We start from the raw sequence: 144179 nt of genomic DNA, 5'->3' as shown, positions 1-144179 counted from the left end.
TGAGACGATGAAATCCCCAAAGCTATTTTATTTTTTGAAATACATTAAGGTGATGAAATCTCAAAAGATATTTCACTAATAATAGAAAAATCGGGTGTCGGTGACACTTTTCTCCTTCAACCAAGATCTTGAAGGTGATGGGAGAGGATACTTAGTGCAACTATGGGTTCACCCTACATAGTACAAGCACACAAGACATAGAAAATAAACATTCATTCCATTATGAAGATTAAATGTGTTCTAATCTATAAAAATAGACATGCAATTTGTTTGGAGTTATGAATCTTCATCAAGCGTCCTGCACCAAATTTATTAGTAGTTTATTTCATTCAATCATCATCCCATGAGTGCCAAAGGTGCTACAAAGATAATCAATAACCCAAAAATATCTATGATAATCAAAATCAGAAACTTAACAAAACTGATTGACAAACTTGCAATGTGGTGAAAATTGGGGTTTCTACTACAAGAAGGATGAAAAATTGCTAATTTTACATAGGGTCCATTACACTAGGGAAATATAAGAATTAGATAGATCTAAAACCTAATAGATCTAGATTCTGATCCAATTCTAGGGATCTTGAATGTGCCTCTTCTTGAACCCTTAAGTTTAATTAAATTGTTGATGATATTAAAATTAAGGTAAATAGGCTGAAATTGAAGTAATTGTGTGCAAACAGTAAGCTACAGTCATCAGATCGATCCACGAACCTAGATCTGAGGATTATAAGAGTATTCAGACGTGCTCCTGATTTGGTGTGACTAAAATGGTGGTCGCTCTAGTCCTTTGTACTTTTCACACTCTAATGGGGGATCAATTCATCATTATAAATAAAGCCAATTTTGAAGATCACAACTCAGTACCTGTTCCTGCACACACTAGATAAGGGAAATAGGTTGGGAATAGGGGTTTGTCTAAGTCAAACCCCAGTTTAGAAATTAATCTTGAATGAAATATTGCGAATATTGAAATAAACAATGGAATGATATACTTTAGATCTCCAATGACTAATAACATGATGCTTTGTTTCTTAATGTAATAAAATGTGTTGTATGAAATGGCATGAACATGACAAAATCCTAATCACACACACATGCTTGCATATGAATGATGTAATTATGCTCCACAATAGTTGAATGAAGAGTATATAGCCTTGAAGATCTCTCAAAATGCTTGATAATGAATAATGCTTGAATGCTTGATTGCTTCAACACGAAGACATATTGAAATGAATTGATCAAATATCTTTATATAGGGATCTTAGGTCAATTTACTAATTAGGCCAACCTCCAACGGTCATATAGAGCCACCAATTTCATTTCCCACCAGAGAGTAATCAAGGACCAAAATTTAGGCATAGGGAGGAGGACACCCCTCCAAAGAGTCATTTGGTAGGTGTATACAACATAAAAATTAGAATTAAGGCACTAAATATACTCAGATAGGATATGAGGGGGAGACGTGCAAGGGGCACAAACATGAGGTATAAATTGGCCCAGTGATAATTTGCGATGCTACAAAACCCAAAATAAAAATCAACCTATACCAATCAGCTGCGCAAAACAAAGGTTCAACTACGCGGGACAAAGGCTCAACTGCACATATTAGGGCTTCAACTACATAGAATAAAGCTCCAACTATGTAGAATAAGGCTTCAAATGTGCAAGTTTGGGCCCCAACTACACAACAGAAAAGTAGGTAAGCTCTAAATGCATAATTGATAAAATAAAACCCTAAATCAAGCATCTAAGCACTGCAATTGACAAACAAAATTTCAATTTTGTTGAGGATGTGTGGGATCTAGTCAAGAAGCTTGATTCTGTTGTGTTGGTTGAGGAGCTTGATTTGATTGTGTGATAAGTGCCCTTCAAAGAGCAACTTATTGGTATTATGCTCTTTGTTCCTCTTCTTCTAGGACAAGGTTCGTTCACATGTATTTTGCAAAGCTTGTTTTCATTTTCCAAGTAAGAGCGTTCAATTCTGAAATGATATCCTCTTGTTCGTTGAAAACCCAAATCTGGTTGAAGTATTGGGATTACATTCTCATGCGGGAGAACCATTTTGACTCATAATCTAAAATTTTAACTAGATTTGAAATCCTATTTGCAAAAATGAAATTTTGATTAAGCTAGATGAGATTTGTAGTTCATTCCCCTTATGAGTGATTGATTTTAATCCTTTGAATTGAAATAAAATATTGTGTGGTTGTTGTCAATTGATCCCCTACTTATACTATGTGATCCAACTTGCAAAATAAAATGAAAAATGCAAACTTAGTTAAAACCCTAATTAGACTAGATTATATTCTTTCTAATCACTTAGCAAATTGAAATGGGAAATTGATTCCAAATTGAACCTTAATCAGACTATGTGATGATTCATTCAAATCCCTATTTAGATTATATGATAATTATGATTCATTGAAACCCCCTAATTAGACTAGATGCAATTTGTAGTTTATTTTAACCAATTTAATCAAGAAATTTGATCACTAAACATCATAAAACCTTGTATGCAAAACATTAGATCCTCAAAACCCTACATGTAAGAGATCCTATCACAAAAACCCCTACATGCAAGCAAACATTAAGCAAAAATCAAATAGATGATCATCTGCTTAGAAAATAAGGTCAACTGCGTAGAAATCATGATCAACTGCGCAAAAGTCATGCTCAACTATGCAAAAATTGGCTCCAACTGCGCATAAAGTAGCTCCAATTGCACATAAAGTAGGATAAACTTCACAATTTTTGGCTTCAAGTGTGCAGGTCTGGGTTTTAGAGGCACGAAAGATGAAAATTGGTCCTTTGACACTCGTATGCAATAAAAAACTCACAAAATCATTAGATTTGAACACATTTCACTTTGGGTTCACTAGAATGTCAACCAGGAAATTGGGAATCAATGAGCATGAAGTTATCTAAGCTAACCACAAAAATAAGCAACATGTAAAATGACCCAATATAACCAATGAAGCTATCAAAACAAAGTGTAATTGAAATAAACAACATTAAACTAGTGTAGTCACATAAATCTGTCCACTTAATTAAATGAATACTTAGTATTTATTTGATTATTTAACCATCAATTAATAATTAATTAAATTAATATTTAATTAATTCATCTTAACCCTATTCTCCTATTAATTAAATAAATTATTCAATTTATTTGATTTAATTCACTTAACCAAATTCAGACCATTAATTAAATAAATAAATCATATTTATTTAATTAAATCTTCTCTCACATTTAAATAAATTAATATTTATTTAAAACCCCCAAAATCCCACCTCTCACATTTAAATAAATAAATCATTTATTTAAAATCACCTTTATCCTCCACCCACTTGCATTTTCCTACAAATACAAGTTGCACAATTATTTTAAATAAATAATTTATTTAAATCACCTTTATCCTCCACCCACTTGTATTTTCCTACAAAAACAAGTTGCACAACTATTTTAAATAAATTATTTATTTAAAATCCTATTTATCCTCACCCACTTGAAACCTTTAATGGTTTCCCTTAAAGTAGTCAAACTTGATGGCTTTAAAGTCTTCAAACTTGATGGCTTCCTTCTATAGTCTTCTTAAGACTTTAATGGTTTTCCTTAAAGTCTTCAAGCCTTTAATGGTTTCCCTCAAAGTCTTCAAGCATTTTAAATGCTTTATCTTCTTTTTCTCATTTAAATAAATTAATATTTATTTAAATATTTATCCAAATTCAACTTACACCATTTAATTGAAATAAATGATTTTATTTTAATTGAAAATACCAAAATTTCTCCCACTTGCATTTTCCTACAAAATCCACTTGTATGCCTAAACCCCTTCTAGATTCTTCTAAACCCTTCCTAATTAGCCTAATCCATCCCCTAAATATTGTCACATTCCTAAGCAAATTGGAGTCACTTCTCAAAGACTCCAAAGTCTTTGAAAAGCAATTAATGCTTTGTGTGTTCAACAAATTAACCCTCAAAGTCTTGGATAACCTTTGAAAGCTTCCAACCTTCAACCACTTAATCCCCAAAGTCTCCAATAACCATTAATGGTTAATTCAACCCTCCCACATGGTTAAAACATTTGTTTTGACTCAACCTCTACCCAACCCAAAGGTCTCATCAGGCCATTAATGCTTTGACCATGATTATCTCTTAAACATTTGCACAAAGGTTTATCCTTGGATTAACTCCTAATCCAGTGGGTAATCTTAATTTGGACTTGACCCTTACCTTCTAGATAACCATGAGGTCTTCTCAGGCCTTTAATGCCTCCAACCTCTTCTCTCAACCCAATCCTATGTTGACACTTGTCACCATTTTATTGGTGCCAATTATGCACATGGATCCCCAACTTTCAAACTTGGCCCTTGATTAAACCACTCAATCTTAACCCTTCATTTCCCCATTTCTTCTATAAATAGAACCCTTCTCCTCAAGCAAAGAGAAGCATTTTAGAGTATTGTTGTTATACTGGCATTAGCATAGAGCTTTTTCATAGCATCACTATCTACTCTTGCATAGTATTTGCTTTTCATTTCATATTTGAAGCTTAGTATTTGGTGAACCCGACGTGAATCCAAACACCAAAAAGATCAATTTTTTTTTTTTTTTTAACCAATAACATGTTTGAATGTTGAAAATGTCACACAGGTTGCGATTTTGACACTGTTTTGGTGCGTTTGGCATTATTTTGGCGCTATTCCCCCTGTTTCAGTGCTTTTCCCTTCTCTGTCTTTCCCTTTCTTTTAATACGTTTGTGTTAAATAGTGCCTCTGTTCAAACGCAGACTAGCGCTATTGTAACAAAACATTGTACAAATCACTTTGTAACCAAAAAAAATAAAAAACCAAAAAAAATAAAAAAATTTAGGCTTGTAGAAGCCCACCAAATAGGCGGATTTTACTAACTATTTTTCTCTTTTGTGCAGATTTAAATTAGATTAAAGAGTAGATTTATATTTTTTACTAACTTGTTTTTGAAGTTGGTTTTAAAAATGAATTCACTTTTTATTTTGGTTTAAAATTAACTTCACATTTCAAATTTGGGCTTTTGAAAAAGAATCACACATTTGTTTGGGGCTATTAAAAAGAATTTCATTGTTCAAAGGTAAAAAGAACCACAAACTTATACAAAAACAACTTTATTTTTTTTGCAAGTTAGAAAACAAACTTCGTTTTGGTGCTTAAAATCAACAAGGCAAATTTTATTTCTTGCATCAAGATAAAACTCACAATCCACACTTCCATTTTTGGTGCAAATAAAATTCACAATCAACTTGTCTCATTTTCAAAGCAATTTTACTTCATGCAAACGTGTTTTTCATTAAGTTGACCAGGATTTTCAAATTCTAGTTTACTCAAACAATTGCCTTTGAAAATTAAAAAGAACACCATGATTGTTGGAGCAACATCTCCAAATAGTTAGATCACATTGCAATGATAGATTAAAAAGAACAAGTGTTTTTCGTGCTTGGCACACTTGTGCAAAGAGTTGGTCGAGTGGTCCTACCTCTAACACACACTATCCTCTCCCTTGGCTCTCGTGGTCCTAGGTGCAAGAGAAAAGTGTTAGTAACACTCAAATTTTATCTTTTTAAGAGAGGCCTGCCAAGGGATCGATACTCTTGGGAACGACCTCGAGCGGTAAATCCTTCGAGCCGCTATAGAAATCAGGTGAGAGCGAAAGCTGTAGCCTTGGGTATAGCTGTTCCTACAGTGTAACTGGCCGAAAGGACAAATGGGCCCCACCACCAGTTACAAGGCTCTTAAGTGAGTCACTGCAGAATGAACTTATGTCCAAAAACATCGAACATGACTAAACACCTTTAAGTAGTAGCCCACCTGTTCTATTGATTGAGGATATTTGAGATATAATTTAGTGCAAGAGCATAGATGGTTTTGCTCCCAAGATACTCACCATACATATTTCCTTGAGTAGAAACATAGCTTTTTGAAAAGTCACTTGTGGCTTGATAAAAGTGGTGACTCCCCCATCATAGGGATCATCTATTTGTTATGCTCGTGCAAGACTTAGTATATCACATCCTTACCTGCCACGGCGGGATTGATAAGGTATGTAGTACCAAAGTCGAAGAAATATCAAGATGTGGGCTAAATTTATCACAACTGGCCATTTGACCTTAGGGATAAAGAGTGTTTGAAGTGTGTTCGTTTTACAGACCTAGAGCAAATTGAGCCGACTTCAGGCTTTGGAAATACACCTTAAAATACATCTAAAGGAAGGGTCAAAAACAAGTCCAAGAATTGGGTTGATCTAGACCCATACTCATTTGTGCCTTTGAGGCTACATTCTTGTGTTTGTGTGCTTGCTTTGTTTTCTTGTCAAAGAAAAATCAGAAAATCAATCCCAAAAACAAAGTATTCATCCAACATCTGTCAACACAACCAAAAACATCAAAAACAAGGTACAAACAAACAAAGAATCAAAAATTTATGACCATTCTTCACATCTTGCGAAAGAAGAAGTGTCATCAGAGTATCACCTTGAAAAGGAGACCACTAAGCTCAAAGGCTTTGATCAAAAGGAGGAAATTCTTCTATCTCAATAGACAAATCTTTGTCTCACATAGAGTCTTTCTACATTGCATGCATCTCTATCTTCAAGGTAAAACAAACGAGTTTGATTCAGAATCATTGAACCGCAGAGCTTTTATGCAATATAGAGCTCTGAGTTATCACAAAAATCAAGGAGGAAAGATTAATCCCAACTTCTTCCCAAACATCTGTATCACCTACAACACAGCTCGAGAAGTGCCACCAACGTCTGAAAGGGAAGAAGAAGAGTTTGTCCCATTTGTGACACAAAGTTTTTATTGAAAGTTGAAAACATTTTCATCCATCATCCCACTCATACATCATCACTTCATCATCAATCCATCCCAACTCTCAAAACATTAAGAGGTTCTTGTCCCAAGATTCCTTTTTAGATATTGCTTGAAATCAAACACATCACATCACTTTTAGATTGTTTCTACATCTAGGATAAGCTCATCCTAAGAGACACATCTACGCAGGTTAAAACTAGTTCATGAGTGAATCCTCTCATTACTAGGTAGTCAAAATCTGTAACACATCTCAGATTTCTCTACACCTTATCACATCCAAAATCATCAAAACAAACAAGCAATTCAAAGAAAGAATTCTGGTTACATTTACCTTTAGAGTGCTAGAGATCTACAATCCACCAACCATCAATCTTTCATTTCATCACCAACTCATCATCATCTTCAATCAACTTCAAAACAAACTTGCAAACAAAATGGCTCAAACCCGATCACGATCAAGGCAACGAGAAATAGAAATTGAGGAAGAAGAGGACAACCTCAATGAATTTCAAGAAGCACTTGGAGGAAATGTGAATGATGAAAACCCAAGTACTCCCACTCCTTCAACAATCGAAAGGGTTCAGCATAACCCTCATTTTAACAGATTATTTGATGAAATACTAAGGAGCAATGTGGATGCTCACTTCTTAAGACTTGCTCAAGAAGGAGCCAAACTCCCCTCAGACTTTGATCTTGCCCAATTAAGACAAGCATCAGAAAGACAAAGTCACCATGAGGAGGAAAGGCGTAGAGATCCCATCAGATATAACATTCCTCGAGGTAACCCACCACCTCCTCCTCCAAATGAAATAGAGATGTTGCGGCAACAAGTCGAGAATCTCGCCCAACAACTTCATAGTGGTGTCAAGACCAATCAATTTTCACTTAACGACATCTGTCCCTATCCGTTTGATAGGAATCTTTATATGCCACCCTTTCCACGCGGGTTCGAAACACCCAAATTTGAAAAATATAGAGGAAAGGGAGATCCCCGCGATCATGTCCGAGAATTTCATTCCGCTTGTCTCGAAGTTGCATATGAAGACACATACTTAATGCGCCTTTTTCCCCAAAGCTTGGGAGGAACAACCACATCATGGTTTTCCCGACTACCAGGTGGCATAAGAACATTTGAGGAACTCATCCAGAAGTTCCTATCTCATTACTCTTATAATATTGAACGCGACATCACCATGGTTGATCTATGCAATACCAAACAAAAACCAGGTGAACTATTCTCAGTATTCCTGCAACGATGGCGCCAAATGTCTAGCAGACGTTCTCTTCAGTTACCTGAACGAGAACTAGTGGAAATTTTCATTTCCAACTTAAACGAAGAAATGGAATTTCACCTGGATGTCAAAGACACAGACTCTTTTAACGATATGATCACCAAGGGTATAAAATGTGAAAGGGCACTCATCAAAAAAGGACTCATCAAAATCTTTAATGAACCCAAAGATGGTCCTCGCCCGCGCTTCAATAGTGACAAACCAAACTTCTGGAACAAGAATAAAAATATCGTCAACAATGGGGTTGTGGATGCTCGGACTGTCCAAAATGCACAACCTGTGGTTCGGTTTGCAGGACAAAATCCTCCACCTCAAAATAACACAAATGTTCCTCTTAATCAAGGTCGCATCACATCTCATGATGAACCAAGACCTCGTCCACAAAAACAAAAACGCACATACACTCCCTTAGGGGAACCCATTGAAACAGTGATGCGACAACTCATTTCTCAGAATTTGATCACTTTACCTAAGTTATCAAATTATGAGCCTCAAGTCAAACCGGCATGGTGGAGAGATACTGAACATTGTGAGTTCCATCAAGGAAGAGGACATAAGACAAGTAATTGTCATCGATTGAAAGATCTCATTCAGGATCTTATTGACCGAGGAGAAATTGAAATTGAAGGACATGACCCAAAAACAACCAATAATGATCATCAGATGTTCAAGAATCCACTTCCATCACAAGATCAAAGGGGTCCTTCCACTTCCAGACGAGGTCCTGATACCATTGATTATACGCAGGCTGCGTATAATTACACTGTCAATCACCTGTATGATGCCAGTGAACAAATTGCAACTATCACCTTCAAAAATCCCACCTCAAATTGCAATGTTGTTACGCGTCGCGGCAAAGTTACCATCAAGGCAGCTCCACAAGGCACCACCTCCATCCCAAAGCAGTACAATCTTGTGGAACAATTAGACAAAACGCCTGCGCTTATATCCATTTTAGAGCTATTACGCCTGTCACCATCTCATAAAACTATCTTGGATCAAGCACTCCAAGAGGCGTCAGTCCCTGCAAACTTGAATACAGACCAATTTCAAGCCATGGTTGGAAATCTAAAGTCATCACCTTGTCTCACTTTTTCTGAAAGCGACAACTCTTCTTTCCAACAACCTCATAACGCCTCACTCCACATTGAAGGCTTTGTCAACCAACACAGGATCAAGCGAGTCTTGATTGATAATGGAGCAGGCCTAAACATTTGTACACTACAGTTGGTCACAGCATTGGGATATGCAATAGAATCAGTGGATCCTCGTAAGAAGATCACCATCAAAGCCTATGATGATGCAGAGCGTTCATCCAAAGGAGCTGTGGTACTACCAATCCGAGTGGGCCCTGTGGTAAAGCATATCATTTGTCAGGTTCTGGACCTTCCTCTGCCATATAATCTATTATTAGGGAGACCTTGGATACATGCCATGCAAGCTGTTCCATCTACCTACCATCAATGTATCAAGTTCCCACATAATGGTGCAGAGATCACAATCCTGGGCGATGCAAATCCCTTTGCATTTTGCCATAATATCAGCCATCAACCAGAAATTACTGTTCCTAATAATAGGGAAGCCATTTCCTCCACATCATATGTAAATCCCGCCTCTCTTGCCATTTCAAACACCCCTATGCCCAAGCAAGAAAAGCTAAAGATGAAAGTAGCAGAGGAAGGTCCTGGAGAATATAACTTGAGTCAGCTCTTTTGTGTGGGACAAATGCCCACTTCTCCTAGAACACATGGTAAACCACAGCAGTTGCTCCAGCAACCACTAATCACGCCAGCATGTGCCTTAACGCCTTTCATCCTTGGAAAGAGTCAAGAGGAAGAAACACAAGATGAGGACCTAGCGGACTGGATCTATAAAGATCCCATCACCACTGACAAACCGCAAGTTACACTTCCTACGGAACAATATGGCAAAGGCCTCCTCATTATGCAAAGAATGGGATATGATGGTCAGAGTGCTTTGGGATACTGCAAACAAGGACGGCATGAACCTCTGCTACCAGAATTCAAGCCCAAAGGTAATACAGGCCTAGGCTTTGAAAAAGAAGTCCTTCCTAAACTCAGATTCAAAGGAAAACCCAGCACACCATTTTGCCCACCTACTGCAAAGAGGACACCTTTCATAATCAAAGCACCATCAAACACTATCCCCACTGCCCCATCAAGGCTCACAAACCCACCACAACCATCTACAATACCAATCATCCCACCAAACGAACCAGTAATCCCATCAATAACACCAATAGCAGCAGCAACTGTATCAGAACCCGCAGCAACATCTATGGCACCAGCCATTCCAACAGAAGTCACTAAATCAACACTACCGATACTTCCAGTGACAAATCCTTTAAATCCCATCATGGTTCCTGCAGCACCGATCACCACAAAGATACATAAACCAATCACACCTGTCGTGTTCAACTCCAAAGACATCCCAGTATGGTATAGCAATCGGATGCTGGAAAGTGATTCAGAGACCGACTCACATGAGTGGGAATTCGATTCAGTGCAACTTAACACTTCAGATGAGGAAGACACATCACCACCTCCACCCCGCAAAGACATCCCTGTTTACGGAGAAGCACAGATAAAGACCACTTGGGTACCTGAGCTGGAAACATCTTCCACAGACCCTACGTCTCATCCTACGCCTGATTCTGACAGGGAGAGTACCATCAACGACCTTCACCACACTGTCTTAACCCTCACTGATACATCTCCCGCACTTAACCTAATCGATGACGTAATGCCCATTGTCCACCCTGAACTCATCGAATGGAACGAACCAAATCCCCCATGTCTTGACCTCTTCCAAAATGATGAGGCTATCATTGACTTTTTGGAATTAAGGGATAATCTACCAAGCGGGGATCACAAAGCTGGATTCGCCATTGAACTTAATAGCGCAGCATACTTCGGGGCGGATGCCAAACCCTTCAGCTGCAAAAATATAACATTAAAACATGGATCTTCTAGTGAAAACCACACTGTGGCACTGTTTGATCCAACAAAAGTAAAAAGAAAGAGCGTATCCAACGGTGAAAACCTCTCTGAGGCGCCTGAGGATGAAGGGTTTGACATTCTCCCTGCTAATACACAACAGGAACGATCAACGATCCTCATTGAGGAGACCACAGAATACAATGTGGGGACTCCTGAAAACCCTCATATCATACATCTGGCATCTCTTCTCACTCCAGAGGAACAGCCTCAATTTATAGAGTTCTTCCAACAACGTCAGATCAACTTTGCATGGTCATATGCAGACATGCCTGGGCTTGATCCTGATTTAGTCATGCATCATCTCACAGTAGCAAAAGGAGCCAAACCTGTCAAGCAGAAGCTTCGTAAGATGCATCCTCAGATTGCCGTGCTAGTCAAAACAGAACTCAAGAAACTCCTGGATGTTGGTTTCATTAGACCAATTGATTATGCAGAATGGATCTCCAATATTGTGCCTGTCGGCAAACCAAAAGGGGGCATCCGCATTTGTACTGACTTCAGAGATCTAAATAAGGCATGTCCTAAGGATGACTTTCCCCTACCAAATATCGACATCATAGTGGATCTAACAGCAGGACATGCGATGCTTTCACTCATGGATGGATTTTCAGGATATAATCAAATAAAGATCGCACCAGAAGATCAACATAAGACAGCTTTCACATGTCCATGGGGCACATATTGCTGGAATGTAATGCCTTTTGGTCTAAAGAATGCAGGAGCGACCTATCAAAGAGCAATGACCACCATCTTCCATGACATGATGCATACTATGATGGAAGATTATGTGGATGATTTACTAGCAAAATCACTTACTAGAGAAGGACATCTTCACATCTTAGATAAAATCTTTGATAGACTGGAACAGTACCATGTTCGACTCAACCCAAAGAAATGTGTCTTCGGAGTGACCTCCGGGAAGCTTCTAGGATACATTGTCTCAAGCAAAGGTATTGAGGTCGATCCAGCAAAGGTTAAGGCAATAATGGACATGCCACCTCCAAAGAATATCAGTCAGCTAAGAACACTACAAGGACGGCTTCAATCTATCCGCAGATTCATTGCACAATTGGCTGATAAGTGTCACCCATTCACACACCTGCTACACAAGAACATCCGCTTTCAGTGGGATGACAGATGCCAGCAAGCATTTCAGGCACTTAAAGACTATCTCATGAATCCACCATTGCTGATGCCACCAGATCCAAGTAGACCATTATTGCTCTATATCTTAGCAACAAGTACAGCATTGGGTGTACTACTGGCACAACATAATGCAGAAGGAAAAGAGTGTGCTATTTACTACATCTCTCGCACACTTGTGGGCTATGAACTCAATTACACACCTATTGAGCGAGCTTGCCTAGCAGTAATCTTGGCAGCCACTAAACTGAGGCACTATCTGTTAACACACAAGGTGCAACTCATTGCAAAGATTGATCCACTCAAGTATTTACTTAACAAAGCAGCATTGACAGGTCGCTTAGCTAAATGGGTAATGATTCTAAGTGAATTCGACATCGAGTATGTGGACCGTAAAGCTATCAAAGGTCAAGTTATTGCAGATCAGTTGGCCGATGCACCACTCATAGGCGATCATCCCCTCATTTCCAATTTTCCAGACGAAGAGATATTCATGATCACAGAAGTACAACCATGGAAACTATATTTTGATGGTTCATACACTAGGCACGGCTCGGGGGCAGGCATTCTGTTTATCACACCTCAGGGTGATAGCATCCCGAAGTCTTACAGGCTCACATTTCCATGCACCAACAACATAGCAGAGTATGAGGCCTTGATCACGGGACTCAGATTAGCCATACAATGGAAATTACAAGAATTGCAAGTATATGGCGATTCCCAACTAGTCATTCGACAAGCAACAGATGAATATCAGACCAAAGATGATAAACTCATGCCATACAAGCAAATGGTGGACACTCTAAAGACATCATTTACTACTATCACTTTTGAGCAGATACCAAGAGATCAGAATCGAGCTGCTGACGCCATGGCTACCATCGCATCTCTACTAGATCTTCCACAGAATTCAACACGCTACGAGTTCTTGGTAGAACAACTTTGGATCCCCGCTTATGATATCCCCGAATCTGAAATGATATGTTGCCTTGTTGGTTCTGAATCCCCATGGTACGGTGAGTTCTACACCTATCTCCACGATCACACCCTTCCTCCCAACCAATCAAATAACCAACGTAAAACCTTCATTCGCCAAACTGCTCGATATACCATTATTGCCGAAACCCTATACCGACGCAGTCTTGATGGTACTCTCCTTCGATGTCTAGAACAAGGTGAGATAACAAAGGCTTTGGAAGAGGTACATGAAGGAATTTGCGGGACTCACTCAAGTGGTCCATCACTAGCCAAGAAGATCATGCGAGCTGGATACTATTGGCCATCTATGGAAAAGGATTCCTACTACTTTGTTAGGAAGTGCAAAAAATGTCAAGTTCATGGCGACCTAATACATGCACCAGCTCAAGAACTGCAACCAATCACAACACCATGGCCTTTTTGTCAATGGGGTCTTGATCTTGTGGGTAAAATCCATCCATCTTCATCCAATGGCCATAAATTCATTATTACCGCCACCGAATATTTCACCAAGTGGATCGAAGCTGTTCCACTTACCCAAGTCACCGGCAAGCAGATCGCCTCATTCATCCTCAATTACATCATCTGTCGGTATGGTGTACCCATGTCCATCGTCACAGATAACGGTCTTCCTTTCAAAAATCAGGATGTTCGTGAGCTTTGTGAGAAATTTCATATCCAACACCGCTTTTCCACTCCCTATTACCCACAAGGCAATGGTCAGGCCGAAGCATCCAATAAAAACATATTGAGAATCCTAAAGAAGACAGTCAATGATGCCGGTCGTGATTGGCATGTTCAATTGAATCCAGCATTATGGGCATATCGAACTAGCATTCGGACCCCTACAGGTGCAACTCCTTATTCATTGGTCTATGGTGCAGAAGCTATCTTGCCTATTGAGGTCGAGATACCATCATTACGAGTTTCCTTGCATAATCTCATCGATGATGAAGCATACAGAGTATCTCGTCTTCAGGACTTAGAGTTACTAGATGAGAAGCGACAAGCTGCATACAATCACCTCAAAGCCTATCAGCAACGCATGAGTAGAAGCTACAATCACCGAGTTAGATCTCGTACATTTGAGGTAGGTGATCTTGTTCTTCGAGAAAATCCTCGCAACCAACCAAACAGAGAACATCAAGGCAAGTTTGAATCAAACTGGTTGGGCCCATATGTTGTCACTGCTGTATTCGGGTCCGGGGCATATCAGTTGGCTACATCAGACGGAGAACCGCTCGCAGATCCAATCAATAGCATGCACCTCAAACGGTTTTATACCTAAGGTATACATATCAGAAAATATCAAAAACATTCAGAAAATGTCCTAAAGAAAATACAAAACCATTCAAAACAAAAAAAAAGTAAAGAAAAATCATGCATCCAAACGGTGAACAACCACTCCGGTGGCACCTTGGGTAAGTGCGATGGTGAAAACCTGGCAAACAGGCACCACTCGTAAAGGCAATGGCTCCAGTATCTTTCACGCTCGTTGCGATCACATTCATACATACACACATCCATCCATCTAACCATGGCTTGTTATTTGATCTGTCATCCAAGAAAGTACTTCATGCGTCTAGCATCCCGCTTTTTCATAAATCATGTCCAACTTGGGGGCAATGCCCTTACAATCTAGATGATGGAAGTGGATTCTACATTACTGGTGATTCATTGGCAAAAACATTCAAAAATGTCTCGCAAAATACAAAAACATTCAAAAATGTCTCGCAAAATACAAAAACATTCAAAAATGTCTCGCAAAATACAAAAACATTCAAAAATGTCTCGCAAAAATACCAAAAACATTCAAAACAATTCAAAATCCAAAAACATCGACAAAACCATTGAAAAATCACACAAAAACATGGCAACACCTTGTACATATTTATCCGATCAGATACAAAACAAACATTGCGACAAACTACTCACACAATGACCATTTACCAAACAACCACACAATCCACATCAACAATCCAAAACTGTCTTTAAAACAAGGATGCATCCTTCCTTACCAAAACAAAGACAAGATGATGTTTTCTTTGACAAGAAAATTCTGTTAGGCTGTCAAATACTTGGTTGATTTGTGAGTAATTCATTTGTTTATCTGTATCGGGATCTTTCAGCATTGTTTTGTATCGTTTGCGCATTACTTCCGATGAAGTTCTGGGGCATGTACTAATGGTGTCTACGTGGGAAGTTCACCAAGCTACGTGATCTTATGCAAAATGCAGTCATAGATCACTATGGCTTGCTGACTACAGCGTATACCTCGACCATATGGGCATGAACCATTACCAAGGATCCTTATTCTTTATTCTTTATGTATATACTGTTTGTTTACAGGTACAATGCTCATTCTTTGGTTCCTCCTCATCCAATTTGGATAAAGGTTTTTTATTTCTTAGTACGGTATGCACTTGTCTCAAGATATGATCAGCCTAAGATCAAGGAGGACGATCCAAGTCATGCATGAAAGGAGATAATCCTTATCTGTTCCGCAAGCAATACTCAGGTCAACTTGATCCATTATATCAAGTTGCTTGTATTAACTTGCTCTATCAAATCCATGTAAGAAATACTCTGGTCATCTTGAATCATTATGTCAAGATGCTTGTATTCTCTTCCAACATTTTAAAGCTCAATGATGAAAATAGAGCACTATGGATCGTCATTCCATCTCATCTGTATATACTGCATTCCGTTGCATTCCAACCATCCATACATTCATAATAGCCGCATATCATGCATACATAGTCATAATAATGCATACTCTATTTTCCTCTTCTTCCATAGGAATGAGTCATAGGTCCTCCATTTCTTCTAAACATCGAACCCCCCCAACCCTCCCCATCTCAATAATCAACATCACATATCCTTCATCATGTCCCAATCAACCTACTCAAGCCACGTTCATCACCATCCATCTCTAAATAGGAGGGATTGTGTTTCCTATCCTAAGTCATCCAATAAGTCAAGAAAGTTACTCTATTTTGCACAGATACATCGACTCCCACACACCTAGACTATCAACAGATACTCTGATCAAGTATCTTCGGGTCTCAACAGGTAATCGATCATGGTAATCCTAGACTACATCAGGCATTTATCATAATGACCTAGTCTCAACGGGGCTGCCATGATTCCCCACAACCATCCATCACACGCACACACTATCAATTGATCAACCAATCAAACACAATCCACTGGACAATTACATCAATTGTCTATGTCTCAACGAGTATTTTGCTTCATATACCTTGACTTCATCGGGCAATTACATCAATTGTCTAAGTCACCATCAGGTCACTTTGATTCACTTACTCAGACTTTATCATGTCCAAGCGACCAACTGACATCAACTGTCACGCTTTGACTTGACCGGGGCAATTCAACCGATTGCACCAGATTGTCCAACCAATTTTGATCAATTGTATAGCATCAATCAAAACCCCACACTACATCTGTTATGTATCTCTTGCATGACCTCAGGGTACTCGTTGGCTTGTTGTTTCTTCATATTCACTCCATTTTCTCCCATTCTTTCATCATTAGTTCTAATTTCTTCTATTCTACCTCCCCTCCGCTTTTCATTCTTTTTCGAGAGATCGCCCGATTTTTCAAAAAAAATTCGGCCCATCCCTCGAGGGGGCATACCACCCATTAAATTTACATTTTATGGGGCATTTCTTCACACCTATTTTTCTTTCTTTGAAACGACGCGATAAACCGCACCGTCTCAAAGAGGGGCAAATGTAGTCACATAAATCTGTCCACTTAATTAAATGAATACTTAGTATTTATTTGATTATTTAACCATCAATTAATAATTAATTAAATTAATATTTAATTAATTCATCTTAACCCTATTCTCCTATTAATTAAATAAATTATTCAATTTATTTGATTTAATTCACTTAACCAAATTCAGACCATTAATTAAATAAATAAATCATATTTATTTAATTAAATCTTCTCTCACATTTAAATAAATTAATATTTATTTAAAACCCCCAAAATCCCACCTCTCACATTTAAATAAATAAATCATTTATTTAAAATCACCTTTATCCTCCACCCACTTGCATTTTCCTACAAATACAAGTTGCACAATTATTTTAAATAAATAATTTATTTAAATCACCTTTATCCTCCACCCACTTGTATTTTCCTACAAAAACAAGTTGCACAACTATTTTAAATAAATTATTTATTTAAAATCCTATTTATCCTCACCCACTTGAAACCTTTAATGGTTTCCCTTAAAGTAGTCAAACTTGATGGCTTTAAAGTCTTCAAACTTGATGGCTTCCTTCTATAGTCTTCTTAAGACTTTAATGGTTTTCCTTAAAGTCTTCAAGCCTTTAATGGTTTCCCTCAAAGTCTTCAAGCATTTTAAATGCTTTATCTTCTTTTTCTCATTTAAATAAATTAATATTTATTTAAATATTTATCCAAATTCAACTTACACCATTTAATTGAAATAAATGATTTTATTTTAATTGAAAATACCAAAATTTCTCCCACTTGCATTTTCCTACAAAATCCACTTGTATGCCTAAACCCCTTCTAGATTCTTCTAAACCCTTCCTAATTAGCCTAATCCATCCCCTAAATATTGTCACATTCCTAAGCAAATTGGAGTCACTTCTCAAAGACTCCAAAGTCTTTGAAAAGCAATTAATGCTTTGTGTGTTCAACAAATTAACCCTCAAAGTCTTGGATAACCTTTGAAAGCTTCCAACCTTCAACCACTTAATCCCCAAAGTCTCCAATAACCATTAATGGTTAATTCAACCCTCCCACATGGTTAAAACATTTGTTTTGACTCAACCTCTACCCAACCCAAAGGTCTCATCAGGCCATTAATGCTTTAACCATGATTATCTCTTAAACATTTGCACAAAGGTTTATCCTTGGATTAACTCCTAATCCAGTGGGTAATCTTAATTTGGACTTGACCCTTACCTTCTAGATAACCATGAGGTCTTCTCAGGCCTTTAATGCCTCCAACCTCTTCTCTCAACCCAATCCTATGTTGACACTTGTCACCATTTTATTGGTGCCAATTATGCACATGGATCCCCAACTTTCAAACTTGGCCCTTGATTAAACCACTCAATCTTAACCCTTCATTTCCCCATTTCTTCTATAAATAGAACCCTTCTCCTCAAGCAAAGAGAAGCATTTTAGAGTATTGTTGTTATACTGGCATTAGCATAGAGCTTTTTCATAGCATCACTATCTACTCTTGCATAGTATTTGCTTATCATATTCAACCATCTTGAATCTCCATATGGCATCCATGGCTAGTGCTAAAAGCTGAGAGCTACACTCATTTGGGACTTGGAGAGGAGAGGAACAAGGGAGGAGCAACTATGAGCATCTTGATTAGCTATTTCATTCTATGTTTATATGCTTTCTATTTCATGCTTAATATCTCTCTTGATATGCCTGTTTAGGATAATCTTTTGTTGCTAACACTAATGTTTGTTTCTTGTGCTCTTGTGTGTGTTGCCATCAAACAGATTTTCTAATCCTTTTTGCAGAGCATCAACTAGTAATGAAAACTTGTTACACTCCTTTGATGTCTCTTCGTTGCTTCTTTCTTCTCTAAAGTGGATATGTCACTCTCAAGTTCCAAAGTGCACAAACACAAATGAAAACAAGGATAATGATAGTGATAATACTAGAAATCATGATTCTAAGACTATTTAGACGGAATAAAAGTGCTAATATTTGAAAACTAATTCGACAAAATAACAATGAGAATATTAGGAAAAGTTGTTTCGCATGAAGAATGAGGCCTCATTTTATAGAAATTTTGATTTCATTGAATGACCAAGATCGAATAGATTTTTAGGAAGTTGAATGGGCATGATCAAATGAAACTCAAAGTTGTCATTTAGAAAACGAGTTGAAATGGAAGAAATCTAGAGATCAAGTCTATCAAGAAAATAACATATTATGGACATTTAATAAATAAAATTCATTAATTGCCTCCACAGGAGATAAAATTAGCAGGCAGAAGAAGATATTTATAACAAATTAATCAATATTATTTATTAATTTTCTAATCATATTTATCGTTTAAACAATTAATAAAATAGATTTATTTAATTATGGAAGTGATAAATAAATAAATTTATTTATCCTAGAAGAAGATATTTATTAATAAGTATAATTTATTAATTTATTCCTCAACTAGATAAAATGTATTTATTTAATTGATAGACAATAGGGATAAATAAATAAATATTATTTATTTATCTAAGAAGAAGTGTTAGTAAAAAATAACAAGATAATAGTCTTTGTAGTTGCGATGTCTTTCCGCAACATCTTTAGGGTTCCTAGGCGAGGGCATTCTTATGTCGGTCTTCCTTTTGGCCGAAAGTATGCCAATTGGGCATCCGTGGTCAAGGGGGGCAGTGGATGTGCTAGAATCTTTGTTGCGTCGAATCACTCTCAGAAGGATGGTGTTGAGGCAGATAAAAGACGAAGGGGTTTTCACGATATTGTTGATGGCGCTGCTTAGGGCGGTTTGGGGGGTCGATACTACTCTCAGCCTCAGGCAAAGTGCAAAGGGCCAACAGGGGTGAGAAATGGGGGCTTTCTAGACCAGAGTGAACAACACTTAATGCATGGTGATGTTTTGAGGCCACTTGGTGGGGATTGTTTGGAACCCCTTTCATCAACTTTGGTGACAATGACCAAGCTAGTAATGGTCTCTTTGATAGGTGATATTAAGAAGGAGGTTGTGTACAATGAGAGGGTTTTTGCTAGTCTATAGCTTATTGGTCGATTTAGAGGACACTGGCCAAGTCTTGGCGATCTCCATAAATGGATCTTAGAACATTGGGAACCCATTATGGATGATTATGTGTAGATTTACCCCATGCTCGGGCTTTCTTTATGGTTGTTTTTCAAAATAAAATGAATAGGAACAAAGTTCTAGGATTTTGTTAATGGTGTTAGGAGGACAGGCATATGTTGATGCTAAAACCTTGACATATGACATTCAATCCTGATTCAGAGACTTTTGACTGCACCCCCATTTGGATCAGGCTCCCAAATCTCCCATTGCAGTATTGGTTTGACTCCTGTTTTGAAGCCATTGGGAACTCTTTAGGTAAGTTTTTTATGACTGATGAAGGTTCTCTTAATTTGATGCATACTACTTTTGCACGCTTATTTATTGAAGTGGACTCCTCCAAGGATCTCCCTTCTAAGATTTATGTCTTGACTTTGAAAGGTAGTTGGTTACAGCTTGTGGACTATGAAGGGATTCCTTTTATATGCATAAGGTGTTTTAGGATTGGTCACACTGTTGATTCATGTGATAGGCGTAGGGTGAAGAGACCTACTTCATGGTGGAAAGAGGTCACCCCCATTTTCTACACGATAGAAAAAGAGGAGGTGAACCTGATCTCCTCTCGGGTTCCTAAGGCTCCGAGCAATGGAAAGTCGGGAGGTATGGATATGGCACTAGAGTATAAGGGTGACTTAGGATCATCAATGCAAGCTAAATTTGGGGGTTTTGGAGGTGTCGGGATCGATAGTGTTAATATAGTGAGACATGTGGACCAAGCAAGTAACGAGAAAAGGCAAGAGTTGAAGGATAAATCTCGTTCAAAGACAATTACTGATGCGCACCACATCAGTTCGCAAAGCTTGGAGTAAAGGGGGAAAGAGGTTGTGGGAGTCTCCAATTTCAAGTTATTAGAAAATGCAAGAGATGAAGGGTGGATTGAGGTTAAAAGGAAGCGAGATAGGAGAGCCAAGGATGACAATATTAGGTCGATCCTTCACTCTCAAGAACTGGAGGAAGTTAATCAGTGTTTCACATAATGACCTATTAATGGGTCTTTTGTGGTTGTGGGGAGGTGGCTCCTTGGTTGTAGCCCCACCTAGTTCGGGCCAAGTCAAAACCCGGTTTCTTAATAAAGTAAACAATTATTACCAAGAAAGAAAAGAAGAAATGTTAATATTCAAGAGACTTAATTTCAATAATTAATTAAACCTAGAAGGGAATCAAGACGAATTTATATGAAAAAGGTTTGGTCAAATTGAGTCAAATTGAATCAAATTGGGTGAAATCGGGAATAAATGGGAAGAATTAGTCAAAATGAGCTACAAGATAGGAAATGGGATCAAAATGATGTCATGGGATATGACATGGGATCAAAATGATGTCATAGGATCAAAATTGGATCAAATTGATGTCATTAGAATAGGTTTTGGGAGAAAATGATATCATAGGATCGAAATGAGGACAAAATGACATCAACAGGACTTGTTTTGGGATGAATTGATATCATAGGATCGAAATAGGGACAAAATGATACCAACAAGATAGGTTTTGGGATAAATCGATATCACAGAATCAAAATACGGACAAAATGATACCAACAAGATAGGTTTTGGGATAAATCGATATCACAGAATCGAAATACGGACAAAATGATATCAACGATACATGTTTTGATTAAATTGAAGGAGAGAAGAATGGGACAAGATTGACAAATGATGAAAAGACAAGTTAAAAATAGGAGACACATGCGTTGAACATTTTTTAGTGTCTACAATATATTAAATAAAAACATATTGCAAAGCAATTCTACAAGACTCTTGGTACACCAATTCCAATAAATCTTGAAAAATTTAAATGGATGGAAGAAAGACAACCACTACAACAAGAGGAACCCTCGAAAATCCATGGTCAAGGTATAAGTCCTAATGACCTTGAGGATTGTTCACATTGTGTGTATATAAGTAATTTTTGCCTCTTTATGCTTAAAAAAAATGAAATAATAATGAAGATAGCATGAAAGACACCCCAAGAACCAACACTCCAACAATAACCACCCTCGGAGGAATCAAGAATCCAAAAAGGCATTATAATCAACATCCACTTGAAATCCTTCAAAGAGCTATTCCAATCCCATGTAGGGCAATCCTAATCACTTCCAGTATTAAACTTGATATTGTTGCAGTTGCAAGTAGATGTAACCACAAAATCCAAAACTTGATTTTCTTCCCTTATAAAATGGCTCTATTAACAACATTTAAACCACAATAAATATATTAATGTCTCTATTACAATCATTCATCTTCCACACCTAGAAGTAAGAGGAAGACTTGCTTTTAAAATGATCAATCAAAATTTTAGAGTTTAAAAAAAAATGCAAAAAAATTGATTTATCTTAATAGGTAAAAGAACTTGGTGAATGGCTATGACCTCAACAAAGTTATTAGAAGCAACACCAAGACTAGTAACAAATCAAAATTTGACCTTTCCATTATGCTCATGAAAAACATCTCCCATGCCAATATTTCTAGAATTACCTTTTAAATGTCCATCAATATTAAATGTAACAATGACTAAAGGAGGAGCTCATTTAGTAATTTCAGAATCATGAGAATTGTGTAAATATATGTATGAAGAAGTTACTAAAACAACTTGATATAATATTTTAATGTAGATTAAAATTCTTAATTATAAATAATTTTCTCCTAGTTTGTTGATAGGCTTTATTTTATAGCAATTGTTTACCCAAGAAGTTCTGCTGCAGTCACCGATAAGGAGGAACCTCAAAGAGATCAGTCCAAACTGGTCAGCAAGAGTAAACACAATGGAAACACAAGGACATCAACATCATATCTGAATACAATCAACTAGTAATCAACCAAGTTACAAAAACCGACACACAGGCCTGCTAGAACATGCTAAATAGGTCATAATCGAGACCTCAAATCCTTAGATCTATCTTCTATGCTTAGTCTAGCTACTTGATTATTTGTTGATTACATTCTAATGTGCAATTACAATGATATATATGATCCAAGAGGATTCGATTGGCCCAAAAGGGATCAAAACCTGAAGAACAAGACCTAACGTGTAAAACGAACAAGGTTGGCATTCGCCAAGAGATTCCTTTGGAAAATCCAAAGGATGAAGTGTAGATAGTGGGAAAAGGTCGACCACATGCCAAGAAATAATGGAATCAACGCCCAAGGCTCCACAAGCTTTGGAAGGGTTTCAGGTAGATTGCCAAAATAGGTACAGGTAACCGGTAACAAAAAACTATCAACTGGTGGCAAGAAATTGACATAAAACGGTACTGATATCTTGTCGTAAATTGATCCAAATGCGGTGCGATTTGGAAATAAGAAAGATGATAAAGTATTCAAGTAGAATCCAACTCCATAGGGTCCGGTGAGCCAAAACTGGTGCACACAAAAAGAAATGCTAAAACTGTAAATATAAAGCAAAACAAAAGGAAAATGTTTTTTGTTGATGCAAGATTGCCATGAACCGGGGCTGCTCCTGCATCAGACATCTGGGGTAAATAAAAAGTGAGTCTCTCACTTTGCTAGGGTCAGAGGAAAACCAAGGCGGTCTACCTCTTCCTGAGAAATCCAAGATGAATCATCAATTGGTCTGCCTTTCCACTTCACTAGGTACTCCTTATACTGATTGTTCTGGGTACTACGCTCAATCCTACTGTCCAAAATATCCTCAATCTAATCTAGTTCCTTTTGGGGCAACTATTTTTCCAAGTCTACAATATTGTCTCCGCTGAATTTTGTTTCATGATATTGATGTAGGTCTGCAATATTGAATATAGGTGATATGTTCAAGTCATCTGGTAACTCCACTTCATATGCATTTCGGGTACTAAATTTCCTTGAGATCTTATAGGGTCCAAACTTCTTCATCTTCAACTTGTTATGGGTTCCAATCGGAAATCTTTTTTTTCTCAGATACACCATCACTTCATCTCCAACTTCAAATTCCTCATGTCTCCTTTTCTCATATGCCTTCTCCTTATATTTGTTACTTATGTCCTCCAAATGTTGCTTAACCTGAATATGCAAGGTTGCCATGTGATCTGCAAAATCTTCCGCTTCTGAACTTCTTCAGTCTTCACTGCTAATATCCCTTAATTCTGATATACCTCTAGAATGCACTCCGATAACTATCTCAAAAGGTGTTTTTCTAGTACTCCTATTCACTGATTGTTGTAGGAAAACTCTGCTTGTGCTAAAATCAAATCCCAACCTCCAATTTTATCTCCAACTAAACATCTCAACCAATTTCTCAAACTCCGGTTTACTACCTTTGTCTGTCCATCAGTCTATGGGTGAAAATTAGAACTGAATCCCAAATCTATCTTCATCTTCTTCCAAAGTGTTCTCCAAAAGTAGCCAACAAACTTAGTGTATCTGTCTGAAACTATGCTCTTAGGTAGCCTATGCAATCACACTATTTCCTTGAAAAATAGGTTTGCTACATGCACTGCATCTGATGTCTTCCTACAAGGTATGAAATAAGCCTTTTTAGAGAATATATCCACCACCACAAATATAAGCATTCCCTCTCTGAGTTTTAGGTAATCCCAGTATGAAATCCATGCTTATATCCTCCCAAGGTCTTACTGGTACTGTCAAAGGTTTATACAATCCCACATTCTAACTACTCCCTTTTGCAACTTGACGAACTCTACAACTTTGCACATATTTCCTAACATCCTTATGAATTTAGGGCCAAAAGTACTGCTCACTCACCAAGGTTACTATTTTGTCAACACCAAAGTGTCTAGCTAATCCTCCAATGTGTTTCTCCTTTATCAGATTCTCCCTTATAGAACTCTTAGGTATGCACAACTGAACTCCTCTGAACAACATCCCATCCTAAATGAAATAAGCCAACCACTTGCTTCTACCTGTCATAATTGGTTCTTTACATGCTTTCCAAGGTTTTCCAAAATCTGGGTCACCATCATACAAGGTCTTCAACTCTTCAAATCCTAATACTGTCACTCTCATCTTTGTTAGTAAATTCCTTCTCCTACTTAATACATCAACAAATTTATTAGATTTCCCAATTCTATGCTTCAACACAAAGGTGTAACTCTATAAAAATTCTACCCATCTCATATGTCTCTGATTCAACTTACTCTAACTATTCAAATACTACAAGGTTTGATGATCTGTATACAACACAAACTCCTTAGGCAACAAGTAATGTCTCCACTTCTTCAAGGCTTGAATTGTGGCATAGAATTCTTGATCATATATTGAATATCTCCTCCTAGCATCAATCAACTTTTCACTGAAATAAGATACTGCTCTTCCTTCTTGACTCAAGACTGCTCCTATTGTTGTTCCACTTGCATCACAATCAACTTGAAATAATTTATTGAAATATGGTAAAGCCAACACAGGCTGCTCAGTCACTTTCTGCTTCAATAACTCAAAACTTTTGTTTGCTCTAGTGGTCCACCTGAATTCCTTTTTATCTCCTCTCATGGTCTCAGTCATAGGGTTACAATCTGAACTAAAGTTTCTGATAAACTTCCGGTAGAAACTAGCCAATCCATGAAATGATCTTACCTCTCCAATGTTTTCCAATGTAGGACAATCAATAATTGCTTTCACTTTCTCAGGGTCCATCTTCAAACCATCAACAAATATCACAAATCCCAAATAAACTAACTCTTCCTTCATGAAAGTACACTTCTTAAGATTTATCAACAACTTTTCTTCTCTTAACCTCTGTAAAATTTGTCTTAAATGCAACAAATGCCCATCTTTTGTCTTACTGAAAATCAAAATGTCATCCAAATACAAAATAACAAACTTACCCAAGAATTTCTTCAATACCTCATTCATCAACCTCGTGAAAGTACTAGGTGCATTAGTTAACCCAAAAGGCATCACCAACCATTCATACAGTCCTTTATTTGTCTTGAATTTTGTCTTCCACTCATCTCCTTCTTTGATCTTGATCTGATGATATCCACTCTTCAAATCTATCTTTGTAAAGTATCTAGCTCCACTCAAACAATTCATTATGCCATCCATCCTCGACAAAGGAAACAGATATTTCACTGTGATCTTGTTTATTGCTCTTGAATCGGTACACATCCTTCATTCTCCATTTTTCTTAGGTGCTAACACTACTGGTACTACACAAGGGCTCAAACTTTCTCTGATCAAATCTTTCTTCAATAGCTCCTGCACTTGTCTATTTAGTTCTTCATTCTCTATCAGTGTCAACTGGTGTGCAACTTTGTTAGGCAAACTAGCTCCGGGAATCAAATCCATGCAACGATTGATACTTCTTACCAGTGATAATCCATCAAACATGTTATCTAAAATGATGTCTTCGTATTCTGTCAGTAACTCCTTTACCTCCTCTGATTGCTCTTCTTCTGGTTCTGGTCTCTTAGTCTTCCTAGGAATCAATGCAAAACATAAATTCTCATGTCTCATTCCATCCAAGAACTTTCTTACATCCACCAAATAGATCCTAGCATTCGTATAGGCTTCACTCTTAAAAGGCTCCTCCAAAGGTAACAAGATTTGCTTTATTCCATTTGCTACAATGGTGTATATGTTCTTCCTTCCATCATGTATTGCATGTCTATCAAACTGCCAAGGTCTACCCAACAAAAGGTGACAAATATCCATAGGCATAATATCACACAAGACTTCATCATAATAATTCCCAATTTTCAATTTCACCAAACATTGCTCACTTACCAACAACTTATGTTCATCCTGAATCCATGCTATCTGATAAGGCTTGGGGTGTTTCAATCTTTCCAAGTTTAACTTATTCACCATCTCTTCTGAAACAAGATTATCTAAATTACCACTATCAATAACAACTTTACAACACTTACCAAATACCTTACATCTGGTCTTGAACAAATTCCTCCTCTGCAAGGGCTCTTCATCTTCTCCGATATGACACAAAATCCTCCTCATCATCAACAATTCTCCATCTTTCAGTTTGTTAGTTGATCCGATGGGGTTCTCTTCCACCATTGCTTCTTTTCCAGTACCTTTTGCCTTCTTACACTCAAATGCATGATGTCCTTCTCCTCTACACTTATAGCAAGTTCCTCTAAATGTTCTCTTATCTTGTCTTCCAAAATTCCCATTCTGGTAGTCATTCAGTTCTCTCCTCTGGTATAATTTTTTTATCATCCTTCCAATATGAATTACTATCTTTGCTCACTTCCTTGTCCTTGTTCTGATCCGTACTGGTACCTCTTCCTTCGATATATCCTCTTCCTCCTTAAAATCTACCTCTGGTAAACCTTCCACCTCCACCTCTCTGCCTCTGCTCATGCCTCTTGTTTAACTTCTCTTCAGCCTCTGCAACATATTGGTAAGCTTCTTCAACACTCTCTAATTTGATCAAGCTGAGTCCATCTTGTATAAACATCTGCAATCCATTCAAATATCTTGCAACTTGTTCAACTTCATCATCAACATGTCTAGATCTGATATGATATTCAACTTGTAAAATGCTTCGGTGTATTCCTTCACACTAGATTCCTTCTTATGTCTCAAATCCTGCAACTTTCAGAATAGATTCACTTGATAATCAACCGGTATAAATTTTGACTTCAACTTAGCAACCATTCGATCCCAAGTCTTGATTTTCTCTTTACATCTTCCCTGTCTATCAACTTGCTAATGTTCCCACCAAAGAGATGCATGACCTTTTAACCAGGTATAGGCATATTTCACCTTCCTTTCTTCTGCGGTATTCTTAAAATCAAAATACTTTTCCATCTCTGAGATCCAATCCATCAATTCATTAGAGTCCAACTTTCCATCATATTCCGGTGGGGTAAAATGTGGTTTGGTATTAGCCCTACTCAAAACCCTCAAAAACCTCTCTTCATCCGGATCAACCGCTGGTGGGTTTACTTGTTCCGCCGGGGCTTCTTCACCTTCATCTTCACTTACATCTTCAATATGTCAGCCTCTCCTCTATGCTATTTCCATGGCTTCCAAATGAGATGCTATCCCTCGCAACATCTCCATCACAACAGGGTCTACATTCCCACGCGCTCCACCATTCCTAGTTCCTATTCGCACCATCTTCACCAGTCCTCTACAGTTGCAGGATGGATCCACAGTCTGCCACCCTACAACAAAATTATTAGGACAACTAGAATGAAAACTTGCTCTGATACCTCTTGGTGCAGTCACTAGTAAGGAGGAACCTTGAAGAGATCAGTCCAAACCGGCCAACAAGAGTAAACACAATAGAAAGACAAGGACATGATGGAGGCAATGCAGAATAACTTGAATTATAACATGATATTTAAATACAATCAACCGGTAATCAACTAGGTTACAAAAACTAGCACATAGGCCTACTAGAACATGCAAAATAGGTCACAATCGGGACCTCAAATCCTTAGATCTATCTTCTACGCTTAGTCTAGCTACTTGATTCTTTGTTGATTACATTCTAATGCGCAATTACAATGATATGTCGATCCAAGAGGATTCAGTTGGCCCAAAAGGGATCAAAACCCGAAGAACAAGGCCTAACTTGTAAAACCAACAAGGTTGGCCTTCGCTAAGAGATTCCTCTGGAAAATCCAAAGGATGAAGTGTAGATCATGGGAAAAGGTCGACCACATGCCAAGAAACAGCAAAATCAACGCCCAAGGATCCGCAAGCTTCAGAAGGGTTCCACTTCCAGGTAGATCGCCAAAATAGGTCCAGGTAACCGACAACAAAGAACTGTCAATCGGTGGCAAGAAATTGACATAAACCGGTAGCGATATCTTGCTGAAAAATTATCCAAATGCGGTGCGGTTTGGAAATAAGAAATTTGATCATGTCTTCAAGTAGAATCCAACTCCACAGGGTCCGGTGAGCCAAAATCGATACACATAAAAAGAAATGCTAAAACTACAAACATAAAGCAAAATAAAAGGAAAATATTTTTGGTTGATGCAAGATAGCCATGAACTAGGGATGCTCCTGCATCAAGTTCTCAAGTCAAGAAAAACCAATTTCAAGTAGATGAAAATTCCTTGGCCCATGCTTGAAGATAAATGTTAACTCACAATCAATATTTCTATTTAAAAGGTTGCAATAATAATGTTTCAACCTTTGAAACTTTGATATTTTTTAGATCATTTTTTTATATTATGAATGGATTGAAGCAGCAACTATGGGGAGAGTGGTTTTGGTTTTGTAATATGGTGAAAATAAGGTTCACAAGTTTATGCATGTAGACAAGGAGCTAAATCTTTTGCCAATAAATACATTAGGAAGGAGAATGGATTCAATTGGCACAATCTGAAATCCGATTGAAAAGGATTGAGCATAAGGTGAATTTAGTACCCCTTGAGTTGAGTTGAAAATGAACTATGAAAATGAGGCAAATTTAATGCAAATTTAATGCAATATTTAGGGCTAAAGATGTGAAATTAACAATAATCGACATGCACGTACAATTTTAAATCAGATACATAGACATAAGTACAAATATGGAAATAGGAAGTAGAGAGGAACCTATGCCTAAAATTTAGAGTTAGAAATGTGGGACAATAGTACTTGGGCATTCTTGTCCTCGATGTTGGATGCAAACAACAAATTTGTTTTCCAAATCAAGATGTTATTTTGAGTGTTTCCCTAAAGTTTCATAAAAAAAGTGTCAAACAATGGTGCTTGGGGTGACCTTGTCCTCACTTTTGTACATCTACAAAAGCTTGTTATGTATGTTACTTTGTCTACTCTTCTCAAATCCATATTTGCCATCTCCTAAATTTGTCACTTGCACACAAAAATGAAAATTTGTTGTTATGATGATAGGGGTTTGCCTAGGTCAAACCCCAAGATTGGAATTAACCTTATAATTGAATTCAAATTGAAATGAAAGTGTGCCTTGAAAGGCTAGAGGCTAGATTTGATATTGAAATTCCAAAGTGGAATGTTATACCTTTATGAATCTTACTTTGAAGTCTTCATGAAAAGGTTGATGTTGTCAAGTAGGAATATATGCCTTCATAATAACTAGATCATGGATATGATATTGAATGCTTGAAATCTAAAATACTTGATCTCTCCTTCATTTCCTTGAATGATGCTTGATTACTTGCTCACTTGAATTTGAATAATTGAATGAAAAAAATTATGGAGAGATGTAAGATGGATGTCTCTAATGATGGGGTGAGGCTTTGTTTTATAACTCACCTCATGAAACATGTTTGAAATTAAAAACAACTCGACATGGAAAAGGAATTCTTGCCCACATTTTTCTTCTATTGAAGGGTCCAACATTGGGCCCTTTTAGCTTGGACAAAGGGCACTTGGGGCACCACTGTCTAGAGGACAAGGGTGTTTAGGACAAGGGCATTTTGGGCACCCTTGTCCAATTAATCAGAGTTGAACAAAGGACTAGTCAACAAGGTGGGAAATGAAGATCACTAGTTTGAAACTTGTTTGAGTAGAATCATACACAATATAAGCACAAAATGCCGAAATGCTAAATTGAAGCCTAAGTGAGTATGAAATTGTGTAAGGGTACAATTTATGATGCTACAGGTTTGTATTGTTTAAAAAAAATACTTTTACATCAATTTGAAATGATTCAACATCCTTTTAGACATGATTAAGTCTAACATGTCTATCCTTAAAATATCATTTTTTTAATTGCAAATAAAAAACTTCACAAAAATAATTTGATTCAATTCTTTTATATGCAAATTAATTGTACACTTTAGCATTTGTCTCTTTTGGTTTACAATCATCCATATTTCTTCTCCTAGTAATTTTTTCATTGTAAGGCAACAAAGAGTCCCTTATAATCTATTTGTTATGCACCCCTAAAAAGCTTTAGTTGCTTTTAACTATAGAAATGTACACATTATTTCTTGTTGATGTCATTCAACATAGGAAATGTCTATGAGCCTTAGCTTCTTTAGTCTCATCTTATGTGCTGAGCTCTAAGGAGAAGTAATTGTATACATTGAAAATTCGCCTAGAGAGAATCAATTAAATATGAGTTATTTAATTAAGGGATCCTTAATTCTTCTACTTATAAATAAAATGAATAATTTATTTATATAATTCATTTTGCCAAAATTCTTCCCATCATAAATCATTTTCTCCACTTTCCTAATTAAATGAGCAAATTTAAGTAATTTATCTTATTTAATTATTTTTTCCCACTTAATTTGAATTTTTAAATTCAAATTTGGTTACATGTCTCCTAACCTAAACTACCCTCCTAACCCTCCAACCTACCATCTAACCTTGGGTTGAACCAACCTTATCCCTTCAAACTACTCCTATCCCAACCTCCTATGGAGTTGTCTCTCCCCTCACAAGGACACATAACCTCCTCGCCACATGTTCTCCCCCTCCATGCCGCTTGCCCCATTGTAGGACATGTGCGACATTTGTGGGAGATTCCCTTGCCACTTGTCCTTCCAAGAATGATAAGTGTCATATCTCCCCAAGCCTTTCCTAACGTATTCATCTCTCACCGTCCATCTCTCCAAGTTGAATCTAGATTATTGAATCCTGCCACCTAGGCTCATACCTTGGAAAAGCTATAAATACCCCCACTTTTCATTCATGAAAGGATCCTTAATCTTGCATTCTGAAACTTTGCATACATATTGAGCATAACAACATCCATAGTTTTTGCCTTTAACATAGTGTTTATTTGATTATAGAATAGCGGCCATGTTAATCTATAATCATGGTCATTCATCTCATTTTCATTTAGATCACAGGATCATAGTATAGTATACTCATTCTTCAAGTTGTTGTCTTGGAGGTCCATGTTGTTGAGAGCCAAACAATAGACCAACAAGGTCCTCGAAGATAGAGGACAATGAGACGCCATTGGGGAGTGCTATTTTACTTTGTTCGTTGATTAATTCCTTAATATAATGTCTCGTTGGTGTGTTAGGTGTTCTATGTGATTAATTCACATTCCTAGCATACAGTAATAACAAAATATTTTATGAGCTTAAAACATTTTTTACTTTCTAGCCTTCTATACTTTGACATCTATAATTATGAAGTATTGGGCTCCTACTCATTAGTCAATTGATAAAAATATGAAACTTGTGTTCATACTTGTAATATAGAACATTAGTTGCATTATAGAAAAAACTTTCCTATCAGTCCATCTTTAGTCTTTTTAAATAGGCTCCAAAAACGCATTTCACATTTTAGAAAACACTAATGAGGAGTATTCTACAAGCACTATGTAAATTAGCTTATCCACTCCTATATATATTTGGACATGGAATGCCTTCTAATTTCAAATTATTTTTCTCTCTATCTCAAAAGCTTGAAAAAGAACCATACTCTTAATAAGTGCTTCCGGGTAGAAAAATTTAATGTCTAAAGAGAACCATTAAATCATTGCATTTGGGGAATTCCTAAAGGCAATATAATACATTGAACATATTTTTTATTTTCAATGTTTGTGAAATACCATTGGTAACTATAATAGACTGCCAAATCACTTGGCCTTATGGTGGGAAAGAGGTTTTTTTATTGACAAACCTTTCACAGCCATTACAAAGTGTAAACTAGAAGGTGTTGGTTAAGAGATGGCTCCTAGATTTAAATTTTAACAATTACGATAAACCACAAAAAATGATCAAGTAGGTTATGTTTTTACAATATAACGAGTTTATTAATTCTGCTTGCATATATAATAGAATCCCATGACTCTCGAGTCCAAACTATGTCAAACATTATAGATTTGCTAGATCTCGCCTCTCTCTTGACAAATCTTAAATTACTCTGCAAAGCCCATGGTCATCAATCATATAGCAATAACAACTTCCCCAATGCAAGGCTCAAAACCTACTATGATTACTCTCCATAAAACCCTTTTGTGATCTTACTTTATTCTAAGTAATACACGATTTAAATTTAAGATTACATAGAAAACTCTCAAAGCACTTGGGCTTGCACTCAATGCCACAACAATAATATTGAACATTCAAAACATTTTTTTAATAAATAAATAATATTGGGAGTTACTCATAAATGATTTGATGATTTGAATTTAGCATGGTGCCTTCATTGCCACAAAATGAAATGTATACTCTGTATGACAAATTGCCCACTTAATAAGAGTGAAAAATGAAGCCACCTTATTTACAACAATCAATATTTTTTACTAAATAAAATAATTTAAAATTGCATGTATAATTTGGTAAAGAAGGGGTCCATGGTTGCTCCTCACTACTCTTTGCATTTTGTTTACTTCATGCGCAAATAACTTGTTTGCTTAAAAAGTTTTCATACAAACTACTAATAATTTAATGAGCTTACTTTGTAAAAAGAAATTAAATAATATATAATTAGTGTAGATATATTAGATACATTTATATGCAACTCATTGCATTTCAAAACTGTAAAGAATATTATTTTAAATATAATAAAATTTGTAAAACAGTGATTACTTGGGAAGAGTAATCTCAACTCCAAGTAATGGCAGGTTACTTAGAGTTTAAAACAATTTCATATAAGTTAATTTGTTTATTTTTCTAGAATTAAGTTACTTTATTCTATATTTTTTCAGGTCTCTTGTTTGATATATTTGTAACTTAATTTAGAGGTTCATCTTATCCTTGAAAGTAATTATGAACATCCATAAGAATAATAATGCTTTCTTTTATAAGGTTTATTTTTGAAAAGGAAAATGAAGAATCATGAAAGATTATTCTTAAAATTTTAAAAAATGATTGAAATTGTTAATATTTATTTAAAGCTGCTGTAAGCCTAAATGTTAAGAATTATTTTAAAGCTCTTATTGCTTCCACCACTTACTAAAATTAAGATAATTTCAATAACTGAAATGTCTTAATGTTAATAAAATATATATTTTGATATAATTGGATAAATAACATGTACAAATTTGACCTTAAATTTTCTTAGGTTGAAGAGGCAGTTTAATGTTTATATAGATTAGGTGCCGTACTCCCATTGAATTTATCACAAGATTCTATAAATAAATTCCTTAATAATCGGCAAAACTACTCTCAATATGGAAAACAAAGGAAAACTCTTCACAGTACCAGCTTCGCACAACTAAATCGAAAGCAGGGGATCACAGGTTGACGTAAAAATAGCTGGATGTACACATTTTACTAAGGCTAAGGTATGCGTCTTCAGCTATCTAAATAGTTATCTGTAGTTTGTACGAATCTGTTCGATCCTTTTGTTGTTTTGAGTGTATTCTTAAATGGGGTTTTAGGGGTTCCAGTGCCACGGAAAAGATTTTAGACTTTCATAATTCCGTTTTTGTCGATCAAGTCTTTGAGGGGTTGCGATGTCATTATACGGAAAAGATTACAGGGAATGGCCGAAAATATGGTTGAGGAGGAAGAGGGCTTTAGAGGGGTCACAAGTGCCAAATATGGTGGGGAGTGATAATGGTGTTGGCAGGGTTTAGTGAAATGCAGGGGTGGCATGAGAAGGCTGAACAGTAAGCGTAGGTACTTTCAGGATGATGAGGACGATGACGTGGGTGTTATTGGCGAGGAGTTTTATATGCAGGATGGGAGGTCTCAAACGGACGAGGCCAAGGGAGCTATATGAGCTCCGTTGGAGAGGTTAACGATGGCCGAAAAATTGATGTGGGCTGTGTGGAGAAGGTAGAAAACGACAAGGCCTCAATTGGGATTGAGTTAGTGGCCGGTGAGTGGGGATTGGGATTCAAGGGAGAAAAATTGGGCTGATATGGGTAATTGGGGTGTATAATTTTGGGATTTTAAGCAAGACCGGTATTGAGGATGAGAGCTTAAAATTTAAAGTTTCAAGCAAACATGATAAAGACTGATTAAATTCTGGGTTTTAAATGATTTGAACGACGATGGGAGCTGATTTTGAAATTTCAAGTAAGGCGGCAAATGTAGGTGATGTGGATGACAAGGAGGATAATGGGAATGCCGAGCCCATGACTTTAGGGAAGGGTATTGTTGATGTTCAAATTTGCACCCACATGTTAACTCGGGTCAACATGGGAAATCGCGCAAACAGCGGACGGAACTTGCGAGATATCTTGGGGATTTTATAAGTCAGTAGTTTGTAGGATCTTTCAAGGATTTGATTTCAAGCTTTTTGGAAAAAGAAGAAGAAAAACTGAAAATAAAACTATCTAAACGTGAAATGCCAATTGAAGAACCCTTATTTTGTACACAACTGATTTGCATAGTATCAGTAATTGTAAAATAGAAAAAACTCAAATGCAATAATGAAAGGTAAAGATCACACTTTCATTAATTTGCAGGAGGTTAATTGATTTCAAATTCATGAATTAAGGCTGCATGTGCAAGATAAAAGAGTGGAAATAATTTATTGACAAAACATAACGAAACACAATTGAAGAAAACATTTTATTTCATCCATAAATAAACTAACAAACAAATATGAGAGGTCAACTGCACGATCAAACAGTTGTTATTAATGAGCTCAAATATTTTGTCTTCCAGGCTTGAATGCCAAAACGACAAAGCTTTGACATTGAAACTCTCTTTTCTTTTTAGTTTGAATGTACAATTACACATATATAGAAGAAAATAAAAATATCTATTAAGAGAGAAAAATGTAGTAGAAAAGAAATCCTCATCCACTCAAAAATCGTCTCTTTTGCTACATGGTGAGCACCTCTATAGTTAATTTTAGTCTTCACTTTTTTCCTGTCTTTTGTGAGTTTTCTGTTTTACCTTCTTATAGCTTTTCTTGATATATTCTTGGCATTTAAAAATATTTTATCAATTTATCTTCTTATAGCTTTCACTTTATCTTCATCCGTAAGATATTTTATCAATTTATCCATTTAATCCTCAATAGCTTTATTGAAGATATTTTATCAATTTATCCATTTATCCCTTAGTAGCTTTATTTTTTTAAGGGATCATTAGCTTTAGCTTTCTTGATTTTATTGGGGGCTACCTTATCTTACACCTTCTCTTACTCCTAGATTGTTTTTAATGAAAACAATTTAAAATGCTTTTAAATAATATCAGTTAAATCTAATGTGAGTTCAAAGGAAAATTTAGATATTACTTCCTGGACCCACATGCCAACTTGGATTGAAGTAGAGTAACCAATTGCGTATTGTTTAAAGACAAGGAATTAGACTATAGGAAGAAGATTTGGATATAGAAAAACAACAAGTGGATGAGCAAATGGGATGTTAATTTGTCTGAACATTAAAGAAGAGGTTAAAAAATTTGTGCTAAAAAAATTCAAGATGGCCATATGGACAGAATAGATTGGCCAAAAAAAAGTGTTCTATATCAAAAAGTTCAAACCCATGTGAAAACATGATGAAAAAGCTTATTTGAGGGCTACAATTAAGGGGAAGACTAAAATTTTAGTTGCTTAGTCGATGATTGGTTCTGATCATCTTAGATGTGAATCTAGTAGATGGAGAGTCTCCAAGGAAGACTGGGAAGAAAGAACTTCATTTTTTGTAGCAAAGGGGAAGTTGAGGTTGAATGGCACTTCATCATAAAGTGTGCAAGAGTGTGCAGCCTGATGTAATGGCTGTATTAATTGTAGATTCCCACTACTGGTCCAGTTTTCTGTTTTATAGGTATTCATTGATTGTGGGATGTAATTGCTAATTCTCGCAGTCCCTATTTTTGGGTTTTTTTGGTTTGTGACTCCTTATATTAGGAGTTTTTGGGTGTTGGCTTCTTTATTTCTTGGAGAGGATTTTGTTTCTATCTGTAATCGGTTTTCTTTAGTATGATGAAGGATATGTTAATAGTGCTGTTTGTGTTTGTGGACTCGATATATAAATTCTGATTTAGTGGATCTGAGTGTCATATTTGTAGGCTTATATATTTATGCATTTACTGTTGTTTTGTTTTCGTAGAAGTATTATTTTTTTTCATCTTTTTTCATCTTCCAAAAGTAGAGTATATCATGGAGGTTACTGAGAAAATACTGAACAATGTTATCGAGACTTGCTTGTAGAGAACATAGGTTTAATTTGCATCAGTTTTTGGTATCAGAGCAATCTGTGATGGCCCAAAAGGGAGTCTGCGTCAATTGAGGAAAGAAGGGGTAGGAGGAATGTAGGCCCTCAAAGGAACACTAGTGAGGTGCTTAGAGGATTAGAGACCCTTGAGGCAAGATTGAAATTGGATGAGTTTGAAGAGGAACTAGAACTTAGTGAATGTTGCTAGGGCTTAGACCCTCCAGAGAGGTTTATTGAAGCATTTACTAAACAAAGCTCCAAAGTAAAGGTGGATATTTCAGATTTTAAAGGTAAGCTCAATCTTGATATATTCTTAGATTGGATCTAAGAGTTGGAGAAGTACTTTGAGATGGAAAACATAGATGAAGATGATCCAAAAGAGTAAAAATTGCTGCCTCTCTATTGAAATCACATGCAGCCCTATGGTGGGAAAATGTTCAGAGTTCAAGAAGAAGAGAGGGAGAAGATAAAATTTGCTTTGGCCTAAGGTGTTGAAACATCTGAAAGCCCGATTTTTGCCCTCAAATCACCAACAAAAAATGTTAAAAGGATTTTAGAATTTAAAACAAATGGATCAGTCAGGGCGGACTTATACTAAACAATTTATGAGGCTTCAAATTTGAATGGATATACAAGAGAGTGAAGGACAAGCGGCAGCCCAGTTTGTGGATGAGCTCAAGTTTCAACTATAAGATGAGCTTGCATTAGTGAAAGTTCCTACTATAGATGAGGCATATAAATATGTCTTGTCGAATGAGGAGAAACTAAATCGGAAATGCAAAATAGTGAGTAAAAGGGGTGAAATCTATCAAAATAAAGGGAAAAAGGATTCTTTAGAACCTACCATGAGCAAAGAGCTAGAAGAAGGCAAGAATGTGAAGTTTAACTTTAGAGAAATGGGAGGCTTCAGAGGTAGAGGATGTGGTCGACCACCTTTTGGAGCGTTGAGGCTCTTGAAGTGTTTTATTTGTGATGAAGCCAATACGACCATAGATTGCCCTTGCAACCATAGAAGGGTGATGGCAGCCCAAGGACAAGAAAAAGCCCTAGTCAGAAGAAGCTGAGGTTTGAGTTAGGAGAGAACATGATGTTGAGAAGGACCTTGATATCTAGGGAAAAAGAAACACCCAAGGTTGATTGGAAGAGGAAGAGTGTCTTCTAAACAAATTGCAAATGTAAGGACACAAGTTGTGTAAGGTGATCATAGATGGCGGATCTATTGACAATCTAGTAAGCATAGAAATATTTGATAAATTACAGCTTGCTTGCATTCCAAAAGCTAACCCTGAAAAGATTTCTTGGTTAAAAAAGAGTCATATCATGCTTGTGGATAAGTTTTGTCTAATTGCTTTTAAAATTGGTCCATATGAGGATGAAGTGTTTTGTGATGTGGTGCTGATGGATGCATGTCATTTTTTGTTGGGTAGGCCAGGACAATATGACCAGAATGTAATCCATCGAGGTAGAGAGAATACTTATGAGGTTCAACATGAAGGAAGGAAAACAATATTAAAACCGTGGAAAGAGGAAGGAGCATTTGAAGTGGTACCTTTGTCTCTTCTAACAAAAGCTATATCTGAGCATGAAGAGAAAAGTGAAATTTTGGATCAGCCAAGAAGGGAATTGAAGGAAAATTTTGGAGCAAAAGAGACAAATGATTTAGAGAGTCAAGTTCAACGAAATCTTGAGGCAGAGCTGCAACAAGATTCAACTAACACAATTTTTCGGTGAACCTATAAAGGTAGATGTTGAAATTTCAGTTGATTGTAATGTTGTTGAAGGGAATAGTGAATTGTGGGGATATGAGCATGATCAAAAAAATAATCCACAGATGTGATAAAAAATTTGGTAAAAATTGACTATTTAACTAAGTATGGCAGGAGTGATGTTAAGTGTGATTGGAATGAAGGAAAAGATTTCAAATCTATTAGTGATTATTCTGTGCACTCTACTTTAGGGACTTTGCATAGTTTTATCGGTCCAACTTAATGATGGAATCAAACTGGACTCCTCTCCACAAGAAGACTGGGGTTGGAAATTTTGGTAATGACCCAAAATTGTGTCAAGGAATCCCAAGAGAAAACCTTGATGACATGCCTGCTGAGAGTTTTGCACTCTCATATGGATGGCAACATAGTCCGGTTCTTCTGCATCAAGAGGGTCAGACTTTTCTAAGATGGGAAGTTGATGTAACGGCTGTATTAATTGTAGATTCCCACTACTAGTCCTCTTTTCTCCTTTTGTAGCTATTCGTGGACTGTGGGATGTAATTGCTGATTGTTGCAGTCCCTATTTTTGGGGTTTTTTTGTTTGTGAGTCCTCATTATAGGAGTTTTTTTTGGTGTTGGTCTCTCTGTTTTTTGGAGAGTATTTTGTTTCTATCTGGAATTAGTTTTCTTTAGTATGGTGAAGGGTATGCTAATACTGCTGTTTGTGTTTTTTGGATTGGATATATGCATTCTAATTTAGTGGATCTGTGTGTCACATTTGCAGGCTATTTATGCATTTACTGTTGTTCTGTTTTCAGAAAAATATAATTTTTTAATCTTCTTTTGTCTTCCAAAAGTAGAGTATATCGTGGAGTTTAATGAGAAAAAACTGAGCGGCATCGAGACTTGCTTGCAGAGAACAGAGGTTTAATCTGCATCACAACCTATGTGGATATTCATGTTAAGTTTGAAAACAATTTGAGGGTGTTCAGTCTGAATGAGCTATTTGAGGAGGCAAGGCTTCACAAAACAACAGGTTTCTTGATCAAGATTCATAGTAGAAGAGTTGACATTGAAATGATCTTGAAAATGTGTCAGTGTTGTGTCTCTTGGCCCCTTAAACCACTTGGTCTCGTGATTATCATTAAAATTTCTTCATTCATTCATTTGTTGATTTGATGCTGACATGTCATGGATAGCCAATGGCACTTCATCTATATTTTGTTCTTCTAACAATATTAATATCTCTTGCTAGCTGTTGATTTGAGCTCTTTGATCTAGTGATCACTTTTTGAAGACATTAAGCATGAAAGATATAAACCTCTGTGTTGGATTTGAATGCTGACTACCTCCTTTTGAATATCTATTTTGGGTTTATTACAGTTTATATCATTTTGAGTGATTGTGCATTATTTCTTTGGTTGCTTGTTCTTTGGCTGTGCGCAGCTAGTCATGTTTCTATTGCTCTTCATTCTTCTTTTCCTTTTTTTTCCGCGCCATGTTCTAAAGGCTAGTGCCATCCATTGCAATGGCTGTATTGATTTGGGTATTGGCTGCCATTTGGATTTTCATGGCTGTGTGGCATGTGCCATGTTTCCACAGCTGCACACCTTTTAATGGTGTTGGATGCTATCGTGTCATCCATTCTTTGATGTAGTTTCCCCACAGCCTGTGGTATGTTGGTTTAAAATGTTTGGTGGCCAAGCACTGGGAGTGCCTTTGCTCTGAACATTGCAATGGAATCCCCATTTTTCGTTTAGTTGTTGCTTGATATCAAATGCTTATGTAGTGATTCTGAGCTATGCAATGTTTAATGCATCTACACATAGACTTCAATGGTTTGTGCCATGATCCAAAATTGTTGGGTGATGCTTGGAAAATTTTTGCTAGCTTTGAAATGATGCTATATACATACTCCTTGTGTGTTCCAGAATCCTGTCAACCAATGGTTCAGGATTCTCAACATTGGCCATTATTTCTTTAAGTTCGAGTGACAGTTTTGGCCACTTGTGGAGAAGTGTGCTTTTACATGTTGAATCTAGAAGAAAAAGACAATCTAGTCAACTATACGTGACATGATGAACCTGAAAGTGGAGATAATAATGAAACCAACCAATCATCGCATTGCTACTGAACCTGCAATCAATTGCTCATGTACTGAAATCAAATTGATGCAAACTGCCATGCATTTTTAGAACTGAAACTTGGCAATAACCATCAAAACGCTGCAAACTTCTTTTAACTGACCTAACACAGGCCATTGTACCAAACACTCTGACAATAACTACAACTGCGCTTGTTTTCAACTACAAGAGTGCCTATTGAAAATAACTCAAAACTCGAAACTAATGTTTACACTGCAACTTATTCCTTAACCATTGAAATTAAACTATCATATGCTAAGGAAAAATATGGGAATGTATCCATTCACTAGAGTTGCAAAATAGCTTCCCCACTTGATGATCATGCTCCATACAATCACTTTTAAAATGATGAGCACCAGGAAATTTTTATAAAGAAATATAGGAAGGACTTATGCCTCTTAACCTCTCTATGTTTTGGCATTTCCTTTCTCAACTTATAATGCCATTTACTTTGATATGCTCTTGCTTGCATCTGGAGATCTCTAACAATGTGAAACCATTGGTTTTGTCATTTGCATGTTGTGATCTAAAAGTACTAAAATTTTGCGTTAAGGCAACATAGCTACTCATGACAGTCTTGAATTTGAATGGGATCCCTTCTTGAACAAAGAATGCTGTAGGATAACTGCTCACATGCAGCTCTTCGTTGCTGCAAATGACCTCTGAAATGTTATGACAAGGGGGTTTTAAATGCATTTGATGATCTTGAAGAACGAAAGAATACTCAGCTCTTAGGATGGTGAATAGATCAATTTTTTGTTCAAAATCCACACATAACTCATTGATGTTTGTTTCATGAAAATTTGAAAAAAGGTTTTCAAAAAAACCATGGACATGCTCTATGATGCAATCTCTTTCATCAAGAAGATGATGCTCTTGTTGAATAACCAAGAATAAATCTTAGGTGTGCTCTTCATTAGGCACAATCTTTTTTATGCCATCTTATACAAAATGCAGAAGCTCATCAAACAAATCAGTGCAATCACTTTTTGTATCCTCTTCAATATTTTTCTAAAAACCTTTTTCCTCTGAATGGGATATGAAATTCCATCATCATTTGAGCACTTTTTAGCTTCTAGAACACGTGTGAAGTCATCAGAATGAGAATATTCCTCATCCTCTTCATTTGATTTCATTCCCAAATGATACTATACATGCTCTCTTGGCAATTGAAGATCTTTCCATGCAACCTTGCATTCTACTTTCATTCGTCTCATTAAATGTAATGTCCCCTTTTTGTAATAACCCTAGTTCTTCCCCTAAATCACCATTTCTATGTGAAACTACAAATGGAACGAGATGCATACCTGATTAAGATCCTGTAATAGGTTAGGAAACCATTGAAATGTATATAAACCATAATATAAATATTCTAAAAAGGATAATTAAACATAAATTTTCTATACCTAGGGTCAAGAACATTAACTTAACCATAGTTATGCGTAATTCCTTATTGGAACTCAACCATAAGAGAGTGGGAGTAAGGACGAATGATAAGGTGTCCAAGAGATCCTCTACCCTAGGCCCAAGAGTGGAGTGAAAGCCAGAGCTCCTTTGGCCACATGGGACCATCAGTCAACTACCATGAGGTGGTCTACCTAGTGCGGTATCCTATCACCGTTCTCCTTCATCACTCCCATCCTTATCCTTCTTCATGTGATTAGAATTCCCCTTTAAGTCCATTTCCCCCAAATCCTATCACCGTTCTCCTTCATCACTCCCATCCTTATCCTTCTTCATGTGATTAGAATTCCCCTTTAAGTCCATTTCCCCCAAATTAACCAAAGCATACCATGAATATATTATGTACATTTATGTCTAGTTAACACAGTTATAAGTTTCTAAGATAACTGATTCATTAACGAACATTGTTAATTCTAGTTGTTGTTATTTATAACTCCTGCAGATCTAATGATTAATTTCAGAATATTCATGCTTAAAGCATAGCATAGATCTTACAAGTAATTCGGACTTCTTTCATTTCTCTTGATCAGAACTGTTGCTGTTCTAACCACTGCTGTTGCTGATTGAATTTAATCTCTTGATCTGATTTGATGGTGGTGTCTCTGGATGCTTTTGATTCCTTTCCTTTATATCTCTCAATGTGAGGGAGAGGTCAGACCTCTTCATTATGTATGCTCTTTGGCAAGAGACACACCCTTTCCACCATTAGCAACCTTTGAAAGAGTGCAACTCTTCATCATATCTGCCCTTTGAAAGGGACACAACCTTTCAAGATCAGATCTGTACTTCTTATTTAAATCAGATCTGCCCTTCTGATTCCCAAATTATCCGTCTCAAATGAGATTCTCTTCTCCCTTTTATATGTCACATTTGATGGAGTCAGAACTTTTCATTCCATTTCTTTTGACCATTAATTAACTTAATTGATTTTTAATTAAATTTAATTTTATTCCTCTATATTTTATTTTTATTCTTTTAAATCTTAATTTTATTATTATTATTTACCATCAAATTCTATTTTGAAGTGGGGCCATTACATAAAAACGCATGAGAAAACTCTTCATGACCCAAAATCAAGAGGGTTAATTGTTGTGGATTTTCCCTTTTGATATCCAACTGACAAAAAACCTGATCTGTTGCTTCCATCTGCTGAAAATTTGCCTTTGAAACCTTATGAGGTTGAGAAGCACATTTTTCAAAACAATTGAGCATTTTCTATGAATGAGGAAGGGGCTTTCCTATAGGCTGATTGCATGCGTATTGCTGTTCTTGAGAGCTTTGAGGCATTCAATTTGGATCAGTTTGGTACATGTATTGGCTTCGTAGCTCATTGAGCTCATGAGAAAAAAATTCTACAAGAATTTTCATTTCAACCACCTTTTTTATGTTTTATAAAATCAGCGAAGGGGGTGAGTGGAGAGTTGCACATTTGCATTATATCAAATGGGATAGCTTTGCAAGGGATTTTCTTGCAAGAAATAAATGATTTTACTGGCTGCTGTAAGGCTTATTTAAGCTCTAAAGCTCTATTCTCACAAAAAACAATGATTTTATTGACAAAGGAGGCAGTTTACTAGCTCCTATAATGCTTATTTCAGATCTAACAACTAGACCACTCCTAGTATGTGTATCATGATAGCAATTTTAGAATCTAAAGCTTTGTCCAAGGGGTTGAGCTTAATTTGTTAAATCATTGAGTTTTCATTGTGGAAACCCAAATTCAAATCCCAAAGGGATCATTTAATTTGAAATTCTAAGATGTGACTCTTGGTCTTCCATAGTTGGCTTTTGGTGTGCAGGTGGTTTCTAAATAAGTGGATTTCTAAGTTGTGACTTGTTGTGACCTTTTCACACATCGCCCCATTGCAAACGGGGACACCCTCTTTCTTGCTTTCCGCGTTGGTTAGTTTAGGGTTTTGGCAGCATAGTGGGCAATTTTGAGTTTCCCGTGCCCGAGTCTCAGATTTTTGATCATGCTTAATTGTCGTTTAGGATTTTGAAGTTATAGGATCAAGCACGTAAAGTTGAGATTTTAAATGATCCTAATTTTGCCTAAGCGTAGACCTTTTGAGTGTTAACATGTTTTGAACATCCAGGTGTTTCAAGACCTTTGAAGTTGTTTTCTCGCTCCTAGGAAATTATTCAAGATGATTTTGCACTTTATCCCGATAGGTTCCCTTGTGTTTCGTTCAAATTTCTGGTGAATTTGCCTAAGTCTAGATGAGTTTTATTGAGTTTTGAAGTTTCTTAGTGATTTTGAGTGGAAAAATCATCATTTTCCGAATGAAAATCCATATTCTAAGGGTTAGAAGGTCAAAATTCCACACTAGAGGTGCTTTTCCCCTCATATTCCTGACTACCCATGGTTTTCCCCCACTCAAAATCCAGACTGGACATGAATTTCCCGTGGAATCCAGACATGCCTTGTTTTTCCACCATTGAAAATCCATACTAGGGGCGATTTTCCACTAGATGACTGAAAATTTGTTTAAGTGTTGGAGATTTTTCCCGACAGCTCTCGTTTTTCCACTGGGAGTGTGGATGAAGTTGCGGATGAATTTTATGATGATTCCTGACATGGATCGATTTTCCACCAGGACTTTTGTGACGAGATTTTGTGGATTTTTATGCGGATACTCATTCCAGACCCTAGCCAAATTTCCACTGGAGATGATTTTGACAATTTTGAGTCCGGATAACTGTCCAGACAGGTCCAGATAGGGGTCGATTTTCCCCTAGGATGATTTTTTGTGCAAAGTTGATGAAGATTTTGATGGGATTCTTATCCCTACATAGTGCGATTTTCCCCAAAGGGGCGTATTTAATAATTTTAATGATTTTTATTGGGATTTTTTATCCCAACTAAAATTAATTTTCCCCAAAGTGGCCATTTTGATTCAAATTTTGAAATATTTTAAATAAATGGGCCCCAAATTTAATTTTTTTAACAAAGTGCAACGATTATTTAAAAAATAAAAACAATTAATAAATGATTTGCAATGAGCATTTAATAATTTTCACCTTCTAGAAGCAAATCGACTTTTGCCAGGCAAGTATAAGTACAAGTGTTTTATCCCACATTGCCTGTGTGGTGAAAGTGAAAGGCAAAAGCAAGTTTAAAAGGGAGGGGGCCAACATTATTATATTATTATATTTGCCAGGTGTATTTCAAACTAAGGCGATTTTTCCTCCAGCTGGCGAATTTTGTGAAGTGTCAAGTTGACACTATTGGAGCTTGAAGTTGATTCCTTGTTCATTTTTCTCCATTTCCTAGTTGGGTGATTTGTTTTGGCTACCATTGGAGGGTGTTAGAGCTTCATTTTCAGACTTGTATGATTTTCCTAGAGGTGATGCCATTTTTTGGAGAGGGGCGATTTTGTTTTGGGAGGTTTTCACCTCCATTTTTTGGTGAATTTCTTCATCATTTGTGACGCCTTGGTTGGGAGATTGCTGTCAGACATTTTCAGACCTGATATTTGCCTCCATTGCTGAGATTTATTACCTTCATTGCTGGCTAGAACTTCATTTTCAGACATATATCTTCATTTCCAGCTCAATTCCAGCCTAGGTGATTTGTCCAAAGGTTGATTGGAAGCATTTTCAGTCAATTTTCAGAGCTTTTAAGAGTTGTTGCAGGTCTGAAACTTCATTGTAGAGGGGCTGTCCTCAGAAAACTTTCATTTGCAGCCACCTACCTATCTTGGCAATATCATTTGGGAAGCATTTTTGCTTCATTCCGGGGCCATTTTCTGAGTTTATTATCATTCTTAAGGGTGGTGGTAAGTTTGAAAACTCCATTTTCAGACTTGTCTTCAGACTAAGTTTTCATTTCCAGCGCTACATACATACTAAGAATTTCTCTTGTTTGCCTTGGAAAATCGATTTTCATCAAGTTTGTGCACATTTGGGTGATTGCAACATGTTTTTTAGAGATTAATTTGTGAAGTTGTAGGTTGTCTTTAGATTTGCTGGCAGCCATTGTTGACCCCGGAAGGTGTCTTCAGATAGTTTTGTGTGAAAACATAACCTTTCACACCTTTCCGTAGTGATTGTTTGATTCGGTATACTCCTTTGCACTCTATTTTGGTAAAATTTCTAAGTATAAGGAGGTGTCTTCAGACTTTGGTCCGAAGATTATTGATTTTAATGAATTTCATGAGGGTTTTATACTCCAACCTTGTCACATTTTGCATTCTATTAGTGAAAACTATTGATAATGTGGATTATTTTTCTGATTTCCATACCCAAACTTGTCTAAATCATTAGGAAATTAGAAATTTTGTCAGGAATATTTTCCAAGGTTCTAACTTCTAGCTTCGTACAGGTGCGATGTCGAAGTCCGGACTCAAGGAAAGGAGAGAACAATAGAAGATAGTTGAGACTGGATTCTATCCAAAATCCAAGATGTCATCTAGATGGAAGGAGATTACAGACACGAACATGCATTTCCTGAACATGAGCCAGATGCAACAGCGGATGTTCGGAATTGGAAGCTAGATTCCTTCCCCAGCTTATGTAAACATTATGAAGAGTGGCATTTATTAGGCCGTTGGATTCCTGCAGTCCATACAATGCAGTGAGCTTATCCTGGAGTGTGCACGATGTTATGATCCTCGCTCCCGACTGATCGAGACTTCTAAGGGTGCCATCATTGCCTACCTTGCCGAGGATGCGATTGCTGAGGTGTTTGGAATTCCACGTGGAGCAGACATGAAAGATATAACTAAGGATGAATACGAAGATAGATATAAGAAGAAGATGGATGCATGCAAGATTGTAGTAAACAAGGAGTGGATGATCGAGCCTAGGACTCATCATTCCAAGGCTCCCAAGACACTCATGTGCACAGACTTCAAAGATGAATACAGTGATTTAGTATTCCTGCTTAACTGAGTGATGGGGATGCCACAGGGTGCAATATACGATGGATGGATGTTCTATTTCATCTAGGATTGTCCGAAAGGAATGTTGATAAATTGGTCTAGAATCATAAGTGACAATTTGGATTTTGAGCTGAGGAATGTGGAGCGGTCCAGATCATTCGCCATGACTTCCTATTTGGTGTACTTGCTTGCACAATTTGTTACTTACAAGGGATTGGTATGCAGAGGTGAAGTCAGGAATGGACAAGGACAATTCAAGAGTTATGAGTGCTATCCACAGTTGAACATGTATCGAATTGAAGATTATAAGAGAGTTAATGATGTATTCACAATGTACATAACACGAATGTTGCAAGGTGGAGTCCACAGGAGGTTGTCCAAAGAGGCAACAGAGCTGATAGAGAAATATGGATCGTGGTATATACAGTTCCCAACTTTCACATACCTAAGGATTCATGGATTTCAATCCAAACCCTACAAGCTTCCTAGGTATCCTCTTGACAAAATGATCTTGTTGGAAGTGGTGAGACAACTTCTTGAGTTTGATTCTATTCAGAAGGAAAAACATAGAACGAGCATGTCATTTCCTATTTCGGTGGGGAAGACATCGGAGGTTTGCCAGTCCGCCTTAGCAGCTAGTACAACAAGTGACGAACTTGCATTCTATTGATTTGCAACATACAAGGGAAGAAAAAGATTTGATCCAGATAAGAAAGTTGGAAGGATTAGGGGAGATAAGTTCATCCACAAGGTAGACATAGAGGATTATTGGGCCGACCTAATGGACGAGCAGGTAGTAAAGAGAAGAATGTGGTCCAGAATGTCAGTGGATTTCATGAGGAAGTGTGGACTTTTCCTCATTCTTGATCAAGTGTTAGATGACAAGGATCATACGCATCCACAATATGAAAATGAAATGAAGAAGGCGATTTTATTGCCTAATTGGTTGAAACCAGAAGAAATAGATTTGAATATATTGATGAGAGAGGTCTTGAGTTTCTCTTGAGCATGGGTGGATATTTAGATGAATAGATTAGTTGATATGAGTGTTGCCTTCACTTATAAAAAGATGAAACAGGAAGAATCCACTTCCAAGGATGATCAGAGGACTATTAGTGATATCAGGATTCATGTGGATGAGGAGGGTCAAGCTCCCAAATGAAGGAAGAACACACCAAGAGAAGTCAAGGCTAGAGGGAAGAAGATTGAGGAGGTTAAGAAGAAGAAGCAAAAGACTATCACTCCTTCACCACCCCTCAGTGTCTCATCAATCAAGGAAGTTGAAGTGCCAGAACAAAACAAGGAGATTGAGCAATGTTCCAACATAGTGATATTGCCAGAGAATATTCAGGATTTACATGTCACAGCGATATTTGCTCCACCTAATAAGGATGATGATCAGGCGAGATGCCCTACTGTCCTTTTGGAGGTTAGTTTGGGAAAGAATGTATATGATTTGACTAGGGATAATCCTGATGATGATGGTCATGTTATCTCGGTATTGAGAGGGCTTGATCGAGAGATGTATCTCGATGATGGTATGGAGATGGCCGCTATTCCTGATTGGTTGATGAAGAGTATGGAGAAAAGTAAGAAAATGATAGTTGCACAACCTATTGATGACATTGATGACTACTTAGCTAGAAGCAATAAGGAGAAGGAACCTAAGAGAGTTGAGATTTTGTCACACATAGCTAGAGATGAGACAGGAATGCGGATTGCACAGGTGGCTATTCCTATTGGAGGTGTGACGGCGGACATTGCTACTCCCATGGATTTCCAGATTACTTCAGTTGCCCTTGGTCGTACTACAAAAGAGCAGGAATTCCAGGAGGTTGGTGATACCCTCAAGGCAATCGGTGCGAGATTGGATGGAGAAATAGAGAAAAGAGAGTACGAAGTAGAGAATATCAGACTTAGAGAGTATATTGCGGGGATAAGGTGTGAGAATCCTACCCTTATTTCCCCTATTGCAATTGATCGTGGACTACATTCACATTATGAGGCAACGAGAGATACACTCTCGGAGTTGGAAAAGTGGATTGAAAATACAAAGAGACAAGCGGATGATTTCCTTACTTAGTTTGGCTAGACATTTGATAGGACAACATGGCTCATATTCAGAATATAGTATTTGGAGGGAGTTTGGGAAGAATTCCAACCCATTCAGGAGAAGACTATTCCATGCCTTAGAGCTTTGAAAGAGATTCCTAAGTCCACGTTGATCAAGGAGAATGTTGTGCACAATGGAGATAGATACGATTTCCATGGTTGGTATTGTTCATTAGCCATAAAGAAATCAACTTATGATAGCGCACAAATGAGTTGTGCAGAGATGGAAGGATCTATTCATGATATTCAGTTGAAGATCCTTGCCTCAATTGAGGAGTTATTGGGGGTTGATGTCAATGAAGCTAGTGGGCTACACTTAGCAGAATTAAGAGACAAAATGTAATTCATGTATTTCAATCAGTTGGACTCTTTGAAGAAGAGTCAGAATCTAGATCGATGATTTGGTCTCTTTGTTGATTCATGTTCATAATTCGAAGCTCATGTCAGATTGGGAGAACACTTTGGATGCTTGCTCGGATGCTTTGGACGTGATTGATTTATAGCAAGACACCTTACCCAACATTTCCATGGAGGAGTTAGATTCTGTATTGGCTAGATCCTTGGAGTATGCTAAGAGAGAGAGAGATGCAGGGAGGAATCTTCTAGGAGATTCCCTATTTGATGACTAGGTATCTTTCTATTGGGCCATATGTTGGTGGCTCCATTTTTTATGTAAACCCTAATTAGGGCAACTCTAGGGTTTTGTTGGCATGATCTTGGCCTTTGATTTAGTTTTAATCTTGGCCATCCATTTTGTATGAGACTCTATATATACCTCATTGCCTCTCATTTGTAAGGGAGAGATTTTGTAGAATTGTTGGTATATGTTGCAGCTTTTGAATATAAATCATTGTTCGAACTTGATGGTGATTTTGTTTTTCAAGTGTTGTTTTGTACTCAAGGTTCTCAATTCCTCCAAGTTAGATTAGAATTTTAGATTGGAATTTGCTTTCAATGTTTGTTAGATTGAATGAAAGATTTGTTGAGTATATTTATGTGGAATCTATTAATCCATACCACTAGCCTCTTGCTGATTGTAAGTGCTTTGAGCGTGGTCAACTGGAATTTATGCAAGTTTAATTTCGATCATTATACGTCCATTGTTATGCATCAACTTGGATGGTCTCAATGTTTGATGGTAATAGTTTGAAAATCTATGAAGTATACCTTAGATGATTGCACTAAGCTCATGTCAAAATCTGTACGACTTGATGGTGAGACCTTGCCTAGTTTGATTCCACTAAATTTGTTCATCATTTCCTACATTCCTAGGCTTAGAATAGATTTCCTGAACCCTATTCCCTTTTGTCATTTTTTAGAAAGTCTTGCTAGAATCGAATCCAAAACTACATTGCTAAATTCTAAGTTATCAACACACCCATTCCATATTCATGATATGCAAAGTTAATTCGAAAAATTGTATAAGTCCTCAAGTGAAAACAACAATTCACATTGACCATTGAGTTACCCACTCGTCAAGACCCGATTGTAGAAACCTTGGAATCATTTTAGTTGATCTTACCCTTAGCATTTGAGGTGATTTTGTTCAAGAGAGGGTAAAGTACTTTGGTATTTTATTCTAAATGTATGTGCATAAAACACACATCAACATGACTCTTGGTCTCCCATAGGGGTTTCTAATGTGGTTGCTCAAAAGAAGCTGGTATTAGTCTCATTGTCGTGCTTGTATTGGTCTCATGTAGATGCTTGTATGAGCAGAATATTTTTAAACTATTAGCAATATAAAAAAATATAAAGCTTTCAACAACAATATAGAAATAGAAAATATCTGACATTAGTTGGAAACCACTTTCCATGCCTTGTCAATTGTGCATTGAAATCATGCATGCATTTTGCAGGATGCCTTTTCATTGTGAGAAGATTTTGAAAAAGAGAGTTTGTGTTTGCTTTTTCTTGGGGTTGATAAAAAAGGAGCTCATCAAGTTAATCTCAACTTACAATTAAGCCAGGTTGAAGGTTCTATACCATTCACGTGCTTTGCCTTTGAGAGAAAAAGCAAGCAATCCAAGAGCCACATTTTGAGAAGTGATATGATGAATGTTGCTCATCATGACTATGGACTGATGGAGAGATGGAGCCATCTCTGTATAAATGAGGCAATACTCTCAAAGCAACTTCAGGAATCTGACATCCTTGTTGCAATGTACCAATTGAATACTGTATACAATGCTGAAATGGTAGATTATTTACCTAAATATTTAGATGCACATGAATATTGTGAGTTGCCATAACCTGCAAGAATGGAAATTCTGGATCTTTTGACTAATGAAGTCACCAACAGAGTCACCAATTGAAAGATGCATGTTCCTGTGAGCTGATATTTTTGTGATTTGCCACCAAAATGACAAATTGTAGATTGATGATCAAACGAGATGTAGACTGTAGTCTCTGACTTGTGTCCCATCAAATTTGCACCCACATGTAAACTTGATCAACATGGGAAATCTTGCAAATGTGGGATGTGGCTTGCGAGATAAGCTCCAGGATTTTAGAAGCAATCTCTTTGCAGGATCTTCGATTTGTTTACTTCAGACTTTTCTGGAAAAAGAAGAAAAACTAAAAATAAAACTATGTACAGGCGAAATGCCAATTGAAAACCCCCTATCTGTAGAATTGATCTCAGATTCACAAATTAAGGTTGCATATGCAAGATAAAAGAGCAGAGATAAATTCACCATAACAAAACATTTTATTTCATCCCTGAGATAAATTACCAAACAGTTGTGAGAGGCCAATTGCACAATCGCATGGTTGTTATTAATGAGCTCAGATGATTATAAAATATTTTGTCTGAAAGGCCCAAATGCCAAAATTGTAGAGCTTTGGTAGTGAAAATCTCTCTTTTGTCTGTTTGAATGAACAATTACATAAATATAGAAGAAAATAAAGTGTTTTTAAGCGAAAGATAAATCTTCATGGAAAAGAAATCCTTTTCCAGGCAAAAATGTTCTTTTTTGCTGCATGGTGAACACCTTTGTATTTACTATAGTCTTTACCTTTTAGCCACCTTTCGTGAGTTTTCTGTTTTACCTTCTTGTAGCTTTTCTTGATATATTCTAGTCACGTAAAAATATAAATTTTTTGCTTTATCTTTATCTATATGATATTTTATGAATTTATTTATCCTTTTTGCAGCCTTGTTTTTTTAAAGGATCATAAACATTAGCTTGTTTGATTTTATTGGGGGCCCACCTTATCTCACATCTTCTCTTACTCCTATAATGTTTTTAATGAAAATAATTTAAAATAGTTTTAAATAAAATTAATCAAATCTAACGTGAGCTCAAAGAAAAACTCAGACATTCCTTCTTGGGCCCACATGCCAACTTGGATTAGAGCAACCAATAGTGTACTGTTTAAAGACAAGTACTTCTAATAAAATGTAAATGATGCTCCATTTGTTGATTTGATGCTGAGGTGTTATGGATAGCCAGTGGCACTTCATCCATATTTTGTTCTTCTGATAATATTAATATTTCTCACTATTCATTAATTTGAGCTCTCTGGTCTAATGGTTGCTGTTTGAAGACATTGAGCATGAAGATATAAACTTCTGTGTTGGATTTGAATGCTGACAGTGTCCCTTTGAATATCTATGCTGGATTTTTTAGTCTATATCATTTTGAATGATTGTGCATGTTTTCTTTGGCTGCACATTGATTTTGGTATTTGCTGGCCATATTTCTACTGCTCTTTGTTCGGCTTTCTCCTTTTTAACTGTGCCATGTTATGAAGGCTAGTGGCATCCCTTGCAATGGCTGTGTTGATTTGGGTATTGGCTGCCATTTTTTTTTCTTGGCTGCACGCCATGTTGCCATGGCTATGCACCTTTGGGAACTGGGTTGGATGCTGTTGTGTTGGCCATTCTTTGATATAGTTTCCCTATAATCCGTGCTATGTTGGTTTTCAATGTTTGGTGGACAAGTGTTGGGAGCACCTCAGCTCTACATATTGCAGTGGAATGCATATGCTCCTTTGAGTTGCGTGTTGATTTGAAATGCCTATTTAATGATTTTGGGCTATGCAATGTTTAATGTAGCTATACATAGATTTTCATGGTTTTATGATCCAGATTTGCTGTGCGATGCTTGGAATGCTTCTGTTAGCTTTAAAATGATGCTATACATAGTTTTCCCTTGTGTTTCAGAATCCTGTCAAGCAATGGTTCATGGTTCCCAACATTGGTCATTATTTCATTTATCTGCTTAAGCAAATATTCTGTAGAATTGGAGTGCATGGAAATGGCACTACAGGTAATAAATGCAATGTTAATGCATTGTTGATAGCAGAGAAAAAATGAGGTTGATCCTAATGAGACACTTTTGTTCAAGAAAAATGAGGATATGGGTGAGAGTATTTTGTTTCAAAAAAATGAGAATGTGGATGATAGGTTTTCAAGGAGAAAAAAATGAGCTTCCATTATGAAGGAAGATTACGAGAGTGGAGAACTTAGGTTTTCATGGGAGAAATGTGAAGCTTCTTGTATAGAAGAGATGCAATAAGATTTCAGGCATGAAAAATACCCATTCAATTGTTTTTGTGAGCTTAGTGATTTCATTTGATTTTTTGGTTTATTATTAATTAACCAATGTTCAAATTAAGAAGAATGTGTTTGGGTTCATTATATGTTATGTTTACACTGTATATTTCCTCTCTTCCAACCATTAAGCTATATCAAATTTTGTCATATGTACGTTTCTTTATGTTTAACAGACCATTTGAAAATTTTGTTTAATCATCATGGAAATTGTGCCAGATTTTACACAATTTCCATGGTTCAAATAGTTTGGGTAGAGTAAAATGTGAAAACATAATTTATACCAAAGCCTTAGCTATTGTTCAGGAATGTGAATGGGTTTTTGGATATTAAACATATAAGTTATTCAAATTAGGGAAGTGCTTGAAAACAAGGAAACTTGGGGACGCGTCCCTGACCTGAAAACCCTTGTCCTAGTCTCGGGGACTTGGGGACAGCTAGGGGATGTTTCTCCCTCCCATCCCCAAACTGCTGGAATTTGGAGGGGATGTCTCCGAAATGGGGGGACGTTTGCCCCAGCTGTGGGGGACATTCGTACGTCTTGGGGACGGCTGGGATGTCCCCAATCCGTATCGGGGATGACTGGATGTCCCCCATAGATAGGGGTAGAAAAACATATTAAAATAATAAAAAATGTCATATTTTCCTAATGTGGGCCCAAATTATTTGCTCGTTCCAATTATTTGTTAGGAATTGCATGTAGAAAATATCAATTAAATGCAAATAAAATAATAAAAGTCGTTTGAGCTTTCGGGGGACCCTCGTGGGGGCACTGCCCCTTGACCCCGCCCTGTACTGCGACAGGGAGTGCGCCAGGGGCATTGTCTTTTGACCTCGTCTTGGGGGCACTGCCCCCAAACCCCCGTTGAATAATTTGGGGGGAAACTACGCCGATAGAAGTGGGGAAAATTTAACCGCCGAGTCTGATTAGGCTCCATATAACAACATTATTAAAAATTTAAAAGGCAACGATGATAATTCATAATATCGTTGCCATATTTCATGTTTGACTATATGATATATTTAAAACTTTAAAAGGGAACAATACAAATATTTCATCTCTTACCATATGATATTCATATATTTAAAAGGGAAGGATATGCAATACGGGCAATAAAAACAATTATTTCCAGCGATAATTGCTTAAGCAGAGCAGTCAAATTTTCAACAAATCAAACAAGTGCTGGCATATTGACAATGAATTTTCAATTATGAATGCATATTGAGTATTGATAATGAATTCTGAATTATGAATGTATATTGACTATTGAGTATTGACAATGAATTCGGAACACAAATGTGGTATTTTAAGGTTCTATAATGTACATATAGCTGCTTTATCCATGTTTTCATATGAATATAATGTATATATGCATGCTTTATCCATGTTTTCATATGAACATTTAGAATTTCCTTATATATTTTAAATTTTCCCTATATTTTATATAGTCGTCCCCTTTGCCATCCCCCCGCCGTCCCCAAAATTGGCAAAAAAATTTGCCGTCCCGGAAACTTGTCCTGCCGTCCTCTTGTCCTGGAAACTCGGGGTAACATAGTGTTGAAAATGAAGAAATTGGTGGTACTGACAACCCACTCCCAAGTTAAGCACTGTAGCAGAAATCATACTTTACAGAATACATTGTAAGCTCTATGTGAAGCTACAATGCTTAAAGTGAGTGTGGACTTTGGATTCCACTAATTTCCTCAAATTCAGGCATTGCTTATTTTGAGAGACAGTTTTTGTTCCCACTCATCCTTTCATTTAAAGCATTTACCTTATTTTTATAATATATTAGTTTACATTATACAAATCCATAGGAAAGTGAGGTTATTTATCAGGTCGCATGCTAAGTGCATTTTAAGTTTATGAGACTTTGTGGGACCAAGGAAGTTTTTATAGAAGTTCGAACTTTGTACCTGTTGTGACCATTTCACACATCGCCCCATTAAAATGGGGACCCCCTCTTTTTTGCTTCTGTTTTGCCTGTTCTTCTCTCTGCTTTTAGGGTTTTGAGTAAGTGAGTGAGTTGTCTAGACTAGGGTTAAGCAAAGGGGGTTTCTTTTGGATATTTTCAAGCTGAGTCCAGTCAAATTTTGAAGATTATTAAGCATCCTCCCGAGGATTGCAATTTTTGAAGTAGGATGAGCCTGTCAGAAAGTCAAGTATGTCTCAGGTTAGGTCTAATCAGGATTTTGGGGAAAATTCAAGCTATGTCTAAGTGTTAGCATTTTAATGATGGAATTGTACATTTTTTTGTCTGGATAAATTTTGACCAAATTTTTGAAGGCTTGCTAACTCGTCCTTGGCCTTGAAGATGACCTAACCCTGCTTGGTGAAGTGATTGAAGAGCTAAATTGTGGGTATTTTGGCTTATAAAGGTGAAGTCGCTCCTGTCCCTCTCCCAGGGACCAAGGCGAAAATGTTATTTAGTGCATATTTGTCTCTAACTTCCTTCAATTGTTTTGTGCAGGGTCTCCAGGGGAGGTGATTGGACATGACTTGATGATTTCAAGGATTTTGAAGATTTGAAAATGATGAAATTTGAAGGATTAAGACAAATCGCTCCTATCCTCCACTGAAGGACTAGGGTGAAATGGTTTGTCAGGGTTATTCTTGGCCTTGATTGGTCAAATTGAAGCATCAAGGGTACAAGGAAGAATGAAGTGAGCATAATGGAGTATCCAGACTTAGTTAAAAGCATTGAAAAGTTGAACTTTTTGTCTAGCAAGATGAATTCGCTCCTGTCCCTCACCAAGGGACCAGAGCGATTTTCTTTGTACACACCTTCTTGGACCTTTTTTGGATTTGGGCTCTCGTTCATGGATTGTAAAAAGATGATATCTTCCCCAGCAAAGGAAATTTGAGATGAAAAATGAAAAGATTTGGCCTTGAGGACAAAAGGCGCTCCTGTCCCTCACTGAAGGACCGGAGCTTGAATTCCGAATTTGCATTATGCTTGCAAGATTTAAGTGATTTCGCGATTTGAAGAGGTCAAGGGAAGTGTGTTTTATTCGTTGAATATAACTTTAGTGGCCTACAAAGGAGAGAATCAGCCCAAGTTGCAATAGGCGCTCCTGTCCCTCTCCAAGGGACCAGAGCGATTTTCTCACAAGACAAATTTTTGGCAAAGGTAAAGCGAGTTTCAAGTTTGAGATGAATGAAGGAAGGCGTAATCAATCCATTGAAGATAATCTTGAAAGTTAGCAAAACATAAGTGTGCTCATAATTGCCAAGGCGCTCCTGTCCCTCACCAAGGGACCAGGGCGAAAAACACATTATCAAGTCTTCCTCCCCAAATTGGGATGAATCCAGGCCAAGGCACGAGATGGCAATGATATTTAAAGTGCTTCAAGATGGAATGAAGTTGCAAGGACCGCAAAATTCGATGAAAATGGGCTAGGGCGCTCCTGTCCCTCACCAAGGGACCAAGGCGAAAATGCTTTAAGGCAAGCTCCTTCCAAAGATCAAATAAATTACACTCAAAGTTCCAAATGAAAATCCCATTTTGGACGTCCATGAAGAGATTTTGAACGTGAAAGCAAGGAATACAAGGCCAAAAATGAAAAGGCGCTCCTGTCCCTCTCCCAGAGACCAGAGCGAGGTTATTAACAAATTGATATTTTTACCATGCCTAGGCGCCAATGTCCTCTAAAACACATTAAATGCCAATTTCGCTAAAACTCCAAAATATTAAAAAAGAATAAAAAAAAAAAAATAAAAAAAAAAAATTGACATTTAATAAAGGCGCATGGCATTGAATAATTAATTTTGGAGCCTTGGGAAATCGTTTTTTTTTAATTTATTCATTGAGGCATTTCGAAATTAATTATTATTAATTTAAAGTAAAAAGATAGAGCGCTTGGGGTATCATTTTAATATTTTTATAAAGTCGGCCTCTTCTTTTATTAATTTTTGTTTATTTTTGGCCTATTTTCACCAAGTCGGCCTATGGGAAATGAGGTAGTAAGCGCCTATATAATATTGGTGTTTTGAAACATTTTAATCAATCATTCAATCATTCACTCAAGTGCGATTTGGAGAAGCAAAGAAGGAGTGCGAAATCTGATTTAAGAGGAGCGAATTTTATTGAAGGACAAAGGTGGTAGAATTAATGATTGTGAAGTCTAGAGGAAGAACATTTTGCTAAAGGGAGAGCCTCGACCCACATTTTGCCTAGCGAGCTTGCTTAATTTTGCATCATTTCTTAGAATTAGTTCTCAAGTGGAGGTATGGCAAGATCTTCCTAGTCTCAATGTTGAAATTTTGAATTTTGAATTTCAAATTGCGTAGTTAAATTTAGGAAATGATAATTCAAAGATTTATCATGAAGTTTCCTAAATGTTTAAATTGCAAAATATATTACTCATTATGAAATGTTGTGTAGGTGTCAAGATGGCGACCCCAAAGGCAGGAGCATCCACTAGTCGTCCAACTCTCATGAAGGAAGATCAAAGGAATGAAGAATTGGAGACCAAGATCGTGTCAAAATGGAGCAACATTGGAGATACCAACTTGGGAAACTTCAGTGTGAAGAAGTTTCAAGAGGTCCCTTACATTGGAAAGCCATCACATGTCGCAAGGAGAATAATTGAAAGTGGCATTATCAAGGCGGCCGGTTTCCCTCTAGCAGTCTTGTGCCATGAGCTGATGATCGAGTGCGCCCGCCATTATAACCCACAATCAAGATCAATCGTGTCCAAGGAAGGAAACACTTTGGCTTACCTTTCAGAAGAGGCTATCAGTGAAGCTCTCTATTTACCAGAACATAAAGATATGATTTACAAAAGCTTGGAAGGAGCTAGATCTATGTACGAAGATGATCCAGACACTTACTTGAGCATTATCAATAAGAATTGGTTACTCAAAAGTCGTCCTCGCTTGAGCAAGATTCCCAACACACCACATAGGATCGACTTCCAAGAGGAGTACAGAGATTTGATAACTTTGCTCAATCGAGTTACAGGTACTCCTCAAGCCTTCTATTTTGAGAAGTGGATGTTCTACTTCATCCAAGTGATAGTTCAAGGAAAAGGAACAATTCATTGGGCTAGAATTATTAGCCATTGCTTGGATGTGCAGTTAAGAAGACTGAAGGCTACGAAATCCTTCCACATGAGCTCGTACATCATATATGCCTTGATCAGGAGTTTTGAGTATGCAGGACTACCTCACAGAGGAGTGATTGGAAGAGGGCCCGGAGAAGTCAGAGTGTGTGATTCTTATGTCCATTTGCATCATCCACCTGGAAGTGACTACAAGCTAGTCAATGATACCTTCACGATGAACATCACCAGGACATTGCAAGGCGGGATTCACAACTGGTTATCTCAAGATGCACAGGAGCTTGTGAAGAGGTATGGTGCTTGGTTCATCCAATTCCAAAAATTTACATATATTAGAGTTCATGGGTGTCCTTCACCTCCATATATGTTGCCAAGATATCCGACAGACAGGATAGTGTTACTTGAGGTAACTTGACAGTTGGCGGCTTATGCAAAGGCATTCAGACACAGGCATGGAAATGGAATTCCTGTGCCTATCATACTAGGGAATTCAGTTGAGGTATGTCCTAATGCTCTAGCCATGGATGATGCAGAGAAAGAGTTGGCCTTATATTCATTTTCATTCTTTGCCTTGAGAGAGAATTTTGATTCTTATGGATATATAGAAGAAACAGTTGGTAGAAAGTACAAGCACGAATTTCAGATAGAGGACTTTTTGATGAATCTCTCAGATGATTTAGAAGTGAAAAGAAAGATGCATTCTAGGTTACCTTTGGATTTCATCAGGAAATGCAAAGTTTACAGAGTGGTTGATCAAGCTCAGGACAGTGGCAGACATCTCCAATCATCTTATGACCGAGAAGATAAAGCAGTGAAGATAGATTGGAATGAACCTGAGGTTTTTGACTTAAAAGCTTTAATGGCTCCAGTTTTGTCTTGTACTAGCAGATGGGTTGATGTGCAACATCAAAAGTTGAGAGAACAGAACATACCTATGACTTTTACTTTGGAAGAAAGACCAGGGGAAGGAGGAGCAAGTGTAAGTGACGACAATCCTCATCCTAGAAGCACAAGTGAAGGTAATCTTCGAAGTGCAAGTGAAGGCAATCCCCATCCTAGAGGTGCGAAGAGGAAAGAGAGACCTGAGAAAAGAGAACCCTCCAAGAAGAAACAAGAGGCCAATCGAGATCGCTCATCTGGTACATCTTCTCGACATGAAAAAAGGACAAGTCAGAATGTAGGACAAGAGAAGAGGGTACCTGAAGTTGAGGAATCGATGGAATCAATGGTACAAAATGATACACACGAAGAAGGGCAGGCGTCTCAACGTTCATCAAGTCAATCTCCTCAAGTTAATGAGCTACATGAAGACAAGAATAATGATGAAGTGACATCTCCTCTCCGAGAAGAAGAACCGTTGCCTAAAGAGATACAAGTTAGAGAGACAAGATCCGCCATTCCAGATTGGTTGAAAGAGAGGCTAACAAGGGTGATTGTGATCGAAGATGAAGATAATGTAATTGACTTAGAGAGCCTTGTAGGAAATTCTCAGGGAGTAACAGAAAGGAAGAAGGCCACCAAGATGTCCAAGATGATCAGAGATGAGACAGGGTCCAGGAAGTTACAGATAGCTACACCGGCAGTGGACAAGTATGAAGGTGAAATCCTTGCAGAAGAGTATGATGTACAAACATTTGAACTTGGTCCACTCACCGCCGAGCAGACACTGGATGAGGCAACTGATTCATTTGAGGCACTTAAAGACAAGCTTAAAGAAGAAATGGAAAAGAATAGAAAGCTTGAGAGAGAGGTTGGTGCTTGGAGAGGCTACTTTAGCCATCTCAATAAGCCTTTGGGACATCAGGATCCAGCAGTGTCTCCTGTGCAAGCACTTCCCCTTGAATCAGTTGGTGAGGCAGAAAGAGTTAAGAGCTTGGTTCAGCTTATGAGCTCTTGGATTGACAAATCTCATACTGTTGCCATTGAGTTCGCAACAAGAATGATGCAGACCACCCATCGAGCTATCCAGGTCCTTGAGATCATTCACAACCTAATGATAACAGTAGTCGCCTTTGCCCACACTAGAGATGTTATCATTCCTGTTCTGCAAGTAATCAGGCAAACACCAAGGAAGATCCTAGCACAAGAAAAGATAATGGATGGAGGAGCTCATAATTTACTCCAGTGGTCAACTTTACTCCAGATGAAGGAAGTTCTTTTCGAAGACATTAGCACCAAATGCAATCAAGTTGAGGAGGTCATCCATCCAATTCAGGACAAGGTGTTTGAGGTGTTATGTTCTATTCTTGGCAGAAGGATTGAAGATGAGACAGATGTGAATCTTCAAGAGTTGGAGGAGAAGGTCAAGGTCATCTTTTGCAAAGATGAGAATGTTATCACAGATGAGCAAAGGGATCAAATGTTCGCTACTATGCTCCTGATTGAGAAAATCAAAGAACTCGAACCTGGATGGGATGTAGCTCTTCTCAAGGCCTTCGATCAGGTCATCCACTTGGAAGAACGAATGAGGAATCTTCCAGAGATTCCTATTGCTGAGATTGAAGGAATTGTGTCCAGATTCATTGCATATGTTAAGAAGGAGCAGTGGAAAGGGAACAAGGTTCTAGAAGAGAAGTTGTTATAGATGATGTGGCACCTTAATTATCATTGGTCTATGTTTACTAGATTTTTGTGCCAATTAAATATTTGGCTATGCATTTAATATTGTTCAATAAAAGGGGAACTTTTTGTAATAAACCCTAATTAGGGTTTAGGTGTCAGAATCTCAGCCGTTGATCTTCTTTTGATCCGGGCCGTTCATTGTAATTGAGAATGCTATATATACCCTCATTCATTTTCATTTTGTCATTAGAAAATGAGAGATTAGATAGAGTAAGTTAGAAATTAGAAGATTAAAGCATTGAAGAGAGAATTTTAAGCAATTGTTGTCTATTTTTGGCTTTGAGATCAATAAAATATTGAAGTTATGGTGTTTTATTGCAATTCTTGTGGCTACTTTCATGGTTGCTTACTTTCTTGAATCATTCTTGGTCGAAGTAGTATTTAAATTTGAAGGACTAAGTGTTGGGCTTGATCTTTGGTGAGATTCACGTTCCAAACTACTAGCTTCTTACTGATTGTAAGAACGCCTTGTGTGGTCAACTCGAGATATTTGGATTACTTAAACCTTCAATCATCATTGAACTATTGATATGTACCTTCATGGTAGTGTCTATGATCCTTGATGAATTGGAAAATCATTAAGTCACCTTAGAAGATCGCATCAATTTCAGTTGAGTTGTTGTGTTTTGGCAATATTGAAATTGGTAGAATCTTGCCAAATCTAGCCTACATTGAGTCATTCTTAGGATTAGATTAGAATTCATCCCTGACAAACCCTACCTTCTGATCTTTTTGAGAACTTGTTAGTTTTAGGAAATCTTATTCCTGCAGCTTGGAAAACGTAAGGCCCCTTGATGAAACAGCATTCACAACGACCACTGGTGCTTATCCACACGTAGAGACCCTACATCAAAGAACCTTGGAGTCATCCTGATTGATCCTTTTTTGTGACATCTTCAGCAATCAGAGGCTTTATTCAAGAGAGGATAAGGTACCCTTGGGTATTTTATTCTGTGTTTGATTGTGTACAAAATACACGTCAACAGTACCCCATACATTTTGACCTAATGACCAATATCTAAGTTTGGTTTTATCAATCGTTCTTCCATACTTACATAGAAGCACGTATGCTTTCTAAGCCCTCTGTATTTTGCAAATCATCATTGCTGCTTTAGTGCTTAATGTAGAGTGGACTTATAATAATCCTGCCTATTTCTTCATTCTTAAGTATTGGCCTTTTATATATATGTATATATGAAGCATGATATCTGCTCCATTGTTTAACTTAATTTTTTGATATTACCAATTTATTCATGATGACATATTGGCCTCTTATTTATAAGAATGTATTTTGATGATGATGTGTGCATATTTATTATAATTCATTTGTATTTATTGAAATCTATGTGCGTTTATTGCAATCTATCTGTATTTTGCTGATATGTGCAAGACAAGCAACATCAAATGCCATCTTTGGGCTGGGTTTAGGATGTAAACCTGTTGTTTTTCCCATTTTAGCCATCATAATAAGCATATTTGTAAGTTTTATTTTGGCTATCATGTATTGTATTAGAATAGCTGCACTGGGAATGCTCGATACTATTTCATCTGGGTTAGCTATTGATTCATATGGATCCTTCAGTGATAATGCTGGAGGAATCATTGAGATGACTGGCTTGAGTCACACAATTTGTTAAGGGATTGATGCTCTTGACAAAGCTAGCGATACCGCTGCTACCATTGGCAAGGTGAAATATGTCTTTTTTTTAAAACTTTGCTCGATTGAATTCATAGTTTTCTGATGTTATAATCCTATATGATGTGAAATTTGATTCTCTTTTCAGGGCTTTGCAACTGGATCAGCTGCTTTGGTTTCACCTGCATTGTTTGGAGCTTTTGTTACTCGCGCAACAAATTAATAAATTGCTTCCCACAGTAAAATATGAGATGATTGCCTTTGTTGTTGATATTGTCTACTAATAATCTCCCACTGGCTTCACCTATCGGCACATCGACTTCACTCTTTAAGAGTGCAGGTGCTATTCTTAGTTCTAAAATACTCCGTATCTTTGACGAGGACTCCCACTAGTGGAAGGTTTCCATTCTTCTTTTTGAAAAAAGGTGGGGTTTATCACAGGTATTTCCATCACAACTTTATAATGGCTTGAAGAGGAGGGTTTAGAGTCTCTAACATGGCATTCTATTGGAGGAGGATATGCACTACTTTATGCAGGAGCAGGAATAACTATTTTTCAAAGTTGCTCGTGTGCACCCCATCAATTCCTCACAGATTTATTCACGGTCATGTATATCCAATTCATTTTTCAACACCAAGCTTGACAAGTTCAAAGGATTTCAGCACCAAAACCCAAGCAAATAATGTGGAAGGCCCCGTTGCAAAGGATTACAGGTGCCAAATTATTATTATATATATTTGACAATTTCTGGTTTTCAAGTATTGTGGCTGTATTGGTTTTGTTTGATTTCATTGTGTGATCCTTTTTTGTTTTTGTAAAGAGGTTTTGGTGGCTGTACCGTGCCTGAGCTGCACACATGGTTTGGTAATGTTGAATTGATGGTTTACAGCATAATTGAAAAATGCCAAGAATGTAGAAGCAGAAAATTTTCACAATGGGCAGATTATCATTCCTTCATACCACTAGGGCTCAGGGTTTTATATCATAATCCATGTAGATCAGGAGGAGACAATTTTAATTTCATTTTTATGCTTATAAAACTTTGAATGGAAGGCATTGTGCTTGAATCAAACCTGATTTGCAGTGGGCTTAGATGTATGCTGTAGATCAATGTAACGTAACTACATATCTAGTCAGGAGTTTTGGTGAAATATTCTTGGTTGAAATTTTCAAGGGATTGGTTTGGTTTTGATAATTTATGGCAAACAAAATACAAATGTAATATACTGAAATTCTCAATACGTTTAGGAACAAATTCACAGAATGAAATTTTTGATATTATTGCAGCTATCACTATTTTCCATTCAGCTTCTTCTTAACATTAAGCTGATCAAACCACAAGAAGTTCACTAAATAAAAATGCTACCTCTATCTGATGCTGATCCACAAATTGCCATAACTGTGTTTGGCGCCCAAACCCTCATTCATAGCACTTTATTTATTATGGGTGGAAGCTGCAATCTCTGAATACAAAATCATTCTGGAAATACATTGCTACAGGATTGCAGAATTTGTTGTCCACTGATTCCAAACCCCCACGAATGCTGGCTGTAGTCTAAGCTTGAAGTCCCAAAATGCGTGGTTGGAGATCTATCACAGCAATAGGAATATGGCAGTGCTTTGATGCTGGCCAATTGATGATGTTGCCACAATTAGACCTGGGGTTGCGTCCAGGTTGCAGCTGACGGGGTTTTCGTCCTGTGCGTGTTCTGGATTGCAGAGCTCATAAACCGATAAAAGAAGACAATCATAATAATGCTTCTTCGAGCATCGACCCCCTATAAATAATAGCTTCAGCATCAACCAATAAGCATCGATCCATCTAGAAACCTCCTTATAAGAGACTTAGGCGCAAATTCCAATGATGTATGAATTATTAAATTGGCCCCCATAATGATTCGTCTAGGAGAAATAATGTTGTAACTTAAAAATGGCCCCTTCTTAAAACATAATGAATAATTAAAATATGTTTGCTTAAGACTTTGGCTTTTTGGACTCCATCTTTAATTATTCATTATTCCCTTTATTTCTTTAATTTCTCCTAACCCCCGGAAATGTAAAGGCTAGGAAAAATCATTTCCAAGTCTGATCATTTGAGAGGGGACATTACAGTCCTCCCTTCCTAGAATTGTTGGTCCTCCAGCAATTGCAAATTGGGATGCTATAGGATTTTCTCCCCTTCTCAAGTGGCATCTTCAATTGTTAAATCCTTCCATTTTATCAGATTTTCTCGGACCATTTTGTTTCTCAGCTTCCTTTCTCTCCAATCAGCAATGCCTTGAGGAACTAATATCAATTTCTCTTCCTCATCTAATGGTGGTAGCTTAGGAGATGCAACCGTGTGCTGGCCCAACGTCTTCTTGAGGCATGAAATGTGAAACACTTCATGTATTTTGATGCCTTTCGGCAACTCCAGTTCATAAGCGACCTCTCCAACTCTCCTCAGTATCCTGTTAGGCCCATAGAAATGTGGTTTTAATTTTTCTGCGCCACTTGTCTTCAATGTGGAATGCTTGTATGGCTGCAGACGCTAGAAAACTATGTCTCCAACTTCGAAATACCTCTCAACCCGATGCTTGTCTGCATACTTTTTTTGCTGGTTCTGTAGATTGTCTTTCAGTGCCCTGAGAATTTCTTGGTAGCTCTGCACTGACTCCTTAGCCCGTGGAACTTTGCTATCATCAAACGCTAAGTCCATGAATGTCAAGGCATCGTATCCGTAGAGTGCTTTGAAAGGAGACATGCCAATGGACATGTGGTAGGTGGTATTGTAGCAATACTCACCTAGATAAAGCCATCTCACCCAAGCATGTTGCTGCCCTGAAACATAGTTTCGCAAGTAGCCTTCGATCCACTTATAATATAAGGGACATTTAATGAGATAAAGTCAAATGTTAATGCATAAGTTATATCTTAATGTTATGTTTGCCCTTTATAACGCAAGGGTCCATTTATCATTAAAAGGGGGCCATTTAATATTAATTGTTTGAATGCCAAGGCCAGGAAGATTAATAAAACATTAATGTGCAAGCTCATGTAATAATAAATGCCAATTAAAAGCTTTTTGGAGAAGTTTGACTTCATGAAGAAATATATATAGCTGCCAAGAAGAAATCGATGGGGATTATTGAGCATCGTTAATTCTTCATTCAAGAACTGTGGAAGAAGACAAGGGTTTTCTGCCATATCCAGCATTGGAGAACGTAACCTCTTTAGTGTTCAGCAATTTTGAGGCTGTGAGATACCAGCTGAATCATTGCTTGATTGTGGACTTCATCCAGAGGTTCAATCTGTGCATTAAAGAGGAGTTTAATATAGTGTTTGAGCAGATCATTGTAGGGCTTTAATTTTGCAGACCTGAGGATAATATTAGAGCTTCTTGTTCCTAGCGACCTAAGGATTATATCAAGCATTATTTGGAGGCATCGAAGTGCAGATATTATTTATTTCAAAGGCTGCATGCTTGAATCAGGGGTGGCCAGCTTGAGGGGTGCAAATTTGAGCAAGGAGGCACAATAAATTCCAAGTAAATTCTGGGAGCATTATTGATGCTTAAGGATGCTAGGCACTACTCATTTGGTGGCAAATTCATCGAGCATAAGTAGGAACGAACCATTTTGTCCAGGCAGCCATCATTTCCAGGTTTTACATCAGTCACGATATCTCAGTCTTTAGGCATGTAATCAGCATATTTAGACTTGCAAATTTAGTCATCTAGGCATTTTGAATTCAGTTAATTATAGTTGCATTGGATTATACCAAGTTGCTGCCGTTGATGATCATTGTACTCAGATTTTGGCATTGTAATAGTTTCACATTGTAAAGCCAAGAGTCTTGGTAAATTATGCTGGCATTGTACTCAAGTTGTCTATCAATAAAGGTGATATAAGTTGTATGCCTACGATCTGATGTTATGTTCATATTTGTCATGCTTGATTTGCATATTAGTTTGCATGCCAAATGTTTGACAAATTGTCACTTAGCCGTAGATGCATATTTCACATATAGGAATCATATATATGCATTTTAGAAGTCAGAGAAATCATGCATGCATTTAGATTATTGCTTTGACATTGTAGTTGTATTTTCAAGCAATTAGAGTGCATTGACAATTTGACATTATTACTCAAGCATACAATCAGATTGAAATCACAGACCAGCAAGCATTGAGTTTGCATAAAAAGTGTGTGACAATATTCCTTGGAGGCAAGACTACATCAGATTAGACAAGGGATACTACAGCCTGTAGGTAACGTGTGTTCTGACTTGTTTTGCTGGCAAGTCAGGCACTCTCTAACGTGCTGAAGTATGCCATCCTTCAATCCCTTCTAGGTGAATCTCTCATGGATCTGGCGATAAGTTTAGAAGAAACCTGGATGTCCTACCATAGGTGCATCATGTAGCACCCTCAAAATCTTGGCCTTCAACCTGGAACTTGGTACAAGATAAATATTGTCCTTGTAATATATAATATCATCAATCACTGAATACTTTTCATCAATCAAATTAAAAGCAAATGAATTTTTTATATATTTTGACAACAGTTGAGATTTCCAGTCAGCTGAAATCTCCATGAGAGAGCAAAGTGCAAGTCTTTGGGATAAGGCATCGACAACAACATTTTTCTTGCCCTTCACATACTCTACATCGAAGTTGAAAGCTTGAATCTTGCTTATCCACTTCTGTTGTTGCTCGTTCAAATCCTTCTGCTCTAAAAAGTACTTTAGATTGTTGCGGTCTGTCCCGACCACAAATTTGGTTTCCACTAGGTATTGCCTGAACTTAGCTAGCGCGTGCATAATCACTAGCATCTCCTTATCGTATGTAGAATATAGTCTCTCAGAGTCTCTCAATTTTCTGCTCTCATATGCAATCGATGTTGATTTTGCATCAACACTGCACCTACCCCCTGATTCGATCCATCACATTCCAGGACAAATGGCTGTGTGAAGTAATGCTAACATTGGACACAAGCTCATGGCTTCCTTGAGCTTGTCAAAAGTCATCTGTGCCTCCTTAGACCATAGAAATGTACCCTTCTTAGTCGAATCTGTCAATGGTGACGCTAGCTGTCAAAAACCTCTCACAAACCATCTGTAGTAAGAGCACAAATCCTAGAAGCTTCGCAATTCTGTTATATTCTTGGGTGGCAGCCAGTCTATGATTGCCTGAATTTTCTCTTGATGCACTTTCACACCATCTGCACCAATAACATGTTTGAGATATAGTATCTCTGTCATCTTGAACGCACACTTGGAAGCTTTCGCATAGAGCGACTGAGCCTCAATGATACTCAAGACCACATGTAGATGATGCAGATGATCACTCCAGGTCCTGCTGTAGATCAAAATAATAAAATATCATCAAAGAAAAGCAGAACATATTTTACTGCTGTACTTATCTAGCACTGTTTGGATATCCACATGGTATTCTGGTTTACTGCTAGAAGTAGTCTTAGTAGACACAAAACATTGGGCTGCCCAATCCACATCACCATGTTTGAATAGAGCCTCCATCCTTCTTGCTGACACAACTCATGGACCACCATCAGACATTGCCTTAAGCACCATCTTCTTACCATCCACCATAAACTCCAGTTGCGTCTGCTTAAAGTCCTGAACATATCATTCAAGTGACTCCAGCCATTCCAGTCCCAAGATAGCATCTACTGAGCCCCAGCACATAAAAATCATTTGTCAATGTGTAATCTCCAATCTGTATAATCAACTGAGGAACTACTTTGGTGCAAGTCAACGGAAAACCATTTGCCACTATGACATTGAATCCTGGAAACTCCTCGGCCAAAAGTCCATGCTTCATTACTAATCCCTCATCTGTAAAGTTGTGTGTGGCTCCACTGTCCACTAAGCACACCATTCGTTGTCCCCTCAGAACACCCCTCAACCGAAAAGGTCAGCTGCGAGGAACTCCTGATAGAGTGGCAATGCATGGAGTTTCTTTGGTTGAAGTGTCTCCCAACTCTATCTGTGGTTGCTGATCCTCTTGTTCACTATCACCTCTCACACAAGCCTCTTGCTCTTCTGGTTCTTCGTCATCAGACATAACGCCAATCAGGTGAACTTTGCCTTTCCCAAGGCAGTGGTGTCTAGGTTCCCATGGTTTGTAGTTAAAACATAATTTTTTTCTTCTAAGTTCATTCCTGGACTCTTGATCAGCCTTTGATGGAATATTTTTCTGCTGATTAAAACTTTTTTAATTAGTTTTCCATGGGCTGAAACATTTTTTCTGAGGCTGAAAAGGTGGTGTAGTTTCCAAGTCCAATGCTAGCCCTATGGCGTCATGAAGTGTACCAGGCTTATGAGCCTTCACCAGTCCCCTCAGTCTATCACTCAGACCTTCAACAAACAGCATAGTAACTCTCCCATCAGACATGTTAGGGACCATAACTGAAATTTTCTGAAACTTATTGATGTAAATCTCAACATGACCAACCTGCTTTAGCCAAGCCAACTCCCTGTATTAAACCTCAACATTCTTCTTGTCAAATCGTGCAACCAGCTTCTTGACAAACTCCTCATATGAATGAATCAAACCATGATCCTATGATACAAGCCCGTGGTGCCACCAATCGCATGCCGCACCTTTCAAATGCATCGTAGTGAATTGTATGGCCTTGTTGTCCTCCATAGGCTTCAGTGACAAGAGTTTGTCAAGTTTGTGAACCCAAGACCTGGCACTAACCTTTCCACTTCCATCAAATGTGGGCAAAGAGATCTTATTGAAAGCATCCTTGAATTCTTGAGGCTGTATGCCTTGCCTGGTTGGGCCTCTAGGTCTCCTTTCCTGTCTCTCCATGTGGAATCTGGCTTTATCCCTTTGCTAGTTCATGAATTGATTTAGGTTCATTAATTGCCTTACATCATTTGGAATCATTCTGTACTCGTCATATGCTACCATGACATCATCCGTGATTTGAGTCTCTTCTTCCTCTACCTCTGGAACCACTTCCTCTTCAGCTGGCCTTGGCACAAACACAAGTCTTAGAGGCCAATCAGATCTGGTGTTCGTTGTCCTAACAGCATTGGAAGCTGTCCTTTCTTGATGATAATTCCTGTCATCACTTCTAGTGCCATCTTGACCTTGTGCTTGCGGTTGTTGGATTCTTAAATTTCCGATTGCCGCTACAAGCTGCTGCTGAGACTGCATAAATGTTTGCATCATTTGTTGTTGCTGCTGTGCCATTTGTGCCATAATATCCTGAAGGCTCAGTTGACTGTTTCCACCATCATTTCTCCGTTAAGCCATGTTGCCAGAATCATACAAGGGGTTTTCTTCTTCTTCCAGCTGCTGTTCGGACCTACTCCTGGTGTCTGTGATCCAGACCCTCTCGAGTGCATAGAAACATTTCAAACTGACATGCAACTGATTAGAAGTGACATGCAACCATAAATTCTGATATGCAGCCACTTTGATCACCCTCTAACCGACATGCATAGGAAATACCACACAGGCTGGGAGGAAAGGTGGCTTTGATACCATTGAAATATTCTTGCTTGAAATTTTCAAGGGATTGATTTGGTTTTGATAATTTGTGGCAAACAAAATACAAATGTAATATACTGAAATTCTAAATACGTTTAAGAACAAACTCACAGAATGAAATTTTTGATATTATTGCAGCTATCACTATTTTCCATTCAGCTTCTGCTTAACATTATTCTGATCAAACCACAACAAGTTCACTAAATAAGAATGCTACCTCTATCTGATGCTGATCAACAAATTGCCATAACTGTGTTTGGTGCCCAAACCCTCATTCATAGCACGTTATTTATTATGGGTGGAAGCTGCGATTGCTGAATACAAAATCAGACTGGAAATATGTTGCTACAGGATTGCAGAATTTGTTGTCCACTGATTCCAAGCCCCCATGAATGTTGGCTGTAGTCTGAGCTTGAAGTCCCAAAATGCGTGGTTGGAGATCTTCTATCACAGTGATAGGAATATGGCAGTGCTTTGATGCTGGCCAATTGATGATGTTGCCACAATCAGACCTGGGGTTGCGTCCAGGCTGCAGATGACAGGGTTTTCGTCCTGTGTGTGTTCTGGATTGCAGAGCTCATAAATCTATAAAAGAAGACAATCATAATAATGCTTCTTCGAGCATCGATCCATCTAGAAACATCCTTATAAGAGAGTTAGGCACAAATTCCAATGATGTATGAATAATTAAATTGGCGCCTAGGAGAAATAACGTTGTGACTTAAAAATGGCCCCTTCTTAAAACATAATGAATAATTAAAATATATGTGCTTAAGACTTTGGCTTTTTGGGCTCCATCTTTAATTATTCATTTATTCCCTTTATTTCTGTAATTTCTCCTAATCCCTGGGAATGTAAAGGCTAGGAAAAATCATTTCCAAGTCTCATCATTCAAGAGGGGACATTACATTTGGACACTTAATCTATGGTGCAGAAGACATAACCTGTGAATGGCTGTCAGCTTAGTGGCAGCCCTGGAGCAGAGGGAATGCATATGGGATGTCATGGATCCAGGTTCTAGGTGGTCCATGGCCTTCAAAATGAAGGTAGGACTGGGAGGTTTTAGTGAATGGTGGTCTGCAGTTGAATTTAGAGTTATCATTCGAATTTGTTTTCTGGTTAAGTTTGATTTGTGTTGCAGTTTTAGTCAGGGCTTCTGTATTATTAAACAAATACAGATCAGGTCTGGAAGTCTGGCCTGAGTACAAAATTGAAATCTAAATTGCCATTGTAGGCAAAGAAAATGGTCAACTGTTAGAGAAAGAAAGCTTTTGAAAAGCTTCTAGATAAGAATTCGACTATAACTAATTTCGCAAGGATGGAGCTCATTGTCTTAAGTAGACATGCTTTATCAGGCTATGAGTAAACTGAAAAATGGTCCTTCCAAAAAATTTAGCTTAGATGAACAATAGTTTACGTTTTAAATTCTTAGGCACACACACATTTAGAACATATTTTTTTCACATGCACACATATTAATTAGCACAGTATATGCTTGTAATGGATAGTTTCAGTATTTGGTAAAGAAGTAGGCATGCAGGGCACTATGTGGGATGTTCTCACCAGATTATCGTCTTGGATGTTTTGCTACAGTGCTTTGTCCTCTAAACTAAACATGCCATCAAACATTAGCGGGAGGCGGGTGGGGTGTGTGTCTGATATAACATCAGAGGATTTTTTGCATAGGTAGGGGATGGTTGACACCTGCTGGTGCATGACTGCATAATAATAATTCCATTAACTAAGTCAGTTATCCATTACACAACTTATTATTAGCCTGCAATTATATTAACTGGTCACTAAATGGGTTTGTTAGATATTCATTAGGGCAGTGTAGGCTAGATGATAATCATGTGGATTATCCGTAGGGGTTGTCTGCACTTTAAAGTGCTGATTTATTTTATTCTCTCAATTCATATGCTCATGTATACCTCTTGCATGACATGCATTGTTTTATCTGTCAATCCAGAATGACTACTTTTATATTTACCATGATAATAACTTATAGTTAGCAATTGTTAGGATTTAGTAGACTTCACCATGCCTATATAAATGGAAGTTGTTGATCTTGTGATCATGACTGTCATGCCCCCGCAAAAATGCCAGAGATCGCAGCATATTAAAATCATTGGTGAGGCAATTAAAATGATAAAAATAACACTAGCAATATTCATAAGGTAGCACTAGCAAAATAGTTTAATAAAATTAAATTATGTCTTACAAGGGCAGCGATGGTCTGAAAAGTGGCGACTCTTTCACCAATAGGGTATAAAGGAAAAATCATTTCATTAAGATAAAGACATCAATGGGAAGAAATTATTATGTGACTTTGCAAGTAAATATCACAGCCAAAGAGGATGCAAACCCTCCAAGGAAAAATTAAGAGATTTAAGGACGGAAACCCTTAATTTGTACTGCCAAGTTATTGGACGAAACCCATAACTTGTCTAGATATCAAGGACAAACATTTAAGGAAAAATAGCTGTAAATTGGAAGAGGAAACATAGCAGAAAATCAAGAGAAGATTATTTTCAGAATAATATCAAAGTGACAAATCTGAATGCAATAATAAAATTCATGATTTTGATTAAGTTATTTTTATAAATGTAAATTAATTATCATTTAGAATTAAAAATATTATTTTAAGGCCAAAGTAGGAAATGTTATAGAAAGGGACATTACAAATGGTATCAAAGCACAACAATCTTGCCAGCTCGTGGGTCTAAATCTAGTTAATGCAGTGGAGCCAAAGCGCTCAAAGGGCTTTGGAGAGAGAAAAATAATAGAGGCAGCACTACAAGAGGAAAACAAGAAAATTAGTCTAGTTTAAAACCAAGATTTGCAAGCACACATCACTATGAAGCAATTCTGGAATCTTACTTGCTCTAGTACTATTAGAAGAATAATTAACCGTGTTCTATTTTCCAAACTCGTAATGTTCACAGCACTAAAATACATGGAATAATTTGAAAAACCAATCATCATATCTTTTTTAATCAAGGTTTTCAAACCTTTTTCATCAATGTGACCTGATCTATGATGCCACAACATACATGATTCAATAGGTCCAATAACATTTGCTGGATTATGCATTAGATGCTTGTAGCTTAAAGAGACCTCCATGTTGAATCCCCATAACCAACACCGAGTTCCCTCTTGCTAACCTGCAAGCACTCTTATCAAAACTGATATGCATACCAGAATCATTTGTCTTAGAAATGTAAATTAAATTCTTTGCAACACTAAAAATGTGCAAACCACTTGAGACTTTGTAATATCCCCACTTTGAAATATAATTTAATAATAAATAATAATTAATAAAATTAAAATACAAAAGAATTAAATTAAAATATAAAAGAATATAATTAAATATGATTAAAATTTGATTAAAGTTAATGAATGGTCAAAAGGCATGAAATGATAAGTTGTGACTCCCCCAAATATGAGGTATAAATGGGAGAGGAGAACTCATTTGAAGGGGGATAATTTGGGGAATCAGAAGTGCAGATCTAATTGTAAAAGGTTGTGTCCCTTTCAAAGGGCAGAAATAATGAAGAGTTGCACTCTTTCAAAGGATGCTAATGGTGAAAGGGTGTGTCTCTTGCCAAAGGGCATACATGATGAAGAGATGTGACCTCTCCCTCACATTGAGAGATATAAAGGAAAGGAATCAAAGCGTCCAGTGACATCACCATCGATCAGATGTAATGTCCCCTTTTGGGAGGACACTAAATTTTGCCCAATAAACTTGTAGAATTATTGCAGGTTGTCTATTTTCAGTCTGTTGTGCTAATTTGGACAGATTTAGTTTGATGTTGTTTCCCTCTTTAAATGGACAGGTCTGCTGTTAATATCAATCTGATCTGCTGCCTATATTCAGATATATATGTGTGTGTGTGTATGAGAATCCTTTCTATTCCATCAAGTCTGATTCTCTGGTTATTGATTTAATATTTCCTCTTCTTTTCCTTCAATGCCCGCTTTATTACTGTTCGCAGATTTGTATTCGTGTTCTGATCTCTTTGATAAGTGTTCATATCATTCTTCCAGATTTTCTTATAATTCTGACTTAGGTCTGCTCCTAAATCTGCTTCTAATGCTTCATATATTTTTTTTCTATTCCATGGATCGCTACTTCTCAAATGAAAACTTCTCCACTTTATATCCTCCAATGTGAGGGTGAGTCACACCTCTTCATCATGTATGCCCTTTGGCAAGAGACACACCTGTCCTTTGAAAGGGACACAACCTTTCACAATCAGTTCTGCACTTCTTATTTAAACCAGATCTGCACCTCTGATTCCCAAATTCTACCCCTTCTCAAATGAGGTTCTCTTCTCCCTTTTATAAATTAGGTTTGAGGGAGTCGCAACTTTTCCTTCCATGTGTTTTGACCATTCATTAACTTAATTAAATTTTAATTATATTTAACCATAATATTTTATATTTTAATTTAAATTTTATTTTTTATTTTTTTGTATTTTAATATTATTATCAATATTTATTATTAAATTATATTTCAAAGCGGGGACATTACATCAGATCAGATCAGAACTGTTATTAAGTTACAAGTAGTAACATCCTTATTCTTGGTGGTATGCATGGGGATGTGCTTAATATGTATGCTTATTATATGAAACTTGATAATGTTCTTATGCAAAATTTAATAGTGATATTAATATAGACTGCAATATGTATGACAATTATATGAAGCTTGATAATGTTCTTATGCAAAATTTAATAGTAATATTAATATAGACTGCAATATGTATGACAGTCATACTTAATTTCATATACATTTGTAGTACAACAAGATATTGACATATTTACAGTCCCAAGCTCTTAACCAGTTGTAATTCCTTTTTCCGGAGGAGTGGTGTGATGCTGTTAGGGAGAGGCGGAGTAAAACCATCTCATGATAGATGAATCCCAAGGGTGAAAGAACTCATGATCTTGAAATCTGGGCTATGAGCCCCAAGGTTGAACGGACTGAGGTTTCGGTAATCTGGGTTGCATTAGGGAGATGGTATCATCGCACCTTAGACAAGCAAGTCTCCCATCCAGGATTAGAAGTTAGAAGGGGATTAAGATTAGGCTTGAATAATGACAATGCCTAACTGTACTATGAGCAACCCTTGTCATTAATTCGTAATTACTGTAACATGGTAGGTAGTAATGTATGTTTCCCTTTGGGAATTGACAGCCTATAAATAGGGGACATTACAGACTTACTCTCCCATCACTTAAGATCAGATTTACCTTTCCCTGGCCAACTATTTTGAGGGAGTTGTTATCACCAAGGGAAGCGTATCCTCCATCACACTTTTTGTACTCAGAATACCACCCTTTATGAGGAGTCATAAGAAATGAGGCACCTGAGTCAATTAGCAAAGAATCATCACCAACGATGTTAGCAAAGATAAATGCATCACTACAAAATTCATCATAGTTTGAGGATTTATTAGAAAAATAATTGAATTTTTCTTCTTTCTAGTTTTACTTTCCTTTTAAATGTGGCCTTTCTTACCATATTTCCAACACTTCAGTTTAAATTTTATAGGGGTTTTGGACTTGTCCTTTGACTTGGACATTCTTTATCTCCTGATTTCTTCTTAGCCTCTATTTTTTGATCAATCTTTCACAAATGTGGTATCTTATAGCAATCGTCCATGAATTTTTTCTTTTTCTCTTCACAAAGTTAAGCTCCTACAATATCTTTAAGTTTAGGTTCATAGGTCATTCCACTAATTGCTATAAATAGACTATCCTATAAATCAGACAAAGAACAAAGTAAATTGATACACATACCCTCTTTTAATTTTACAGTAATTGAAACTAATTTACTAACCAAAATATTAATGCGTTAAGATGATTAGCTGCAAAGTCTCCTTCATTTTCAACATATACAACTTTTTTTTCAGAAATGGTTTATTTTCAAGAGTCTTAATTTGATATAATGCATCTATTTTTCTCCATTGCTTATTAGCAATTTTCTCTTCTAATGCATTCATTAAATTGGTATCTAAAAGACATAAAAGAATAGTATTTCTAGCTTTCTTATCCATTCCAGTCCTCATCTAACATTCCATACAGTTTTTTTGATTCTAATACTGCAAGCTGTTGATATCTCTCGACGAAGAGAATTTAAATCCTCAACTTCCACCATTTAAAGTTCTGAAGTTGAACTTTTCAATATTAGATCTTGAGGTGCTGGCCATCGCCTCTATAACATAGATTTCCAAGTTTTATCTAATTAACAAATGGTCCCACCACAACTAGAAACACAACAACAAAACAAGGCATCCCTTGCTTCCAATGAAGCTACAATCTCTGTCTCTGATACCAAATGTTGAGAAAACTGGTTAATGATTGCAATAGAACATTTAGTTTTGTGATCAAATCAGATACAAAATTCGTTGTAATATATGAAAGTAAGGAAATTAAAGAAAATTCAGAAACTAACAACATCCACAATACACAAAGGACACATTGTTTAATCTAGAAAACCCTTATGGGAAAAATGGCAACACAATAAGAGTCAACAAATGTTTTAGTATGTAAAATACGAACACAATAGCTATCTCCTTCAGTCTGCTTTTCTGATCTGTAGATACATAGAGCATTCAATTACACTTCACTTGAGCCCACTTAGCCAGTGTCTTTATCTCTACCTTTCAATTTATATTCAGATGCCATTTCATGTTGTTAAAGGAAGTTCAACTGTTTTGGCAGTCTGATTGCTATTTGAATCTTACTATGTGGGTCCTATCAATGATGCTACCTTTGCCACACATCTCTCTTATGAGGCTTTCCCAATTGACAAAAGATTGTCAAATGAGAGATCCTCTCTGTTGGCCTAGGTTAACAATAGTTGGGACCCACCATCCATAACAAAATTTGATAATAAATGAAAGGACTGTTGTGAGTTGTAGATCTACTCATATCAAATGCTTTACACTCCTTTTGAACATTGACACAATCTTCTAGTGGCCAGAGTCCTGACAACCATTGATTTTGCCATGAGACGATTCACACTCCTTTAAACATTGACAACTTTATATAGGCCAAACATAACAACAATTGTTGATTTTGCCATACCACTTGACAAATCAATAATGCGAGTTCACTCTGCTAATTGACACAAGCAATAAAGTCCAAAATGAGGGACAACCATAGATCTTGACATGTCTTTGAGGGATCAACTACACATGTTTGCTTCCAACCCTTGCCACCTTTGTAACATTCCAAAGTCATGTTCACCATTGGTCTTCTTTATCAGATAGTGTGTGTGCAACAAGATAAAGGAGTGTGGGATGAGACAAATGCATGTGTAATCAAATTGTTATGTCTTGGATTGCTCAATCATGCACACTGCTTCAAGATTGACCGTTCATTTCTGATCATGAGCATTTTTGAAATTGAGCTGCCTAAAACACACGCTGTTGGTGGAAAATCAATAAAGGGGACCATGACTACTTTAAGAGGGGTCATACAATCAATTTGATTTGGACATTGTTTTCTCTATGGTTAGGCAATTTGTTGGTAAACAGTATACTAAATTTCCAACATTTAGTAGCTTCAGGGTTAGTTTTCGTAAGTGGCAACCACACCATTGTTTCTTAAGAAAGGGCAAATAATATGAGCTCATGTAGTGCTGATTTGTAGATCAATGCAAAATGTATTGGTGACTTGCACAACATTGTTATTACCTCGTGGTATGGACAACTATGTTGACCAAATGCTAAAGGCTCTGACATTGTAGCACACATCTTCATCTTGGGTCCCATGTGCTCTAGAAAACAAAAAATTGGGACATTAGGATGTACGTCTAAGGTAATCTTTAAGACGCATCTTTGATATCAGGAGACGTCACATCTGACCATCCTGCTGATCAAGAGTCAGTTTGGAAAACTAAATTGGATGGAACATGAATGGCTCTTAGAAGTGTGCTGTCTTGTAACTGATTTGAAGACTCTTTAATTGATAAGCTAGTGGATTCTGAGTGGGTTGGACTTTGTACAAACATCAGTCTTGTAATTACATTTGCCATACATCACATCAATAAACTAGCTCCATGGGGATACAGTGTTGTTGTTTCTCAGTCCAACATTATACCATATGCAGTTTATTGTTTTCATGATGAATAGATGATCAAACGTTTTCTATGCCTTGTTTCATTTAAGGTATAATGTGCTTCTGCATTTGTTTTGCATTTTCATTTTATTTTTGAATAGAACTTGCAGATAAGCTTACTTGGACCAATTTGCTAGCTGATGTAGGTTGCCCTTGGCACCTTTATCAGCCTAGATGCAGGTCAAGTTTGAGAGAGTGTATGATAGCCTGTACAAAAGCTCTAGTCCAAGATCTCTTAGATGACTCCAGAGCTCTGTATATTGGAGACAATCTATTTGAAGCCATTTCTAAAAGCCAAAATACTGAAATGTGTCATCCACTATCAAGTCTTGCAGCTTAGCACAACAGCAATTAATAGACTGTCTTAGGATATGTGACGAGGTAATAAATTTCTTGATATAATTAGATGATAAATACAAAGTTACAACATAATAGTCAAATTGGAAAGGGACGAAAAATTGAGAGCTATAAATACTTCATATTCCTTCGGCAAATGAGGAGTCATTTGAAGAATTGGATGGTTGATCATCTTCCAAAAGAATTGCATGCATATTGCAATTTGCATTACATGGATTAATTAAAGAGCTCCTCGGAATAAGTTTAATTTATATATTTTTCTTTTATTCATGTGATTGTTCATAGTGTATTCAGCTTTGACATGCCTGGGCAACTTTTTCAAAGTTGGCAGAAGGTTTTCAATAATTTCTCATCATTTCTGATTGTGGTCTCATAAGATGCAACCACACGTCATTGAATTCTATGCTTTTCATCTAATTGTTCATAATTTAAATTCCACATCATAATCTTGTAGAACACAGGGGTACGACTGAGAGGGGTGGGGGGGGAGCAGGTGAATCAGTAGTACACAAAAACTTCAATCTTTCTTAAACAACTTAAATTTTTAACAAGCTTAAATCTGAAAACTAAAAGACATAGAAGAGATGCACAATAATAACAATATGCAAGATTTATGTGGAAACCCAGGATGGGGAAAACCACGGCGAGAATGCTGCTAGGATCTACTGTCCTAATCCAGCCTCACAATCTATACTCCAGTTACAATGTTTAAGGGCACCAACCCTAAGGAGTCATCAAACCCCTGTCTATAAGTGCACCAACACTTTCAATCCAAAACCTTTGAGCACCAACTCAAGTTTTTGTGGCACCAACCACACAGAAAACTACAGAAGTTCAATTTCACAACAATTGCAGATTACAAATAGCAATCTTTAAAGCTTTCAACAATATTGATATCATATGAAAAATTTATCAATCTTCTAACTTCTGAGTTCCTGTATATTTAGAAAGCATCAAATATAAATGGCATTCTGTGATCAACATATCATATACATGTCTGTTTGGTGTTGTTATTAATCAGTACATAGCCTCAGTTATTCCTTTAACTGTGATTCAACTTAGAACAACGATTAAACAAACTGCATTTCATATATATGAACAATGACAATATCTGTGCTTTGATAGAAAAGAAACGTATACTTCTGAAGTCAAATCTATTTACAATTCCTTAAATAAAACAGTTCAATGATATAGCAATCTGAATAATACCCTTTCTTCTGTGAGAAATAAAGATACCTTGGTCACAGCTTTGAATAATACTTGCAGTGCTAATACAAACACAAATTTGACTGGCTATCCACGACCTTGATCACAGCCTTTGAATGATACTCACTGTGTATATATAGACACAAAAACACAGAGCCAATTGATTGTCCACAACCTTGTTTACAGCATAAGTTTTTTCGAACTTTCAACACAGTAACTTTTTTTTTGAATTTTGTGAATACATTGAACATATAAACTCTTTCAATCCAAGTCATTCACCTTATCCTTTTTAACATCGAACTCCAAATCATAAATAGAGAGTGAATGCAGTTTGAAGAAGTTAGAACCAACCATAACAATCAAAACTGCTTCCAACTAATTATAACCAGCAATCATAACTATTTCACACTATCAAAACTGTCATCTCTTTTATGTATCGAATATAGAAGATTAATGCTGTTCAAAATTGGAAGAGAAGAAAATAGTGTTGTTCACACATAACTAATAACTGATAACCACTTCAGGTATAACCGAACAGGAGAAGTCTTAATACAATTTTAATTTGAAGTAAACACATAGTTATAACAAACTTCCAACTCCCTAACTGCTTTCTCCATCGTGTGTTTTTATTCTTCATAACTGATGAATCCAATAAACAAACAAGAACCGCTGTTACCAGAAAACATAAATGTCTACAAGATTCAAATTAGTCTTCATCATTCTTCATGCTAGTCATATTTGATGGCATACAGATATGATGATTATATTTGCATTCTTCCAATCTCCTATAATAAACTTTACTGCATATCATTCAAGAGTCTCCCAGATTTCTCCATAATCTCCAGTTGACAATGTTTGGCCCGATATTTGGCAGAGGTCCATATTACACGACTATCCACTGTGTAAGTAATATGTACTTTCAGAAATACGATATTACATCAGTATGATATTTAGGAAAATCTAAAATCTTGTATGTTCGTTCAAGACCTAAGTCTTAATACATTTGTTCAAACATTATGTGGACTTTCTTTGTGCAAACCATGTATACAGTCTGCAATCTTTTTACATTAATGACAAGCATTCTAACAAATATGAAACTTTCATTGCATGCAGCAAGTTTCTAACTGCGAAAGGTTTTGTAGTCATGCCTTAGATTAGTGTATTTGGGCATGTATTATATGTAGTTATTGATATGAGTTGAAGTTACATGTGGTTGCTTTTTGTATCATGGCATACATCTAAAGTTCTAATTTATCATTGTTAATTTTGGGATCAGAATTAAAATTGCAGAGGTACAGGGCAGTATCTCTGATATTACTGTTCTAATTCAAATTCAGAATTACAACTGAAATATCTGAATATATTGATTGTGCTTACTGTTGGTGTTGGAATAAGCCACACCCAGACAGCGTATGGAAGGTCCTAGGTTTGAGCCCTAGCTGGTCCATGTCTCAACATGGTATCAGAGCCAGGTCCATGCTAGGAGCCCCAAGCACACGAGAGGTGTGGCTTAAGGTGGGGTGTTGGAATAAGCCACACCTGGACTGACGATGGACTGGTCCAAGAGGGACCAGTAGCTCAGTGGTAGAGCACTCCAGCAGTGTATGGAAGGTCCTAGGTTTGAGTCCTAGCTGGTCCATGTCTCAACACTTACAGCAGATTATATATATATATATATGTATATAACTGATTTCACACGTATAACCACAGCATAGCATTCATCGACTATCGCACGTATATGAACAGAATATAACTTCTTACAGATAATGCAAATGTGCACACCAATATCTTCACGGACAATACACATATATATATACAGCAGAATCTTCGACAGGTATTACACGAATATATACAGCATAATCCACAGAGATCAACGTAAGTACACAGCTATATTTTATATGCACTGCATACAGCATATATATATCATAGGTATTGCACATACAGCATAAAACTCCCCCATCATCAACTCTAAGGCCCCTCGATTGAAGGAGTAAAATACCCGTCCAAGAAAGGTGAAAGGTCATGACCCCAATCGGGGTGACACATCATAGCAAGGGGGTGCGACTTATACAATAGCCTGATAGAAAACAATCTTTAATCATCCGTTAAGGAAAAAATAGAAATTATAATTACACGTTGAAAACTAACACACAGTATTAAATAAGGAGATCACAGAAGTTAGTCAGCGATAAATAGAGAATAAATAAAGTATTAATAATGATTAATACAGCAGTCAGGGAAAAGATATCTCCTGCTGCTATAACATCAACAATCATTAGTAGTTTAGCATTGATCTTTGGGGAATTATCATAACTAGAGCACAATACAGAAACAACTTAGTTTACTTCTCACAAAGCAATGTGCATGATGGTGTTGAATTAAGTAGATTTTATCAAGGCATGTTGCAATGCTAGAAGGGAACCATTATATTTTTCCTGCAAGTGATATTGTTAAAAGTAAAACGTAGTCTGCTAAATATGATCTTATTATTTATATAACTAAAATTCTTTATCACACTGGAGGATAGTGTTGTTACTTAAATACATAATCATTTGCGATTGATCTTTTTAGTATCTTGATGAGAAATGTTTAAGAAACTATTTAAAAACAAATATGGAAAATCCTTACTTGTCAAATCACCTACTATAAATATGAACATTTTGTGGTGCACAACATAGTTGATGTCAGAATAAGATTCACGGCAAGTTATCAATGCTTTACAGTCTCCATTGATCCTCATTTTTGCAATATTGATGAATTGAGCATTATTAAAAACAAGTTAAACGTGGAAAAAAAAGTAATACGTTTTTTTCTAACTTAGTTCCCTCATTCCCTCAATGAATCTTCAGTAACTCAAACTCAAGTGATGAACATGGACAGAATCTTGTCACTATTTGAAAATCCAATTCCTGATATATACTTAGACAAATCAACTTATAGAATTGATTATAGAATTATATCTAGTTATACTTTCTGATGACATTATCAGGTGAATATTATTTTTCTGATTTGAATGGTTTCAATGTAATACTATTTTTTGTATCAACAAGCAGTTTTAATGTGTTTGCTTCTGGGAGTTGAAATCGAAAAAATGTGGTTTCATTCTTTTTTGGGATTTGTATTGTATTGCTTTTCTATATAACTTTGATGAATAAATCTTTCTAAAATATATTGACTTACAATAGCTGTTTATAGTACATTCTAGCTATGATTCAATTTTTGAGTTTTTTGTAATAATCATCAATATTTTGCTCCTCACCTTGTGATAAATATCTCTAATTTCATCTACCTTTTAAGCATGCACTTTATTTGAGAATCTGTGTCTTATTTTAAAAATTTAATCTATTTTCTTTTGAAAAGTTTACTTGTGTGTGCCCAATTGTTTTATTTTTAATTATACTACATTTTTTGGGGCAACATCTGTCTTTTTCTTTTTCATTGACAGTAAAATTGATTAATATTTCCTTTATACAGTCCTATCTTGGCAGAGGAGGAGTTCCATAAACTAGCCGATGATACACTACATAGTTTACAGGAGAAACTTGAGGTACAATCATGATTTATGAGCTCTCGAAAACTATGCTCATAGAACTTACAAAATCAAGATTTTTTTTACTGTGTTACTTAATTTATGATTAATGACAGTTGTTTATTATTTGATGATTATGCTATGCTACTTGTAACAGAAAGTGATGCAACATAAGACCATACTTGATTTATCACTGTGGAGTTCATTTGGAACATATCTCCTTTATTAAAGGAGCCTTTGGTACCACAAAAGCTTATATTGAGGAAATCAAAAAACATCGCCTGTTTGTGAGATTTTTGTGTATGTCAGCCTGTGCCTAAGTTATATCATATATCATTTTGTGATGCTTAAAGAAATCTTCAATGATTTAGAAATTTATAAATTTCTCCCTACTTGCTACACACAAGTGGTACAAAATTTACATGCTTTCTTGAGGAGGAAACAATCTTAAACATTACGAGATTCATAGAAAATCTTGGAGTCTTAATCAAATGCCCATACAAGTGACCCCAATCTTGCTTTATTTCAACAATGTGCATTGTGCAGTTCCACTTATTCCAAGAGTGTGCAGTTCTCTACTTGTTTGGAACAAGCGTTGTCATTTCTACATGCTACAATGAAATACCTTTTAATGGAATAAGAAGATATATGCTTACAACGTTCAAGAATATGCTCACAATGCTGCCCATGCTCTTTCTCAATAAGAATATGCCCTCGCAACACCTGAGAATTTGTGATATTGCTGCTCATTTAACTCAACTTTCTAATCCTTCATGCCACTATGGAGGCTACATGTTTGTAATACTCAAAAAAGTTTTCTGGTGTTGTACATGTGTTCAATCAGTAGTTATACATGTGTTCAATCGGTAGTTATACATGTGTTCAATTAGTAGTTATACATTTGATTCAATATTCTACAAACATATCATAGTGCCGTGGCTTTTACCCAACTTGTTAATCCTTCGTGTATCTATGACGACTACATGTTTTCAACACTCAAATGAAGTTGTCAATTCTATGCATGCTCTCAAACAAGTATACATGTGATACAACATCCACAAAAAATCAATAGTGTTGTTCATGTCACTTTTACATTGAGTTATTGAGTTTGTGTGTTTTAGCCGTTGTGCTCGAGACTAGTCCGTGTGGGTTCAGGTCTGTGCTTGGGTATGCATGGCTGCAGCTCGTGTGTGCCCTAGGGGCCTCGGGTTCTCTGTGGTTCTATGTACACGGACCCGTAGAGAACTTGGGACCCTTGGACTGCACTTGGGCGAACCTAGGTGTGAACTTGGGCATTTGTAGCACGCTACTGTGGGTGATTGCAACATATTAAGTAGGGTTTGTGGGCGGCCATGACTAGATACGGTGCTTTTCAAAAATCTTATAAACAATATAATTTTATTTTATTGTTTTCATTTGCACGATATTTGATGATTTAATTTTATAATATACGTATTATTGTTGATGGTTCAATAGTTGAACAATCTTGCCTCATATATTGTATTATTATTTTATTATATGCATTGCCTTATTTGCACGATTTTTTTTTTTCGATTGGTGAACGCTTTTGACTAGAGCTATGAACTAGTAAGGCCGCTTTTTAAAGGGACCTCATCCTTAGTTGCCAGGATTAACCCTAGACCAATTGTATCATTTTATTGCCTTAATCATTATCCTCCTTATATCTCTTCTCCTTACTCCTTATCACTCCTCTACTAATCCTCCCTTATCACTCCTCTCCTTATCTCTCCTTATCACTCTCCTAGCCTGCTTATCCCTCCATTGCTTATCTCCCCTTATCTCTTCTCTTTTCTCTCCTAGCCCTCCTTATCTCTCCACTCTACTTGTCACTCCTTCAAAACCCGTGCTCCTTCGGGTAGATTGATTTTGACACCGCCGACGGGATCCATCACATCGTTTTGTGGTGTGGGGATCGATCTCCATTTCGGGGGCCAACGCCTTTGTCGGGTATCATCAACAGTACACTATTTTATGTCGTTGTGCCAACGCCCTCCATCCTCTTACCGTTGTACATTCTCCAAAGCCGCCAGTGATAACCGTTTAGACATTGTCAAGCATTGACCTAGGTGGGAATCGAATCAATGATCCATCATCAACAATGGGCTTGCAACTACCATTGCACTGTGGGGTCCACCCCTTATTTGCATGATTTTTAATACAATTTAATTTTTATTTTTTAATATTAACATTTAATAAATTAAAATTTTAATATTTTAGAATATGTAATTAAAAATTTTAACTATTAATATATAAAATTTAATAAATTAAAATTTTAATTATTAACTTATAAAATTTAATAAGTCTAAATTAAATTAAATAAACTTAATATTATTTATTTTAATAATTTTTTAAATATATTATTTATATTTAAAAAGATTCCAATTTATATAAAGCAAATTTAATAACGTTTTTTTTTCCAATTTTTTCCTCCTATTGAATTTTATCCAAATTTTATTGTTGTTGAATTCAAACTCGAACTCTAACCTTGTGACTTATCTTGACAAAAGAGTATAGATTTGGTTTTTATTGGTTGAACTACCTTTGCTACCTTTAACAATCTCGTGTAGCAAGTGGCTGAGTAGTTTGTCGTTTGTCTCTCTCTTTAAGCCCCATTATAATGACTAAAAATTTGCAAACGCTTAATTTTCATTTGAATCATGAACCTAGACATATACAATACATTGATATATATTATATGGCATGTGACATAATATGATAATACTGAAATTCTGGACCATAAATTGGCATTTGGCATTGGTCAATGATGAACTAGCATACTATTATAATTTTGTATATTTCTTTAAATTTTTGCATATATATATATATACGGATGAACCCGACCCACAAACTCAAAGGGCAAATTTTTTTTTGCCCAAACCCACAAACCGGGTTTGCATGCTTGAACCCAAACTGGTAACTTAGCTTTTACATGCTTCATTCCTTGTTTGCTCATGCAAATGGAACAAAGCTGCACTTTCTCTTTCTGAATCCCATACATTGCTACAATATGAAAATAAATTCTTGCAAGCTGACCATGTTGGTCTTTCATGATTTGTTGTTGCTAGAAAAATGATGCTCCCATGTAACTATGAGTTACATTACCCATGCTTGCTACTGACAACAATGAAACTGTACCTTCATTATTTTTCTCAACAAATGTGAGGGCTGAAATACATTATCTCGTACATTTCGTCTTCTTGTCCTTGCTTACTCACACGCGGACTTCCTCATTGTCGCCAATTAGCTAGTGGAAACTCCTCCTTTCTTGCACAACCATGTGGAGTTAGTTTATAACTGACAAAAGAAACTTAGGATGCGACCATATATGTTCACATATGACAACAACACCCTTTTGTCTCTTATGCAAAGTAAGCAAGTATTGGATCCAAGCATCTTAAGGCAATCCCTTACCATACTTTGGTGGTGTAAACTCATGAAATGGTTGTTTCTTTTATCACTGGGTGTTTTGTTTTGCTTCTCTTGCCCAAGTGGCCACTCTTTCTTGCTTTGACCATGCTCTGGTTGAAGTTCCAGATGAAGCCTCCAACACTTGCTATCCTAATATCATCATATTTTGCAATGGAAACAATTGTTACCTTTACACATGGTCAAATAAAATTTCTCATTATCTTCCTTGAGTGTGCCTTTGTGCTTCTTTTACCTTGACCTTAGGCAAGTGGTTTCTCCTTTTTCTATCCATACTATGAGACTTGAGCTCTTTAGTGGTGGCGTTTATTTTGAACATAAAACCGCATTGGTTATTTTTTCCACAAACTATTCATGGAACTTGTAATTTGCAGTGTTCTTTGCCTTTTTCTTTTGCCATCTTGTAACATAGATTTATTTTATAAATTTTTTGGATTGACCTTAGTAGTTTTTGTCTGGCCCAAGTTGGTTGAGGACACAAATGGGGACCTTATCCCTTAAATAAATGCAAACATCACAAAGCCTGCAAGCTCAACAACCCATCAGGATCACAAAGCTCGTGTGCTCAACAGTTCAATGGGGCTTTGAACCTTGGTAACTATTGTCACAAAAGCTTGCACCCTTGTTGAGCTATCAACTCAACAACCTTGTGAAACATGGAAACAACCACGAAGTGTGGGACCTTGCGCAAGGGACTTGAATCTCTGGAAAAGGCCGACTTCCTTCTCAATCCAAGTGCAGGTGTTTAACCAACTCAACATTCCAAATTTTACTTCTAAACCTATCCTAAGAACTTGCAGAGGAAAAGGGAAGAGAGAAATGCTTAAAATGAAAGGAGGTGATGCACGAAGATAAGAGATGTTTCTCTCCCCACTCGAAATGGATTGAAGAATCAACTGAAATACATTATGAGGCCAATGGCCAAACTTACAGTTGCAGAATAGCAAGATAAATACAAATCTTCAAGAGAAGTGAAAGAGCATAGAATAGCTCAAACCAGTAGGGAGAGAACCCTTTACAATGAGGCTTAACAACGTTTATATAGAAAATTGGTCGCATAGGAGAAACCATTGGTCAAGGAGAGAAGCCTTGACCCTTGTGTGTGCAGAGGAATGCCAGTTAGGGAATGCAGGGAAGTGCATGCACCTGACATGGTGTACATGCAAGCAACCCGACCATACCCTGACAAGGCAATCAGAAGAAGAAAGGTACTTTTAGAAGGTGGATTGCCTGACATTTCCAAAGTTAGAGTATGCAGGCATGACATAAGTAACCACAAATAAGCATGGCCTTGTACTCCACTTGTTGGAAATCCTGCAAAAAATCATTAAATGCACCCTTGTAGCTCCATGAAAGAAAGTGTACAAGTCGCAAGAGTTGGTGGAGCATTAAGAGCTTTGAGTGTCGATCACGCCATCTAGAAGTGCTGCAAGCCGTCGAAAGTCAGAAGACTTGGGAAATCTGGGTTTCCAAAGTTGGGAAGACTTGGGAAATCTGGGTTTCCAAAGTTGGGAAGACTTTGGAAACTCGGGTTCTCGAAGTTTGGGAAGACTTCGGAAACTCGGGTTCTTGAAGTTGGGAAGACTTCAGAAACTCGGGTTCCCGAAGTTGGGGAGACAAGGACTTAGTGATTTAGGGGTTCCAGAGTTCTGGGGGCAAGGAAGGGAAGACTTAGGAACTTCGGGGTTTCGGAGTTCCGGGGTCAAGGAAGGGAAGACTTAGGAACTTGGGAACCTCGGGGTTCCGAGGAAAAGAAGACTTAGGAACTTGGGAACTTTAGGGTTCCGGAGTTCCGGGGAAGAGAAGACTTGGGAACTTATGTCTGACAAGACGACACTTCACACTTCATGATTCCATTGTTTTCTCTTTGATCAATTGAGGCAGCGCTTGTCCATAGAACATATCTCTGATCGGTTCTTACTGATGGACCAAGTGTGCCATAAAATGACAAGAGTAACCGTAGATGACACACTTACTCGCCGAGTTTTTGAGCTCTACGAGTTTTTTTGACTTTAACTCGCAGCAAAAATTCGGGTAGACTAAAAAAAGAGGCCCAAACATGTGAAAAAATTTGGTCTCTCCGTCAGGATTCATATATGGAATATAACATTTAAGTATAAGTGACTTCAAGTTATATTCCATATATACTATCAGGATGTTTGAGAGTGGTTTCGGACCTCCAGGAGTTATAATGCAAAATCTAGTTTTTGGAGGATTCTTCAATTTCCAGACTTAGTCAAATTTCAGGATCCTTCGATGATGCCCCTTGACCCCAACTTGGGGGCGCTGCCCCCAAACCACCGTTGAAAAATATAGGGGGAAACTACGCTAATGGAAGTAGGGAAAATTTAACCTCTGAGTCTGATTAGGCTCCATATAACAACATAATTAGCATTGAAGAAATCCTGGTATTATACATTTTTGAGTTGAAAGTTTGAAACTATGAGTATGAATGATGAAATTTCAAATATGACCAAAGTTTGAAACTAGTTATAGCTAGAGCTGGGAAGAGGAAGTTGTATTTACATTTGGTTTTACAAAAACTATTTACTATTTTGCTTCCAGCCATCAGCATTTCTCATGAGGATGCGATTTTGTAGACACTTTGCATTTAAATATATCTAGAATCAGCTTGTTTCTTTTGTGTTATCATTTATTGACTCATTGGATGCATCTTCTCATTAAATTTTGAAAAAAAAATGTATTTTTTATTGAAATTAAGCGTGTTTTTACGTTGCTGAGTTTTTCTGAGTTTTCGCCGAGTGTTTTTCTCAGGGGCTTGGCGAGTCGAGCCGAGTCGCGAGTAGTTCAACTATTAGAGTAACATTAACAACAATGCCAAGTTTTAACCATTGAACAATGCCCTTAATGGCTAGGTTATAGTATTTTTGATGCCACCACACCATGCCCTCAATGGCCAGTTTATAATATTTTTGATACCCATGTGATTAATTGATTAATGTAATGATTATGAGGTGCATAGCATGTCCTGATTAATAAAGCGAGAACAAGGGGGGCATTAAATTTGTGATGTAAGACAAGAAGTAGAAGCTTGTTTGAAGAGTTAAAAGAAAAGACATCTACAACAGGGTGTTGCCATTATTCTGTGGCCTTGCAAGGGATTTCCTGTGTTTCGTGACCCCATCCTCAAAATATCCTGCATTCTCCACCATCTGAGATGTGTGGCTGTGCAAGTGGACAGGAATGGAATGCATGTGACAGATGAGTGAACTGTCAAAAGCCACATTGTTTAATGGATAGCCTTCCATGTGTGCCTGACTATGCTTAGACTATGAGATGCACATTGCTACATACTGTACTCCTTGCTGAATTGATCTAGTGTTAGAAACAGAAACATTGGATCTTCACCTTTAGGTCCACTCAAGCATGCGTGCTAGCCCCATAATATGGTTTCACTTTTTTGTGGGCTAGCCATTGCATCTTTTATAAATGTGAGTAGAAAATATCAAAATGACAAAATGTATACATGAGATCAAAGAATCTGAATATGTTTTTGTTAGTTGTTTTTATGTTTTATTATGGGATTCTCTGAAGAAAATTTCTCAGATTTAACACAGATTTTGGAGGTGTGTAGGTAGTTTAACAAAGATGCAAAATGCCAAACTCAAATAAGCTATTATCAACCTGTAAAGTTCGATGGGTTGAGTGCATCATGGGATCAATAATTTGGTCAATGCATGCTAACGTTTAGTAAATGAGTGGTATTCTTTGCTACCTGAGAAATTTTGTATGTATTAATAATTTACGTAATTTTCATTACCTAGATACATTCAGAAATTTGACCTATTGAATCTATATGCCTAGGAATTAGTACTATGTTTTCAGTGTGATGATTGCTTTGAAATGTACATTTTAGTTTAATGTCAAACAATGTAAAATGAGCCCAATTATATAACATTTAGATAATCATGTTATTTGGTGTCTTTAGATTAAATATTTTAGCTTTATAGTACTAATGCCTTTGTTTCAATTGATGTACATTATTATATTCCAGTTTTAAGATCCTGGTAGTTGTGAATCTAATCCTGTCATTATTTTACTTTCTGTGTTTGGTTTGTTCTCTGAAATATATATATTAATTGGTCAATGAGGGTTTATCGGCTCCTCTGCCCGAAGGACAGAAATGGGGCCCTGAACCCCAAGCACACATAGCTTGTACTTCCTGTTCGCTACATTGATGCAACAAGAGCTTGCCCACTGTTAATGGAGGGATTGAACCCATTGTGGTAATGATCCATCTTTATCATTCAGTCACAGCCACTAGACTCTTCTCTGTACTATATTATGACTAATCTTTGTACTATATCGTGACATACTTTCAAATTGAATCTTTATTTCTTACTACATTTTTCTAGAGCATTTATTTCCATTTTGTTTTGGTTTTATCGTTTTCCATATTTCCTCGTAAACCTCATTGTGTGATATTTTTAATTATGGTTGGGTTTGCATTTATAGGTTCTCATTTGAGCATACATTCATTGTTTTTGTAATCTGCATACACGTGTTTGTTTTCTCTTCATTTTGTAACATGCTTTTGAAATAATAATTGATTGTTGTTAACAAAGGAGATGAATACTCCTTTTATAAGCAATTACAAAAGATCTTTCCATAATGGAAATGATCAAGAACTAAAGACAAAATAGAAAGATTCTAAATACTAACTGATTGGCTTACAAAATAGGAAGTTACTAAAAACTAACGAAACAACTTAAATGACCATTATAAGCTAAATATTACAATATTACTTTAATACCCCAAATATTACAAAATTACTTTAATACCCTCCCTTAATGGTCATTCTACTAACTACCATGCAGAAGACTTGTTATGATCTGCTGGTCTTTTGGCCATGAATGCATAGAAGGCTTTCTCCATTGAATGCTCTGCAATATGAGCCTGTTGTTGAGACCCTCCTTGGTTGGATTTTTGATGAGCCAATTGCTTTCTATAGAACTTTTTCATATGACCAAGTTTCCCACAATAGTGACACTTTCCTGCTATCTAGAGACATAGAAAAAGAGATAAAAAAACTTCTCAAATACCTTCAATTTTTGTTGATAAAAAATCGAAAAAAAAAATTGAAACCCACGATTTGTTTTTTAAAAACTTGAGCAAACAATTATGAATACGCACAATTTTTTGGAAAATCAATCTAAACCTTCACAGTTCTGAAAATTCCCGAGTTTGCCATAAATCATCAAAAAAGTCAGGTCAAAAACCCTCCACTGTTTTGGAGAATAATAGCAACACCCATGATTTGTAAAAAAATCACGCAAAAGCTCAGTATTTTTGCAGGAATGTTGTTCACCCTAGAAACCCTAGGCACAACCTCAAAACGTTGCGAAAAACTGATACCTATGAATTTGATGAAAAATTCATGCAAAAAAATCAGCCTGAAACCCTTCATGAATGGCAGCTGAAAAACCATTGTCAAAAGAAACAGGGTAAAACCCTGCCAATGCAGCAAACACGCGGACCATAAAACCTTCAAAAACTTTGCCAGTAAAAACCCTCGATCTCCAGTAGAAAAACCACAAATTTTATTCTATAAAAAAACCGCCAAAAAAACCCCATGATTTTATTTAAAAAAACCAATCAAAAAGCTTCTAGAATTTTCCTTGAAATTTTTAGGTGTATGGACCATGATTTTTTTTATTAAAAAATTTGCCAAAAAAAGAACCTATGCTCTGATACCATAAAATAATAATTGATTGTTGTTAACAAAGGAAGGAATTCTCCTTTTATAAGTAATTACAAAAGATCTTTCCATAACGGAAATGATTGAGAACTAAAGACAAAATAGAAAGATTCTAAATTCCGACTGACTTACAGAATAGAAAGTTACTAAAAACTAACTAAACGACTTAAATGACCATTATAAGCTAAATATTACAATATTACTTTAATAACTTTGACCAATAAGTGTTCAACTTACTTTGATTTAGTGAGCATGCACATTTCTTAGATCTGTTCTCCTTTTACATGTTCAATTTATGTAAAAGCTAGCATGGTCAATGTTTAGGAGTTCAATTTTATAGCATTATTGGATGAGAGGGAGGTAAATGTTAATATAAATTTCAAAATAAGAAATGATATCATGTTTTTGTGCTGTATCAACAATCCACTTGTACAGTTCTGTATAATTTGTATATACTTAATGCAAAATCTCGCTATGGTGTAATAATGTAATTAATGTTCATGTACCTGCATATGCTAAATATTCAATATCTGTGTGCCATGTGCATCTGCAGAATTGTAAAACACCTGACATGCTCAAACTATTTTGCTGCTGCTAAGCTAGAATTAGATGTCCTATTTAAATAAACTGCATAATAGTTTCTTGTTCATTTTGTAACTATCAAAATTTCACTTTCACTTCCTTCTCACTAGTTCAAGCTTGTTTTTTCTAGGATTATGGAGATGACATTCAGATTGACGGTTTTGACATGGATTATGCTGTAAGAATATGTTGGTTCATTTCAATGAGAGTTATTATTTTGTTTAATATTTTAAAAGATTAATACTGACTTCATCTTTGATGTGTTATTACAGAGTGGAGTTTTAACAGTGAAGCTTGGGAATCTTGGCACTTACGTTATAAACAAGCAAACACCAAATAGGCAAATATGGCTATCATCTCCTGTGAGGTATTGAATGACATCCAAGCTTATGCATAGAATAAGAAGTGAAAAAAAGTGATCTAGTTATGGGAAGCTTATATTTCCAATGATATGTGTGCATATATGCATTTATTGGTTTATTGATGCTGTTTTTCTATCCTCGACATTTCTGTAAATTTTCTTTTGTCTTTTATTCAACTGACTAGATCAGCAGTTATGTTTTGCATTGAGTTTTGAAATCTTCAATTTTCTTGTAAATTCTCATTCCAGAAAAAAACTCCTAGACTGAGGTGCATGTAAGAGAAGATCACTATGTTGAAATTGGTAGTTTCTTAGGGTTTCAGTGTAGTTTTCTAAGGGTTTATTTGTTTGGCCTAAAACACTAAACCCTTGGCGTATAGTTTGTGCCCTAATGTTATATTTCATCATTGGTTGGTTTAGCCCATCAAGCACCCTTAAGTCATAGCATTATGTATCAGGCTTAGTTCTTTCACCGGCCCCTATATCCTACTAACTTGTTGAGCCATTTATTGTCATGTCTTAGACTTCTTTTCATATGCACTTATGTGGTGGTCCCCGCTCGTGTCCACATGGAGTTTCCTTATTCTTGCACATTCATCCTTCATAGCATGCCTCCTCAATCCATGAGTATTCCTAAGTTGTGCTAGTGCGATCTAGTGTTGCATGGAATCCACTATCTCCCCTTGAGTCTTGCTTGACTTTGGGGACCATTGTATGTTGACATGTCTTCATTCCTATTGGAGTGCGTTCAACCCTCTTAGTGCATGTTTATAAAAGTTGATCCTTTTTGATGTCGCACTAGTGCATTTTCATGCCATGTTGCCTCCCCCTCTCTTAGGCTACTTTTATGACCAAACCCTAAGATGAGCCAAGCAACTTCTTAGAATGGAAAAATGAAGAGGGGGTTGGAGAATGATAACTTGAGCTAACTTCCAAGCTCATAGAAAAGGGCAAAACATGCCTCGGGCATCGACATTCTTTTGTAGAACACAGAAGTACTACTAAGAGGGTGGGGGGAGGGGGTTGAATCAGTAGTATAAAAACTTTAATCCTTTTTAACAATTTAAAACTTTTACTAAGCTTTAATCTGAAAATTGAAAGATTTGAAAGATGCAACAGCATAAGCACAACACAAGATTTTTCGTGGAAACCCAATGTGGGAAAACCACGGTGAGATGCTGCTAGGATCTACTGTCCTAATCCGGCCTCACAAGTAAACTGATTACAATTCTCTGAGGGCACCAACCCACCAAATCTTTCAGTATAAGAGCAACAACTCTTAGATAATTTCTCAACACAGTTTACAAAAGCATCAACTCCACACCCTCAAAGCACCTCCTTCAGAGAGAATTAATTACAAGAGACCACCAAATATATCAGACCTTACAAACTTTAAACACACAGACTTTAACAATTGAATAATATTATATCTTTGAACGAAACAGTGAAGGCAAGATGATCAGTCTGTAATATATTCTGAAATATTAATATAACCCTGGATATTCTGAAGATACTGCTCAATGCAACAGAGTTATTAATCTGAAAATATTGGATATAGTTCAACACCAGTCTACCACCAAAAGGCCTCTCTGTATACTGATTAACTGCACAGAACCACAACAACTTTGAAAACAATCTGCTGTTCACAACCAGTAGATAAAACACTTGTTCAAAGTCCCATTGATTAGAAAATAAACGATGTTCAAGTTTGTAACACTGTTCTTATTAGAATTTTACCATGAAATCAATGGTCATTAAATAGATTATCACCCTTATACCTGCAAGTCTGGGTTACCACAAACTTGTCTCATGCATTCAACAGCCCTGCATGCAACCTTTGCTCTATGAAGACCAAGGCTTCATTTACAAGATACTTTTTAACATATATCTGACTTGAATTACTCTCACATCACCATCAAATCAATACCTCTTACTCTCAAAATCAACTTCCTCGGCAAGCATCCAAACTTTATATTTCTCAGCCTAGATACATAACATCATCCACGTGATGTGTCTCTTCAGCATTCCCAACACACAAAACAAGGTGTATATAAAAGTATTCGAATCGGTTCAAGGAAGATAGTTATAACTGTGAGCAGTTGGACAACTGTCAGTAGTTAGTTTTAACTGACCACTAATTACCATTGATGCATCTTACCATTGATTGCTTTGCGTTTTCACAAACAAACAAAAATTAGTTAAACCTCAACTGAAACTGTTAAACTCCTCAAACCCTTTTTTAAGACAGCAATGTCTGATCTTGTTCCTTTTCGAAGAGAACACTTCAATCTCTCACAAACATCTGATAAATTCTTCCGTATAACAAACTGATACAACGTGCTCCAGAATTACACCATCTCTTGATTGCAAACTCATATACGGTTGGTAATAAAAATAAGACGGAGTTCTTCCTTTCTTACCTTTTGTTGTACTTGTTTTATATACATTTTTAATAGCAATTGTGTCTAACAGGTATTGAATACAGATGTTACTTCTCAAACCCTTTTTTAAGACAGCAATGTCTGATCTTGTTCCTTTTCAAAGAGAACACTTCAATCTCTCGCAAACATTGATAAATTCTTCTGTATAACAAACTGATACAATGTGCTCCAGAATTACACCCTTTGTCTTGATTGCAAACTCATATACAATAGGTAATAAAAATAAGACGGAGTTCTTCCTTTCTTACCTTTTGTTGTACCTGTTTTATATACATTTTTAATAACAACTGTGACACCAAAAATAAAACTACTTCAAACACTAACCGGTAGATGAACTTAACAAAGCTTTTAAACACAATGCATGCAATCCGAAATGATATAACAACATCCACAAAAAGTAAAGCATCCACACCATAACACAAGTGTTTGTACGTGGAAAACCCAAATAGGTAAAAACCACAGTGAGATGGAACTCACAAGTTAACTATCTGCAGTAATAGATAACTGACCGGTTAAGGTCTACAAAGTGCTCTGCTAGGAGCGAATCTTGTTAGAGATCCCAAAGTTTGATTAGAAGCTTATACCCTGTTAGGAGTAACCTTGGTGGAGGATTTCTGAATCCAAACTAATGGATCACCCTCTTAAAGGATTTATACATTTAAGCTTGTTAGAGCTTACCCAGTTAGGGGATTTGATTTTGTTGTAGTTGTTAGAAAACAACAGGATTGGTTTGATCTATTATGAGTAGCACAATAGTTGCTTGATCAGATCCTTCTAAACATATTCAACACTGCTCTTCTGCATACTCTGCAGCTTAACTCTTTTTCCCTTCGTACATAACATAACACTTTCACTTATATCAAATAATTCATTGCGATGTCAATATATAGACCTTATGATTTCATGTTGGCCTTAAGAAATCCTAGGTGTAGTGTATTTGGACAAGTGATCATAACTCATCACAAAAATTACTGCCAAGCAGTCGGTGCTAGTAACTCATCACGAAATGTGGTAACTCATCACAAAATTACCAAATACTGGCTGGATCAATCAAATACCGGTTTGAGTAAAACATATGAACCGTTGTCCTTGAATCTCCACTTGGTCTCCATCTTGATCTTCATCTTGATGTCGACTTAGTATAACCACAGGTTGTCTCTTAGGCACATACCGGTTAACACAAGGTACCGGTTAGAGATTAACCACTAAGTATACCGGTTGACAGTGTAAATAATTGAAGTTACACCGGTAGTCAATATAATCATATGTGTGTGTGGGTGTGAGTGTTTCATCAATGTACATTACAATCATCATCAAGCCAACATTGAATTCCTTAATCTCATGGCTAATCATGATAGGGAAGTCAGGACGATTGCAATAGGGTGTCTCAAGAATCTCCCCTTGGCCTCATGGGATCATTCGGTCACTACCATGAGGAGGCGTACTTAGGAGAGGACCTCATCACTGTTTCCCCTCCCTTTATCCCCTTATTTCTTAACCATGATTGATAGCATTAATCAAACACATAAAGTTTATGCAATACTATCCTTATTTACCATATAAAAGAATGTATGATACAAATATATATGTATAAGAGAGTATATTTGAACATTTTTCTATATTGTCTCAAAGAGGGTAATTTTGGCTAAACATCCATATCATTAGCCATTGTCATTTCCATACCAAATTGCAGGTAATACTGTTTTTGTATGCTGAGTTGGACTGCCTATGCCTGAATCTGATATCTTCTCCCTTGATGATGCCTTTCTGTATGCTGGGCGTGATCTTCTTATACTCCTCCATTGGATTTGGAGGGTTATGACTTTCCTTCGATGTCGTGACCCTTCGAGTGGAATATGTCCATTTGCTGCCAACCACACCTCTTCATAAGATATTCCTATTTTCCTTGTGTGTGTCATGCTTCTAATCCTTTTCGTAAGATATGGGAAGTTCACCCTTGATTTGCCTCAAAAGAGATATCTTTAGGAATAGAAATCATATTTTCCTATTTTTCTAAATAAATTCATCTCTTTTGGTTCACCCTAGTTTTTCTCATATTTTGTATTAACCAAGAATAGAAATCTCATGATGATAGGAATATATTTACAGTAATCATAGGTATTCACATAGTAGTCATGCCAAACATAGAGTATACACATGAAACATGGAGCATACACATGAATATATGCAGACGCAAATACAAGTATCGTTAGATCCTTCTTATTGACTAGAATGTATTCATTGATTCATTTTTTTCCTTGTAATGTCTAGTGAAGAGGGTGCTCCTTCACTTGACAAGGAAACTTTGGGGTCTTATGAGTTGACATATTACAATTTTTATTGAGGGAATGTTAGGAATATGAGGGTGTCGTGATTACTAGATTTGTTCCTCCAAAAAGCTCCATTTGTTAATTGTCTCCCCTTCTTTTGATGGGCTGCTCTTAAGATCTCCTTTGTCATACTTCGTTTTCTTGTTTGGGTTTCCTTATGCTTCTTCATTGGATGTTGCCTCTATTATATGTATTTGGCTGCCCTTTCCACGTGTCCTAGTTCCCACTTCTCTTTGCACTTGAAGCACAAGTGTTTACTTTTAAGGCCCCTTCGATTGTAAATATGTCTAGGCCTCCATACGTCTTTGCATTTAAAGCATAACTTTTTCTCTTGCGTTTCATCTTGTTTACAAGCGTGTCCTCATTCCCATTTCTTCTTGCTATCAAAACATAGACCTTTCTTCCTTAATTCTACTCGATCATCATAGGAGAGGTATGCTCTGTTGCGCTTGTCCTTCTCATAGGAGTGCTTATCTTTTGGTGCTATCTTATTAAAGTGATCCTTTTCCCTTGTTTTGGCGTTAAGCCGTGTGGCTTTTAGGATTGCTTCCTGGCGTGTAGTAGGGTCGAAGGCACTTACTAGGCCATGGAGTGTATTCGATAATCCTTCTATGAATAGGTAAGTGAGTCACTCAGATATTTTGGGGACCATAATTGCTAGCCTTTAGAATTCGATGATATAGTCCTTAAGGGTTCCCTTTTGCCTTATTCTTGTTAGTTCTTTGAAGTGTTTTTGGGTATGTGTTTGGTCAAGCCTTTCAAAGAGATTTTTCTTAAAGGCGTCATAGGTGTTTATACTTCGATGGTCTTGGGTGATTAGGTCATGATGCCACCAATCATGTGCCACCCAGTTTCTCCTTGCATGGGCCGTGATTTTTCTCGATCCATCAAAAGTAGTGATGGACTATTTCCCTACCTGTGTTGTAAGTCTTGATTAGGTTGAATCCTTTCCTTTCTATGGTTCCTTCTTGCCTTGCCTCACAATACACTGTGAATGGGATGCTTCTCTTGACTTCAGGGTCAAGTTTTGTGTATACTTCGGCAAGTTTGTTCATATTGGGATTGGGTATGTTAATTTCCTCATTTCCTCTTGAGGACCCTCCCCTAGTTATGAAGGGAGGCATTGTGGTTCTTGGGGTTGATCCTAGGGTTGTTCTATTGTCACTTTTTGTTTGGCTATGAGTGTCATTTCTCTCATTTTTTGGGTTAGGTCTAAGAGTAATTATGGTGGCATTTATGTTTTGTAAGGCTTGGACTGTTTGTTCCATAAAGGCCCTAAATTCTTGTTCCATTTGTTCACCTCTTGTGTTGTCTTTTGTAATTTCCTCCTTTTGGGATTTACCTAATTTAGTCTTGAGACAACAATTTTAACTTAAAATGAGAGTTGTAATATATTAATAAATATAATTTTATCAAAACTGAATACATTTCATTATAATATCTAACTTAAGATTCTAAGACTAGTTTGGAAGATAGAACTTATCTTGATAGCTTCTTCTGATTTGTATCCTTGAAATATATGCCTCAATGTTATAAATTGCTGCTGCTCAACTGAGCCTTAAGATTAGAGTAATAATAAAATAGATTTTTCACAACTGATGCTATAGTTCTCCCTTTCTGCTTGATCTTCAAATACTATGAAATGACTATAAGTCTGCCACTCAATTTTGGAGTTCTTTTTATCACCTTTGAAACTGCTATAGACCTGGTCACAAGTCCTCTTGGTGTATGTATTCCAACTATCTTCTTCTAATACACCTATAACCCAGTCTCCTAAATATATTCTTTTATTTCCATACTCCCCACCCTCCATGAAAGGACGCATCTCTTCAAAAAGATACAACCATGTGAATGGTCATTACTCCAACAAATCTTTCTTAATTCCTTACAATTACATCAGTTAATAATCTTTTTAAAACTTTCCTCTTCATGATATATGTCTTCCACAACTTCTATCCTTTTCATATGATATTATATTTAGAATATTTTTCACTCACCATTCTTCTGTTTGCACACACCACCACTTCTATCACAAATCTGCATATGATCTTCTTATAGATTAGTCTTCGGTCTGGTGTATGTATTTTATATATGTTATCTTATTCATTCTTGTTGATGTGTTTTTATGCACTTCACATACAGAATAAAATACCAAGGTGTCTTATCCTCTCTTGAACAAAATCCTCTCAAATGCTGAACTAAGTGATCACATGAGGTGACTCCAAGGTTCCAAATGTCAGGTCTTGATGTGTGGATAAGCTCAATGGTCGATGTGATTGCTGGTAATCCAAGGGGACTTATGTAGTTGTTCTTAGGAGATGAATCTCAAACACAAGGAAGGCTCTATGATTCTACTTTATACTTTCAAATAATATGCAATGAGGCTCTATACTTATTACTACTAATGGATGATTGATAAAAAGGTGCAAAAGGATTGAGGGTTGAGGAAAGCTAAACTAAAGCTAGGAATGCAAGGACAATGGACAATCTTTACTGAAATTCAACTAGGCTTTGCTTTGACATGCAAGGAACAACTCCACAAAGCTAATGTGATCTTCTAAGGTAAGCTATGGATGTTCAAATCACTACCAACAACATAGATACCATCAAAGTGATGCATATCAATGGGTGAGTAGCTATCGAAGTTGAGCTTGAATAAGGAGTTCAGTTGACCACGCAAAGTATTTGACTATCAGCAAAATACTAGTACTATGAACATTCATTTAAAACACTTACGCAAATCTATTCTATCTGTTTTTTTAGTTTTCTCTTTTAAAAGGATGAAGAAACATGCAAATAATCCAAAAATAATAAGTCACCAACAGCATCAAAGCAACAATTCTTCAAAATCTCTTCTAATGATCTCTTGGCTGCTTGTATTGATGGGCATACTTCCACTAATTGTCCAATTGAGATAAGAAAGGAAATTCCAACCTTATGCATGTTCTTCTGAATCTTGTCGTAGGTGACCAATCGTCTCAATAGTTCGAACAATACCATTTTGTCTGTGGGATACCGTGGAAGCTTTTATGGTACAGATGAGCATCCTTGAACTCTTATGTAGGTGAACTTGGGATATTGAATGAACCAAGCTCCATATTTCTCTACTAATTCTTTTGCTTGCGGGGATAGCCTCTGATGGATGCCACCTTGCAATGTTCTTGTTATGTGCATGGAGAAAGCATCGTTCACCCTCTTGAAGTGTGCCTTATTGTGGAAGTGCAGCTATGTGTAGCATTCACACACCTTTATCTCTCCTTCTCCATTTCCAACTGGGCCTCTATGTGTCAATCCTTTATACTCATAAGCCCTTGCAAGTGAGTGGATGATGTAGGAACTCGTGTAGAACTGTTTAGTGCATTCTAATCTCGTCAACTGTAGATCAATGTTGTTACTTAGAATCCTTGCCCAATTGATCTTCTCTTCGCTTGCTGTGGCTGCCTCCATGTAATAAAACATCCAATTCTCGAATGGGGAGGCTTGGGGACTTCCCATGATCCAGTTGAGTAAGGTGATCAAGTCACTGTATTCCTCTTTGAAGTCGATTCTGTAAAGCTTGTTGGGCATCTTGGAGGGATGAGATCTAGCATTTGAAATCCAATACTTGTTGATGATGCCTAAACACTTATCCGGATTATCATCAAAGATTGCTTGGACTCCTTCCTTGTTCTTATATACACCATGTCCTTGTGATCGGGTATGTTGAATGCCTCATTGATGGCGGCTTCTAATAAGAATGTTAGGACCTTGCCGTCAGGTGCTAATATTTGTCTTGTGTTGGCATTGTAGTGTTTGGATCATTCAAATATCAACTCATTGCACTAGATAGTTGGAGGAAAGCCAGCTGCTTGCACAATCCCGCTCTCAACCATCTTCTTTGATATTTCAGAGGGTTTACTCTTGTAGAGAGGCCCTTGGAACTTCCTCATGTCGATCTTGCCTAAGTTGGTATCTCCAACATTAGCCCACAGTTGTAGGAACCCCTGTTCTCCCAAACTGAATTTTTGCATTGAAATTGTATTTTTTGATTTCTTGCCTTTGCTCGTATAATTTTCTGAGTTCGAAGTTTTGCAATTTTTTTGCAATTTTTTTGATATATCTGCAATGCTTGATACAACAATATAATGCAGCAAAATAGAAGATATTGCAATAATAATTTTCAACTTAAAAACTGAACAATACATAGGGAATACACAACTGAAAATTCCAGATTTTTATATCAGCTTAGATACTTTTTATTTTCACAAAGTATTGACAACCCAGTTCATAAAATATCCCCTATTATCTAAAACAACAATATCCATAAAATTTGGAGGTTACTAATTATGAACTCACAGGTAAGATACCTTGAAACGCTCTAAAATGGATGCCAGAATGAAGTATAAAGTTTGCAGCAGAATAACAACACAAAAGGTAGCCTTCAATGGATGCTTCTTTAATATTTTGTAAACTGCTCACAAACCCTTGAGATTTCTTTAAGACTTTCACCTCCGATCTGCACAATTTATTTCCCACGTGCCAAAGAGAGTAGGCACAACTAGCAATAGATATATTCAATGATATTTATCTTCAATAATTCTGATCTGCACTTAAAACCCCTGTAAACTCTTGAAATGTTTCACCAATACAGCTCAATTATGACTACTGGATGTAGCCAACCCTTAAAGCAATCTTCAGCTGATATTTCACAACCTCAGTATGCTGACAATGAAGAGTGAACGTTCTCCAAAGTCTGCAAAAGATTGAAAATCTGCTGAAATCCTTGGTCTCGCACAAATCCCAAAAGAAAAGAAATGATCATCAATAATGAGTTTAATTTGCTTTTTGAAACTTTTTATATCATGTCAACTCTTAAGTGCCTTTAATTCCCTTTTGAAATCCACTTTTAGGTTTTTCATAAAACTTTATAATAAGTCTTTAAACTTGGTCTCTCATATTCATGAATAATAAATGCACTTTAATACAAGGTTGCATGGGTACATGTACCCAGCCCTTGGGTACTCGTACCAGAGACTTGGACACGTATCCCGCATCGGAAATTTGATTGGAAACGTCTCCATAGAGAGGAAACTTCTTGCTAACATATCCGCTCGTCTCCCACAGTCTCCAAGCCAAACAAAAAAAAGGAAACCTTAATGTTAAAAAAAAAACAAAAAACATAGGCAACGAAATAATCAAAATGTAGTACAAACGGAAAAAAAACAATGCTCAAAACAAATGCAGGTCACAAGGGTTTCTTAAAACGTTGCAACAGCCATTACTAAATTATTATATTATATTTAATGTTCAATGTCATTATATTTTCAGAATTTCTGTAAATTATTAAATTATATTTAAAAGAAATTGGTGTCTCTAAGTACCCACGTCTCCTATTTTGAAAAAATAGTCGTACTAGTACCAGCACCAGTCTCCAAAGTCTCCATGTACCCCCGTACCCGTGCAACCTTGCTTTAATATCATTTAAAATAATATAACTTGTGTGCACATTAACTTTATGAAATACTTTAATATTTTGGCCTCCAAAAAAATAATCCATTAATTGCACTTTAAGTCACGTAAATGAAGGGTCATGGCCCCATTGAATATAAAATGATTTTTTAACTTTATAATATGCCTTTAATGATTAGTTATTAATATACTTTATTAATAATTAAAATAACATAATTAATAATTAAAATAACATAACTCCATAAATACTCATTATTTCTCGATTCCCTCTAACCCAGGGAGTTGACCACTACATCCACTACGCATCCATCTACCTTACTAAAACTATTTAGGGTCCATCTCGATCAACCACTGACTTACTATAAATAGTAAGTGTGTGAAATTGAGTCAAACGAAGGCCGATTTTGAACCAGATTGAGTTCCGGAGAAGAGAACACTCTGCCAACTGCCCACCAGGATTCTCTAACCATCTATTTTAGCCTACGAGGGCCAAAATAATAGGCTAAACCATCAAAAACAAGAACGAGCAAAAAGGGGATGTTACAACAGTGAAGTGATCCTTGACTCCAGTAGTGCTCCTTTAAAATCTCGTTTGATGAGAGATGGTCTTGAAACTCCTCCCGACTTCGGGGCTGCCATGTTTCACCTGTGAGCTAAGTCACTGCGTTCGAATTCGAATTCGAGTTTGGCAATCATAAAATTTGGATCAAGTTCGGCAAGGGCATAAAATTTATTATTCCATATTCAAATAAATTCGCCTTGTATTTATTTGGTTTTTTTAAATATAAATAATATATTCACAAATTTATTAAAATAATTTAATATTGATAAATAGATTTAAAGATATGATTTGTTCATATAATAAAATTAGAAATTAATTTAAAATATCACATATATTATGTGTATAATAAACAAAATGACTATAAAAATTAAAATCATAATTTATAAATTAAAAAACATTAAATTTTCAATATAAATTTTAAACTATCTAACTTTAAATTTAATATTTTAAACATATATATTATTATATTAATATATTAAAAAATGTAACTTTAAATATAAATGTCTTAAACTCTAAGTAGAACTACTCTCCCTTGGGGCCTCCAACGGAACTCGTATTTTATCTGCCGCTGCTGCTAGATAAATATATCATTATAGCGCACTAGATAAAATAGGTAGGCTATGTAGGCTGGAGTTACCTGCTAGAATAAACAAATCCTTTAAATCAGCTTGAACCCAATCGAGCAGGTCGTGTGCTATTTGAGCGGCTTGTATAAATCATAGACAGGGTTAGGCGAATAGCGAAAGGCAATCTTGTGTACAAAAATATTACGGTTTGAACACTCGAAAAGGGCAGAAAAAATTCCTCCCATACAGTAATGATGACGGAAACCTCTAGAAAAAAACCCTTTCGTGCAGCAACAATGGCGGAAAAAACCTCCAAGGAGGAAAAACCCAGCATTAAAGACCCACAGGTCAGATTATGTATTCACTCTTATTGCATAAATACAATACTTGCTTGCTTTTCTGAATCTGATCTTTATATATCAGATCTGCCCTTTTTGCATGCTTCAAGACTACACCAAAATGCCCTATATGGTATATCCTCTTGAATAAGTTCGCCCAATCCTTGGACAAGTTCACCCAATCCTTGGATAAATTCGTACAACCTTCTTTAGTGATTTCGCACCTCTTGTTTGCAGAGCTAATTAGCTGATTTCATGAATGAATGAATTGTATTTGCAAGTTGTTTTTATTTATATGAGACCTTGACCTTTATTAAGTCCAAGTCGGCCTTCCTTCTTTGGCGCCAATTTATTTATTGTGGCGTGGAGTATTTAGGGTGGTGTGAAGGTATAGGGCTGGGCTCAACTTGGGGGCACGTTACCCCTTTAGGATAGGACCCAGTCCTATATGGGTTCGGATGTTGCCTTAAGGCAATCCGAACCCATCTTACCTAGTTACAAATAACACTCCCTCTTAACTAGGGAAGAAGAGAATACATAATCTAAACCTTTAGAGTTCCATCTAGCACACAAGCATAGAATTACATCTTCCACCTAGCACACAAGCATAGGATGGTTCTAGCACACAAGCATAGAAAGTGTAATACACAAGTGGGTCTTTACATAATTACAATTTTCCATCTAGCACACAAGCATAGATTGGACACAATTCATTCTTGCACACAAGCAAAGAATGATCAAAGTGCTGCAGATAGAGTCACTGAGATTGGAGCTCCCTCTCAATCAGGGTTTCGTTTTCCACAATACCAAGTCTATCTCTGAAGTATTCGAACTTCACACTGGATAAGGGTTTGGTAAGGATGTCCGCAACCTGTTCATCCGTGCTAATGTACTTTAGATGAATGGCGCCTCTTTGCACCATATCCCGAATGAAGTGATAGTGCGTTTCCACATGTTGGACCGGTCATGGAACACCGGATTTACTGACATCTTTATACAGCTTTGATTATCACGATGAATGGTGGTAGGAACACTAGCGTGACCAAATAATTCAACAAGGAGTTTGCGAAGCCATACTGCTTCTCTGGATGCAACATATGCTACAATGTACTCAGCTTCTGCAGTGTTCAATGCTACGGAAGATTACTTTCTACATGCCCAAGAGATCACTGCAGAGCCCAAGTTGAAACAGATACCCGAAGTATTTTTCCTGATACATTCATTGTGCAATCTGTAGTCTGAACCCAGTCAACACTCATTAGAGAGGATCACAACAAGTAGCCAATAACCATAAGTAATAAGTAACCAAATCACATAATGGTAACTCATCATGGATCCTTTTATAATATTCATCTTGCCTTCCCTGTAGGGGATGAATCCAGAACTTTATCATGTACACCTGCAAGACATGAATACAAACACAAGTATATATATGCACATCATGGACTCTTTCCATGATATCTATCACGCAGATACACCATTCATTGCTTGCTAAGAATGATGAAGAGCTTCCATTTCAATCTTCTCTCAGAAAAGATTGCAGCACCAACTTTATTTGCACACGAGTATTCTCCTTAATCTTCTGCCAGAGAAGAATGTATTGCCTTTGCCTCTATCTTCTCCCAGAGAAGAATGTAACATCAGAAAATCATAATCTTTCATCTTGTACACTTTCCATCCAACACACAAGCATAGGATGAAATTCCGTCTTTTCTACCATCTTACATTGCCCGTAGAGGATGGTAACAATTACTCTTCTCCCTAAGAAGATTACACTACCACCTTACATTACCCATAGAGGGTGGTTGATGAAACACAATGCATCACTGAGGTTGAGACTCTTTCTCAATCAAGACGGTGTTCTCCACAACTCCAAGTCTATCTTCTGAAGTACTCAAGCTTCAAAAGACTTGGTGAGAACATTTGCAACACAAGATTATCCTGCCATAAGACACTGAATTTTCAGGTATCTCTATACAACTCTGATAATAAATACTTATAAGAAACCATTCAACAAGAATTTGAAAAACCACACAATTTCCTTGATACAGTTCATGCTCCAATGAATTCAGCTTCAACAGTACTCAGTGTGACTGAGGACTGTTTGCTGTAGTCCTAAGAGATCATAGGGTATCCAAGTTACAACAAGAGATTGAAGTGACTTCCCTTTATCTGAGACACTTCAGAATCTGAGTTAGCCTTCTGAGGTGATTACAGTCTTCTGCTCACAATCATTTGAGATTTTCAAAATGCAACAAGATATGCTTGGCAGCAACAACATGCTTCAACCTTGATCATGAATTAGCTGAGGCATCCACCAATTAGTTGCTTGTCTTTAGATGGATCTGCAAAATCAGACTTTGCTACAAACATATTTCTAATCCTAGAAGACAATAAATTTAGATCCTTGTGCTAATTATTCCTTATATTCCAATGATGAGAATAGAGTTAACTCATCATATCAAAAACCAAAATACTTTAAGAAAGGAAGTTAGAACTTTACAAAACCCTAGACTTAACAAATGATTGTCAATTCTTTAATACGAAGTCTTCATTGAAGATAGGACTCCCTCTTAATCCTTAATCAAATAAGAATCAATAAAGGAACCAAAAATCATATAAAACTGAAGATGCTACTTGCTTTTCTCTTACTTTCACCTTCTGTAATGTAAATTTTCAGAAAACCTTCATCTTTAACCCCGAGAGGCTGAGATACAACCTAGTTCCCAAAAAGGATCCTTATACTTATAAACAAAGAACAGGCGCGAGATTCAAGCAAGCAAAATACATAAGCCAAATCATCTTTCAACCTGAACAACTGAAATTGAGATTTCTTAGAAACCCAATCACAAGATATAGTATGACTACATACATATGATTGATAAATATCAAGTAGAACAGAATCTTCATACTTTGCTGAACAAGATCCTAATTATATTCAGCTTTGGTGGAAGTAGAAGAAATTAACGAGTAAAATGCTTACCTTAGCCTGAAGAGATCTCAATGCTAATCACAAAAGGAGACCACTGACTTGTTCATCTTTCACTCTTCCTACATATGCTATTTACAACAATACATTCTAACTTCTACAATGTAGGAAAGAGCATCATCATAACCAATTAACTGAAAGCAACCTGTCATGCAGTTATTTTAACAGATAACTGACACATAATAAAACTGCATTTGTCACAACATTTAATGACATGAGCTCAAATGCAACAGGGATGATATAAGGATGGTAATTCGGGATAACACAGGCACAAACTTGCTTGTAGACCTACAAGGATAAACACCTGTCATAGGGAACCTCAAAACATGATTAGCCCAACATGGGTTAATTCAAAGAGAATATCATTTTCCTTTCACACAACCCAACAAGGGTTTTACAAAACTAAGTAAGCACAAACCCATAAGAAGCAAATATTGATAATGAAACCCTTATTATTACAACTTGACAAAGAAACCCCATATAAACAAATTGACGAAGTTATTCAACAGGAATACTTAACCTTCAATTATCATAAAGTCTCTCATCACAAGGTTAAATAAAGAATTAAGAAAAATACACTTGTTGATGTTTAGATAACACTAACATTGGAACCGAAAGCTTCCCCAAAAGAAACTATCTTTGCAGTCTATCTTCAAAAGCCATAATTCGCAATCTCCTTTTGATGTGCCTTAACACAGTCAGCTAGGGTTTGAAGATTGGTGGAAATACAACTGATTTTGTTAGCAATACAAAATAGTAGTTGCATGTCTAGTAGCAAAATAAATCTACCATACCATCAAAGATTCAATCATTATTAAAATTGGATCGGATCACATCAAGGGTTAAGAATCATGAGATATATACCAATCTAGGGTTTAGACCAATTCTGAAAATTAACAACTCTGAAGGTCTGAATAAGGTAATAACTCCACAATATACTCTTTGCATTCCAGAGATCTGAAAATCTGAAAGGAGAAATATCAGTTACTTCCGTCTTTGGTTCTTCACTCGAATCTCCACAATCTTTAATGAATAAAAGACTAACTCCTTGATGAGGACTCGATGATGCCCTCTAACTTCACCCCTATCATTATCTTAATAAAAGACGAACAACAACCTGAAGGTAAGAGCTTACTAAAATCTGAGGGTTAGTATAACCTTAGCTCTGATACCATGTTAAATTTGTGCCCTAAATCAGTAATCAGATTTGTAACATTTAATCATGCTCTAGTTTATTAATCAGATTTGTAACATTTGATTATGCCTTAGTTTATTAATCAGATTTGTAATTCAGTAAACTATAATCAAGTAAATTCAAGAATGAAACAAGGAACCAAGAGACAAACACAAATACCCTGGGAAAACCTCCAAGGAGGAAAAACCCAGCATTAAAGACTCACAGGTCAGATTATGTATTCACTCTTATTGCATAAATACAATACCTGCTTGCTTTTCTGAATCTGATCTTTATATATCAGATCTGCCCTTTTTGCATGCTTCGAGACTGCACCAAAATGCCCTATATCCTCTTGAATAAGTTCGCCCAATCCTTGGACATGTTCGCACAATCCTTGGATAAATTCGCACAACCTTCTTTAGTGATTTCGCACCTCTTGTTTGCAGAGCTAATTAGCTGATTTCATGAATGAATGAATTGTATTTGCAAGTTGTCTTTATTTATATGAGACCTTGACCTTTATTAAGTCCAAGTCGGCCTTCCTTCTTTGGCGCCAATTTATTTATTGTGGCATGGAGTATTTAGGGTGGCGTGAAGTTATAGGGCTGGGCTCAACTTGGGGGCATGTTACCCCTTTAGGATAGGACCCAGTCCTATATGGGTTCGGATGTTGCCTTAAGGCAATCTGAACCCATCTTACCTAGTTAGAAATAACAAAAACAATGCTGTTATTTAAAATCTGTCCTTCAATGTTGCAAATTTCACTTGAATGCTGATTGAGGGTGGCTGTGAATCATGATAATCACAAAACTTACAAATTTGGAGAAGTTTGCTGGAGGATTGATGCAAAATCGCTACTTAAAGTCTTTTGAAATTTCAGACTTGACACTTGCTGATGGGATGAAGGATTTGCTGCTTCAAGGATGAAGATCGCTGCCTTAATGAAGGAAATTTGCTGTTGTTTAGAAGAAGTCGCTGCTCTATGATGATAAAATCACATGGATTGATGAAGAAAGCCACCTTATGCTTGGTGAAAAATCTCTGCCTTATGAAGAATTAAAATTGCAGCTGTTTGGAGGATAAAGTTGCTTGAGTTGATGACCAAATGAAATGATCATCAACTCCTTATAGGCATTGCCATGACCCCTAGAGATGTGACCTTTGGTATTTCAACTTCCAAGGAAGCCAACTTGTCATTTCATGATTTGCAACTTTTTCATTTTCCCATAAAGGCCGACTTGTTTTCTTTTTTAAATTTGAAATAAAACGGTCATATAAATGCCGACTTATCTTTGCCTTGGGCGCCAACACATATTACCTCTTTGCTTGTTCACCTTTTGGTCGTGGATTTTCCATGGGTGTGGATTTTCCATGATCGTGGATTTTAGGGAGGTGTGGATTTTGGCCATCCATGGATAAATGTTTCCTTCCAAGTTTGTGGACTTAAGATCTTCATCAATTAATTTCCTTCATTGTCATGTTTGCTGATTCACACAAGGCATAACAATGTTGATTTTTACTCTCAAAGTCATGGATTGATCCTTGTTTTCATTTTCATGTCAAGGATTCTTCATTGATCTCCCTTCAAGTTTCTCTCAAAACTGTTCATCAAAGGCTAAAGATAGTGAGGGATAATCTTGTTCATTGTCTAAACTCGCCACCTTCAAGCACTTAGTTGATCATTCATTCCACCTTCAATGTATTGTTGATTTCTTTACTTAACTTCATCTAAGACACTCTCTTTAACACCCATCAAGGCACTTGGATAGCATCATTCGCTTTCATCATTGCCAACCATGACCCTAAAGTCGTGGATTTCCATAGGTCGTGGAAGGAAAAAACTCATTTGGCCTTCCTTCCAAGTTGATTTCTTCGTCATTTGACTAAGTTGATCATTTCTCTATCGTTGCCTTCAACTTGAAGCATTCAAAAGGGGTAAATTCATTCATTATCACTTCCACTTAGTATCTTCACTAAGTCCCTCAAGATTGTGGATCTTGGTGAGTCAAGGATAAACTCATTTCGACCACATTTGCTTGATGATTTCACCAAGTGTTGGATAGCTCATCTGCAATGTTGACTTGGTGCATCTGATCTCTTCATCATCACTCAGACCTTGAGTCATTTTGATTAATCGCCTCATCTTGGATTTGTCATCATCTTTGCATTCCAAACTAAAGGGTGTCCAATTGCTTGCTTGAGTAAGGCTCATACCTAAGTCCTAACCTGAAGGTTGCATTATGAAGCATCATTTGGTGACCATCTTGTCTTCCTCTTACCACTCAAGCATCAAGAATCATGATGACCTCAATCTATCAAATGAGAGACCTGACTGCTGCTAGATTGCCTGAGACCTAAAACTATTGGCAAAAAGAGGGGTCCCCATTTGCAAAGGGGTGATGTGTGAAAAGGTCACAACATCTGGTGATTCCACTGGGGAAATGTTCTCGAACATATCAAGAACAAAACTCTTTGCGAACCCAAAATCTTTGGTTGACTCCCCCTAATGAATCAAGAGGTTAGAAAACATACTCAAAATGAGAGGAAAATCTCAAATTGTATCAAGGAGTCATTGATTACCTACATGTGTGCAATTGCGTTCATTCCCTCTCACAAGACAATTGTAACTCATAGATTCCGTTGTGACTAGCTACGTGATTTGTCCTAACTCAAAAAGCATCCTGGATAGAGCTTCGTTGCTAGCGAGCGTCCATAGCCTTGACGAGGTTATCACTGCAATCTCACGAATATTGCGCCATTGCCAGTTGGGCGTCCATAGCCCCGATGAGGTTATTCGCATGTTCCCCACACCAAATATTTTGATATTTTTTTTTCTTTTCTTTCTCATTCTCTTTTTTTTTCTTTTGATATTGCTTTCTTTGCACATACTTTTCCATACTATGGCTCGTAAGCAATGAAGCTCACATGGGTTTGAGAATTACAATGGTGCTGAAGCAGGATTTTAGATTTTTCACTAATCACGACTTCACCCAAGAAATCACAATGACTTAGAGTTAATTAATGTGTGTAAAGATATAGTAATCTATAGATTTCAGTATCAAGATACAAGAGGGGATTTTCTTCAAGTCAAGTACAAATCCTAATCAGATGATAACACTAGAAAAGAACCACCTCGGATTCTAAAGCACATCACAAGTATTCATTCAAGAAATGGACTGGACATAACTAGTTGAGCACCAGAGTATGTCTTGACACAATCACCTTTCTCACAAATGGATATCCCTCAAACTAAACAAAATCAAAAGAAAACTAACTAAAGCAAAGGAGATTGAACTAGAACAAAAGCAAACTAAGCTAAAGCAGACGACCGCTAGAATCAAATGACTCTAGGAAAACCGAAACTAAAGCAAAACAACGGAAAGGGAAACCTATTCTAATATTGACCCACCTATTCTAAGACCGAAGAGCAAGGAAACCTAGTCTATCTATTTACAAGGTAGGCTATGGGAGGAAACCTAGGGTTGGAAGTAATGCTTGAGGAACTGTCCATTGACGGGCAACAGGACATCCTCTCCAGTCAACATCTTCAGTTTGAAAGCATTCTCTCCCAAGATTTCAGAAATCTGATAAGGACCTTTCCAAAGTTCATTAAATTTGTCACGTTCTCCTCTTTTCTCATGGGCTTTGTCCCAATATAAAACCAAGTTGGAAATCCTAAATGCCTTGATCCTAGCTTGTATATCAAACCAATATTTTACTACTCCTTGGTGTTTCGCAAAGTTATCTAGGGCTGTGTTTGTTTTTTCCTCCAAGTTCATCAATTGTGTCAATCGTGCCTAAATTTTGTCTTCACCCTCCATATAGTCTTGAATGAATCGTAGGGTTGGAATTCTTAGTTGCACAGGGAAGACAAGATCTTGTCCATACACTAAATAGTAGGGAGAGGTTCCTAGTGAACTCTTGGCACGGGTTCTATTTGACCAATGGGAAATCTCAGTTGTGTGTGCCAATCTTTCGGATGTCTTTGTAGAAGTTTCTTGATCACACTCAGTAGGTTCTTATTTGTTGATTCAGCTAGGCCATTACCTTGTGGATAGTAGTTTGATGAGAATTTCAGTGTTTTTCCATATTCAAAGGCCTAATTAGAAAATTTCAAAGATGTGAACGTAGAACCGTTATCACATACCAAAGCGTAAGGACATCCGAACCTGGTTATGATGTTCTCCTCTAAGAATTTAATCACAACATCTGTAGTGCATAGCTTCAAATCTTGAGCTTCTGACCATCTAGTATAGTAATCAATTGCTGTTAGGATATACTTGTGTTGTGCCGAGGAAGGGGGGTTGATCATACCAATACAGTCCATACCCCACATAGCGAAAGGTTTGGTCTCGATTGCGTGCTGCAGTGGCATTGTTGGGTTCTTCTCTCGAAAAGCAGCTACCTCACATGTGGCATGTTTTCACATGCTCATGTGTGTCTCGAAACAGAGTGGGCCAATAATAACCCGCCCTTAAGATTTGATGTGCTGTAGCCAGGCTAGCTCCATGACTGGTCCTGAATTTGTTATGGAAATGTTCCATGATCTGCTTTGCTTCTTCTTTTCCAACACATCTTAGGTAAACACTTTTGTAATTACTTCGATACAATACTGGGCCTTGGAGCATGTAGTGTTGACTCTTTAACCTTAATGCTCTTTTCTACTTGGAACTCATGTGACCCGGGCATCTTTAATTAAGTAAGTAGCACACAATATCTTTGTACCATTTATCTGTAGTGACATCCTAGAGTCCGTAGACTTGTGATAGTAAATTTAAATTAGACTAATATACTCTGCATATTACTTCTTGTAAAATATATATTTCCATATATTCTGAGTGTTTCCAGCCATGATAGAGGGAGAGGGAATTACAAGTAGGGGAACGGTGTTGGGGTTATCATCTAGGTACGCCACCTCATAGTATATGACCGGGGAGTCCCATGAGGCCAAAGGGGTACAAAGGGTACTGCCCTAGAAAGGATAGATTTCAAGGGTACCCTATTGTAAGTGCCCCTGATACTCCCTGTCATGGTGAATGAATGTAATAAAAAAGCTCAAAAATAAAATTTCCTTATTTCATTCATATCATGTTGTTTTTGTGTTTTGAAACCAATCTCATCTTTTTGTTGTACTCATCTTTTTGATGCAATTTTGACTTCCAATGACTTGGTAATTTGTGGACATTCATCTATTTTCATTTTTGTTTCTTAAATGTGTGAGGTTGTGTTTTCCTTGGCCTTCTGTTTAATCCAATTTTAGTTATCTTTTCCTGATGAAAGAAGCTGATAGAATCACCTAAAGGTGACTGAATATGGCAGTTTAATGATTTCATTTAACCAGTCTTCCACTCTATAGTTATTTGATAGAAGCAACTCTTAAAAATTTAATGGAATGAAACAGAAATACACTCTTCTTGACTGTAGAATGAAAATACAACTAATTGAAAATATTAGCTTGCATTGGACAGCCACAACTGTTTGAAAATAAGAATGCTAATGCATGTGAGAGAGCAGTTAGCTGGTCTATTCTCCTGTAGATAACCAAATGACAAAATGAATTTATTCTTCAAGAGTACACACATTTCCAACTATATGCTAATTGTTCAAGATTGTGATTTGCATTGAAGCATTTTAGTCCTTCAAGCTTGTGATTTGCACTGTAAGCTATAGTTGCAACTTTCATTGGGAGAGCTAGTATAGCCACTTGAATTATATATTCCGGATGCCATTTATGAGGGTGGTCTTCTTAAGACAATTCAATTAAGTAGCCATTTCTCTTCAAAATGGCTATGCAGCCGACAAATTGACCCCCTCGTTAGTTGTTAGAAGTGTTTTATTATCGAATATAAGAGCCAATTTGTCAGCTGCATAGACACCGCCTCCTCTCTTTGGGCTAGGCTGGGTCTGGTATTGTACATATTCACTCTTCTCAATATAACTTTGACCCATTTTAACAAAAAAGCATATGGAATACAAGTTGTTAGAAGTGTTTTATTATCGAATTGCAACTGTAACTAATAATTAAAATCTGTGTTTATTGTAGTAATATGAAGTCAGATTTATTTTGTGTAATGCCTGTAAATTTCATTATCATGAACTTTTATATGAGATCACCCACCTGTTCTTGACACAGTTTGGAACCTAAACCCTTAATGATTTGGACCCAAAAAGAATACAAAATAACTACAGAGACGATCCTTAACAAATTTGATGAAATACAAAGAAATATTGCATTGCATTCCTTTTATGACAATTATGTTCATTATTGTATCAATACCATCTCTAGGTTGTTTGGAACACATTGAAAGGATTGAATTAGTGGATATGGACAGACATTGAAGATTTCTGTTTGTCTTTTTTTCCTTTTATGATGATAGGTGGCATTTGTAAACCAATACAATGACTGAGGGCTTGATATGCTTGAAGTTACAGATGATGTGTCTCATGTAACTTGTCATTGGGTTCATATTCTTTAGCAAGCTAGCTCATCTGTAATTGGATGTTTTTTAACAGAGAAAAGATACATTTCTAAAACATCGTCTAATTATATTTATACTCAAGTAATTTGTATCAATTTGACTTTTGTTTTTTGGCAGTGGGCCAGCTAGATTTGATTGGGACAGGGAAAATGAAGCTTGGCTATATCGACGAACAAAAGCAAACATGTTGGAACTTTTGGAAAGTGAATTGAGTAGTCTCTTGAATACATCAGTTACCCTTGCATCATAAAATTGATGTATTTCTAAGTTCCAGTCGTCCATGTTAACTTTAATTAACCGCTGTTAAATTGCAATATGTCCACCAGGAAGATACGTTTAATTAACTGCCTTTACTTGTTATGAGAAAGCAATTTCTGTTGGCATTCGATTGTATCCGTTAGTAATAGGAACTTAGCATTAATCTGATAGATCAAGATTGATCAGGTTCTGTCAACTTTAACAAAAGGAGGACATTTGTTTTTCCGAAGGAGCTGCCAAGTATCCATCTAAATGGTTGAATTCACTGAGTATGCTAGGTATCATTAGTGGTTTTTTTAATTCTGTATGTTGTGTATGGAAAGTGAAACAAATGGATTATCTGCGTTTACATTTATTTATGAGGAAGAATCTTTTTATGATACTAGTGTTCTACTTTAAATTGGAACTTTGGGGGGTGAAGCTTTCAATCGGGCAAATTAATTTTAAAAGGTGTTTTAGACGTTCAAGGTTCTCAATAGAGAATAAACTGCCTACTTAATATACTATTAAATTTTTATCTTATTACCGGCTCACTGTGAGCATTGCCAAGTCATTGGTAGTTACTAAATGCCTTGGGTGTGAAGAAAGGCTACAGTAATTCATAGAAATGCTTCAAATCTGTTATTTGATTAGTTTAAAAGGTGACATTTGCAAGTCTTAAGGAGGCCAAGTGATAGTTGAAGTTAAAGAATAAATGATTCTACTTGCAACCTTGCAGTCACAACTGATTATAGTTTATAATGGGAGTAAATCTACAATAAAAATGTGTCTCACTTGGATGATGGCGGTTGGACTCACCTGGGACATGATTAATCATCTATGGAGGTTCTTTGCATTGAAGCAAGGGAACAAGCTCTTCTTAACGAGGTTGTGGAGAAGATTTTGAAGATTGGGAGGGGAAGGGGTGTGTGTGTGTGCGCTATACTTCATGGCCCACCTATATTGCGTGGACCTTGATCCTTCTAATCAACAGGGATAAATTTGAAAAATTTAAGTTGCTGGATTACTTTAAAATTTTGGAGTGTTTTTTCAAAACCTTTCAAGGGAGTTACTCAAGATGATAAAATAGAGCACACAATTGAGATTGACCTTGAAAGGAACCTGAAGTTGTTTCCCCTAACAAATATTGTTCATTGTAAAAAATTGAAATTGAAATGCTTGTGTATGAGTCACTAGAAACTGGAATCATTGTGCCTAGCAAATGACATTCTAAACTAGTAGTCTTGGCTAGTAAGAAGGGTTGGTCTCATCACTCGTGCGTCAATTACATAGTGCTTAAGAGAACCACCATAAAGAACAAAATTTCAGAGATCAATTATTATAAACAGATGGATGAGCAACATGGATCCAATTATTTTTGGAAGACTAACCTTCTACCGGCATTTTGGCAAAGATGTAGAAATTATTGTATGCTTTCGCTACATTTCAAGAATTGAAATTTGTTTTTGCAGTTGTGAGATATCCCTGTTTGTAGTACACCAATAGAGCAACTCTAAACATATCGTATTATAATGAACATGAAATTTTCAATTTTCATTCCATTAATGTTATAATCATATACTTGTTTGAGAAAATTTATAGTATGCCTTATGATGACTAGAACAAACTGATAATAAAATCAGAAGTAGTATTTCTTTATTTATTTCATATTTTTATTATTATTGAATGCGCCAAAAGAACCAACTACATATTTGTTATGGAAAAAGGTAAGAGTCCCATAGTAGTCCCAAAAGTTGGTTAATAAACTATTGTTGAAAAAATTGTAATCTTTGAAGATGAAAGATGGAGGCTTTGTAAATGCTCATCGTAATATTTTCAATTTAACTTTGTCATTTATTGTTAATTAGTGCCAATTTAGACTAAGTGGATAATTATATTATATTTCTTTGTTTATTTATTAAATAAACAGAAACAAGGGTTTCAACCCTTTACAAAGTTTGCCAAAAGGTTATGCAAAATATGCCCAAGCTAGTAAAAAACAGCAAAGAAACAACACGACAAAAAAAGAGAGGTATAATTGGAAGCAACCTACCAAAAACAACAATAAACAATGAAAGAGTTGGGATCCCTCAAGGTCCCACTTACATAATGCCAAGCCTAGAATGAAGTGGCCTTTTGCCAAGCACTCGAGTTTGAGTTTAGGAGAGGGAATTAGGAAGGCCTTTTTTCCTTCTTTTTATAACAGTCCAAGCTACATTATCCTCCAGAAAGAGCATGTCATTGTGCAAAGAGAGAGCCAAAGAATGATGAGGTAAAGGGTTACTTTCCACCACAAGAGTAGCTAAGGGTTGATTTGAAGCAATGGCCAAGATGGTTTGTGAGGTTGGGGCAAGAGGTTCCCTATTAGAATCCAAAGGACATAGTAGAGTTGTATCAAAAGTTGACTTCAACTGGGATTGTGCCCTGACCGAATTTGTCGGAATGGATACTCTCAATCCTTGGCTCTTAGCTGAAGAGGTTCAACCTATTGGCTCGTGCCCCCGTATTTGGTGGCAAAAAATACTTTGTGAAGGCCCTCGCTGGGTTGGCAGCTCGGGGGCTTTATGCCCTTGCTAGGTTGTCATGCTTGCAGGTCTGGACCTCCGTAAAAAAAGAAGAGTGATTTGACGAAGGATCAAGAGCATGGATGATCAAACGATCTTCATTATCATTCTTTGACCAAGTAGCAATGCCTTTATTATGCAAGAGAGGACAATCCATAGCCAGGTGATTATGGCAGAGCAATGACAACATTGTAAATGGTAAATGTTTTTCACCAAAACTAGAGGAAATTGTAAGTATCTTGTTAAAATCAAGAGAATCCATGGATGAATCTTTTAGTGATGCTTTGGTTATTTGGGGTAGGTCAAAGAATAAAAAGTGGGTAAGGAGAAAGTTGGAGGTAGGAAGACCAAGGGAAAGAGCAAGTCCAACTCTTTTGGCAAACCTTAAGTGTTGGAATGCTGACATTAGAGGTTGCATAAAGAAACAATGCAAGTCGAAGAAATATAGGTATTTTGTTGATTTTTTAACAATGTCAAGTTTAGTAATGGTGATTTTATCTTTGTTAGCATTATTGGTGATGATTCTTGTTGATTGATTTAGGTGCCATATCACATGAATCCTCATAGGGAATGCTATTTTATATATAAAGAGTATGATGGTGAATAAGTTTTCTTTGGTGATAAAAAAATCTTTATATTTGTTACCTAATTCATGGATGAATTTGATAATGACAATACGTGGTAAGTGTTTTTCACCAAAACTAGAGGACATTGTAATTATCTTGTTAAAATCAAGAGAAAATCCATGGATGAATCCTTTAGTGATGCCTTGATTATGTGGGGTCGGTCAAAGAATAAAGGTAATTAAGGAGAAGGTTGAGATAGGAAAGTCCAAGGGAAAGAGCAAGTCCAACACTCTTGGTAAACCTAAAGTAAAGTGTTGGAACTGTGGCATGAGAGGTTATAAAAATAAATAGTGCAAGTCTAAGAAGAAATACGATTATTAAATGCTTGAATAATGACGAGTTTAGTAGTGATGATTTTATATTTATTATTGATTATAATTTTTAGTTGATTTATTTAAGTGACATTACATGAATCCTCATAGGGAGTGCTACTTTAAATATCAAGAGTATGATGGTGGGCAAGTTTTGTTTGGTAATAAAAAATGTATCTTTGTATAGTTGGCCAAGGAAAGGTGAAGGGATGCTTCAAGGTTGGGAGAATGAGGACAATTCTTGATGTTTTACATATTTTAGGTTATGCAACAAATCTTTTTTTTTGGTAACTCAGGTGTATCCCTGTGACCTAGTCTAACGCCCAACCTTGCCTTGCCTTGGGCTTACTTATTGCCAAGTTGGGGTCAGGAGGGGGCGAGCTGAGACAAGACTAATACCCTAGGGATGCACACAATCACTAGCAAACCACATGCATAAGGTCAACTTGAGCTCAGAGTCAAACCCAAGACCAGTAGGGAGCAAACCCATGACCCAAGCCAACTTCGCTACTCATGCGGGTTAAGAAATCTTATTTTTATGTCTAAGATGGTTGTTTATGGAATACATGTTATATTTGATGAAAATGGTCGTAGGTTGGCTAGAGGAAATTTGGAATTTGCTAAAAAGCTAACACGCATGAAATGCTCTTTATGCTACAAACATCAATCTTGTGTATCTCAATTAATGTAACTAAAAATGAATTTTTGTTTGAAAAACTTGAGAGTAAGAACATGGTGACATCGTGTCTTTAGAAAAATAGATTGGGGTTAATTTATTTTAGGGAGCAAGTAAGAATATGGTAAAATGATAACATTGTGTGTTCGGAAAAGTATAATAGGGTTAAGGGTTTTTTAAGGGAGCGCTAGAGCAAGAGAGATTTTGGAAGAGATTCATGGTGACATGTTTGGTAATGTGGATGTGCCTTCCATTATCAAGCCTTGATATTATGTTTTCTTTATAAAGGATTATTTTAGACAAGATTGAGTATATTTTCTAAGAAGTTCAATTTTTTTTCACAAGTAGTTAAAATAACTTGTAGATAATCAAACCAATAAGAAAATAAAATTGTTAAGGTCAAATAATGGAAAAGAGCATTATTGTAAGGAATTTGAAGTATTCTACAAGCATGTGGAATTGCTATACAAAAGACAACACTAGATATCATAATTCAATTATATTATGTACATTTTATTATAATTTTAATTTGTATGAATGAAACTTATTTTTTTTTATTATTATTATTATTTTATGTACCTAAATTATAATTATTTTATATGTTTATTTATTTATTGCATTTCATTATTAGTTTATCACTATTTAATAATTGAATTAATCAAACAAATACTTTTAAAAGCTAATTATGACTAAATAGCTATATTTTCTAACTTAATGAACGTCGTTAAATTTGCCAAAGAGAGGGCCATTGTACATCATTGTACATTCTATACATCTCTTTGGTGGCAATCCTTTGAGTTGTATAAAAAACATGAAATTGCTTAATGAAATCGCTAATTTTATGTTGATCATGATGAGTGTGCAACCCATGTAACTGTTGAACATCAAGCTCAATCTACTCTTATTTTCCCTTAATAATAAAAAGTTCAAATGTGCCAATTGCATTAATGAGCTTCTTAGCTTGAGTAACACTAATTATGGAGATTGTGGCTTTCTTAATTGTAGTATTCAAAGTATAGGACCCACCATTAAGCACCAAAGTATATTGATTCCACCTATGAAAATAAATGGCATCCACATACATACATATGAATTTCCAACTTTCAAAAGCAATTTTGCATATTTATGAGGGAATCACATCAATGAAAATATCACCTGTATATTCAAGTCCAATGCTAAAATTAAACCTACATTGTTTCTTGATTATTATGTCTCCATCTTTCCTTGTAAGTAGAATTGTGGATGCCCCACCATCTTCAAATGCAATTCTTCAACCATCTTTGGTGATATGGGGTTAGCTTGTGAAAAAGTATCAATAAATAATTCACCTTCACCTTCTTGATTCTAATTATAAAAAAACTGCATGAGAACTTCCTCTTCTTTGTCATTAGTTCAATAGACATTTCCACATATTTGCAATATCAACATTTTTATGACCTAAATATTGATCCATCTTGTAGCCTAGAATTTTATTTATTTAATTATTTTGATCTATAAGCTAGGCATAAGGGAACCTTATCTCGTGTAATTAATAAGAAATAAAAGGGAATAAAGTGCATGCCTTGAAACAAGGGTGTATAAGACAACTACATAATTATCTATTTGACAAATAATCTAAACTTGAAAGATCCATCTTAACATGGAGACACATGATCATGACACTAAAAGACACCCTATCAACAACAGGGTGCAATCGAGTGCTTTAAGGTTTTTCCCCTTTCTTAGAAGATCCCAATGACATTGGATGCAAGGATTTAATAGAAGATCTCTTTCTTCCTTTCAACTTATGTCCACTTGTAATGTATCTCTATGTTGTGCTCAAATTTCCTTATTGAAGATTTTCCATTGTCTCTAAAATTGCCACATGCAAGTTATAGATTTAGAGGGAGCCGCCAAATTATCTATGAGCTTAGTAACATCTTTATTCATAGAAGTCAAATGTGACTGCCCCATATTTGTGTCTAGAAGATCAAGAGGCGATGAAGTGTTCTACTTTGGGCTAGAGGTGAAGATAACAAGGAGGGATTTGGCTCCTTACAAGCCTATGAAGGAATAACATAATGTTGGGTTCAACTCCAATCTACCAAGTGGGAGTACTACATGGTATTTAATTTGTTCTAAGCTTTAGATTTTGGACATTGGTTGGTAGCATGATCTGTAGAAAAAAAGATTTTGAATCTGAAGGTGATTCTTTCATAGTCAACAAGATGCCTCCAACACTTGTTACCAACTTTTAGAGAGATGTCAACAGGAAGACCTTTGGATGGGCCCATTTCCACACATAAACGCACATAGGTGGAGCTTGTGTAATTGTCTATTTCCTCTAAAGCACAATAATACTTACCTAGATTGTTTCTACTAGCTTGCAAACTCTCTAGTTCCTAGAATTGCAAGGGGAGTTAGGGTAGGCAAATTGAGAGGTATGTAGAGGTGAAAGTCTTTGCGCAATGATCAAAGGATGGAAACCAAGGTTTTATACACAAGAAATCTCTCTAAAAAATCTAAGTCCCATTTTTTAGCACCTTTTATTTGTCTTCCTTAGATTAAAACTCAAGAATAAAGAAGCCCCTTGTGCAAGGATAAATACAAAACTCGTCCTCCATGCACTTTAGTGGTCCAGTTATGGAAGTCGTTGAGCTTTGGCCAAGTAGTCAGAAATCTACAAATGAGAGCATAGTTTAGCTAATTTTTGTCCATGTCAAGATGAATGCAACTTTATCGTTCTAGATAATTTCCAAAAACTATCTTATCTTGTATTTGTTGTGTACAAACATGTATTGCTTATGATAACATTCCAACATTTTGAAATCAATTAAACAAAAATTGTTAGCCACATGATTGACAATAATTTGAAAATTATGCATTGAATCCCCTATTATAAATTATCATATGAAAAAATACAAAAACATGAGGCTCATAATGTAGTTGTGATTAAAGTTTGTAAACAATCTTAGATGTGACATATGAAATAAGTATTTGATAGCATTTCCTAGGTATGCAACTAGTACGAAATTATTTCGTTTCTATCTTATAAAAATGAAATTTAACCTTTGTAATGTGTTAGGTTTTTTACACATTAATAAAGTAGTTAAAATGATCATATTATGAATATAATTGTGATTTTTTTTAATGCTATGAATCTCACCCATTGTGTTTCTCTAAAATTCCTATAAATCTCATCGAGACCAATTGTGTAACACTATGAATGTGCCATTACAATGCAATATAAATTGTCATTTTATGTTTACATATACATTGTCATTCTCTTATCTCTAAAATCCATCTATAAACTTGTTAGCAGCAATCAAGAAGAAAGACTAAGAGGGGGCGGGGGGAGAAGGAGCGGGGGGGGGGGAGGGGGAGAGGAAGGTGAATCGGTCTTCATCGAGTCTCAAAATTAAACTTCAAGACATAAACTAATAAACTGCAACAATAAATAGATAAGCAAATTAACAACACAACACACAACACCAAGATTTTTGACGTGGAAAACCCGGTTAAGGGAAAAACCACGGTGGGAACCTACCCATAGTCTGCAGTAGTATGTGAAAATATTATAATAGGGAATGCACATGCATTCAGGCACACTACCTAGAGCTCACTGCTCAAAAGATATTTGCCCAAAAGGCTACAACCCTTAGGAAAGTCTCACTAAATTACAATATGATTTGGACTACAATCCGGAAGAAATGAATTGCAATGATAGCATCTACAAATGCCTGATGACAGTTCCGGTTAACCACAATTGTTTGTTCAACAACACCAATCTCACCTCAACATTTCACTTAATGATAAATCTCTTATTCACACATTCACCTCTCTCTGATAATGCAGACACAATACTGACACCAAAACTAAGTGAATAATTCACCTATATATACAATTCATCAACCTTGATAATAAGGTCATCTAAACCCTCAACCCTTAACTCACAATTACAAAAAATACATTACATGATACAAAGATCGATCATCGGACCAATATAATGATTAACATTACATAGCATGGACTTAATTCAATTTCCCAAACGATCTTATCCACCAGAAATCATGCCAAAATCAATCGCAACACGATACACCATTAAAAATAAGCATAACATGAAAATCATCATCGATTGATGAAAACCACCAAAAATTCGCACAACGATCAATGCGGATCACCAAAACAAATAGGAAACGACTAGGAAATGCCACCAAGCATGTTAGAATCATCACCAATAACTGCACCAACACCACTTATCAAATTTTCTTCGATCAACATAAAAAAACTCAAAAATACAACCAATCAACAACAGTCACGAAGAAAGATAACTTGCGGGGCACCAAATCATGAACCATCTGAAATGAAGATACATATGAGCATCCCAAACAATATCCCAAAACCTTAGCACAAGATCTGATCACATCGGAATATACCAGAGGAAATACTAGATTTTGTAAAACAGTGATCAACAAAAGCAAACTACAAATCCAGATCAGAAGATCTCCCCAAAATCACTAGAATAAATCACAGGAATATGTTGACATCAATAACAACAACCATATCCAACAATCTCCCCCTTTGGCATTGATGACAACATATGAATGTGAAAAAAAATCAATGCAAAGAAGGAAGATATCAACAACAAACTCCCTCTAAGATTAAGATAGATAATACAATTTTTCACATGATCTCTCTCCCCCTTTGACAGCAATGCCAAAGATCTCCAAAACAAAAAACCAAACTCTCTCCCAAAACAAAAACATGAATCTCTCTCCCCCTGGGACACACATCCAAATCAACAGACTACTTCAGCAGAGGAGCAACACCAACACACCAATCCAGATAAAAGAATAAGGCTCTGAAATTCACCGGATTGATGCAACTCAATGCATCTAGTTCTCATTAAGGGGGGTGGATACCCCTACCATGGCTCTCAAGTAAATAAATGTATCTGCAGGCAAAGACTTAGTGAACATATCAACAATTTGTTCCTTTGTAGATACATATTCCAGCTTCACCTTCTCTTCATTGACTTGCTCTCTTAAGTAATTATATTTGATTGATATATGCTTGGTATTTGAATGTTGCAAAAGATTTTTTGACATGTTTATAGCACTAGAATTATCACAGTAAATGATAGTAGGCTCATCATGAATAACTCTCATATCTTTCAACATTTACTTCATCCAAACTATCTGAGTGCAATTACTAGCAGCAACAATGTACTTAGCTTCAATAGTAGATAAGGATACTGAATCTTGTTTCTTACTTGCCCAAGAAACCAACTTCTTTCTCAAAAAGAATGCTCCATTGGTAGTACTCTTTCGGTCATCAACATCACCAGCCCAATCTGCATTAGTGTATGCACACAACATGAAATCATCATTCTTTGGATACCATAAACCATAATTCACAGTCCCCTTTAGATATTTGAATATCCTCTTAACAACAATGACATGACTCTCCTTCGGATCAACTTGATATCTAGCAACCATACACACAACATGCATAATGTCAGGCCTAGTTCGAGTAAGATATAGTAGTCCACCAACCATAGATTTGTACAAACTCTGATTAGTTTTCGGAGATTTATCATTTTTGGACAATTTACAACCAGTCACCATAGGAGTTCCAACCGGTTTGGAATCATCTAGTCCAAACTTTTTCAACAATTCCTTCACATACTTAGTTTGAGATATAAAGATACATTTTCCTGTTTGTGCAATCTGCAAACCTAGGAAAAACTTCATCTCACCAATCATAAGATATCTCAAATTCTTTTTGCATATCGCCGACAAACTTCATACTCATATCATCATCACCAATAAAAATAATGTCATCAACAAAGACTTCAACAATCAAAATGTTATCATTTTCAATCTTAAAGTACAGATTATTGTTAGCAATGCCTTTAGTAAATCCCAATTTCAACAAGTATTTGTCTAATCTAGCATACCAAGCTCTAGGAGCTTGTTTCAATCCATATAGTGCTTTCTTCAAATTACATACCATGTCTCCATCTTCCGACAGTGAAAATCCATCAGATTGTTTAATGTAAACCTCTTCCTCTAGATCACCATTCAAAAATGTAGATTTGACATCCATCTGATATACCTTGAAATCTTTATAAGCATGATAAGAAAGTAACAGTATAACAACTTCAATTCTGGCAACCAAAGTAAAATTTCTTCATAATCAATTCCTTCTTGTTGTGAATATCCTTTGCATACTAGTCTATCTTATTTTTGACTACTTCACCGACTTCATTCAATTTGTTCCTAAAAACCCACTTAGTACCAATAACATTTTTATCCTTAGGTCTAGGCACAAGTTCCCAAGCGTTATTCTTTTCAATCTGATCTAACTCTTCTTCCATGGCTCTTATCTAGTTATCATCTTTACAGGCTTCAACAACATCTTTAAGTTCAACTTTAGAAATCAAACATACTTCTTCTGTAGCTAACCTTCTTCTAGTCATCACACCTTTAATTCTTATCACCAATAATCTGATTCTCAGAATGATTCAATTTAACATACCTCGGAGTCTTCTGTTTGTTCTAATCCTTAGGTTCCTACACATCATCACCAACAGTAACAACATCCGGATTAACAGTCTTTATCGGATTATTCTCATGCTTAGGCTCTTTAGGCTGAATAGGAGCTAAGACAACATGTTGACCATCATCATAAGCTTTGATCTCCTTTCCTAGGTTGTCATCCATCTTCACATAGCATCGGTAGGCTTTGCTATTTGTAGAATATGCCAAAAAGATACTTTCATCACTTCTAGCATCAAACTTTCCAATATCATCATCTCTCTAGATATAACATTTGCTACCAAAAACTTTGAAATGTTGCACAATAGGAACATGACCAAACCAAATCTCATAAGGGGTCTTACTAGTATCACCTTTGATATGAAATCTGTTAAGTGTATAGATTGCAGTGTTAATAACTTCTCTCTAGTAGACCTTCAGAATATTTCCTTCAATCAACATAGTTCTAGCAGCATCCAAAACAATACGATTCTTCCTCTCAACAACTCCATTCTGTTGTGGGGTTCTCGGAGCAGATAGCTATTTTCTGATTCCATGCATCTCATAGAATGAATTGAAGTCACCGGAACAAAATGTTCCACCTCTATTAGATCTCAGACACTTCTGTTTCAATCCGGACTCAGCTTCAACTTTAGCTTTGAATATCTTGAATTTCTCAAATGCTTCTGATTTTTCCTTCAAAAAGACAACCCATATCATCTTGGAATAATCATCAATTAGCAGCATAAAGTATCTATCACCCCGCACACTTCTAACATTTGTAGGTCCACACAGGCCAGTATGCACAAGATCTAGCAATCCATCAGATGTATACCGTCCACTCTTGAAAGAAATCCTTGTTTGCTTTCCCAGCTGACATTCCTTACATATCAGATCAACAGGTTTAACAATCTTAGGAAGATCTCTAACAACTTGTATAGAATTGATCTTAATCAATGAATCAAAGTTTACATGTCACATTCTTCTATGCCACAACCAACTCTCATCTATCTTAGCAACCAAACAACTTTTCTCACCAGCATTCAAATGAAAACTGTTACCTTCACTCTTAGTCCCAGATGCAATCTCTATACTAGAGGCATTCAAGATCTTGCATTTACCATCCTTGAATTGTAGATCATAACCATTATCAACCATATGTCCAACACTCAAAAGATTATGCTTCAAACCTTCAACATACAAGACATCATCAGTGTTATGCTTATCATCAAAAGAAATAGAACTTCTCCCACATATTACACAGGCAGTGTCATCTCCAAATATAATTATTCCACCATCATACTTTTCCATGGTTACAAATTTGGTTTTACCATTGGTTATATGATGTGAACAACCACTGTCAATCACCTATTCACCATTTTATACTACCTTAGCAGCCAAAGCTTTCTCCTCAACAAGAGAACTAGTGGAATCAAAAGATACAAGTCTATCTTCTTTAATGACAATAAACACAACTTCATCTCCTTCTGATTCATCATCTGTAACACCTTCATCTGCAACATAATAACAGTTCTTCTGGTTTGTAAACTTCTAGTTAGACTTGCAAGGCTTATCATATTTCTCATGCTTCTCATATATATCATTCCTATCATGCTTATCAAACTTATCATGTCTGTTATACTTAGTCACTCTCTCCAGGCATCTAGAAGCAAAATGTCCCATCTTATTACAAGAAAAACATTTCAAGGGCATCTTTCCATCATACTTACTGGCATCTTTAGACAATCTCCGAGCAATCAATGCTTCAAGCTCATCAAGCTCTCTTTCTTGCTCTGCTATTTCTCTTTTTTCTCTTTCATATTTGGATATCCTGCACTCATCAGGATCAAATTTTTGGTTACCGGATACAAATGCTGACGCTCTAAATGCAGTCTTAGACTTTCCATGTGATTCTCCAAATTCACTCAGCTCAAATACAACAAGTTTTACAACCAGCATATCTCCTGTTACTGTAGTCACACTTTAGATCTCATCAATAACAACAAACTTATGTTTATAAGCAGGAGACAAATATCTTAGCACCTTAGCAACAAACTCATCTTCCTCAATCTTTCCACCGACACACCTGATACCAAGAAAAATTTTATTCACCTTAACCATGTATGAATGTATGTTCTCATCATCTCCCATCTTCAATGTCTCATGCTTTCCTTTCAAACTTTGCAACTTAGCAACTTTCATTTGACTATCACATTCATACAGGATCTCAAGCTTTTCCTAGATCTCATATGCGGTTTGAAGTCCCACAACATTTGTCATTTCAGAATCAGTTAGGGCACTAAGCAATGCTTGCTTCACTCCTATGATGTTATATTTTGCTTCCTTAACCTCATTAGGAGTGGATGGTCAATTCTGAGGAACAACATAAACATTCTTAGTGATCTTCCAGTAATCCTCTCCAAGACATTTAAAGTGCACCTCCATCTGGCTCTTCCATACAGTATAGTTACTTCTATCAAACCTTGGACTGTCCTTCTTGAAAAGAATACCTTGAGCTGCCATCCAGGATATCCTCAAGCGATTAAGATTTTACCGAAGGATCTGGCTCTGATACCAATTGCTAGCAGCAATCAAGAAGAAAGACTAAGAGGGGCGGGGGCGAATCAGTCTTCACCGGATTTCAAAATTAAACTTCAAGACATAAACTAAAAAATTGCAGCAATAAACAGATAAACAAATTAACAACACAACACATAACACCAATATTTTTGACATGGAAAACCCGGTTAAGGGAAAAACCATGGTGGGAACCTACCCACAGTAATATGATACTCTATAGTAGTATGTAAAAATATTACAATGGGGAATGCACATGCATTCAGACACACTGCCTAGAGCTCACTGCTCAAAAGATATTTGTCCGGAAGGCTACAACCCTCAAGAAAGTCTCACTGACTTACAATATGATTCAGACTACAATCCGGAAGAAATGAACTGCAATGATAGCATCTACAAATGCCTGATGATAGTTCTAGTTAAGCACAATTGTCTGCTTTGCAACACATATCTCACCTCAACACTTCACTGAATGATAAATCTCTCGTTCGCACATTCACCTCTCTATGATAATGCAGAAACAATAACGACACCAAAACTACGTGAATAACTCACTTATATATATAGTTCATCAACCTTGATAACAAGGTCGACTAAATCCTCAACCCTCAACTCACAATTACAAAAATTACATTACACGATACAAAGATCGATCACCAAACTAATATAATGATTTACATTACATAGCATGGACCTAATTCAAATTTCCAAATGATCTCATCCACCAAAAATCACGCCAAGATCAACCACAACAACACCATCAGAAATACCACAACACGATAATCATCACCGATTGATGAAAACCACCGAAAATTCACACAATGATTAATGTAGATCACCAAAACAAATTGGACACGAGTAGGAAAAACCAACAAGCACACTAGAATCATTACCAACAACTAAACCAACACCACTTATCAAATCTTCATCGATCAACATCAGAAAGCTCAAGAACATAACCAATCAACAACTGTCACGAAGAAAGATAAATTATCGAGCACCAAATCATGAACCATCTGAAATGAAGATACATAGGATTATCCCAAACAATATCCCAAAACCTCAACACAAGATTTGATCACACCGGAATATACCAGAGGAAATAATGGATTCTGTGAAATAATGATCAACAAAACCAAACTACAAAACCGGATCAGAAGATCTCCCCAAACTCACCGGAATAAATCACATGAATATGTTGACATCAATGACAACAACATATCCTAGCAGCAACAATGAACAATCATATCCAACAATCTCTCCCTTTGGCATTGATAGCAACATATGAATGTGAAAAACAATCAATGAAAAAAAAGAAGATATCACCAACAAACTCCCTCTAAAATCAAGATAGATAATGAAGAAGTTGAGAAATACAACTTCAGAGATCCCAAGAACACCTGCAAGTAAAATACTTGTTACAAGAGAAGAATAGAGACAAGAAAGAATAATAGCTCTGAACAAAATGATTATCATTCAGAAAAGGAATTAATAAAAAAGTACAATACAATCCTTATAAAAGGAGATTGTGCAACCCTATAGGGATAAAGTGTATAATTATTAAATACCTACAACATTATTAAATGCCTAAGTTTAGTTTAAGCGTAGAGTATAATAGACTAATAATTAAATAAATAATTATTAGCCACAACATGATAACTCTAACACCCCCCCTTAAGATGAACTTAGGGAGTAGCTAAAAACAACAAAGGACTAAAAAATGCATTTAAACAAAATGCATGAAAGTAACAATGGATCCCGACAACTAGGTTTGATGAGGTACCCAAGTACAAAAGATCTCTGTAAAGCAGAGAAATAAAAAAAACCTCATGGGAAAAAACTCTAGTCTAAAAAGAGATGAAGGCTATTCAAGGACTGAAGAAGCCTCCAAACTAGAGAATGTTTCAGAAAACAGGAACAAAGGATGAACATGAAGAAAACCACTGAAGCATGAAGCTGCAAACACTATCAAGAATAACTATTGATTTGAAGAACTTCCATTAAAATAGAAGATGATCAGGTAGAGAATATTGTAATCTGCTTGAGTGCTCTCAAACAGTACTACTCGAATTAGATGACAAGCAAAAGCAAACAACTGAACTCGAAGATATAGATGGCAAAAAACACCAAAGTTTGAAGAGCTGATCAATCGAAGATGGAAGGTTGCCTCCAAAAATAGGAATGAAAGAGTGTCCATATGGTAAATGATCCATCTCACCAAAATGCATAGGTAACCAGCCATTGTATCCACCTAGTACATATGAATAAATACTGAATACATAACTCACTCCAACGAACCAAGGAAGCATTAGAACCAACAACCAACATGAGAAACCCCCCTCATAATGCTGACAAGGGAGAGGCGACAGGTACACTGAAACTAAATGCCAAGAAAAACTGCATGACGAAGAATCAGGAACATTGAGAGTGCGGCAAAAAGTACAAACACATATAAAGGCTAGTGTTGTGGAAAGAACACTCACTTGACACACACCATGAGGCTAATGTCGTGGAAGGAACACTCACGTGACAAAGATAGATGACAAACAAAAGCAAACATCAAATCCCCCCATGACACTTTATAATGAAGTGCAATTACAATAAGGCACAAGATGTGCAAGATTCCAAACATGCAAGTCATAGTGAAATTTTATCTCAATGCGTTTGCAAAAAAGAAAATGCTTACAAAATGATGTATACAATGCTCAAAGAAGACAAAAGGATGGAAATACATGAAGAACAACAAAAAAAACAAGTCATTCCACGTAAACGAGAAGCTTCCACGATCTCATATGTCCAAGTAATTCACCAGAGTGTGAAAACACAAAAAAAAAAACTGAATAAAACGTACCTAGAGTAAAATCTGGAAAAAGTGCATGGATGGCTGTGAATAGCTCTGAAACATTGTCCCAACACCGCTGGAATCGTGAAAAACGGAGAAACTGACAAAAAGATATGAGCTCGGGTTGAAAAAAATACCTCTGACTTCAAATGGCTATAGAATGTACCAGGTGATGAAACCCACAAATCTGAAAATTAGACGAAACTAGCTTTCCAACGATATCTCGTTTGCCAAAAACTCATATTGTATGCCAAAGATATGGCCAAAAGAAAAAAAACTTCTTTTTTAGGGCACAAAGAGGGTTCAAAGGGGCCAATATGCTATCCGTACCGTTGACATCAACATGACGTCATGCTGATGTCAATGAAATATTTTGAGGATATTCTTTGCTGTCGGAAAAAAATCCTCCCCACCGGAAAAAATTCCATCCACTAGAAAACATAGCTGAGAAAAAAATCCGGTGCCTGAAAAGGGCCCTGACCAGGAAAAAATCTAGTGGGCAGGGGGCTTGGGTGGCGGCGGCGGTAGTGGCCGAGAGGAAGCAGGCAGGAGGCGGCGGCAACAAGTGGTCGGAGGGTGGCAGCGGCAGGTGGCACGAGGACTAGAGGTTGGCGATCGGGAGGTGACTGTTGTCCGGCGGAGCAGGAGGGCAAGTTGCATGGCAGGGGCCGGAGCGGCGGTGGCGGCGGAAAGACAAGGCCAGGGCGGAGTCATTGCTAGAGTGCCCGCCATAAAATGTCGCCGAGGGGAGACAAGGCCTGCTGCTAATGGGGCAGGGGCCACGACTTGCTGTGGGTCGTACGGACTTGCAGAGGGTGCTGACCCCCACTTTCTTGCTTTTTTCTCTTTTGTAAAAAAAATGAAACCCTTTTTTTAAAAAAAAAAAATGTGTTTTTACAATTTTTGGTGCATTCGGCCTAGGTATTCCGTTAAAATGCTGAATATTTTTTGTTTTATTTGCTCGAAATCCGTGCCCAGAAAAAGGTGTAAAACCAAAAAAAAATCCTAAAGCCAAAGTTGTCCAAATTGGACAAATTTTATATGAAAATGGGGGTTTTTGGGTGCTTTGAGCTCAACAATGAGGTCTGTTTGAGCCCAAAATGCCCAGAAATAAAAAATCCCCATATGCATATAAAAAACTCTGAAAAACTTGAAACTCTAGCCTCTTCTGAAAAATCAAGAACAAGTAGCAGCAGATGTAGGCTCTGATACCATGAAGAAGTTGAGAAATACAACTTCAGAGATCCCAAGAACACCTGCAAACAAAATACCTGTCACAAGAGAAGAATGAAGATAAATAAGCAATAATAGCTCTGAAGAAAAAGATTATCATTCAAAAAGGGAATTAATAAAAAAGTACAATACAATCCTTACAAAAGGAGATTGTGCAACCCTAAAGAAACCCTAAAGAGATAAAGTGTATTTAATAATTACCTACAATATTATTAAATCCCTAAGTTTAGCTTAAGTGTAGAGTATAATAGAGTAATTTTTAAATAAATAATTATTAGCCACAACATGATAACTCTAACAGATAATACAGTTTTTCACACGATCTCTCTCCGCCTTTGACATGAATGCCAAAGATCTCTAAAACAGAAAACCAAACTCTCCTAAAACAAAAACATGAATCTCTCTCCCCCTGAGACACACAACCAAATCAACAGACTACTCCAACAAAGGAGCAACACCAACACAACAATCCGAATAAAAGAATAAGGCTCTGAAATTCACCGGATCGATGCAACTCAATGCATCTAGTTCTCATTAGAAGGGATGGATACCCCTAACTTGTCTCTCAAGTAAATAAATGTATCTGTAGGTAAAGGCTTAGTGAAAATATCAACAATTTGTTCCTTTGTAGATACATATTCCAACTTCATCTTCTCTTCACTAACTTGCTCTCTTAAGTAATTATATTGATTGATATATGCTTGGTCTTTGAATGTTGCACCAGATTCTTTGACATGTTTATAGCACTGGAATTATCACAGTAAATGATAGTAGACTCATCATGAATAACTCTCATATCTTTCAAAATTTGCTTCATCCAAACTATCTGAGTGGAATTACTAGCAACAACAATGTATTCAACTTCAACAGTAGATAAGGATAACGAATCTTATTTCTTACTTGCCCAAGAAACCTTCTTTCCCCAAAAAAATGCTCCACTGGTAGTACTCTTCCAGTCATCAACATCACCAGCCCAATCTGCATCAGTGTAGGCACACAACATGAAATCATCATTCTTTGGATACCATAAACCATAATCCGTAGTCCCCTTTAGATATCCGAATATCCTCTTAACAGCAGTGACACGACTCTCCTTTGGATCAACTTGATATCTAGCAGTCATACACACAACATGCATAATGACAGACCTAGTCTGAGTAAGATATAGCAGTCCACTAACCACAAATCTATACAAACTCTGATTAGCTTTCAGAGATTCAACTAGTCACCATAGGAGTTCCAACCTGTTTGGAATCATCTGATCCAAACTTTTTCAACAGTTCCTTCACATACTTAGTTTGAGATATAAAGATACATTTTTCTATCTATGCAATCTGCAAACCTGAGAAAAACTTCATTTCACCAATCATAGACATCTCAAATTCTTTTTGAATATCACCGACAAACTTCATACTCATATCATCATCACCATAAAAAATAATGTCATCAACAAAGACTTCAACAATAAGAATGTTATCTTTTTTCAATCTTAAAGTACATATTATTGTCAGCAACACCTTTAGTAAATCCCAATTTCAACAAGTATTTGTCTAATCTAGCATACCAGGCTCTAGGAGCTTGTTTCAATCCATAAAGTGCTTTCTTTAACTTAAATACCATGTCTTCAACATCGGATAGTGAAAATCCATCAGGTTGTTCAATGTAGACCTCTTCCTCTAGATCACCATTCAAAAATGTCGATTTGACATCCATCTGATATACCTTTAAATCTTTATAAACAACATAAGAAAGTAAGAGTCTAACAGCTTCAATTCTGACAACCGGAGTAAAAGTTTCTTCATAATCAATTCCTTCTTGTTGTAAATATCCTTTGCAGACTAGTCTAGCTTTATTTCTGACTACTTCACCGACTTCATTCAATTTGTTCCTAAAAACCCACTAAATACCAATAACATTCTTATCCTTAGGTCTAGGCATAAGTTCCCAAGTGTTATTCTTTTCAATCTGATCTAACTCTTCTTTCATGGCTCTTATCTAGTTATCATCTTTACAGGCTTCAGCAACATCTTTAGGTTCAACTTTAGAAATCAAACATACTTCTTTTGCAGCTAACCTTCTTCTTGTCATCACACCTTTATTTTTATCAACAATAATCTGATTCTCAAAATGATTCAATTTAACATACTTCAGAGTCTTCTGTTTGTTCAGATCCTCAGGTTCCTACACATCATCACCAATATTAACAACATCTAGATTAACAGTCTTTATTGGATTATTCTGCTTAGGCTCTTCAGGCTGAATAGGAGCTAAGCCAACATGTTGACCATCATCATAAGCTCTGATCTCCTTTCCTAGGTTCTCATCCACCTTCACATTTGCACTCTCAACTATCTTTCTCAGTCTCTTATTAAAGCACCGGTAGGCTTTGCTCTTTGTAGAATATCCCAAAAAGATACCTTCATCACTTCTAGCATCAAACTTTCCAATATCCTAATCTCTTTTGATATAACATTTGCTACCAAAAACTTTGAAATATTTGATAGTAGGAACATGACCAAACCAAAGCTTATAATGGGTCTTACCAGTATCACCTTTGATATGAACTCTATTAAATATATAGACTACAGTGCTAATAGCTTCTCTCCAGTAGACCTTCGGAATATTTCCTTCAATCAACATAGTTCTAGTAGCATCCAAAACAATACAATTCTTCCTCTCAACAACTCCATTCTGCTGTGGGGTTCTAGGAGCACATAACTATTTTCTGATTCCATGTATCTCACAGATTGAACTGAACTCACCGGAATAGAATTTTCCACCTCTATCAGATCTCAAACACTTCAATTTCAATCCGGACTCAGTTTCAACTTTAGCTTTGAATATCTTGAATTTCTCAAATACTTTTGATTTTTTCTTCAAAAAGACAACCCACATCATCTTGGAATAATCATCAATTAGCAGCATAAAGTATCTATCACCCTACATACTTCTAACATTTGTAGGTCCACACAGGCCAGTATGCACAAGATCTAGCAATCCATCAGATGTATATCGTTTACTTTTGAAAGAAATGCTTGTTTGCTTACCCAACTGACATTCTTTACATACCAGATCAACAAATTTAACAATCTTAGGCAGATCTCTAACAGCTTGTGTAGAACTGATTTTAATCAATGAATCAAAGTTTACACGACACATTCTTCTATGCGGCAACCAACTCTCATCAATCTTAGCAATCAAACAACTTTTCTCATCAACATTCAAATGAAAAATATTACCTTCAATCTTAGTCTTGGATGCAACCTCTATACCAGAGGCACTCAATATCTTGTATTTACCATCCTTGAATTGTAGATCATAACCCTTATCAACCATCTATCCAACACTCAAAAGATTATACTTCAAACCTTCAGCACACAAGACATCATCAGTGTTATGCTTACCATAAAAAAAAATAGAACCTCTCCCACGGATTACACAAGCTTTGTCATCTCCAAATCTAATTATTCCACCATCATACCTTTCCATGCTCACAAATTTGTTTTTATCACCAGTCATATGATGTGAACAACCGCTGCCAATCACCCATTCACCATTTTCTTCTACCTTAGCAGCCAAAACTTTCTCCTCAACAAAACAACTAGTGGAATCAATAGGTACAGGTCTATCTTCTTTAATGGCAATAAACACAACTTCATCTCCATTTGAATCATCATCTGTAACACCTTCATCTGCAACATAATAACAGTTCTTTTGGTTTCTAAACTTCTGATTTGACTTGTAAGGCTTATCATACTTCTCATGCTTCTCATATCTATCATTCCTATCAAGCTTATCAAACTTATCATGTCTGTCATACTTAGCCATTCTCTTTGGGCATCTAGAAGCAAAATGTCCTATCTTATTACAAGAAAAACATTTCAAGGGCAACTTTCCATCATACTTACCGACATCTTTAGGCAATCTCCATGCAATCAATGCTTCAAGCTCATCAAGCTCTTTTTCTTGCTCTACTATTTCTCTTCTTTCTCTTTCATATTTGGATATCCTGCACTCATCAGGATCAAATTTTTGGTTACCGGATACAAATGCTGACACTTTAAATGCAGTCTCAGACTTTCCATGTGATTCTCCAAATTCACTCACTTCAAATGCAACAAGTTTTCCAACCAACATATCTCTTGTTATCATAGTCACATTTCGGATCTCATCAATAGCAACAACCTTATGTTTATAAGGAGGCAATGATCTCATCACCTTGGCAATAATCTCATCTTCCTCAATCTTTCCACCAGCACACTTGATACCAAAAACAAGTTCATTCATCTTAGCCTTGTATGAATGTATGTTCTCATCATCTCCCATTTTCAATGTCTTATACTTTCCTTTCAAACTCTGCAACTTAGCAACTTTCGCTTGACAATTACCTTCATACAGGATCTCAAGCTTCTCTCATATCTCATGTGCGGTTTGAAGTCCCATAACATTTGTCATTTCAGAATCAGTCAAGGAACTAAGTAATGCTTCCTTTGCTCTGATGCCTTAACCTCATTAGGAGTGGATGGTCCATTCTGATGAACAACATAAACATTCTTAGTGATCTTCCAGTAATCCTCTCCAAGACATTTCAAGTGCACCTCCATCTGGCTCTTCCATTAAACCTTCGATTGTCCTTCTTGAAAAGAATACCTTGAACTGCCATCCCAGATCTCCTCAAGCGATTAAGCTTTTATCGAAGGATCTGACTCTGATACCAATTGTTAGCAGTAATCTAGAAGAAAGACTGAGAGGGGAGGGGGGGGCTTCACTGGATCTCAAAATTAAACTTCATGACATAAATTGATAAACTGCAGCAATAAACAAATAAGCAAATTAACAACACAACACACAACACCAAGGTTTTTGTCGTGAAAAACCCGATTAAGGGAAAAACCATAGCGAGAACCTACCCACAGTTTGATGATACTCTGCATGTATAATTACAATGGAGAATGCACATGCATTCAGGGACACTGCCTAGAGCTCACCGCTTAAAAGATATTTGCCCGAAAGGCTACAACCCTCAGGGAAGTCTCACTGACTTATGATATGATTCGGACTACAATCCGAAAAAAATGATCTGCAATGATAACATCTACAAATGTCTGATGACAGTTCTGGTTAAGCACAATTGTCTGCTCTGCAACACCAATCTCACCTCAACACTTCATTGAATGATAAATCTCTTGTTCACACATTTACCTCTCTTTGATAATGCAAACACAATATCGACACCAAAACTAAGTGAATAACTCACGTATATATACAATTCATCAACCTTGATAACTAAGTCAGCTAAACCCTCAACTCACAATTACAAAAATTACATTACATGATACAAAGATCGATCACCAAACCAATATAATGATTTACATTACATAGCATGGACCTAATTCAAATTCCCAAACAATCTCATGCACTAGAAATCATGCCAGGATCAACCGCAACATGCTACACCATCAGAAATATCGCATAACACGAAAATCATCACCGATTGATGAAAACCACAAAAAAATCGTACAACGATCAATGCGGATCGCCAAAACAAATAGGACACGACTAGGAAACACCAACAAACACGTTAAAATCATCACCAACAGCTGCACCAACACCACTTATCAAATCTCCATCGATCAACATCAGAAAGCTCAAGAGCAGAACCAATCAACAACTGTCACGAAGAAAGATAATTTGCGGGGTACTAAATCACAAACCATCTGAAATGAAGATACACAAGATCATCCCAAACAATATCCCAAAACCTCAGCACAAGATTTGATCAACCGGAATATACCGGAGGAAATACCAGATTGTGTAAAACAATGATCAACAAAACCAAACTACAAAACCGGATCAAAAGATCTCCCCAAACACACCGGAATAAATCATAGGAATATGTTGACATCAATGACAACAACATATCTTAGCAGCAGTAATGAACAACCATATCCAACAAAACCACTTTTCAAATGCCACGCATGCCTTCCAATTACAACACATTTGTAAATTTGTTTACTTCTTCATTATAATTGTTTATTTCTAATTAAAACCAAACAACTTAAAATAAAATAAAATCAAAGTATATGTCTGAATTCCTAGTGTATTAACTACCTCCCAAAGCAAAGGGATTTCAAGAGACATCTAACCATAAATTAGACAAAATCTACATGTACTTATATGCAATATATACATAACTTGCAATGTGCAATTTAATCTGAAATAATCAACCTATCAAAAACAAAAGAAAACACAATTAATTGAAATTCAAAAACTATACAAAATGGCAAGGGTGGATTGGGAACCCTCCTCTCCATTTCCTGATGGTCAAGCATCTTTCTGTTTACTTTTTGTGTTCCTCGCCTTTCATTTTTTACCCATCCTCCACCTCCTCCAGCTTTTCGTTTCGTACATGCAGGTTTCCTGAAAACAATTAAATGAAAGCAGTCTTAAACAAATATGCTCTAAATTGCCAAATGCTCAAAAACAAAAACAACAAAACGAAAAGCCTTTCTAGAAACTGAAAAATAAAATGTTGTCCCTTTCATTATTACTGCAGGTCTGGCAGTGCACACTATTAAGGTGCAAGACCATTTTTAAAATTCCTTCATTTTGCATCACCAATAATCTCCGCAAGAACAGTGTCCCTGTTTAAAATGATGGAAACGATTGGCATCTCTCACAACAATTTCTCTTCCAACAATCTTGGAGATAAATTTCGTTGCAGTGTGACAATCAGTACATACTCGAAGGTTTTTAACGACTCTAATAGTTGTTCCAGGAGGCATGTTTAACAAACCAAATGCAATCGCCAACTTTTCACTATGGTGGGAGAGAAATAATTCTTTTTCCTCCTCTTCCACATCATTAGGTAAATGTCTCGAATCTGGACAATACCCTGCTGCCTTCATCTCCCATGCCAATTCCTCCAACTTTGCATAGATCTCCTGTATCCGTGGATGAGATCTGTCTCCTATACAAAAAACATGTACCATTTTATTTTCTTCAATCCAACTACATCCAGGGATCTTTTTAATTCCTTCATCTTTCATCAATCTCCTTACCGTCTGAACTTCACCCCACCTGCCCACTTCTGCATAGATGTTTGAGAGAAGAACATAAATCGCAGCATTTTTAGGATCCAAATCAAAAAGCAGCATTGCTGTAAATACTGCTAAGCCTATATTCATATGTGATTTACAGGCAGCAAGAAAAGACATCCACACAACCACCATAGGTTTAATGGGCATCTTAATGATAAAGTTTAGAGTGTCTTCAAGATGGCCAGCACGGGCAAGAAGATCAACCATGCACACATAATGATCAACTGTAGGTGTAATGCAATAAAGTTTATTCATGTGATTAAAGTAAGCACTGCCCTCATCCACTAAACCTGCATGGCTGCACGCAAATAGAACACAAGCAAAGGTTACAGTGTCAGGACATGTCCCAGAGGATTTCATTAATTCAAAGATTTTGAGAGCATCTTTGCAAGATCCATTCTGTGCATATCCTGCAATCATGGTATTCCATGAGAAAACATCTCTTTGAGGCGTTTTGTCAAACAGTTCACGTGCCTTGTCTATGCTTCCACATTTTGCATACATGTCTACCAGGGCATTTGCAACCACACCTTCTGACAAAATCCCCTCTTCCATTATGCTTTGATGGATGTCCATACCCTGTTCCAAAGCTCCCATTTTGCCACAGGCAGGGAGAATGCTGGCAAAAGTTGTGCAATTCGGCTTTACACCTGCTAATCGCATTTGCTTAAAGATTTCTAAAGCTTTTTCAACAAATCCATTTTGTGCATATCCTACAATCATGGCATTCCATGAGACCACATTTTTTTGAGGCATTTTGTCAAACAGTTCATGCGCTTTGTCTATGCTTCCACATTTTGCATACATATCGACCAGGGCAGTTGCAACTACAACATCTGACAAAATTCCGCGATCCTTTATGCTTTGATGGATATTCATACCCTGTTCCAATGCTCCCATTTTGGCACAGGCTGGAAGGATGCTAGCAAAGGTCGTGGAGTCTGCCTTTACACCTGCCAACTGCATTTGCTCGAATGTTTTCAAAGCCTCTTCAGCAAATCCATTTTGTGCATATCCTGCAATCATGGCATTCCATGAGACAACATCTCTTCGAGGCATTGTGTCAAACAATGTTTGTGCCTTGTCTATGCTTCCACATTTTGCATACATGTCTACCAGGGCACTTGCAACTACAACATCTGACAAAAATCCACCTTCTGTTATGCTTTGATGGATTTCCCTACCTTGTTCCAAAGCTCCAATTTTGGCACAGGCTGGGAGGATGCTGGCAAAGGTTGCGGGATTTGGTTTTACACCTGCCAAATGCATTTGCTTGAAGGTTTCTAAAGCCTTCTCAACAAATCCAATTTGTGCATATCCTGAGATCATCGCAGTCCAGGGGACCACATTTCTTTGAGAAATTTTGTCAAACAGCTCGCGTGCCTTATCTATGCTTCCACATTTTGCATACATGTCTAACAGGGCAGTTGCAACTACAACATTTGAGGAAATTCCTCTATCCTTTATGCTTTGATGGATGTCCATACCCTGTTCCAAAGCTCCCATTTTACCACAGGCCGGAAGGATGCTAGCAAAGGTTGCGGAATCTGGCTTTACACCTACCAATTGCATTTGCTGGAAAGTTTCTAAAGCCTTCTCAACAAATCCATTTTGTTCATATCCTGCAATCATCACATTCCATGAGATCACATTTCTTTGAGGCATTTCCTCGAAAAGCCTTACAGCCTCATCAAGAACACTATTTTGTGTGTATCCTGCAATCATTGTATTCCATGAGACAACATCTCTCTGAGGCATTTTGTCAAACAGTTCACGTGCCTTGTCTATTCTTCCACATTTTGCATACATGTCTACCAGGGCATTTGTAACTACAACATCTGACAAAATTCCTTGATCCTTTATGCTTTGATGGATGTCCATACCTTGTTCCAAAGCTCCTATTTTGGCACAGGCTGGAAACACGCTAGCAAATGTGAACTGATTGGGTTGGATGCCTGTTCGTTGCATTTGGCGAAACAGTGAGACTGCCTCGTGAGGATACCTATGCCTTCTGTACGCTGCAATAATCGTATTCCATGAGAAGCTGTCTCGTTTTTTCATTTGGTCAAACACTTTACGGGCATTAACCAAACTTCCGCACTTGACATACATCTTAAGAAGGTTATTCTGAAAAGTTGTGCTTTCAGCAAATGCACATCGCCTGTGAGCAATGAAAGATTGGACATTTTTCCCCTGTGAAAGCGCATTTTTGAGGATGCAGGACTGCAATAATTGAAGATATGTAGAGTAGTCTTCAGGGGGATTGTGTGTAGTAAGCAGAATGTGCAGTGCCTCCTTCAACTGGCCCTCTCTACATAATGCTGTGAGATTGAGATGAGTAGTGGTTGGCAATGACATTTTATGATTGTAGTTGGAGAGTGGAAAATACTGGAATGAAGTTGCCAGGGATAAACCTGCAGCATTTTCACTTGAAGCAGGTATGATAGCAGACGATCAAGTTACAAGCAATTTTCTAAGACCGGGTACAAAGCAGCAGATGAAGGGATTTCGGTGGGAGGAATTAAGAACCCGTTGCAGATCTTTTAAAAAGCTTTGCCCATATATAAAACAATCACCCAGAAGAATAACCAGTGTTCCATAGCAATTAGATTTTTCTTTCTCCATTAATTTAATCTTATTAGACACATTAATCTGGTTGTTTGATTTAGGCTGTGTTTGCAGGAATGACATCATGTTATTTAAATGTAAAATTTACAATTAAACATTAATTTATTAGTCTTAGTTTACATTCTGGTTCTAGTTTTTGCATTTCTTTGAGACATTTATTTTAATAATTTATCTTCAATTGAATATCATCAATTATCACAAGAACAAACATTCACATTTACATTCAAATCAAGTAAGAAATCTAACATCTATTATCATGCTCATCCTAATGCATGTGAATCATCTTAGTAATTAGTCTAGAATGTGTGTGCATGTTTGAAGTTTGCTATCCATCAAGATAATTTTAAATATTGCTAGCTTGATGAGAGAACCCTAAGAGTACAGTAAAGATTGGCAATGCCTAGAAGTATATTTATTTAAAAATTATATCCC

The 144179-nt window shown here is 36.6% G+C and overlaps 2 protein-coding genes across 5 annotated transcripts; one reads left to right on the top strand and one right to left on the bottom strand.

Moving 5' to 3' along the window:
* Positions 1-34061: 34061 nt before the first annotated feature.
* On the top strand, positions 34062-117075 carry LOC131030358 (frataxin, mitochondrial). 4 transcript variants are annotated; one of them, XM_057961143.2, is made up of 8 exons: positions 34068-34243; positions 63214-63319; positions 63416-63607; positions 63709-63981; positions 83942-84014; positions 93875-93922; positions 94017-94111; positions 116553-117075. In XM_057961143.2, exons 4-8 carry the CDS (start codon positions 63764-63766, stop codon positions 116683-116685), a joined length of 567 nt encoding a protein of 188 aa, XP_057817126.2. In that variant the 5' UTR covers positions 34068-34243; positions 63214-63319; positions 63416-63607; positions 63709-63763; the 3' UTR covers positions 116686-117075. The 4 variants fall into 4 exon arrangements, with proteins under 4 accessions (XP_057817129.2, XP_057817126.2, XP_057817127.2 ...); XM_057961144.2 differs by having other exon boundaries at positions 63145-63319; positions 63416-63981; XM_057961146.2 differs by lacking the exon at positions 93875-93922 and having other exon boundaries at positions 34062-34243; positions 63416-63981.
* Positions 117076-140147: 23072 nt separating this feature from the next.
* LOC131030367 (pentatricopeptide repeat-containing protein At3g12770-like) lies at positions 140148-143756 on the bottom strand. The gene has a single exon (XM_057961165.2). It carries the CDS (start codon positions 143475-143477, stop codon positions 140634-140636), a length of 2844 nt encoding a protein of 947 aa, XP_057817148.2. The 5' UTR covers positions 143478-143756; the 3' UTR covers positions 140148-140633.
* Between the last annotated feature and the right edge of the window lie 423 nt (positions 143757-144179).

This window comes from Cryptomeria japonica, chromosome 2, assembly GCF_030272615.1.
Source record: "Cryptomeria japonica chromosome 2, Sugi_1.0, whole genome shotgun sequence".
NCBI lineage: Eukaryota > Viridiplantae > Streptophyta > Pinopsida > Cupressales > Cupressaceae > Cryptomeria > Cryptomeria japonica.
Note: the sequence above shows the minus strand (reverse complement) of the source record. Positions and strands in the feature narration are given on the sequence as shown.

Coding starts and splice junctions, on each gene's coding strand:
- LOC131030358 (XM_057961145.2), top strand. CDS start 63,764: ATGGCATTCTATTGGAGGAGGATATGCACTACTTTATGCAGGAGCAGG. Junction 63,982..83,941: donor CCCGTTGCAAAGGATTACAG/GTGCCAAATTAT, acceptor TCCTTTATACAG/TCCTATCTTGGCAGAGGAGG. Junction 84,015..93,874: donor GTTTACAGGAGAAACTTGAG/GTACAATCATGA, acceptor TGTTTTTTCTAG/GATTATGGAGATGACATTCA.
- LOC131030367 (XM_057961165.2), bottom strand. CDS start 143,477: ATGTCATTGCCAACCACTACTCATCTCAATCTCACAGCATTATGTAGA.